At 42.6% G+C, this 138,993-nt stretch overlaps 10 protein-coding genes across 21 annotated transcripts; 6 read left to right on the top strand and 4 right to left on the bottom strand.

Annotated features, from left to right (window-relative positions):
• Positions 1-27,701: 27,701 nt before the first annotated feature.
• On the top strand, positions 27,702-29,100 carry IER3 (immediate early response 3). Its single transcript, XM_044673787.1, has 2 exons — positions 27,702-27,944; positions 28,094-29,100. The coding sequence occupies exons 1-2, from the start codon at positions 27,732-27,734 to the stop codon at positions 28,343-28,345; spliced, it is 465 nt and encodes a 154-aa protein (XP_044529722.1). The 5' UTR covers positions 27,702-27,731; the 3' UTR covers positions 28,346-29,100.
• Positions 29,101-31,011: 1,911 nt separating this feature from the next.
• On the top strand, positions 31,012-38,172 carry FLOT1 (flotillin 1). 2 transcript variants are annotated; one of them, XM_044673780.1, is made up of 13 exons: positions 31,012-31,132; positions 31,490-31,546; positions 32,192-32,267; positions 32,350-32,440; positions 32,776-32,919; positions 33,097-33,216; positions 33,335-33,430; positions 34,234-34,386; positions 35,965-36,146; positions 36,382-36,427; positions 36,541-36,678; positions 37,481-37,645; positions 37,853-38,172. In XM_044673780.1, the coding sequence occupies exons 2-13, from the start codon at positions 31,504-31,506 to the stop codon at positions 37,859-37,861; spliced, it is 1,263 nt and encodes a 420-aa protein (XP_044529715.1). In that variant the 5' UTR covers positions 31,012-31,132; positions 31,490-31,503; the 3' UTR covers positions 37,862-38,172. The 2 variants fall into 2 exon arrangements, with proteins under 2 accessions (XP_044529715.1, XP_044529714.1); XM_044673779.1 differs by having other exon boundaries at positions 31,012-31,250.
• Positions 38,173-39,068: 896 nt separating this feature from the next.
• Positions 39,069-44,108, bottom strand: TUBB (tubulin beta class I). Of its 6 annotated transcripts, none has more exons than XM_044673776.1 (5): positions 43,891-44,108; positions 42,201-42,309; positions 41,815-41,925; positions 40,784-41,132; positions 39,069-40,309 (listed from the first exon to the last, which is right to left on the bottom strand). In XM_044673776.1, the coding sequence occupies exons 1-5, from the start codon at positions 43,945-43,947 to the stop codon at positions 40,075-40,077; spliced, it is 861 nt and encodes a 286-aa protein (XP_044529711.1). In that variant the 5' UTR covers positions 43,948-44,108; the 3' UTR covers positions 39,069-40,074. The 6 variants fall into 6 exon arrangements, with proteins under 6 accessions (XP_044529711.1, XP_044529712.1, XP_044529713.1 ...); XM_044673777.1 differs by having other exon boundaries at positions 39,069-40,314; positions 40,816-41,132; XM_044673778.1 differs by having other exon boundaries at positions 39,069-40,433; positions 41,031-41,132.
• Positions 44,109-53,702: 9,594 nt separating this feature from the next.
• On the top strand, positions 53,703-61,606 carry MDC1 (mediator of DNA damage checkpoint 1). Its single transcript, XM_044673755.1, has 14 exons — positions 53,703-53,740; positions 54,005-54,143; positions 54,634-55,020; positions 55,104-55,173; positions 55,392-56,254; positions 56,364-56,429; positions 56,838-57,572; positions 57,655-57,698; positions 58,756-59,559; positions 59,642-59,764; positions 60,426-60,608; positions 60,800-60,925; positions 61,059-61,169; positions 61,375-61,606. The coding sequence occupies exons 2-14, from the start codon at positions 54,008-54,010 to the stop codon at positions 61,540-61,542; spliced, it is 3,816 nt and encodes a 1,271-aa protein (XP_044529690.1). The 5' UTR covers positions 53,703-53,740; positions 54,005-54,007; the 3' UTR covers positions 61,543-61,606.
• Positions 61,607-61,992: 386 nt separating this feature from the next.
• Positions 61,993-66,015, top strand: NRM (nurim). Of its 3 annotated transcripts, XM_044673785.1 has the most exons (5): positions 61,993-62,122; positions 62,941-63,137; positions 63,488-63,505; positions 64,262-64,438; positions 64,880-66,015. In XM_044673785.1, exons 1-5 carry the CDS (start codon positions 61,993-61,995, stop codon positions 65,159-65,161), a joined length of 804 nt encoding a protein of 267 aa, XP_044529720.1. In that variant the 3' UTR covers positions 65,162-66,015. The 3 variants fall into 3 exon arrangements, with proteins under 3 accessions (XP_044529720.1, XP_044529719.1, XP_044529721.1); XM_044673784.1 differs by lacking the exon at positions 63,488-63,505 and having other exon boundaries at positions 64,880-66,014; XM_044673786.1 differs by lacking the exons at positions 63,488-63,505; positions 64,262-64,438 and having other exon boundaries at positions 64,880-66,014.
• A 1,660-nt stretch (positions 66,016-67,675) lies between these two features.
• On the top strand, positions 67,676-76,746 carry PPP1R18 (protein phosphatase 1 regulatory subunit 18). Its single transcript, XM_044673766.1, has 3 exons — positions 67,676-69,955; positions 74,910-75,120; positions 75,870-76,746. The coding sequence occupies exons 1-3, from the start codon at positions 68,309-68,311 to the stop codon at positions 75,887-75,889; spliced, it is 1,878 nt and encodes a 625-aa protein (XP_044529701.1). The 5' UTR covers positions 67,676-68,308; the 3' UTR covers positions 75,890-76,746.
• A 4,062-nt stretch (positions 76,747-80,808) lies between these two features.
• Positions 80,809-96,833, top strand: DHX16 (DEAH-box helicase 16). Its single transcript, XM_044673760.1, has 20 exons — positions 80,809-81,178; positions 81,911-82,152; positions 82,274-82,439; positions 82,761-82,817; positions 84,167-84,421; positions 84,972-85,175; positions 85,260-85,451; positions 85,924-86,034; positions 86,214-86,329; positions 91,145-91,355; positions 91,481-91,579; positions 91,739-91,891; positions 94,161-94,301; positions 94,444-94,606; positions 94,712-94,830; positions 94,982-95,049; positions 95,390-95,552; positions 95,661-95,822; positions 96,083-96,256; positions 96,627-96,833. Exons 1-20 carry the CDS (start codon positions 80,972-80,974, stop codon positions 96,753-96,755), a joined length of 3,132 nt encoding a protein of 1,043 aa, XP_044529695.1. The 5' UTR covers positions 80,809-80,971; the 3' UTR covers positions 96,756-96,833.
• Positions 96,834-96,924: 91 nt separating this feature from the next.
• C4H6orf136 (chromosome 4 C6orf136 homolog) lies at positions 96,925-109,948 on the bottom strand. Of its 2 annotated transcripts, XM_044673782.1 has the most exons (6): positions 109,816-109,948; positions 98,839-99,243; positions 98,423-98,511; positions 97,589-97,789; positions 97,387-97,456; positions 96,925-97,285 (listed from the first exon to the last, which is right to left on the bottom strand). In XM_044673782.1, exons 1-6 carry the CDS (start codon positions 109,885-109,887, stop codon positions 97,166-97,168), a joined length of 957 nt encoding a protein of 318 aa, XP_044529717.1. In that variant the 5' UTR covers positions 109,888-109,948; the 3' UTR covers positions 96,925-97,165. The 2 variants fall into 2 exon arrangements, with proteins under 2 accessions (XP_044529717.1, XP_044529718.1); XM_044673783.1 differs by lacking the exon at positions 98,839-99,243.
• Positions 109,949-110,511: 563 nt separating this feature from the next.
• ATAT1 (alpha tubulin acetyltransferase 1) lies at positions 110,512-119,353 on the bottom strand. Of its 2 annotated transcripts, XM_044673770.1 has the most exons (13): positions 119,247-119,353; positions 118,683-118,743; positions 118,236-118,327; positions 118,003-118,063; positions 117,757-117,870; positions 117,463-117,564; positions 116,658-116,703; positions 116,492-116,560; positions 115,053-115,124; positions 114,619-114,862; positions 111,701-111,777; positions 111,169-111,211; positions 110,653-110,910 (listed from the first exon to the last, which is right to left on the bottom strand). In XM_044673770.1, the coding sequence occupies exons 1-13, from the start codon at positions 119,351-119,353 to the stop codon at positions 110,733-110,735; spliced, it is 1,266 nt and encodes a 421-aa protein (XP_044529705.1). In that variant the 3' UTR covers positions 110,653-110,732. The 2 variants fall into 2 exon arrangements, with proteins under 2 accessions (XP_044529706.1, XP_044529705.1); XM_044673771.1 differs by lacking the exons at positions 111,169-111,211; positions 118,236-118,327; positions 118,683-118,743; positions 119,247-119,353 and having other exon boundaries at positions 110,512-110,910; positions 117,757-118,043.
• A 636-nt stretch (positions 119,354-119,989) lies between these two features.
• On the bottom strand, positions 119,990-130,949 carry MRPS18B (mitochondrial ribosomal protein S18B). 2 transcript variants are annotated; one of them, XM_044673750.1, is made up of 8 exons: positions 130,834-130,949; positions 129,159-129,261; positions 127,718-127,815; positions 127,516-127,584; positions 124,136-124,159; positions 121,693-121,759; positions 120,859-120,918; positions 119,990-120,529 (listed from the first exon to the last, which is right to left on the bottom strand). In XM_044673750.1, exons 1-8 carry the CDS (start codon positions 130,909-130,911, stop codon positions 120,264-120,266), a joined length of 765 nt encoding a protein of 254 aa, XP_044529685.1. In that variant the 5' UTR covers positions 130,912-130,949; the 3' UTR covers positions 119,990-120,263. The 2 variants fall into 2 exon arrangements, with proteins under 2 accessions (XP_044529685.1, XP_044529686.1); XM_044673751.1 differs by lacking the exon at positions 124,136-124,159.
• Positions 130,950-138,993: the final 8,044 nt, after the last annotated feature.

The following is a 138,993-nucleotide window of genomic DNA, read 5'->3' as shown; positions in this document are numbered from 1 at the left end:
AACCTGAGCAGGGGCAATTTAAGCCTGAGAAAAATATTCCCCAACTTGGCTTTCTGATAAGAACCCAGTCAAAATTCAGCGTTGGCCTTGGTCTGTTTTAAAGCCAATGAGACCTTTTGTGTTTTGACATGACATAATTTATAACTTCTGCACATCTGCAAAGTTTCTGTGGGGGAGGGTGTTCTTCTGTGTGAAATTAATCTTGAAATATATAAAATAAACTCCATGCTCCTGGAGACAGAGCTGAAAGCATGAACTAAAAGATGCTCAGTGTCCCGTTATTTCCTTATCAACTAAACTGTCCTTATAAGATTATAGGAGAATGCAGATTGAACACAAATAATATAATATGAGATAGGAATAGACAAAGAATAGATCCATACAAAGTATTCTTGGAAAATTTGATGAATTCTATTGAAGGAGAGAGTTCTTTGCCACCCTTAGATTAGAAAGCAAGAGCTAGAAAGGATCTTTAATCCACCCCTCTCCTTTTATAGATGAAGAAATTGAGGCCCAGAGAAGTTAGGTGATTTATCCAAGGTCACACAGACACCCTTTAATTAAAAATATATATATATGCATATATATATATTTTTTTTCCTATTCCCTTTCCAAAAAGAAATCAGCAACTTATACCTACAATATGCAATCACAGGATCATAGAACTAAAACTGGAAAGGGCCTCAGAAACCATCTAGTTTAACTCTACTCTTTTACATATGGGGAAATCAAGACCCAAGGAAGTTAAGAGACTTGCCCAGAGTCACACAAGTAGTAAATATAAAAATATGAGTAGTAAATTTAAAAATGCAGAATTTAGGGGCAGCTAGATGGCACAGTGAATAGAACAGTGGGCTTGGAATGCAGAAGAATCATCTTCATAAGTTCAAATCCAGCCTTAGTACCAGACCTGAAGTCAGAGGTCCTGGGTTCAAATCTGGTCTTCTTAGTTGTGTGTCCCTGGGCAAGTCACTTAACCGCCTTTGACTTAGAAGGAAAGGAAAGGAAAGGAAAGGAAAGGAAAGGAAAGGAAAGGAAAGGAAAGGAAAGGATTGGATTTAAACCCAGAGTTCTCTTTCCCTGGTATCATACTGCTTTTCTCTCATTCTAAGAAAGGATCACTGAGGAATATACCAAGATTAAATAAAACAATGATACTTCTTTCATGGAGTTTAACAGTCTGGGAACAATCTAGAACCTTCATGGATGGGGTGGTACCTGAGATGGGCCTTGAAAAATTAGAGGAGGCTTTCAATAGAAACTCTACAAAATTCAAGAATTTTTGAAAAATGTCCTTTCCCTACAGGTAGAGTGGCAGGTATTAGGCAATTTGCCTTTTTTCTTAGATTTCCTGTGTCTTTGCCTATATACTTCTTTCTCAGTCTCCCACAATCCCTGTGGTATGGGAGAGAAGCCAGTGTTATTCAGAGAATGTCAAACACCTTTAGGTTAAGTCATCAAGAAGCAACAAGTTACACCTCATCACAGCAGGCCTACAGAGCTCTCCCATCCCCACCCCTCCACTCATTCATGTAAGAATATGCTGGTGTATGTTTTTTAATTCCACACACAGCAAATAGAAAAGCTTTCCTCCCACAAATACTACCAATGGCTCACAATAAAGCAAGAAGTTAGAAAGAGCAGCAACTTCCTGTCCTTAAGTAGTGTGGGCTAAAATCCAAAAGGTTCTGACATCATCCTGCCCAGATGGCGGAAGTCATTACCCAATCATCCCAAAGTTGGTGTCTTGGAAATATTGCTCTATGTTCCTTATTTTTAAATTTTATTTTCCTAACTCCTCCCCTAGAAGGAAGTCTCCAGATATCATTTGTTTGTTTTTGGTTTTTTTGTTCCAGCCTGATCCCCAAAATCATCATTGAGGGAGCAACCCCATTGGAAAATGGACCTGATAGCTTCCATAAAATTAATACTGACCACTGACCAACTGCTATTAACAGTAGGCAGGAGTCCATTAGGCTAATAAAGGAAGAAAGTAGTAGGGCTAACTAGGATCAGAGGTCCCAAATAAGACCAAGAGTCCTAAGCATAGCAATGTTTCCCAAATGATTGACCCTGTTTCCAACTCAACCTAAGCCATCATGCAGGGAATCAGCCTTTCTGGAGTTAATATTTGGCCACTTTCTCTTCAGGCCCTAAGCCTCTATTCCTGAAGACCAGGAAAAGACAGTTCTGATAATCACCAAACTCCTTGGCATTATTAAGTGCTTTGGTGTCAGAACTTTTAAAGAAGATATACTATCAGCTGGTTTGCCCCTGCATCCTAAGGTCCCTTGGGCCTTTCTGTCCGACTTGCAGTTGAAACTGCCTCTGTGTCTCATCTCTACTCTGAGAGAGCAGACCTTGTCTTGCACTTCTATTTACATAACCAGTGCTTAGTTCAATGTTCTGCACATAGCAAATGTTTAATAAACAGCTTTCATGCATTTTCTTTTTCCATCTTTCTCCATTATTACTCTTGGTCTGTTTCTGTTTTCTGTTTCTGTCTCTAATTACATCCCTTTGTCTTTCTGTGTCCTTATCTCTCTGCATCTCAAACTCCATTTCTCTTCTGTGAATGTTTATTCATCCCTTTTCATATCTTCATTTCATCTCTTTTCATATCTTATTCATATCTTTTGCCTTCCATAGTAAAATGCATTTGAAGTCTAGGACTATTAGTATCCCTGAATCCAAATGTCTCTTGCAGAAAAGCTATGAAATCTTCCTGGTATAAGGAGAGGAATGAGAAAGAACCCTATGTAAAATAACAAGGAAATCAGGAAGGACACCTCTTCTTCTGAGATCTTCCCCATTTCTGACATACACAATCTATTTACATGCTAAACTGAAAATAACCATCAGAAGGAAGGTAATATAATTAAGAGGGATAAGGAAAGGCCACCTGTAGAAGGTAGGATTTTAATTGGAACTTTTAAGAAAGACAGGGAAGCCAGGTGGCAGAGATAAGGAAAGAGAGAGTAGCAGGCATAGAGAACAGTCAGATAAAGACTGGAATCAGGACAGTGGCACCAGGGCACATTTCCAGGCATACCATGAGGTAGAGAGTAGACACAAAACTTAGAAAGGTTATGTGGGCACATTTATTTATGAGAAGCAAAGAATGTGGATTGGTAGGAGATAGATAAAAATGACCCTTCCCTTTAACTCTTATGGTGTGTAGTTTTAATAAGCTGTTGAAGGCAGCTGATGACTATGAATTGACCTTGAATTGGTCTTACAGGATGAAAGTGGGTATAGTTTGATTGCCCTATGATAGAGGTCCTTAAACTGGGAAGGGAAGGGAAGGGAAGGGAAGGGAAGGGAAGGGAAGGGAAGCTTCCTAAAATCAAAGTCATCCAAAGCTGGAATGAAATACATTTAGATGTAGTGAGTTCTCTATTAATGGAGGTCTTCCTCCATAAATGAATAGACATTTGTTTAACATGTTATACAAGGACTTTCAATTCAACTGTGGCTTAGACTAAATGACTTTTAAAGTTCCTATCAACTGAGATTTTATGATTCCACCTTTGATAGACCATCTAGATTTTGTTGTTGTTGGAGGAGAGGATTAGAAGGTATGCTATACCATACATGAAAAGTAGTTATCTGGCCTCTGCTTAAAGATCTCTAACAAGGATGATTCCATTGCTTTCAATGAAGACTATTCTATTTTCCCACAGCTCTAATTGTTATGGTTTTTCCTGATAATGATTTGAAATATCTGTTTTTGTAACTGCCACCATTTGTACTAGAGCCAGACAGAAACGGTCCAATCTTATGATAGTCTTTCATTTATTTAAAGACAACTATCATGTACCCCCTGCATCATCTTATTTCTTAACTTCTTCAAGGAATCTTTATATGAAATGAACTCAAGTCTCCTTCCCATCCTGCTTGCCCTCCTTTATATAATCTCTAGGGCATCTAGGTGGTGCAATGGATATAAAGCGAGGCCTGAGTAAGGAAGACTTGGATTCATGAGTTCAAACTCAGCCTTAGACAGCTACTAGCTGTGTGGGAAAGTTACTTAACTCTGTTGGCCTCAGTTTCCTCATCTATAAAATGAGCTGAAAAAGGAAATGGAAAGATGCTCCAGTATTTTTGCCAAGAAAATCCCAAATGAGGTCACAAGAGTTGGACACAACTAAACAACAACATATATCATCAGCTTATCCATATCCTCTTGAAATTGTGCTACCCCTAACTGAACATTATAATCCAAAAGTACCTGATCAGAGAAGGGTACAGAAGGCTAATTATTTCCTAATTCCCAGAATCTACGCCTCTCTCACTGCAACTCAAAATCCCATCATCTCTTTTAGCCATCTTATCACACTGCTGACTCATATTACATTGCTTTAACTTATCAAGATTATTTTAGGTCTTGATTCTATCCTCCCCCCACCTAATGTGTCATCCACAAATGTGAGAAGCATACTATCTATAGCTTTATCCTAATAACTCATTAAAAAAAAAAAAAAGGCAGCAATGATTCCCAGGGCAATCCCCTGTAGACTTCCTGCCAAGTTTACGTAGAACTATTAACAACATCTTGATGAGTTCAACCACACAATCATTTCTCAATCCATCTAATGGTATTATTGTCTGATCCACATCTCTCCCCTCTTTTTGCAAAGGAATAGTGAGAAAAGTTTTATAAAATGCTTTATTCAAATGGAGAGAAGTTCTATCTATAGCATTCCCTAATGTACTAGTTTAGTAAATTTGTCAAAAAGGGGGGGAAATTAGGCTTGTGTTTTATTACATGTTCTTCTGCCATGCTGATCTCTTTCTAGATTGTTCATCAACCATCTTCTTGAGAAGCCATTCTAGAACTTTCCCAGGAATCAAAATAAAACTCATGGAGCTACAGTTTGAAGATTCTGTTCTCTTTCTCTTTTCTGGAAATCACATTTGCTTTTATCCAGTCCTAAGAGTCTTACCTAGTTTTCTACAATTTGATCTATCACTGATAGTTGCTCAGTAATCCCATCTTCTAGTTGTATCCATTGTTATGCCTAACATTTATCTAGTGCTTCAAAATTTTCAAAGAACATTACATATATTACCTAATTTGATTTGATCCTCAAAATAATCTTGTGATGTGTCTATAATTATCCTCATTTTATGGATCAAGAAACTGAGGCTAAACTCAAGTATCCAAAACCTGAAATCATTCTTTCCCCCTCCCAAACCTTCCCTTCTTTTTAAGTTTCCTATGGTTAAGGATGCCACCATTCCCTCATTTCCTCAGGCTCAAAATGTAGGTGTCGTCTTTGACTCCTCACTCACTCACCCCTCATATCCAATCTGCTGCCATGGCCTGTCCATTTTACCTTCATTAAATCTCTAGTATATACATACCTCTTTCTCTCTTCTGACATTGCTACTACCCTGGTCCAGGCCCCCAATACCTCATGATGAAACTATTGCACTAGTGTGTTAATTAGTTTCCCTGCAACGGGATTGAAAGAACTACACTGACTCCATCTCCTGACTCAATTCTGGAACTAGTTCAGTTCCCTTTTTATTCAATTATGTATCTAGTCCAATTTCTTGTGAGAAATTTTCATTCAATTATGGGAACTGAGAAAATCTTATTCAATTATGGGAATTAAGAAAATTTTATTGTATTCCCTGAACCTAGCCCTGCATGGCTGGGAAGCTGGACCATCCCTACCTGTTGCTTGGAGACCCTTAACTAAGGAACTAGGTTATGCTGAGCAGAAACCAAGTCAGATCCAAAGACGGATGCAAGGAGTTTTCTCACAGTTATATATCTCAAGCAAACTATTTTTTTTTCCCTGAAAACTGGCCCATTAGCTATTTTTCCATGTTTCTTTGATTGAATATAGACACTTGGGGGGAGGTGGGACAATTTTTTTTTCTGATTTCAAAGAAATGTACTTGTTCCCTTTCTTCCTCCCTAAGTGGAAAGTCCTTAATTTTTCCTCCAATTAGAAATCAGATTTTCTAATTTTATATACTGGCTAATTGTTTTCTTTTAATTAATTAGTCTTATTTTATTGTTTTTAATACATAAAAATCTGTCTCAGTCTGTATTCAGGATCTTTGGACTGGCTGGGGAATTCATTGACCCATTTATTCTGCCTCTTTTGCTAATAAATTGCATAGCTCAGAGTGCTTCCTCGGTTATTATTATTATTATCATCCATTCCCCTGCCACAAATCTTTCCTCACTCCAGTCCGTCCTGTACTCAGCTGTCAAACTAATCTTCCTACAGCACAGGTCACAGATTTGGCCATGTCAACCCTTTACTCAACAAATTCCAGTGGTTCCTTATTATCTTTAGAATTAAATAGAAAATCCTCTGTTTTCCTTTCAAAGCTCTTATAAAGGGCACCCCCACAGGCCTTTCTAGTCTTATTATACATTACACTCTTGCTCCATCTCCAAACCCTGGGTATTTTCATTAGCTGTCATCCATACCTGGGATGCTCTCCCTCCTCCTCACTGTCTCCTTCCCTCAAGTCTCAACTCAAAAATCATATTCTAGCTGGAAGCCTTTCTTGATCCCCCTTAATTCTAGTGCCTTCCCTTTGGAGATTATTTCCAATTTGTCCTGATACATCTTGTTTATACATAATTGTTTGTATGTTTCCTCCCCAATTCGACTGTGAGCTCCTCAAGAATAGAACTATCTTGTCCCTTTATTGAAACCCCAGAGCTTAGTACTGTGTCTAACACATAGTAGGCACTTAATAAATGTTTCTTGACTGACATGCCCCATCTCAGGAAGTATTCAAACTCCAGTCTTTCTGACTACAAGTCTAGCATTCAGACTCCTACACCTCATTACCTAGAGATGTTTATTTTTGACAAATGAATTAAATTCATCAAAGGCAAATAGGTACTCTATTACTATCTTTTTACTTATCTTAGTTACCAGTTCCATTTTTGCCATTTTAATTCTGTCATTTCTTGGGTATAGTACATGCTACATATACAAGCTAATCTCAGTAGCTAATCTCACTTTCTGTGATGGCCCTCAGAGCAGTGGTCCTATATCTCCACAGGGATCAATAATTAGGCCTGAAGGATAGCAGGTGGGGTATATTTATCTATATGCTCTATGGTTCACAAGCCCCAACCAGTGAGTTTCATTATTATCAACTGATATCAATTAGTCAGCCAAGCTTAGCTAACTTTTAGAAGAATTTTCTGAGATGGTATAATAAAACAGTTATAAAATATTCCTCAAAAAAATCTGTGACGCATTCTTCCACCATTGCATATTGTATAGGAAAAAATAGTCTCAAGATCAGAGAGCACATATGGCAAAGGGCTAGCTTCCAACTCCTGAATAACCTTTTGCTGGAGTTTTCAACATGTTCCTCTTAATTATGGGGTAGCTTTTCTGCTAAGTCCTTCGTAGTCTTTAATCTGCTTTCCTCATCTAATTCACTCTGGCTTGGCTCCTGATGCAGATGCTGCCATCATCAGTTCCAGGAATAATGCTAGAATGCTGATGAGAAGATTAGAAGACCAAAATCTACTTTACCCTTTGAAGTTCACCATGCTCTTCTGGTCAAGGAATCAGGAAAAAAAACAAGATTAGGAACCATAGCCTGAGTTTTCTGAGGCTCTGCTCCTCCCCTTCAACTGATTTTCTTTCTCAGGAATTTAGCTGGAACACTCTCTCCTCTTTGATGACAGGCACTAAAACTCTCTGATTTCAACTAGCTCAACAGTTTTGTATAGGCCCCAGAGGACATGACCAAGTCCCTTAGCCCAACCAGACAGACTTCCTACTGTACCTAACTATGGAGGTGCCCAAGCCTTGTTTATACCTAGTGAACAATAAAGATGTGTTCTAGCCTATAGATGTATAAGATATTTACTTTATTTTGACATTCACTTTAAATGGGGTAAGGAGATTTAATTGATTTACTTAACCATTCTCATTCTCTTTGGCAGAAAAATAAGTTACCACAGGCAAAAAATTGGAAAATGAGGGGGTGTCCATCGATTGGGGAATGGGTGAATAAATTGTGGTATCTGATGGTGATGGAATAGTATTGTGCTGAAAGGAATAATGAACTGGAAGAATTCCATGTGAACTGGAAAGACCTCCAGGAATTGATGCAGAACAAAAGGAGCAGAACCAGGAGAACATTGTACACAGAGATTGATACATTATGGCACAATCGAATATAATAGACTTTTCTACTAGCAGTAGTGCAATGACCCAGGACAATCCAGAGGAACTTATCCACACCCAGAGAAAGAACTGTGGGAACAGAAAAACAGAAGAAAAACATATGATCAATCACGTGGTTTGATGGGTATATGATTGGAGGTTTGGCTTTAAAAGATCACTCTATTGTAAATATGAATAACATGGAAAGAGGTTTTGAACAATGATACATGTGGAACTGCTTATCAGATCTAGGAGGGGAGAGGGAAAAGGGGAATGAAAATCATGAATCATGGAACCATGGAAAATTTTCTAAATAAATTTTAAAAAATAAGTTACCATAACCTATTCTCTCTAAGCAGGAATTCTAACATTTCTTTGATCTTCTTCTTCCCCCTCCCACATATATCTTTTGAAAGATAAAACAAAACTTTTTGTTGTCCTTAGCATCTCTCAACTCTCTCAGTCCTTTCTCATCTTCAGGACCTAACAATATTCATATAATATCATGTTGTGCTCTTATATGCAGGAAACATATGCATCTGCTGTCAGTATAAAGATGACACAGATCCAGTGAAGCAAGGATTGATATCTGTCTAGTCTGGGATCTGACCCATCATTCTCTATAGGAGACTGATTTCTGCTTCTAAGAGAAACAGGAGCAGGACTATATCTGGGTACTTGCTCCTTCCCTCACCTTTTCCCCTGAGGTGTTATTGCACTAGAATTATATGCATTTATCACATGTCAAATACTAAAGTCACTAAGCAATGAAGTGGATATAGAGGTGGACTTGGAGTTAGTAAGACGAGTTTGTTCCTGCCTCAAATACTTACTAACTGTAATCCTAGGCAAGTCACTTAACCTCTGTTTGCCTCAGTTTCTCATATGTAAAAGGAGGATGGTAGTAACACCTACTTCTCAGGGTTGCTGTGAAGATTAAATGAGATAACATGTTGTAGGTGGCCAGGATTCTCTTAGTTCAGGTTTGATGTGGGATGAGTAATTGAATATTTAGCAAAAGGAGGTTCACAACAAGGATATGCAAGGATATAATGGCACTTGGCTTCACTAGACATAGCCTCCCTCATCTCCATATGGAAACACGTGATCATTTGGAAAGGATACAATGAAGAATATTGTGTCTCTTGAAGTCTTCAGAAATTTACCAAAAATGAGAGACCCAGATTCCATATTGCTAGGACTTTTTATGCTCTTAGGTGAGCACATGGCACCTAGAAGACAGTGGATAGAGTATTAGATCTGGAGGATCAAATAAGATAATATCTATAAAGTGCTAGACACAGCATCTAATATAAAGAAGATGTTAACAAATGTTTGTTCTCTTCCCCTTTCTCTAGGAAGAGAATCTCAAGGTAGGCAGTGAGAGAGAAACAGAGATAGACAGAAAGACGGAGAGTCTTCAGAATGGCAGACATTCATGGAAATTCAGTCCTATCATGCCTCTGGACTTGCTTGAAATTCTAGAAACCTCTGGAAATGGGCCTCCATTGAGTGAGATTTTTTCATTTCTCCTTCGCTAAGCTCTCTCCTAGTTGAAGAGTTCATTCACTCTTATGTAATTTTTGTTATGTTCTGATCTGTAAAAATCTCTGATTTCTGTTTGTTGTCATACTCAGATAAATGGGTTTACTTGCTATTAAGAATCTGTGATGGTCTTTTGTATAGCCAGGGTTTAGTAGGAAGAGGCCAAGCCTTCGGATATCTATCTGATCTGGGTTTAAAGTGACCCCACTCTACTTAAGGACAATGGGGTGGGAAAGAGGACTTTTTCTTTGAATCTGTCCTACCCTTAGATCAGAGATATTTGGGACAAGACAGACAGAGATAATTCTTGCTATCTTGAACACTAGAGGAGGGATTGCCTCACCTCAGATTTACCAGAACTTTTCTATCCCTCCTCTCAGTTAGTAGGGACTATATAGGCACAGCTCTTTTTCTTCCCCTCAGATCATGTCTCTTCGTGCTATACATCAGTGGTTCCCAAACTTTTTTGGCCTACTGCCCCCTTTCCAGAAAAAATATTACTTAGTGCCCTGGAAATTAATTTTTTTATTTTAATATCAATTAATAGGAAATATAAATGCACCTGTGGCTATCACCACGCCCCTGGATCTCTGCAGCACCCACCAGGGGGTGGTAGTGCCCACTTTGGGAATCACCACTATACATGAACCACATCTACATATATATTTAGACAATTTACACACGAATGATTGTGCATGTGGGTAATCTTGCATAAGAGTTCCTCAACTTACAGTGGTAAAGAGATAACCTGAAGCATAAAGAGCTTTAACTGATTTATCTAAGGTCACAGAACCAGAGTGTGTCAGAGGTAGGACTTGACCTTAACTAGAAGTCTTTCTGTCTCCCCATTCTGTCTATTAAGGCAGAGATACTCATCTTATATGAGAAATCACAAATAAATGAGTTTAGCCACAGTAGTGAGGTAGAAAGGAAGTTTCATAAGCCATTGTCACAGCGAAACAGGGACTGAGTCAGGACTAGAACAAAGGTTCCTGCTTCCAATTCCAAGGCTTTAGCCACTCGACTATATAACTGATTGTGGGGGGGAGGAGAAGGGGATGAGAAAAAGTCTCATTTCCTCATCCTACTTCCTGAAAACTTACACTTGCTTGGCTCAGAGGCACCATGTTATCATGACAGGGGCACTGAATTTGGTGTAAATCCTGACTGACACCTACTTGCGTGACTTTGGGTAGTTATTTCACCTCTAAATATTAATTTTCTCTTCTGTAAAATGGGCACAATATTTCTTATATTGTCTACTTCATAAGGCTACAAAATGTTTCATGAACTTAAAGTTGTACATTGCTATAACTGTAGATTAATTTATCTTGCTATCCAAAGTCTCCCCAGTCCAAACCTTTTATTTTTTTTAACTCTTACCTTCCATTGTAGAATCAATACTATGTATTAGTTCCAAAGCAGAAAAGTGGTAAGGGCTTGGCAACAGGGATCAAGTGACTTGTCCAGGGTTCATACAGCTAGGAAATGTCTAAGGTCAAATTTGAACCCAAGACCTCCTATTTCCAGGCCTGGCTCTCTACCAATTGAGTCACCTAGCTGCCCCCTGGCTCTAATCCTTTTGAATAATTAGTTCAATCTCAAAATACTGCTTCTATCTTCCCCTACTATGCCAGTTTATACCAGCAATTTGGGAAATAATGAAGATTTTCAAAAAAGAATTTGACAAGCCAGCAATGGATAGACTTTTATTGTTCATCTAAAGTTATAAAAGGGGGGCAGGCAGCTGGGTAGCTCAGTGGATTGAGAGTCAGGCCTAGAGACAGGAGGTCCTAGGTTCAAATCTGGCCTCAGATACTTCCCAGCTGTATGACCCTGGGCAAGTCACTTGACCCCCATTGCCCACCCTTACTACTCTTCCACCTATGAGCCAATACATAGAAGTTAAGGGTTAAAAAAAATAATAAAATAAAATAAAGTCATACAAGCAGGGCAGCTATGTGGCTCAGTGGATAGAGAACCAGGCCTAGAGATAGGATGTCCTGAATTCAAATCTGGGTTCAGAGACTTCCTAGCTGTGTGACCCTGAACTAGTCACTTAACCCCCATTGCCTAGCCCTTACCTCTTTTCTGCCTTGGAACCAATATTTAGTATTGATTCTAAGACAGAAGGTAAGGGTTTTTTAAAAAGTCACACAAGGGAAGGTCCAAGGCCTAAAATGAAATATCTAGGCCAAGGACAGAGTCAGGTCATCAAAGAAATGATACAACCAGATAGGCTGATGAGCCTTTACATGCAATGGTCTTCGAGTTCACCAGAGAGGTCTTGGCTGACCCAGCTGAAGTTATCTGACACTTCTCCTAGTAGATGTGCAAGGGAGGAGAAGTCCATTACCACCACAAGGTTTGATAAGTCAAACTAGGTCAGGGGCTTATAGGGGTGAGATGAACCTAATTCAGGCATGGGTTGGTTTTCCACCTCTGATAGAACAAGCAAGGAAAGAGTAAATTGAAAATGGAAAGCAGGAATACTGTCACACCCACACAGGACAACTTGTCCTCAGAGTTCTGGGTTGGCTCCCCAGAGAGTGATCACTACTCTGGTTCTAGGGGTAATCCTGTGGGCATTCCACTTATAACACAATTGTTCAGGAATGGCCCAGCCCCTCTCTCCATGTACTTTCCATGGCCAATCATCCAGGAGACATTATTAGCTCATAGCAAATGCATTTACCAAGATGGCCTAGGAGAAAGAACAACTACAAAACATTCCTCCCATAAATCTGGGACACAAATATAGAGTCCATGGAAAAAATCAACTCAGACTTATAGTACAATAGTAATGAGGCAAATGTGTGTGTAGAATGCAGGTGTAACAAAGGTAACTCACAGCTTAACACTGCAGGGCCTCTAAAATTTTTCTCTTTGTAGAGCCCTTGTGCAGCCCCCCTTGAGCATGTAACCTCTGCTTGGTGATTGCTCAGCTGGGTTCTCAAGATCTGCTTCTCTCCATACTGTTTCTCTTCTCCACTGTCAAGACCATTTCTCAAACACCTTCTTCCTTTGAGTGACTGTGTGAGCATCTATCTGGAATGTGTGTCTCTGCTCCCTCAAAATCAAATCCTTCCCAAATGATAAACTCTCAAAGTGATGGATAGTGTATCTCCCACTCCTCTCCTTCTTCCCTAGACTCCATAGACAACTGGGAACAAGATAGGAGAAAGAAATCATCCCCAAAGTTGTCCTCTACAAAACACTCCCAAACGTATACTCTTCCCAACAGAGCTGCTATCCTGGAGGCTTTTGCTCATCCAGTGAAGTCACTCTAATTATGCAAGAAAAAGTTATTCACATACCATATAAGTGCATCTTTGTAGTTAGTTTAACACTTCATTAATACCTTGTAATTATATTTGAGGCTTTTGGGTGGTCGAGTTGGTAAAAGATCAACTTCCCTACATTAGGCTATGGAATTTCCAGAAAAGTACAGAAAGAGGGGTGGTATCCAGAGCAGAGAAAGCTTGCTGCAAATATGAGTCTCAGAGAGTCCTCCAAAACCAGGGAATCACTATGGACTCTCATACTTGGTAACAATGTTTAAGTTACCAAATTACCAAAATAAAATGTCCAAATTTCTTAGCCAGACATTCATAGCCCTCTAAAACATGGTTGGGTTGGTTTCTAATTTTCTGCCTTATCCCCTCCTCCTTTTTCTTTGATTAACCAGCTTAATCTACTTATTTCCCTCTACAGCACAAACTCCAAATATGCCTCATATATTCCCATATCAGTAGATTTGTTCATGCTAAAAGCATGCTTGGTATGCCCTCATCCTTCTTTTCCAACTGCACATGCCCAAATCTGAAGTATTCAAGCTCCAGCATAAATGCCACCATATTCCTCAATCTCTCCCTGAATCCCCTTTCCATTTGAGCCCACAGTGCTCTCTGGATCTCCTCCAAACTTCTTCCATGGCACCTATTGTTTAAATCATTCAATTGGCACAGTATTGTTATGTGTTATTTCCCTTTGGGGGCACCCAAGTCTTGTTGCCACGATACTCTATAAGTTCCTTGGGGACAAGAACCATAGGATCATAAAGTCAAAGGTCTAAAGATGGATGTGATCTTGGAGGCCATCTTGTCCAACCTTCTCATTTTACAAAGGAGGACTATGTCTTTTTCTTTGGTCATCCACTTAATAAAATTTTCAAGTGCTCATTAAGCAGTGTAGAGTAGTAGAGTTTATAAAGCAGTGCTGAAGTCAATAGAATTTAAATTTAAATTCTGCCCCTGACATATGCTTTAGTACTTAGGCTACTGAGGGTAAGACTCTAAACTTCTATCTGGCCCAGGCAACTCATTAAGATTTAAGCCAGAGGAGTTACTGGATGAGTGGAGGGAGTTTCCAAACTAGGTATTTCCCACAATGATGAAATCAGTCTTGAACAATTTAAATATCTATAGGGCAAATAGAGGGAAAGGAAATGGAAGCAGTATCAGATTTTATATTTTGGGGTTCAAAAATGACTCTAGATGATTGCTACAGCCATGAAATTTAAAAACTCTTCCTGGGGGAATTCCATGTGAACTGGAATGACCTCTAGGAATTGATGCAGAGTGAAAAGAGCAGAACCAGGAGAACATTGTACACAGAGACTGATTCACTGTGGTAAAATTGAATGTAATGGACTTCTCTACTAGCAGCAATGCAAGGATCCAGAGCAAGACTGAGGGACTTATGAGAAAGAAAACTATCCACATTCAGAGGAAGAACTGTGGGAGGAGAAATACAGAAGAAAAACAACTGCTTGAACACATGGGCTGATGGGGATATTATTGGGGATGTAGACACTAACCGGTAACTCTAGTCCAACTGTCAATAATATGGAATTAGGTCTTGATCAATGATACATTTAAAACCCAGTGGAATTGTGCATCGGCTAAGGGGCTTGGGGGAGAGGGAAAGAACATGAAACATGTAACTATGGGAAAATATTCAAAATAAAAACTTTAAAAACAAACAAATAAATAAATAAATGAAGCTCTTCCTGGGGCTGCTGGGTAGTAGTTGATAGAGTGCCTAGCCTACGGTTGGAAGGACCTGGGTTCATGTCTGGTCTCAGACACTGCCTAACTGTATGACCATGGGCAGGTCACTTAACCCCAACAGCCTAGCCTACGATGTTCCTCTTCTTAGAATTGAAGCTAAAACAGAAGGTGAGGGTTTAAAAAAAAATAGATGTTTGCTCCTGGAAAAGAAAGTTGTGGCAAATCTGAACAGTATACTAAAGAGCAACAAAGGTCTGGATAGTCAAAGCTATGGCTTTTCCAGTAGTAAGTACAGTTGTAAGAGCTGAACTATAAAGAAAGCTGAGCACCACAGACATTTCCAGCACTTTCAAATTGAAGTGCTGGGGAGAACTTTTGAGATTCTCCCCTGGATAGCAAGGAGATCAAATCAGTATTTAAGCAGATACATATTATTCACTGGAAGGTAAAAAACTGAAACTGAAGCTAAACACTTTGGCTACATAATGAGAAGACAGAACTCATGGGAAAAAAAAAATTTTGATGTTGAGAAAAATTGAAGACAAAACGAGAAAGGGACAGCAGAGGTTGAGGTAGAAACAATGTACATGAACTTGGAGAGACTTTGAAATATAATAGAGGATAGAATGAGGATAGTCCATGGGGTCATGAGGAAGTTGGACAAAACTGAAGGACTCGACAACAATAACAAGCTCTATCTATATTAAGAAACAAAAACAGAGGCAATGATTTTTATTCCAGATTCCTTTGTACACAAAAGCTCATCTTTCTACACCATTGTTGTCCAGAAATTATCTCTAAATTGCCAAGTCCAATGGCATTTTCTCAGTTCTCACTTTTCTTAACCTTTCTGCATCATTTGACATTATTGATCATCTTCTGAATATTTTCTCCTCTCTCAATTTTTGTAACTACTCTTTCCTGATTCTCCTCCTATCTGTCTGCTTCCTCTCAATCTCTTCTAGTGGTTCTTCATCCATGTTGTACCTACTCACCATGGTATCCCCCAAGGGCATCTCATAGGCCCTCTTCTCTTTTTTCTCTATACATTTCTCTATATATATTTTTCTCCATACATTTACTTATCTCATTAACTCCATTGGATTCAATTATCATCCCCAGATGACTCCTACATTCCTATACTCATCCCTATTATCTCTCCCAAGCTCTAGGCTTGTATCACTGTACTTCATATGTCTTCAACTGGACATCTAATAGAAATCTCAAAGTCAACATGTCCAAAATAGAACTTGGTATCATTCCTTCAAAATCCTTCCCTCTTCTACAATTCCTATTACTATCAAGGACACTACTATCTTCCAGTTACCCAGACTTCTCACCTCATTGTCATCCTCAACTCCTCACTCTCAGTCATCACCCATATTCAAACTATTACCAATTCTTGTAGTTTCTATATTCATATATGTCTTATATATCCCATTTTTTGCTCACATAGCAAAGTTTAATAATAATAGCTAATGAATATATAGCACTTTCTATATAATATTTATTGTGCTATGTGCTTTACAATTTCTCATTTGATTCTCACAACAACCCTATGGGTAGGTGCTATTATTTCCCCCATTTTACAGGAGAAACTGAGTCAAACAGAGGTTAAGTGACTTGCCGAGGGTTGCACAGGTAGCAAGTGTCTGAGGTTGAATTGAATTCAGGTCTCCCTGACTTCAGGCCCAGTATTCCATTCATTGGGCCACCTGTCTTTTCCTTCCTTTGATGGCCCTATTAAAGCCAAGCCCACAACATTGTCTCGAGTTACTCCCCATTCTAGACCATCCCTGACAATTTTGCCAAAGTGATATTTTTTCTTTTCTTTTCTTAAATCCTTACCTTTGGTCTTAGAATCAATATTAAGTATTAGTTCCAAGTCAGAAGGGCAGTTAAGGGCTGGGCAATTGGGGTGAAGTGACTTGCCCACAGTAACACAGCTAAGAAGTATCTGAATCTGGATTTGAACCCAAGACCTCCCATCTTCAGGCCTAGCTCTCAAATCACTGAGTCACTTAGCTGCCCCTAAATTGATTTTTCTAATGCATAGGTATGACTGTCAGCCATTATACACCAAACATTAGATCCCTATTACATCCAGGATCCAAGATAAAATCCTCTGTTTGGCATTTAAAACAACTTCAAACCAAGTCCCATCCTACCTTTCCAGTTGCCTTACATGTTAATCCTCTCGATCTACTTCCATTTCCTGTCTTCTTGTCTTTATACTGACTGTCTGCCATGCTCTCTTTCTTTACCAACATCATTTACTTTCCTTGGCTTTCTTCAAGACTCAGCTCAAATCCTACCTTCTGCAGGAGGCCTTTACTGGTCCTCCCACCTGCAAATGCATTCCTCTCTGAGGTTAACCTTCCATTCATATCTTGGGTGTATCTTGCTATTTATATGATGTCTCACCTATTAGACTGTAAGCCTATCAAGGACAGGAACCAGGTTGTTGTTGTTTTGTCTCTCTTTGTACCCCCAGGTGTCTCACATATATAAGTGCTTAATACATATTTGTTGACTGATTATAAAGTTGCAACAACCCAAAGGATACTATCATAGAAAAATTAAAGTTGCAAATGACCCAAAGAGCAAAGGAGAGAAGAATGATGCAGGTAAGTAGGCTGAAGAATATTTCCACCAATGATCTAAGTACAAGAAGGAATATTTACCTGGAAATGTCTAAAAAGAGTTGGGCTGCTCAGGTATGGAGAACAAGGAATAAAACGGATGGACAGATTCAGTATTATACTTGGTAATAAACTTGGTAAAGTTACCAAAAGTAAGAAAACAATGTAAAATAGCATACTATTTTCCTTTCACTGCATTTTATAAAATGATAGAGAAATGCTTCCCACAACTTGGGTTGGTCATTTCTGGAGAACTGAACAAAAATGTTCAGTCTCAATAATGAGAGAACATGAACGATAATCATACCTGCTGAGAAGAATTCATGCATTCATTCATATATTCAGTGATCTGCTCTGTTGCAAAAATTATGGACAGGAATGAAGTCAGGGGTCCATTGAAATATTTAAGTATATGTGTAGTAAGATGTGCTAGTGACCCTAGAAGAAAAATATATGGTCCCTGGTGCCATGAAGGAGCTTATTTCACCATCCTGCCTCTCCAGCCCTAGCCTTGTATTTAAATGTTTGTTGATTAATTTTATTTGTTTGTTTGTTTGTTTGTTTTTTTAAACCCTTACCTTCCATCTTGGAGTCAATACTGTGTATTGGCTCCAAGGTAGAAGAGTGGTAAGGGTAGGCAATGGGGGTCAAGTGACTTGCCCAGGGTCACACAGCTGGGAAGTGTCTGAGGCCAGATTTGAACCTAGGACCTCCCATCTCTAGGCCTGGCTCTCAATCCACTGAGCTACCCAGCTGCCCCCTGTTTGTTTTTTTGTTTTAATAAGCCCTTACCAATACTATTTATTGGTTCCAAGGCAGAAGAGTGGTAAGGGCCAGACAATGAGGATTAAGCATCTTTCCCAGGGTCAGAAAGTGTCTGAGGCTACATTTGAACCCAGGACCTCCCATCTATCGGCCTGCCTCTCAATCCACTGAGCTACTCAGCTGCTCCCTGTTGATTGATTTTAGGGCCCCCTTTCTGTTCTCCTCTGGAAATAATTTTGCCAAGTCAACTTCCTAAAAAAAGTTTGTTTCTGTTCCTCTCTTGCCATACTGACAACCCTCTTAGGATGCATCAATCAAACCAGTGGACAAGGATTTATTATGCTCCTGCTTGATGTGCTAGGCAATGGGGGTATGAAATATAAAAATGAGACAGTCCCTACCCTCATGGAGTTTACATTCTATAGGGGAAACAACATGCTAGGTGAAATGTAAGAAAGGTATAAAAAATAAATACAAGGTAATTTCAGAGGGCCAAGACACTAGCAGCAGAGGGGTCCAAGCAAAGCTTCATGTAGGAGGTGACATTTGAGCTAAACTTTGAAGGTAAATCTGGATTCTAAGAGGTAGAGATGAGGAGGGAGCAAATTCCAGGCCCTACAGCGAAGGAATGAAAAGATCAGAGTTTAAATGTGAAGTGCTGTAGAACTATATGCAGCCAACAACCTATTGTGAGAGGATTTGTCTTACTCACTTAATAAGCATTAGAGATAGATTCACATCATCAAATCAGCCTGTAAAAACATATGGCTAAGCTGCATTTCCCCTTCTCTTCCCCCACCCACATATCTAATTCATCAGAATCCAGGCCTCTGCCCTATCTACCACAGTCATTACTTTAACTTAGAATAGCATCTGTCTTTCCTGGAGAGGAATGTCCTGAATTCCTGAAGTCCTAGGTAAGCTGGCAATCCCAATTATTGGTCCTGATTCATTAAAGGAAGCCCCAGAGGTATCTGAGCAGTCCAATTTAGCTCCCTATCTTACTGTTTCTTCTACATAAGAGTCTAAAAGGGTGGTCCCAGCTGCTAACTGTCTTAATTAACTCAGGCTTCTAGGCTAGAGTCACTTCTTTCAGTAAACTTTCTAGCACTCACAGTTAAAATCCTAAATATTGTAGGCTGAAATTCATGAAGAGTGGAAAGGACTGGTAGTAATGATTATAACCCAGATTGGAGCTTCTCATTCTGAGCAATGAGCAAATGCCAGGTTGAGAAAACAATGACGCCCTCCCTTCCTCATGTTCGTTGGAGAGGAAAAGGGGTCACAATTGCAATCTAAAAGACCAACAACTGCTGACGTCCTAAGGCCTCAGGGGCCCCATGAGTCTACGGACAAAAAACAATGAGAAATGAGGACTCAGGCCTGTCTTTCTCTGGCCAGACACAGCTTCCTGTTTCATGAGCTCATGGCCAAAGTCAGGCAGGGCAGAGAGGGAGCAAGTGAGCTTGATTTTTCCCTAACTTGGCTCTGAGTCATCACCTTTTCACTTCCAAGAAAACCACCCATACAGCCCCAGCCTGACTCCCTTTTACTCTCTTACTCTCAACTTCAAACATGCTATCTCTATACCACATACATCCACAGCTAAGCTGATGATAGAAGAGGGCAGGCTGAGCCTCTGAGCCCTGTTCTTAACCACTGAGAACTGGATATGAATGGGTAATTCAAAGCAGTTCTCAGCCTTTGAAGAAAGGGGGCCAGTCACAGGGAGCCTCTTTGGGAGCAGGTATGGTCCATTTCTTAGCTTCAGAATATTGGGGGCAGCATGGAGAATTAGAGGAGGAAGCCTGAAGGAGAAGTGTGGGGTGGATTTAGTTAGGATAGGAAGACAGTCAGTAAAGGGAACAAATTCCTGAGTTCTCATCAGTCAATCAGTATACTCCTCCCCAGATGAAGCTGCATTCTGGCAGAGACTGACTGTGCCTTGCTCCCAGAATGCAGCAACACTATCTCTATCAGCCATATTTCTGTCTAGCCACTGAGAGCCCCCAGAGACTGGTACCTCCCCTATGACTTTCATCCCAAATGAGCTGCCATTGGGGTCACTCAACCTTGTAACCCTTGAATTCAGTCTCTATTCTTTAACACCTAGACAGAACTATACCTAAGAAAGGAAGATTGGAAGAGGCCTGAAAGAAAAATCCTCTTTTGGCTCAATAGGGACTGAAAATAGAATGGCTTTATGTAAAATTTTAAAAGTAGAAAAAGCTATGAAGACCAACATAGGAATTTGTTTTCCTGGACTATGCATATTTATGATGGGAGTTTTGCTTTTCAAGGTTTTTTTTGTTTTGGTTCATTGGCTGGGATGGGGATCAGGGGGCCAACAATGGAAGATATAAATGCAAGTAAAAGTAATTAAATGTATTTTTTTTTCCAAACAAAAAGCTATGAAAGCTACCTGTGATAGACAAAAGTCAATGCATATACATACACACATTCCCTGTTAACCATCAGCAAAAGATATAAATAGTTCCTCATTCCTTTATCTTCTCACCTTCCTCACTCCTTTCACCATCTTTGTTGCATGTCTGCCTGGTCCTCTGATTTTTGATCCACATCTCTTTCATATATTCCCCCATGGTTCCTACAATGCCAGTTATCCATTCTCCTAGTTTCTCTTTCTGAAGACCTCTTTATTCCCATTTATTACTTTCTCAAGGAAAGTAATAGATATCAATTAGATATCAATTCTAGTCCTATATCTAAGTTCTTCTTTCTTATCACTCCAAGTGGAGGAATGCTTCAGTGAGCTTCCTAGGAAGTGGATTCCCCCAGCTTACCAATGTCTAATTCAAGAGTGTCCCCCTAATTCTAGTCTATCTCTAGTGCCACTGAGGAGGGTCATGGGAGATTGGGGGGTGGAATCCTAAGATTACACTGAAGTTCTAGAGAAGCCTTAAGAAGGGACATAGGACACATGTGAGAGTGGGGGTGTGAAGCACAAAGGCTTCTGAAGGTAGGATAAAGGTAATTCTGGGAGAAAGGAGTATAAAGGTCTAAGTGGAGACAGGACAAAGCATAGATGAAAGAGGGAACAAGATGGAGTGCTTCATAAAGATGAAGAAAAAATGGTAACCGGGAGCCATGGCAGAAATATGGAAACTAATGAGCCTGTATTACTAGGATCAGAGCAGTAGGAACCAGTCCAGCCTTAGTCTCAGGCCTCCCCAGTGCTTCCTGATGCAAACAATAGTTCACCCCTACTCACACACCCCCACATATATGCTTAATGATTCACTTTCAACCTTTCCTTCTCTTCCTGTATGGGAATGTGGTGCTGAGACCTTGGGTGGGGGCATAAGGTGGGGGGAATTGGATACCTACATCTCTGAGGAAAGCAGGAAGTGGGAAATGGAGAGAAGCCAAAGCTTTAGGTTAAGATCCCTGAGTGGTCCATTTCTTGCTCACCCCCCACAACAAAGGTTCTCTTTAAGCTAAAAAGTGGTGGGAAGAATTAACAAGGCTTGTTTAGCAAGGCGATCCTTTTGAGTGAGCTGAGCTGGGACAGTCAGTTGCAGATGTTGGAGGGAGGGCTAAAGCTATGCCCGGAAATTCCCCCTTAATTTTCCCTCCCCCTCTTAAAGCCCTGGAGAAATTTTCCATCATTAACAAGAGTCAAGGAATTCTTGTGTCTTTCTCCCTCCTACCAAGATACAAGTTGGTTTTTAGGATCATTGGATTTTAGAACTGAAGGGGCCTTAGAGGTCATCTAGTTTACCCAGCCCCCCTCATTTTACAGAAGAGGAAACTGACCCACAGAAATAGGGATTGACTTGGGAAGATGGCATTCAAAACGATATCTTCTAACTACAAATTCAATGCTCAGTATATATCTTTAAAAAAAAAAAGTCCTTACCACTAATTCTAAGACAAAAGAGTAATAAAGGCTAGGCAATCAGGGTTAAGTGACTTGCCCAGGGTCACATAGCTAGGAAGTGTCTGAGGCCAGATTTGATCCCAGATCCTCCCCCCTCAAGACCTGGCATTCTGTCTACTGAGCTATGCAGCTACCCCAGTGCTCAATATATCTCACCACTAGATATTTTTCTTCTATTATCAACCTGATTCTGTAGGCTTATTTGTCTGTGTCTGTCTCTATACTAATGTGTACTTAGCTATTCAAATGCACACACACATACACATAGAGGCTCCCAACCAGTGTTTATGTGTTCAGGAGCACTATGTCTTTGTGGTTTTTATGTGAGCTTGTGAAAAAGATTTGTGGGTGTTTATGTGTATTAACTATGTTTTTGTTGATCGTGTATGAGAGAAGAGAGGCATGTGTAGGCTGGCAGAGAGGGATGTATATTATATGTGTGTCTTTGTATATGGATGAAATGTGTTATGTGTTTGTGAAAGAGGGAGATTGTCTGCAGAAGGGGGAGAGAGAGAGGAGAGAGAATAGAATAGGGAAGAAGGTAAAAAGGAATGTGAATAAACAAAAGATAAAAGAATTTGTGGTGTGGTGGAAAGATTCCAGACCTAGAAGTCTTGGCTCTGGTGCTATTCTTTGCCACTAATGAACTGTGTGAGTTTAGGCAAGTCTTTTAAATGCTCCAGGCCTCAGTTTCCTTATTTCTAAAATAAAGGGGTTGAATCTGATGACTTCTAAGGAGCTTTCTAGCTCTGGCATTTTATGCCTTTATATGTACATGTGGGCACAAATAGTGTCTGCCTAAATCTAGAATGATTGTGAAGTTGTCCCTGCAGTATGTGCATGGCAGAGGGGTAAAAATATGTGCACCCCTTTGGAGTACAGTGTGTTTCTTTTTGCAAGTACATACTTTCTGTGGGGGAGAAGGTGGGGGAGGGTGGGGAGGTCACCTTAAAGAATCTTAGAGCTAGAAATAAGTGGAATAGTCTAGTCTGCAACACAATATATAAATCAACCTACATTTTTAGAAGTGATCACGTATAGGACAGCTAAGGAGTCTCAGTGGATTGAAAGCCAGGCCTAAAGACAGAAAGTCCCCGCTTCAAATCTGGCCTCAGATACTTCCTAGCTGTGTGACCCTGAGTAAGTCACTTAATCCCCATTCCCTAGCCCTTACCACTCTTATGCCTTGGAACCCATGCACAATATTGATTTTAAGATGGAAGGTAAGAGTTAAAAAAAAAAAGTGATTACCTAGCCTCAGCAGAAAATCAGCAGTCAGATTAAGGTTAAAGCTAGCTAGGAGCAGCCACCCAGGACACAACATTCAATAAAGGTCCTTTTTAAAATCATTTTTTGTAAATGTATATATTAATACCAAAGAAAACTATGCCTCCATGACACTTGGGTATGTAGATTATTAAAAGAAATCTATTTTCAGATATTTCAATAAAGACTGAAAGCTACCCATGACAGTAGGTAAAACACAGGAACATAGCTTTCAAATGGAGGGGAAACCTGGGATTTTTCAAATCTCGACTAAATGCCTTGTCCCAGCTCTGCCTCTACTGAAAAACAGCTTAATAAGAACTAAGGAGTTGGAGTTGGGTCTATTATTGGACACATGACAATTGGTTTGGTCATCTTCTGTCCCCTATAATTTATTCTAGAATTGTAAGAAACCTCAGAGGTCATCTTGCCCAACCTCTTATTTCACAGATAGGAAAGTTCAGGCCCAGAGAGGCAATGACTTTAAAAGTCAAACATGTCAGAGATCAGAATTGTACTTTTAAGTCCAGGGCTCTTTTAACTACACCATAGTGACTCATAGAGAACTTGCAGGACCCCCCTACACACAAACACACACATATTAACAACCTAGATCTTTTTCACATGAATTGCTGTCAAGCCACCTTCTCCTTCCCACCTCCCTCTCCATACTTGTAAAGTCGATTCTTTAATACCTACAATTTATACTCATGCCTATTAAATGTCATCTTGGGTTTAGTTTTTGCTTCAACCTTTTGAGATAACTTTGGATTCTGACTCTTCCCTCCATAGGATTAGTGGTTCTCCCAGTTTACAAATAAGTAAATGTTCCAGAGTACTAACTCTCCCAAATGATAAATAATTATTTAAAGTAAGAAAAAGTCAAAATCTTAGCTTTCCTTCATTCCAAATGCTTATAGATGCATTGTTCTCATTTCTGCCTCTCAAGAATTTTCTTTTTATCTACTGTACACACAACTTCCACATATGGATTCTAACTCTACTCTTTAGTAGATAACAAAATGAATCTAATCCCTCTACCTAATGACACTCCTCCCTGGCAGTTAATGACAGAAACTGTGTCTCCTCTCAGCCAGTTCTCTTCTCTAAGGTAGATTTCCCCATCTCTTTCAAACATTTCTTTTTTTTTTTTTATTTTAAACCCTTAACTTCTGTGTATTGACTTTATAGGTGGAAGATTGGTAAGGGTAGGCAATGGGGGTCAAGTGACTTGCCCAGGGTCACACAACTGGGAAGTGTCTGAGGCCGGATTTGAACCTAGGACCTCCTGTCTCTAGGCCTGGCTCTCAATCCACTGAGCTACCCAGCTGCCCCTCTTTCAAACATTTCTCATAGAATATGGTTTTGAATATTGATGCCATCCTGTACTCAGTTTATCAGTGTCCCCCCAAAAATATGATGCCCATTACTGAATACTCCAGGTATAGTCTAACAAGTTACTATTAGTGTGATTATTAGTTTTATTAGAGAATCACAAAATTAGAGCATTTGAAGGCACTTCATCATCAACCATTTAGCTCAAGACATAAATGAAAAGAATCCCCTACTAGAGCACATTGAAAACTGCCAAGTTGGAGTGTCCACCACCTCTATATTCAAACCACTGAACTTTTTGGACAACTCTAATTATAAAGAAGTTTTTCCTTTACCAGGTCTAAATTTATTCTACCCACAGTTCCTAGTCCTGCCCTCTAAGGCCAATCAAAACAAATCTAATCCCTTCTCCAAGTGATAACCCTTCAAATACTTGAAGACACTTAATTATAATGCCTCCATGTCTTCTCTTCTCCTGGCTAAATATGTCCAGTTCCTTTAAATGCTCATATATTGTAGCCTCAAGACCTTTCACTATCCTAATTGTTCTCCTCTGAATACTCTCCCAGGTTTTCAATGTTCTTCTTAAACTGTGACACTGAGAACTTAACACAATACTTCAGACAGCAGAATGAACATCACTTCCACTAATACTGATATAAGCAAAGCCAAGGAGATTCACAGGTAAAGGCAGACTTGTGGACCATGGCAAGCACTGGAAAGACATATAAGAGTATTGTTTGTATGAAGCCCAGAAAGTGAAAAAAATATATAGCAGGCACCCTGAAAAACACACAGGGATATAGGCCATACTCACAAATATGCAGAAAAATTCAGAAACACAGGCACAGAAGCAAAAATGGAGAAACAGTAAGGCAAAAAATGTGTTCAGGGACACAACAGCCATGGAGTAAGACTAAAGAAAGAATATGGCTCTAGAAAAGCATTTGTCTTTCCATTTCCATCACTCATCCTAGAGCCAGAAGTAAGCACACATGCTTATACTGCCAAAGACTAAACATGCACACATACAATCCATAGGCTCAGCTATATATATGTATACCTATCTTTTATAGTCTTGTTTTTATAATTACATGTATACATCTTATCTCCCTCAATTTTTTACTATTCAGTCATTTTTCAGTCATGTCCAACTCCTCATGACTCCATCATTTGGGATTTTCTTGGCAAAGATACTGGAATGATTTGCCATTTCCTTCTCCAGCTCATTATATAGATGAGGAAACTGAGGCAAACAGGGTTCAGTGACTTACCTAGGATCACACATCTGGTAAGTATCTGGGGTAGGATTTGAATTCAGGTCTTCCTGACTCCAAACCTGGTACTCTATCCACTGTGGTAGCTGCCCTTGAGAGCCTAGGAGATATCATAGAAAATCTATAAACAGCATGATATAGAGGGGAAAGTACTAGATTTAGTAAGATCTAGACTTGAATCCCTTTTATGCCATTTACTTGTCTATATGACCCTGAGTTGTCACTTTCCTCTGGGTCTCAGTTTCTGCCTTTGAAAATGAAGGAGCTAAACTACATGATTTTAAAGGGAGGGGAGGAACCATGGCATCTTGGAAAGATTTGGAATCAGATTTCAGTTTGAGTCCCAACTCTGCCATGACCTTTCTCCTGCCTGATTTTGGGCAAGTAATTTCACTTCCTGGGCCTCAGTTTTCTCACTTATAAAATGAGGTAATTGAATTAGGTGATTTTTAAAATTTCTTCTAGCTCTATAGCAATGATAAAACAAGTCTAAATTATATGATTCTACATAGTATATAAAATATATATTTTAGCCTATTGAAGGATCTGGTGACACAGTGCATACAGAGCCAGACCTGGGGTCAGAAAGACCTGAGTTCAAATCTTACCTCAGATACTTATAGCTGTGGGATCTTAAGCATGTCACTTAAACTTGCTTGCCTCAATTTTCTCATCTGTAAAATCAGCTGGAGAAGGAAATGGCAAACCACTCTGCTATCTTTACCAAAAAAAAACACCAAATGGGGTCACAAAGAGTCAGACATTTTTGAACAACAATAACACAAGATCAAACGTAAGACTCAATATGTTAATTGAATAAAGAATGCAAATACAGTCATAAAGAAAAAAACTATACATAGGGAACACATCCCCTTGCCTTTGATATAACAAACTTAAGACTTCCTTCACAGAAGAAATCTAACAAAGAAGTGTAGACAAGAGGTGATAGTCCTGCTATTCTCTGGAAGTCACAGTAATAAGAATATTGATAAACTGGAGAGTATACAAACGACAGATAACCAGGATGGTGAAAGAGCTTGAATCCAGATGACCAGAAGTTTGGTTGAAGGAACGGAGAATGTTTAGCCTGAAGAAAAGAAAATTCAGAGGGATAAGATGAGTCTTTTAAGTTTTCGAAGGACTTCCATATGGAAGAAAAATCAAACTTATTCTGTTGGAGCTTAAAGGGCAAAACCAGGACCAACGGGTGGAAAGCATAAAGAGGTAAAGTTAAGCTCCAAGTAATGAAAAAAATTTCTTAATAATTAGAGCTGTCCAAACTTGCAATGAGTAGCCTTGAGAAGTTATAGTCCCTCCCTCTTCGGAAATCTTCGAGTAGATATCAGGTATATTATGGTGAAGAGACTTTTGGTATGTGTTGGATTAAATGGCCACGAAGGTCCCTTCTAACTTTCAAAGTCTCTAATTTTGTAATTCTCCATAATGACTGAACTGACTACGTGTGTATACATGACTGTGTATTTTTGTCTATAAATGCCTGTGGAAGCCACATGTTGGGGCATGTGCCCACACCCACCTTCCAAATCAGCTGACTGTCCCTGGCTTCCCCCTCATCTCTCTTCCCCCGAAGGTGTCCAGGATTACGTAATCGCACTCCTCTAACCCGCCACCCCACCCCCACCTCGCCACCTCCACCTCCACTGCGATGCCTGGCCAAACCCGTAGGAATTTCCCTGTCTCCTCCCGCTTTTGCCTCATCATCCAATAGCACTAAGATATTATAGGGGCGGTCCTGCCAGCCTGCCCCATAACTAGCTTGACTTAAAGCACATTCCCCATTCCTCGCTCCTGCTCCACTCACCATGTGTCATAATCGAGGTTCCCTCCCTGCTGCACCCGTCACCCTGGCCCCAACCCCAGGCCCTGTCCCCAGTCCAGGGTCCCGGAGAAGGTCCGGCCCGGAGATCTTTACTTTCGACCCCCTCCCGGAGCCTCCCACTTGCCGACCCGCCCGCTCCAGCATTTCCCACAGGGTCCCTCGCAAGCGCAGCCGCAAGGTTCTCTACCCTCGAATGGTGAGTTCGGATTCCAGAAATTCTAGAAAGTAGGGATCACTGGAAGGGCCAAGTTGGGCTACAGGACCTGGCTCCTCGCTCCCAGGGACCAGTTGTGGCAAAGAGTGGCTAAATCCCTTTTTTTACAACTTTATAACATTCTTTCTCAGGTTCGACGCCAGCTACCTGCAGAGGACCCCAATCCGGCTCGGCGCCTCCTCTTCCTCCTCCTTACGGTGGTCTTTTGTCAAATTCTGATGGCCGAGGAAGGTGGTCCAGTGCCCCCAGTGCTGGAAGAACCTGACAACGACCCTACTCAAGCGCCTCCAGTTGTGGTGGAGTCCCAGAACTTGACGTCTGAGCCTCCGGACTACCCCGTGGACATCAGCGCCTTCCTCCAACAGCACCCGGCAGCCTTCTAAACCACAGCCCTTCCCCTACAAAAACAAAAAGAAACACAAAAGCCTGGGGTACGAAAGGGCGTTTGCCGAGCTGAGACTGGGTCTGGGACACTCTCAAACTTAGAACACTAATACCCAAGAATGACATCGGTGCCACTGGGCCTAAATCCCAGAACTGCAGGAAATGGAAGGTGGAGAGAAACTTGTCCTGCTGCCTTTAGTGCCGGGGAAAAAACACATTAATTTATTGCTGTTCATTCCTAGGTGATAATATTTATATACAGTGTTTATTTATATACCATCCCACCAGGGTTGGGGGGTGATAGTGGTAGTGGAAGAAGGGTATATGTAGTATTTATTTTAATTTATATGTTGTAGAGGAGAGATGTGCCTCCAACCTTCTGCAATATTTTTGGTTTTTGTTTTATTTATTGATATGCTCTAGTGAGCTGCTGAAGTCAATTCCTTAGACTAAACTAAAGCTGAAGGTGGGGAGAAAGAATTAGGCAGTGATGGGTACTGGGACTGGGGAACTGAATCAAGGGAGGGGTTGGGAAAGAAAGAAGGCTAGTGATAGTGATAGGGGTAGTAATTTTAGGGATGACAATATCTATACACTTATTTCAACTTAGTGGGACCTACTATGTGAGGCCCCATAAGGGCCAAAGGGTTCATTGACTACCTCAGAAACTGCCCCTAAGGGGCTGAGTGGGGTGGGATGGGTCTGTTGCCTTGTATGTTCTATGAACAATAAATAAAATTGGATTTTACTGCTAGAAACCAACCTTGTGTCTGTGTCTTGATAAAGCTGGTTCTTTTGAGAACAGCTTGATTTAATGCAAAAAGACCTGGAGTTGGAATAAGACCAGTTCTTTTCCTAGTTATTTGACTTTGGAAAAGTCACTTCAATTTCTCCAAGCCTTAAGTTTCCTAATCTGTAAAATGGGGATGAGATACAGCCTAGAAAAATGGATTGAGGCAAAGCCTTGCTAGGTTCTGGAAGGTCCTGCTTTTGACACTAATTTAGAACACATGAGCTTGTGACTTTGAAAGTCATCTAGCTTAGTGCACTAAGGAAACTCTTTAAGACTAAGCTACTGATAAATTGTCAAGTTTTGTTGGTGGAAGGAAGTCCCATGACTCGAGTTCCCTGAACTGATGAAATCACTGGCTCAAACCTGAGAAATGGTAATTATACTACTTTCTCTATTTATCTTACAGTTATTGTGAGAATCAAATATACTTCAGAGTAATAAAAAGATTTGGAGTCCAATGAAGTACCCCTGACTTCAGCACTGCTTTTGTCAAATGCTAGCTGTGTGGCTATAGACTAGTCACTTAACCTCAATGGTCAGCTTAAACATCATTTATTAATTGCCTGGCAAAACAGGATACAATGAAAGGTAAAAATCAATGTCTGCTTTCAAGGAGCTTAGTGTAATAGGGGAGACAACATGCAAATAACTATGTGCCAACAGGACCTACATAGAATAAATTGGATATAATCTCTGGGCCTCAGGCTGGTAATCTGTAAAATGAGGGGAGTTAGGCTCAATATTCTCCAAGATCCCTTTCAGCTCTAAATGTATGATCTTATGATCCCTTTAGCTCCCCAATATCCTAAGGACCCTTTTGACTTCCAACTAATTTCCTTTCAGAAATTCAAACTATTTGCAATATCCAGATCATAGCTATTTTATCTTGGGAGGAACCTATCAGATCCATAACATCCAACTCGATTCATTTAATTTGAAACAGACCTTTGGAAGGGACAGGTCATTTGTATCAAAATCACTTAAGTTTTTTCATTAAACAAAGCTAGTGCCATGGGATTGAAAATTTGAGTTCAGGAACAGAAGGGACTTACAACCTAATGGGAAATATGACACAGAAAGCATGGAAAAAGAGGTAAAGAGAGTGGTTTTGGTCCCTCCTCTCATTGTCTTCCCTCAGAAATTACCTTCCGTTTACCCTAAATATGTTGTTTGGTACAATTTTTTTTTCCTTGAGGCTGAACTTTTTTGCCTTTCTTTATCAACAGCACTTGGCACAGTGCCTGGCACCTAATAAGTACATCTTGACTGATATCCACAAAGGAGAGATCTAAGTGATCTAAGAAGTCAAGTGTAGAAGACTATTTAGCTCCTACCATGCGCCAAGTACTGTGCTAAACGCTGGAAAATTTGAGCAGGATGATGGTTACACTATCATTTGCCCTCTTAACCTCTCCCCTACTGGGAAAAAAAAAAAAAAAAAAAAAAAAAGACTAGTGCCCGGACCCAGGCGTTCAGCGCCCCATTTCCAACTGCCGGATATGATCACACAAGGCTGCTGACACCGGGTAAACCCAGGATGAAGCAACATCCCGAGGGTGGTAGCGTGCCTGTGTGCCCAGGAGTGAAGGCAATCAGAAGGAAAGAGTCCAGAAAGGGGCTGGGAGACAACAAAGGGCCGGAAATGCAGAGAAGCCAGGGCGCCTCCCCCTTCCCCCCAGCCCCGGCTTCCCTCCAGGGCCTTCCCAGGAGGAGCGGCTGCAGCAGCCACAAACGCAGTAGAGAAGGTGCGCGGGGACTGCTGGGAAGGGGCGGAGTCATAGGGGCTAGGGGGTGGAGAGGAGGTTCGTCAAATGCCGGGGGCGGGATTCTGGTTCTGTCGCAGCAACAGGGCGCGGTTGGCCTAGGGGGAGCCGGAGGGGGAGGGGAGTGCGGCACCGCAGGAGACACTGCCAGTCTGCTTGCCCCTGGGCGAGAGCAAACCTGCTCCTCGAGCCCCACCCCTAGGGCCGCGTACTCTTCACCTCTAGAGGAGGTGAGGGCTGGGAAGTAGGACACCCAAGCGACGCCTGAGGCGTGGGGATACACCTAGGAGAGCGTCCGGTCCGTGTCTGTAGGTGTGCGTGCGCGTCTATATTTGTGTGCGTGTGTAGGTATGTGTATGTTCGTGCACGCGCACATGTTGGGGCGGGGGTGCAGTAATGGGGCTGGGGTCTAAAGGGGGGAAGGGGTCCACTTACTACTGGGAAAGGTGGGAGGGTGGGTCTAGCCAAAGTTTAGGGATCCTGAGAGATGTTCCAATGAAGAAGAGTTGGGGAGTGGGTGGGGCCGGGGTTTGTAAGCTCCATCATTTCCCTGCCTGACTCCTAAAAATCATGTCTTCGCATTCTAGCCCCTCCCTGAAGCATGTTTTTCACTTGTGGTCCAAATGAGGCCATGGTGGTATCCGGTAAGTGTTATTACCTTTCCTTTCCTTTCCAGATTCTCCAAAGCAACCTTATAAATTCTGCACTGCTGCTTTATTATCTTCCCCCTTACACATTCACACACAATACCTCCCTCAATTCCCCCTATTATTATTTTTTTTTTAATTTTAAACCCTTAACTTCTGTTCATTGACTCATAGGTGGAAGAGTGGTAAGGGTAGGCAATGGGGGTCAAGTGACTTGCCCAGGGTCACACAGCTGGGAAGTGTCTGAGGCCGGATTTGAACCTAGGACCTCCCATCTCTAGGCCTGGCTCTCAATCCACTGAGCTACCCAGCTGCCCCTCCCCCTATTATTACTAATAACTTATATAGTCCTTTAAGATTCATAAAGTAACTGTGATTCTTCACGCTTTCTCTACCTTTGCAATTTTTCTTCCTATTTACCTCCCCTCCCACAACTCTTGACTGCCCTATCCTTCATATCCATCTATTTTCCCTAATAGATGATCCCTTCCTTCCACCTGCTTCTCAGTCTCTTATACAGTTAGTCTTGCCTTTCATCATTATTAATACTCTTCTCTTCTAATTAATTCCCTTTGCCCTTCTCAACCCTGAGAATTCCATACTCTTTTCCCAACCAGACTCATTGTTCTCAACTCTTTGCAGGTTTCTGCCGAAGCCCCCCTGTCATGGTGGCAGGAGGCCGAGTCTTTGTGGTGCCCTGTATCCAGCAGATCAGAAGGTAGGTGAGAAGGGAGTTGCCAAAAGTGGGGCATTAAATTCTTTTTCTTCTATTCCACATAGCCCCTACCTTCTTTTTCCAGAATCTCTCTCAACACACTGACCCTCAATGTCAAGAGTGAGAAGGTTTATACTCGTCATGGGGTTCCCATATCAGTTACTGGCATTGCCCAGGTGAGGGTGTGAGCCTACCTCTTTGAAGCCCATTATCCTTGTTCTCTTTATCTCTCTCTTTCTCCCTTTCTTCCTTCTCTCCTCCACTCCTCAGAATCTGGGTTATCTTTATATTTCTCAGCCTTCTTCCTGATCTTTCCTGAAATCAAAAACTTTCTCCCAATAGCAACTGTTCCTCTGCTCTTTTTTCTCACCAGGATGAGAAATAGCCTGTCTTTTTTTCCCTAGATTATAAAAGACTTATAAGAAACTGTGCCTTCCTTTTCTGCACATCTCTCCCAGAAGGGAAAGTTCTACTTCCCCCCATATTCCCCAACAAACTCTTTTTTCCCCAGGTGAAGATCCAAGGCCAGAACAAGGAGATGTTGGCTGCTGCCTGTCAGATGTTCCTTGGGAAGACTGAGGGTGAAATTGCCCACATTGCACTGGAGACATTGGAGGGCCACCAGAGGGCAATCATGGCCCACATGACAGTAGAGGTGGATTAGGAAGAGGGGACCTAGAAATGGAAGAATCAGTGGGCCTGAGAAAGCTTTGGGAGTGGGTTCTGAAGACTTGAGGAGATGGAACCTGGTAGAAAAGTAGAGCCTGAGGCCAAAAGAGTTGTAGAACAGAGATTTAAAATCACTCTCTTCTTTGTCCTATGTCTCCTCTAGGAGATCTATAAGGATCGCCAGAAATTTTCAGAGCAGGTGTTCAAAGTAGCTTCATCTGACCTTGTCAACATGGGCATTAGTGTTGTTAGCTATACTCTCAAGGACATTCATGATGATCAGGTGAACACAGAAATCCAGCTGTTACCTCCTCCCTCTTTCCTAGTTCATGTTTCCCCTTCCCCATTTTTCCAAGAGGATTGAGGCATCCAATATCTATAACTCTGTTTCCTTTCCACAGGATTATCTGCACTCCTTGGGGAAGGCTCGAACAGCTCAGGTCCAGAAAGATGCTCGTATCGGGGAAGCTGAGGCCAAGAGAGATGCTGGGATCCAGGTGAGAGGGGCAAGAAAAGAGATTGGGTTCAGTCAGTTAGCACATATTTGCCATATGTTCAGTATGAACTAGCATGATGTCATTGCAAAAGCACTGGGCCTGAAACTAGATAAATCTAAACTAATCTCTGGCTTAGACATTTGCTAGCAAATATAAGGCTTTAAATAAAGTTACTTTACTTCTCTGGGCTTCAGTGTTTTCATCAGTAAAATAGAGAGGGGGGAGTGGTTAAGACTACATGACCTCTAATGGCCCTACCAGTTGGAAGATATAATGGTACATTTTATGTCTCAGTTAAAGGAAATGGAGGTGGATAGAATTTGTTTGAAAGGGAAGAAGCTGGTAGGAAATTGGAGGGAGGATCTAGGGCAGTGTTGGCAAACCTTTTAAAGATTACAAACCCAAACCTTTTTCCCAAGCCACCTGTGAAGCACACCCCCACCTCCCAACTCCTGTCCCATTACTTCAGGGAGGAAGTGCTCACGTTGGTCTGCTGGGCAGAGGGACAGAGCATGTGAAAAATGTCCCCAGGTGCTGTGGAGAGGGGAACAGGGCAGCCCCCTCTGGCACTCAGGGGCATGCGTGCCATGGGTTTGCCAACATGGATCTAGGGGATGGGGTGATATGAATATGTTTCTGAAGTACCCTTACTTTTCATTCAAAGGTTTTAGATGTGGAAATGACCTTAGAGATTTTCCAGATAAGGAAATTAAGACCCTGGGAGGTTGTAACTTTCTCTAGGTTACACAGGAAATATTATCCTACCACCACCCTTATTTTGACAGTGACCTCTACCCCAACAGGAGGCAAAAGCAAAACAACAGAAGGTTTCTGCTCAGTTCCTGAGTGAGATAGAGATGGCCAAGGCACAAAGGGACTATGAGCTGAAGAAGGCTATTTATGATGTTGAGGTCAACACTCGTCGTGCACAGGCTGACTTAGCCTACCAACTTCAGGTCAGGCTTCGGTGTTTGACTTTCCTCTCCTGTTTTCCTTTGCTAGTCCTCCCTGTTTGGGCATCTTTATTTTTAACAGTGTCGATGATCTCTCAAGTCTGACCTGCCTTTCTTAGTTTTCCCATAGTATTAAAAGTATCAGAAGAACAAAGGTTAAGAGGGGGTTTTAAACAAAGGCCAAAACCATGAAAGAATAGGGGAGGGGGAAAGAGGTATTTGGTTTTTTGTTTTGTTGGAGGCTTTTTAAACAAAAAATTTCTTTTTGACACTTTGTTATACAGCACTTTTCAAAAAAACACTTCCCTTATCACCCCCAAAAATATATTTCTGCAAAGCAATTAAACAAAACCCATATAGTAATTGTGGCTAATATAATGATTTTGTCTGATGATACAATATATCAAAGTATACCCAACCCTGACATTCTGCACATAGTTAACTTTTGAAGCTTGAAAAGTTTAGGACCCATGAAAAAAAAAAAAGAATTTGACATGGTGTGATGCCAACGGATGGCATATAAGCTGAAAACAAACCATTTCCTAAATGTTCAGATGTGTTCTCTCATTTAACAATTAACATTCATTAAATGTTTATTGTTTACTGACTGCTGTGCTGAGGGTAGTGGTACAAAGTTTAGAGAGATACACTTTCTGGCTTAGTGAATTTAGGTGGGATAAAATACAAACAAGTAATATTGTATATTATCATTAAAGTGCTGCAGAACAAAAGGCTTCTTGAGGTCTGAGGTTTGCCATTATAACAAGTTATCAGGGAAGACTTTGGAGGAAGTAGCATTTATTTGGGTTTTAAAGGACAGTTAGGAATTCAAAGGGTAAAAATGGAAAAGGAATGTATTCTAGGTGTATGGAACAGGCAAGGAGATGGGGCAGTGCAGTATGTTTACCACAATGGAGAGAGGAGGTAATGCAAAAAGCAGTCAACTTCAGATGGAGCATAATATACAAAATAAGGCTGATACCAAATGTGGGGAGCCTTGAATACCAAACAAAGAAGTTTTGACTTTACTTATTAGGGGCTGCTTAAAATCTTTGAGCTGAGTGATGTGACTGCATCTATAAAAGGAAAATTAATCTGGATAATTATGGAAAGAATGGAAACAGAAAAACCCAACAGAGTGGGGCAGCTAGGTGACTCAGTGGATTGAGAGCCAGGCTTAGAGATGGGAAATCCTGGGTTCAATATGGACCCAGACACCTCCCTGTGTGACCCTGGGCAAGTCACTTAACTCCAGTAGCCTTTCTGTCTTAGAAGAAAAGGGTAAGGGGGAGAAAGTTCTGTAGCATTGAACTACTGTAGTGATAATAATTCATAGATAATAGTATGAATTAGAGTATTAAGGAAATTAGGAATGTTTTGAAGAGTCTTAAACATTTGAGATTGACCCTAGTTCCCCATACACCATGTCTTTAAGGTCCCTATTAAAACCAGAAGAATAATAAGAGGTTGGATGGCATGAGTCTAACTTTATGTAGCAATTTTTACATTTAACTAACCATCATACTTTTTCTTGGTATCTGAGCATTAACTTTCTGATTCACTGTATCTATATTCACCCAGGTGGCAAAGACAAAGCAGCATATAGAGGAACAGCGAGTGCAGGTGCAGGTGGTGGAGCGGGCCCAGCAAGTAGCATTGCAAGAACAGGAGATAACTCGTCGAGAGAAGGAACTGGAAGCCAGAGTTAAGAAGCCTTCAGAGGCTGACCGCTATCGCCTAGAGAGACTAGCTGAAGCAGAGAAGTAAGAGAGCCACCCCACCCTCACTGTAAGACTAAGGACAAACTGGCAACTAAGGCATCCTGCAACTTTGTCTCCCTGAGGGAATAATTCTTCTTTGATGCCTTGCTTTGCCTTGTTAATAAAAGCTTGATCATTTCCATGTTAGAGAGCTTTCTCCATGAACTTTTCCTGTTTCTCTGGAATAGAAGTGAACACCTCCTCCCACACAGCTCTTTTTCCCCCTTTTCTCTCTCAGGTCCCAACTGATTATGCAAGCAGAGGCTGAAGCTGAGTCAATTCGGGTCAGTCAAGGGATAGGGATAGGGAAAGAATGGATCAGCAACTGGGAGTCTTATCTCCAGCACCAGTCCTCCCTTTTATCCCCAAACAAAATCTCATCTCTTCATCTTCACAGATACGAGGGGAAGCAGAAGCATATGCTATAGGGGTCCGGGCCCGGGCAGAGGCTGAGCAGATGGCAAAGAAAGCAGAGGCTTTTCAATTGTACCAGGAAGCTGCCCAACTCGACATGTTGCTGGAGAAACTGCCTCAGGTTTGAGTTTTGAGTCTGGGTTTGGACAGATTGATTCCTTGGAGAAGATTTTAGCATAAAATAGAGATGAGTGGATGTTGGGAACCCATGGCAAGGGATTAAGCTGATGGGATGGGCAAGATTGGCGAAAACCTGGTATAAAATCAGAAAATTGAGAAATTAGATCAAGAAGCAGTTTTAACAGAACCAGAATTTATGAAGTGTTTATTGTATACAGGTCCAGGATTTCATAGAGCATGTGAGTAGTAAGGATTGATTTGCAATAAGGGGTCTGGACTATATAGCCTAGAAAGGAATAGGAATTGGGAACTCAGAGTAGAGAATTAATTCTTGGGGGCAGCTAAGTAGCTCAGTGGATAGAGCCAGCCCTGGAGGAAGTCCTGGGTACAAATGTGACTTCAGACACTTCCTAGCCGTGTGACCCTGGGAAAGTCACTTAACTCTAATTGCCTAGCCCAGGGGTCAGCAACCTTTGGTTCTCAAGCCATATCTGGCTCTTTTGAGGGCCAGGTATGGCTCTTTCTGCAGGAGCCATAAAGTCAATTTTTTTTCAGGTACTGTTACAGGAGTGCGCACTGTGAGCACTGTACGGCTCTCACGAAATTACCTTTTAAAAAATGTGGCGTTTATGGCTTTCTCGGCCAAAAAAAAGGTTGCCGACCCCTAGCCTAGCCCTTACCACTCTCCTGCCTTGAAACTGACAGTAACAATTTTAAGACAGAAAGTATTTAAAAAAAAAAAAAAAAAAAGGATAAGGCATCAAGGAACAAGGACCACTGAACAGGTTTCTTCTTCTATCTAGGTGGCTGAGGAGATCAGTGGTCCTCTAAGTTCTGCCAAAAAGATCACACTGGTATCCAGTGGGGGAGGTACGCTGGGAGCTGCCAAGGTGACTGGGGAAGTATTGGACATCCTAAGTCACCTGCCAAATTGTGTGGAGAAGCTCACAGGTGTCAGTATTTCCCAGGTAAGGAGCCTGCAGTGGGATATCCATAGGCAGTTTGGTTTTCAGAATATCTGGGTTCTAGTTTGAGCCCTGTACTTCTTCCATAAAGAGTTGAGTCTCCAAGTTGTCTTTCAGCAATGTCTATTCCAAGTTGGGGCTGAATACCTGGGTTTCTTTTGAATCAACAAGCCTGGGTGTTGGCTAATACCTCCTTTTCTCTTCCTCCAGGTTAATTAGAACAAGCCAGTTTTTGGAGCAACCAAAAAATTTTTAAAGGGGAGGGCTTGGATTAAATTCCTATTGTGCACCAGTCAACCCTTCCATGAAGTTTCCTGATCTGAGCCCTGGCTTCTTTGTTCCTACCCAACTCATGGCACCACCCCTTTAGGGTCCTCCAGACTTTCCTACTCAGTTGCCTGTGCCTTGTTGTGGGGAGCTGCTCCCCATTCCCAACCCCACACTGCCAGGGGCTGTCATCTCCCCAGCTGATTGCCACCTCCCCCCCAATACACTTATTTAATCATCTAATTAAATGATTGTCTGCATGAGTTCTGGCCTTTTCCCCCACTTTTTCTCTAATGAGAAACCTAGCATGCATTTCGTTTTGTTGTTTAAGGGTGGCAAATGTGAACATGGGTTCCATCAAATCCCAGTACACTGTTTCATCTCAAGCTTAAAGAAGTTTTAGAATGAAAAATGCTATTCCAGAAACAAAAATGAAAACATAGCTAGGAGCAACTAAATTGGAGGACTTGGGTTCAAATCTGGACTTAAAGATACTTCCTAGGAGCAGCTGGGTAGCTCAGTGGATTGAGTCAGGCCTAAAGATGGGAGGTCCTAGGTTCAAATCCAGCCTCAGACACTTCCCAGTTGTGTGACCCTGGGCAAGTCACTTGACCCCCATTGCCTAGCCTTACCACTCTTCCACCTATGAGCCAATACACAGAAGTTATGGGTTAAAAAAAAAAAAAAAAGATACTGCCTAGCTGCATAACCTTGGGTAAATTACTTAACCCTAATTGCCTCACCCTTGCCACTTCTTAGAATTGGTACTAAGAAAGAAGGTAAGGCTTTTTCTTTTTTAAAGGAACGCTTGGACCTTTTAAATGGCATAGTGGAGAAGCATCCCTCAATGCCTCTTTCAAGAAACAGCCCTGATACTACTAATGTAATTTCTAATTTTTTACTAAGTTTAATACAGCCTTAAGTCTATTCTTATAAGAAAACTGTTCTCAATGTTCCATTAAGTGTCCCATTCGAACTCCAATTTGAAGTACAACCCGTTTTATAAAATAAGGGAAGGCAGTTGTACTGGGAGTCCGTGAAAAATCAAAGATGATACAACTACTGGTCTGAAGGGCACTGAAGAGACAGCAGAACACCAAGTCCCACCCCAACCCTTGTATCTCCCATTCCCCCTCCAAGAATCAACCAGACACTTAAGTTTTTGTTTTTCCTCATTTCCTGTTTATTTTTGGGTTCTGGGGCGTCGTCTTTTCAATATGAAAAAAAGCAGCAAGTTCAACACAAAACAGAAAGGGGGTGGGGGGAAGAGCCAAAGATAGAAACTGCAGAAGTAGAAAGGATGAAAGAAAACGAAGGAAAGATTTGGTGATGGGAGGGAAAAGGGGTTGTCCTGTTACCCCTGCTCCCTTTCTCTTCAAGGAAATTGATTTTAGGGGTGGGGGGGTTGAAATCCTCCCCAAATGAAGGACTTTTCTGGAATTTGGGGAGTTGAAGCAATTCTCTCCTCACTTCTCAGATAGGGGAAGAGTGCATAATTCCCAAAACAAGGGGAAGCAAAGATCTGAGGGGGGAGCCCACCTGGCAGAGTGAGGCACAGACCCCTCCAAAGGAAAATGAACACTTGGGACAGAAACCAAAACTGGGAAGGGGGGAAATAATACTGTCAACACTTCCCCCAGAACTGGGGAGCAGAGAGAAAGGGAAGGGGCACCTGGAGGTAAGAATAGGACAAGTTGGGAAGTACCTGAAGATGGTAATTAGAATAGAAAGCCTGGCTCCCCCAACAGATTTGTGGAATGGAACACCCCATTTCCTCCCTTCCTCCTAAACACCCACCAAGTGAACTCTCTCAACTAGGAATATGACATCTTGGTCCCTCCTCCAAACAAGGGAAGCCAAAGAGTTCTGGATCTTTCCTCTTGGTCACCATTTTAGTTCGGGGCACTTATTGGGCACAAAGGCCCCTAAATTGAGGCTCTGGGTTGGAGACATCCTGCTTCTGGGAGAGAAATCTTGGAGTGAAGAGGCAGAGAGTGTATTACTGAGGTGACAGGTCATAAGGAAAGAACAGAGGACAGAGAGCTCAGCACCCACAAAGGAGAGAAAAAAGAGGATGGAGGCAGAAAATGCAAATTTAGAGGGAAAGGGTGATGGGGAAAGAATGTTGGGAGAGTTGAGAAAACTGAGGTGGCAGGGTATCTCTTTTAGGCCTCTTCCTCTGCTTCCTCACCGAAATCCTCCTCCTCTTCAGCAGTGGCATCCTGGTACTGCTGGTACTCAGAAACGAGATCATTCATGTTGCTCTCAGCCTCGGTGAACTCCATCTCGTCCATCCCCTCCCCTGTGTACCAGTGGAGGAAGGCCTTCCGGCGGAACATAGCAGTGAACTGCTCTGAGATGCGCTTGAAGAGCTCCTGGATGGCAGTGCTGTTGCCAATGAAGGTGACAGCCATCTTGAGCCCACGGGGTGGGATATCACAGACGGCGGTCTTGACGTTGTTGGGGATCCACTCAACGAAGTAGCTACTATTTTTGTTTTGCACATTGAGCATTTGCTCATCCACTTCCTTCATGGACATCCGCCCACGGAAAACAGCAGCAACAGTGAGGTATCGCCCATGTCGAGGGTCACATGCTGCCATCATGTTCTTGGCATCAAAGACCTGCTGGGTGAGCTCAGGCACGGTTAGGGCACGGTACTGCTGGCTCCCACGGCTGGTGAGAGGAGCAAAGCCAGGCATGAAGAAGTGGAGTCGAGGGAAAGGGACCATGTTTACAGCCAATTTTCTGAGGTCAGCATTAAGCTGGCCAGGAAAGCGAAGGCAGGTGGTGACACCACTCATGGTAGCAGAAACTAGATGGTTGAGGTCACCATAGGTTGGCGTGGTCAGCTTGAGGGTTCGGAAGCAGATATCATAGAGTGCTTCATTATCAATGCAGTAGGTTTCATCTGTGTTTTCTACTAACTGGTGGACAGAGAGGGTGGCATTGTAGGGCTCAACCACGGTGTCTGAGACCTTTGGTGATGGAACCACACTAAAAGTATTCATGATGCGGTCAGGATACTCCTCTCGGATCTTGCTAATGAGCAGGGTGCCCATCCCTGAGCCTGTGCCTCCACCAAGTGAGTGGGTCAACTGGAAGCCTTGCAAGCAATCACAGCTCTCTGCCTCCTTGCGCACCACATCCAAGACTGAATCCACGAGCTCTGCCCCCTCGGTATAGTGGCCCTTGGCCCAATTGTTGCCTGCCCCGGACTGCCCTGGAATTAGGGGTGGGAGGCAGCATAGATCAGTAGAGATGCTATGATATCTCACACTTTCACCAGTCCTTCCCCTTTCATCTAAAGATCTTTTACCCACCTAAACCTTAGAACAAAGGTATCAAACATACCCAGATTAAAATGTAACGGTGAAATGTTTAAATAAAAATTCAATATAACATTAATATGTGACTTCCTAAATAATGTGAAGCCAGCTAGAATTTTTAGTTTAGTGGCCCCTCTTTCTGTTTGATATCAAGTCCTCTTACCTAATGTTCAACACCTCATTCATCCCCCTTTGTCTACCTCCCATCCAAGATACTCTTGCCTTTCTAGAACTCTTCAAGTCACAATCTAGATTGAACCAAATTTTGAAATTCCTAATTTCCTTCACCCATCACTGTATACTGGTAGTAACCCCCCCCAAAAGAATCCTTAATTATCTGAAAATACTTGTATGCTAATTTGCCTCTCATTTCACTTCAATGAGACCCTAACATATCTTAGGGATTCAACTCACACCAGTTCTTAATGAAGAATGTTTAAGATCCAAGGGAGTGATTAAGTTTGGGGGCTTACCTGGGGTAATAATTAGCAATGAAAGAATCTCTTCCCTACCCACTTTCCCAGTTGAAAGATTAACACCTAGATATCTTTTAACCTTTAATTCACTTCAACTCACCAAAGACAAAGTTATCTGGCCGGAATATCTGGCCAAAAGGTCCAGAGCGAACAGAGTCCATGGTTCCAGGCTCAAGGTCAACCAAGATAGCCCGGGGAACATATTTGCCACCTGTGGGAGAAAGTGAAGAATAGGTATCAGTTGAAGAAAGGGAGGGTCCCCAGGGTCCCTACACACATGGCCCTCCTACTACCATTCTAGTTTTTGCCACCAGGTGGCAGGAAAGAACAACTACGGTAGAATAAAGGTGTGGGGAAGTAAAGGGAAGGGGCTGAGAGAAGATAACCAGTCTCAGGGAAGTCAAAAGGGAAGGGTCTTCCTTGGGTAAATCGTTTCCCCATATTTCAGGAGGTAGAAGAGGGAAGGATTCCCTTCCTGCCCCTCACCAGTGGCTTCATTGTAGTAGACGGAGATCCGGTCCAACTGCAGGTCGCTGTCCCCGTGGTAGGTACCGGTAGGGTCGATTCCATGTTCATCACTGATCACCTCCCAGAACTAAGCAAAGATTTGAGAAGTGAAAAGGATCTATTGAAAATTCCTCCCCTCCACTCTCATGATGTATTTTCAATCCCCAAACTCCCCCTCTCAATCCAAGAATCATATCCCCCTCCCAAAAAAAACCAGGGGATTCTCTCTCCTCTGCCCCAATCCTGGAACAGATGGACCAGCAGAGAAAGCTTGTTACAGGATTATCTTGCTCTATAAATGCATGAGATAATAGGGCTGAAAGAGACAGATGCATTCCAGGTAATCCAGAAAAGAAGAGGCCTGATGCCCGAGTCCAGGGCTAGAAAAATGTCACCGTCGCCCTCCCTCTCTCCCTCACATCAGGCAACGCCCCTTCGATGCGCACAAAGAAAAAAGGCACTGCAGCTGCTACCCACCCATCCCGAAGATCTCACAACTGAGCTAGCCCGAGGGAGGGGCGAGACGGCTGATGGGGGGGTGGGATATGGACAATGGAGCCAAGGGTGGGGCTCTTTCCCTCGATCCTGCACTGCCCTAGAGCGCTAGGGAGTTTTTGCCCCGCCCCAACCGGGCTCCGCCCTTTTGCCACAACGTAGCAAACTCTCCTTCCCACTTCCTTTCCACCCCCATCCGTTATACAGTATCTTCACACTGGGGGCAGGGAGAAGAAACCCTTTTACCCTGAAATATTGTTTCTTTGCTACAATTTCCATTTTTCTTATTCTGTACTGGGATTCCTTCCCTCGTCTCCCATTTTTTAACTCTTCGTCCTGGCTCTAACAATCCACACGAAACACCAGACAACGCGCGGGAATTTGCACCCCACCCCCCCACCCCCGCTCCCGCCTTTAAAGGGAGGACTTTCTAAAGAGGGGGGAAAAGCCCCCGCCTTTCCCCATCTCTTTTCACGAAAGAGAACGGGTGGACAGAGTAAGATTCCACATTCCAGGTTTCTGGAGTGGGTGCTGAAGGGGAGATTACTAATGCACAACCACCTCCCACCTCGCCAGCCTATTTCAACCCCTTTTTCTACAGCCCAGTCCACAAAGCGGCTTCTCACCTCCCCATAAGGATTCGGGCAAGAATCAGTTTTAAGCCTGGGGGTGGTGGAAGTAGAGAAACGCTGAGATGCACATGGGACAGTACTGGCCTCGCTTTGTCTCGCGCGTTTCCGTTCTTCCATCTCTTTAGACACAAAAGTCGCGTTGAGATCCCTTTTACCTATCCCCTCAATCCCCCCATTCCCCATGGGTGAAGAATCACCATTTTCCAGTTAAAATATTCAACAATTAAATCACTTTATTGGCCCCTTCCTCTTTACTGATGGAAAGGACCAGGCTGCGACACGCTAACAAAACTGACTCGGAAAAGAGAATAAGAAAGGAAAAAAAGACAAAGAATTCCAGATTTTCCTAATGAAAATTCGCGCCGCAAAGAAATGTTTGATTGTGGGGGGGAGGGGAAGGAGGGGTCGTGCTGCTTTGATGGGCGGGGGAGCCAGCGACAGTCCCGCCACTACTACTTTTCAAGAAATCTTTTAAATTTTCTTTCCTTTAAAAGAGAAAAAGCAATGGAGGTGAGTAGAATATGTAAAATCAAAGTCCTTACCTTTGCACCGATCTGATTGCCACACTGGCCAGCCTGGATATGTACGATTTCCCTCATGGTTAAAATTTACTTTTGCTTGTCTCAAGTTATGTACAGGGAAAAGAGAATGCGATAGATAGATAGATGGATTTTTTTTTCCCTTCTCCGCTGAAAGCGCTCTTTATCAATAGAAGGTTTCCCGGAAGGTTGGAGCAGCTAGTTCAGAACACAGCTGCACAAACGTTCTGAGAGGGAGAAAGAAGGAAGGGGGGGAGGGGAAGCGAGGGAGGAGAAGCAGGGCGGGGCGCGCTTGCGCTGCGTGGCCTGGGAGGAGGGAAGGATGAAGAGGTAGGCGCCAGCTATATTGTAGACAAAGCCCCTCTATAGAACCACTGATTGGTCCCTATCAGGCAAGTGTCTGATACCCATTGGTCGCTCCTCCAGGGACCGGCGCGAAACTTCCTGGGAAATGTAGTTCTCTATTGTTGTCCACGCTGCAAAATGAAAAAGGGAGGCATGGGGTGGGTGTGGATTTTTTTTTTTTATAACGAATAAAAATATTAGGCATAGCCTTCCACTCTCTTGAGTTTGTTTTTTATTTTTTAATTAGATTTTAGAGGAGACTAGGAATTAGATCTGCAGTAAACGGAAAATCTAGGATTGGGCATTCCTGCTGCAGCATTTCTAGGACTGGCCAGCTAAAATCAAAGAAATGTTAGGAGAATCAAATGTGAATCTGGGATAGTTACAGGACCCATTCGTCTTCCCAGGACTAAAATATCTAGCCTTCTTTACCCCTTACCTAGTTTTTTTCTGTGCTCTTCACCCTCACCCTTATTTGCCTCAGTGATCTAGATCACCGACATACCTAAGAAATAGTGGATGGAATAGTGGGTTCGGTTAAGAATATTTTAAAATGACAAAGAGAAAAATGCACTAGGGACATTTCAGGACAAGGATGTGGGTGTTCTAAAAAAAAAAAGTTAATTGGAAGGAACATTCATAATGAATTTGTGAAAGAAAATCTATGTCTTGGAAAGTTAGATACCTGGGTGCCTGAGGTATGTTCTTTTGAAGAGAGTTGTGAGAAGTAGGAATTAATCCAGGGATAGTCTGAAGTTAAGAGAGCAATATACCTGATCTGAGATAAGGAGAGTGAGGTGCTGAAGGTTACAATACCTGTTATATTTTTTTGGCACCTCTATCCCATCTCCCCAGACATAGGACCCTTAAGTAGTACCTATAGATTTTTAAAAGGTAGATGCCAGGCCTCATACACTTCTTAGCTGTGTGACCCTGGACAAGTCACTCTACCCTGTTTGCCTAGCCCTTGCCCTTATGTTTTAAGGGTTAATATATATATAAAAGGAGGCAGATGCTTCTATACCCCATTCAAATCAATGTCCCTAATGTGTTGTGTATGTCATGGCAATTTGGTCAAGCAGATCACCACAGTGACCTCTCCAAGGCATCTGAATTGGAGATGAGAACCACTGAAGGAAGGAAGGTTGGACTTGGGGACAAAGGGAGAAGAAATGAGATTAGTTCAAATTGGGGATATTTTTCTTGGGCACTGCATTATCATTGTCACCAGAATCACTTTACTTTTTTTTTTTTAAACCTTTACCTTCTGTCTTAGAATCAATACTAAGTATTGGTTCCAAGGCAGAATAGTGGTAAAGGCTAGGCAATGGGGGTTAAGTGACTTGCCCAGGGTGCTACAATTAGGAAGTATCTGAGGACAGACTTACTGTCTCTAGGCTTGGCTCTCAATCCACTGAACTACCCAGCTGCCCCTTCACTTTACTTTTACATGAAACACATTGATATGGAGTGATTTAATTCTGTTTTAGAATGATGTCATAAGTTAATAACTAGCTTTTACATAATGATTTAAGGTTTTGATAGATAGATAGATAGATAGATAGATAGATAGATAGATAGATAGATACTCACACATATTATCATTTGATGCTCACAATCACCTTGTGTGGTAAGTAGTATATTTATCTTCATTTTACAGATTTTAGGAGTTAAAATGACTTGGGCAGATTCTAACTCAGATCTTCCTACCTCTAGGTCCAGCAAGTTCTAGCTCCAAGAAGCTATAGTATGTACAGCAGCTGTTGTCTGGTATAACTATTTCAGCATACTGGGTTAACCCAGGTAGAAGGTAACTCACAGGCCTCAAACCTATCAGTGAGTAATGGGAACATCTATTCCATGCATGTGAAGACTTCTAATGGAATGAGTAGATGAGAACAATTTGTTCCAATGGCCATGAAATGGGTTAAAGCAGGCACCACTGTGGTGTACTTAGATCTTGGTTGATATCAAAGATTCCAAAGTCATCCCCTGAATCCTGGGCCATGGATAGTTGTCTTGACTTTAATTTTGCCATTAGACTTCAATGACTAAAAAGAGGGAGACTGAGTATGTGTAACCCTGCATCACTTAAATCCAGTTCACTTAAAAGTCAACATAATGTCACTGGTCCTCTGAAAAACAAGGGACAAGCAACAATTTTATCTTTAAATAACAATAATGCAAAGAACAGCAAATCATATATATAAGGTTTTGAGGATAGCTTCTTCAAGTTTTATTCCCATTTAGGACTGGAAAAATAAGTCTACTGTAGTTTCATTTGCATAGCGAACTTCCTCTGCCAATAAAGATCTATAACTTCTCTGCAACTTATGCTTTTAAGAGGGTTGCCTGAAGCACTGAGAAGTTAAATGATTTGATAATAGTCAATAAAATCTTTATTCCCTATCCTATTTTAAAAGATTATTCAGGGGGCAGCTGGGTAGTTCAGTGGATTGAGAACCAGGCCTAGAGATGGGAGGTCCTAGGTTCAAATTCGACCTCAGACACTTCCCAGCTGTGTGACCCTGGGCAAGTCACTTGACCCCCATTGCCCACCTTTACCACTCTTCTACCTATGAACCAATACACAGAAGTTAAGGGTTTAGAAAAAAAAAAAGATTATTCAGACATGTTCTAGCTGTGTGACCCTGGGCAAGTCACTTAACCCCAATTGCCTAGCCTGTGCTTCCCTTCTTTCTAGAAATGATACTAAGACATAAGGTAAGAGGGTGTTTTTTTGACATATTTTATGATGTTTTGTTTTTATTTACACTTTATCTCTTCCCAATAATCCTTTAGAGTAATAATGTTTCATTACATTTGTATGACACAAATTGTTCAGCAATTTCTCAATGAATGGTCATTCAATTTTTAATTAAATACTTAAAAAATTACAAGCATTTATTTTTTGTCACTCCCATTCCTTACCACTACCATTGAAAAAAGAAAAACAAAATTCTTATAACAAATATGAATAAAATAAAATAAATTCCTAACTTTGGTAATATATATATATATATATACACACACACACACACACACACACATACATTTATATACATTGCCATATATATATATCTTATTCTGCATATATCTATCAGGAAGTGGGTAACATTCTTCATCAACAATCTTCTAGAATTATAACTAACTAGTCATTGCATTGATCAGAAATGTATTTCCATGCAAATCAAAACAACTCTGAGGTATCACCTCACACCTAGCAGATTGGCTAAAATGACAGCAGGGGAGAGTAATAAATGTTGGAGGGGATATGGCAAAATTGGGGCATTAATGCATTGCTGGTGGAGTTGTGAACTGATCCAACCATTCTGGATGACAATTTGGAACTATGCCTAAAGAGTGCTAAAAGACTGCCTGCCCTTTGATCTAGCCATACCATTTCTGGGTTTGTACCCCAAAGAGATCATAGATAAAAAGACTTGTACAAAAATATTTATAGCCACACTCTTTGTGGTGGCAAAAAACTGGAAAAGCAGGGTATGTCCTTCAATTGGGGAATGGCTGAACAAATTGTGGTAAATTGTGCTCAAAGGAATAAAGAACTAGAGGAATTCCATGTGAACTGGAAAGACCTCCAGGAATTGATGCAGAGTGAAAGGAGCAGAACCAGGAGAACATTGTACACAGAGACTGATACACTGTAGTAAAATAAAATGTAATGGATGTCTGTACTAGCAGCAATGCAAGGACCCGGGACAATTCTGAGGGATTTATGGAAAAGAACGCTACCCACATTCAGAGGAAGAACTGCAGGAGTGGAAACACAGAAGAAAAACAACTGCTTGAACACATGGGTTGATGCGGATGGACATGATTGGGGATGTAGATTCAAAACTACCACCCCAGGGCAACTATCAATAATATGGAAATAGGTCTTGATCAATGACACATGTTAAAACCAGTGGAAATGCAAGTTGGCTATGGGAGGGTAGGGTTTGGGGGCAAAGGGGAAAGTAAGAACATGAATCATGTAACTATGGAAAATTTTTATAAAAAATAAAATTAAAAAAATGTATTTCCAATGTGTTTATTTTTTACACTGTGGTTGTTATGATGCAAATTGTTCTTCTGGTAGTATTCATTTTGTTCATCATCAGTTTATACAAGTTTTTGTTGGAACAGTCCATTTCATCATTTCTTCTTTTTTTTTAAATACATTTTCCCCTTCCATCTTAGAATCAATACTGTGAATCAGTTTCAAGACAGAAGAGCAGTAAACGTTAGACAATGAGGGTTAAGTGATTTGTCCAGGGTCACATAACTAGGAAATGTGTGAGGCCAAATTTGAACCAAGGACCTCCTATATCTAGGCCTGGCTCTCAATCCACTGAGTTATCTAGCTGCCCTCCATTCATAATTTCTTACAGTATAATAGTATTACATTATATTTGCATACTGAAATTTGTTTGACCAAACCCCTGATTGATGAGTACTCCCTTACTTTCCAATTTTTTGCTACTAAGGGAGTTGTTTGGCTGGGTCAAAGAGTATGCACAATTTAGTAATTTTTTTTTAGACATACTTCTAAATTGTCTTCCAGAATGGCTGGACCAATTCAAATGTCCACTGTCAATACATTAATGTATATGTTTTCCTCAAACTCCAACATTTGTCATTTTCCTTTTTTGTCAATTTTGACAATCTGATGATTATAAGGTAGGTCCTCAGGGTTGCTTTAATTTATATTTCTCTAGTTACTGATGATTTGGAGCATTTTTTGTGGATATTTATATCTTGGATTTCTTTCTATGAGAATTCCCTATTTATGAATAGGGTATGCCCTTTGATCATTTATCATTTGGGGAAAGACCCTAATTCTTAGAAACGGTTCCTTTCATATCTTGAAAATGAGTCTATTATTAGAGAAGCTTACTGCAAAGATTTTATCCCAAATTAATTATCTCTCTGTTAAGTTTAGCTACATTTGTTTTGTTTTGCAAAATTTTTAATTTTATGTAATAAAAATTGTCCATTTTATTTTATGAGATCCTTTCTTTTTTGGTCACAGACTTTCCCCTATCCGGATAGGAAAGGTAATTTCTTCATTTTCACCTTAATTTTTTTTTTAATGTGAGCTTTTAGATCTAAGTCATCTATCCATTTGGATCTTGGTAAATGATGTGAGGTGTTGGTATAAAGTAGATTCTTTTCCAACTTTCCTAGCAGTTTTTGTCAAATAGTGATTCCTTACCTCAGTAGCTGGGGTCCTTTGACAGTACAACCACTCTGGTGAAGACCCTCTTCTATATTTCTATAGCCTGCTGGTTGGATTCCCTTTCCTCAAGTCTCTTTCCACTTCAATCTATCTTCCATTCAACAGTCAAATTGATATTCCTTAAGGACAAGACAGACCATTTCATCTCCTTATTCAATAAACTCTGTTTGGCTTTTAAAGCTTCTTCCAACCTCTCCAGGCTTCTTACACTTTATTCCCTTCCATATATTCCAAAACCCAGTGACAATACCCTCCTTGTTGTTCATTCAACAAAATATTTTATGTCCTGACTTTTGACATTTTCCATTTTTGTTTAAGTGGCTACCTTCTTTCTTTAAAGGTAGAACAGTAAGGACTAGGTAATTGGGATTAAGGGAGCTGCTGAGGATCACATAGCTAGGAAGTATCTGAGGTCATATTTGAACCCAGGACCTCTCATCTCCAGGCCTGACTTTCCATCCACTGAACCACCTGGCTGCTCCCAGAAACATTTTTATTAGTTGTTCTTCATGCCTAGAATGATTTCCCTCCTCCCCTCCACCTCCTAGCTTTCCTATATTCTTTAGATTCTTTCAAGTTTCACTTTAAAGTTCCTTCTTTTGCAATGTCTTTTTCACTTCTCCATTTTCTTAGTGTCCTTCCTTTGAGATTATCTCTAATTTGTCTTGTATATATCTTGTTTGTACTCATTTTTTTGCATGTTATTTCCCTACCCCCTAACCCCCATTAGATTGTGAGCTCCTTGAAAGCAGGGACTTTTTGCCCCTTCCAGACCCCAAGGACTTATCACAGTGTCTGGCACATATTAGACACATAATTAATATTTGATGATGGGGAAAATTGCTTCAAGTTTCTCTGATAAAGGCCTCATTTCTCAAATATCTAAAGAACTGAAACAAATTTAAAAAATAAGATTCCTCCTCCATTTGATAAATGGTCAAAGGATATAAAGAGGCAATTTTCAGAAGAAGTCAAAGCTGTTAAAAGTCACATTAAAAAATGTTCTAAATCACAACAGATGAAAGAAGGGTAAATCAAAACAACTCTGAGATGCCACCTCACATCTATCAGATTGGCTAATATTACAGAAAAGGAAAGTTACAAGTGCTGGAGGGAATGTGGAAAATATGGGACACTAATGTACTGCTGTCGAAGTTGTGAACTAGCCCAACCATTCTGGAGAACAATTTGGAACTATGTCCAAAGGGCTACAAAACTGTGCATAATTTTTGGCCCAGCAATACCACTAGAAGTACAAGAGGTCAAGAATATCAAAGGAAGTAATGGGGGAAAAATGTGAAGGAAGGTGGCCTAGCCATTCCAGCTCTCAAATTATACTATAAAGAGATAATCATTAAAACAATCTGGTACTGGCTAAGAAATAGAATGGTGGATCAGGTGGAAAAGATTAGGTATACTATACACTGTAGTAAATGACTAAAATAATCTAGTATTTAATAAATCCAAAGATTCAAGCTCTCAGTTTGGCTAATGATAGAAAAGGAAAATGACAAGTTGTTGGAAGGGATGTAGGAAAATGGGAACACTAAAGGCACTCTGGGTGGAGTTGTGAACTCTTCCAAATCATTCTGGAGAGCAATTTGGAACTATGCCCAAAGGGCTAGCAAAATGTTAATTCACTTTGATCCAGCAATACTATTAGGTCTGTTTCCCAACAAGATCAAAAACGGAAAAAAAAAAACCTATATACAAAAATCTTTTTGTTGTGATTGGAAATTGAAGAGATGCCCATATACTAAGTTGTGGATATGATTGTCATGGTACAAGAAATGATGTGCAGGATGCTTTCAGAAGAACCTAGGAAGACTTATATAAAGGAGTGTGAAGTGAGGTGATCAGAACTAGAACACTGTACACAGTAACAGCAATATTAAAAGGATGATCAACTGTGAAAGACTTGGCTACTCTGATCGAGACAATAACTAAAGATAATTTCAGTGGATTCATGATGGAAAATGCCATCTACATCCAGACAGAGAACTGATGAACTCTGAATGTAGATTGAAGCTTTCTTTTTACTATCTTTTTTTTGTTCATGTTTTCTTTTACAAGATGGCTAACAATGTTTTGCATGACTTCACATGTATAATCAATATTAAATTGCTTGCCTTCTCAAGGAGGCAGGCTAGGAGAATTTGGAAATAAAAAAATTTTAAATGATTGTTAAAAGAATTTTTAATATGTAATTGGGAAATATTTAAAGAAATGAAATAATCTTGAAAAATAAATACTAGTTGCCTAACTGACTTTGGATTTATGGAACATTAAAGCTACTGTTTTGTTTGCTTTTATGTGTGGGGCACCTAATCTATTCCACTTAACCACCTCTATTTTTTTAACCAGTACCAAGTCAGCTTGATAATTATTTTGTAATATAATTTGAAATCTGCTACTACTTAGCTCCTTTTCATTATTGATCCTTGAACCTTTGTTTTTCCAAATAAAGTTTCTTATTTTTATCTATTTTATAAGTAATTATTTGTTGGTTTGATTAATATAGCACTGCATAATTAAATTAATTTAGATCATTTTTTGTAATTTTTACATTAGCTTTGCCTATCCACAAATATTTCCTCTATTATTTGGATAGCTTTATTATCATTGTTTTATATTCAGATAGTTATTATATTTTGTACATCCTGTAGTTATTTTAAATTTGACTATCTCTTCCTGCTGGTTTTTGTTGGTAATATAGATACGCTGATTCTGAAACTTTGCTCAAAATATAGCAATTGTTAGCATCTATTTTGCTTCCACTTTTTTAGTCCTTCTCCAAGAAGAACTCGAAATATTTTGGCAAATATGAGTCCTTTCAACCCTTGAAGTTCTTAAAGCATGTATAACAGCAAAAGTGTATTGTATGGTGCCTACCCTTTCTCCATCCTTTTAAGATTGACTATTATATTTTCCAATTTGCTGTCATCTGAGACGAAACCTTTATAAAGCTTTAATTATTATTCATGGTAATGATGTTTTACATATTTGTGATAACTCCTAACCATTGTTGGGGACATAAATCTTTTTCCCACCCAAACCTATATAGCTTCTCACATCAGCTGAACCAATTCTGTTCGTACAAAAACTATTTAATCCTATGTATCGAAATTAATTTTTTTTTGTCTTTTGTCATCTCGTGGTCTCTAATCTAGATCTGATCACGCATTCTCTCCCTAACAATAGTCGTTTTATCTCTTATTTCTCCTGAGTCAGCAGGCGCCATGTCTGGGAGGACCAAGGCTGGGTGCTGGGGCCCCTTCTGACGAGATGATGGGCGGTCCCCTTCCTTTCTAAGCTGTCGCAATCAACCGGCGCCACACTCCATAGTTACAGTTTGGCTTCTGCGCGGGAGCCGCGGGGGTGGTCGGAGGTTAACCTTCGAAGATAGTGCCTATGACCAATCTGAGCGAGCCGTTAGAGGCGCGCGATCTAGCCCCACCTCTACCATCACTAGGAGCCAATGTGATAGCGAGGCAAAGCTGCGGCCTCTCTTCGAAATGAGGGAGAGAGATGCTTTGCTTGGACTTGTCCCAGATCCACTCGGTAGGCTCGGCCAATCAGCATACGAATAGTGCTTGAGGGAAAGCATAGCAAACCAATCAGAACGTCACGCTCGTGGTCGCCTCACTCTCTGCTTGGTGTGGCGCGGGCGCGCGGACCCGAATCTTGTGAGTTCGGGGTCTCTTCAACTACCGTCTTGCCTGTTCGCCATATTGGATACCCTATCTTGAGGGAGGCAAAGAGGCCGTTCGGGTGGGAAAGTCAGGGCGGGATCGATTCGGAGGTTTGCTTTCTGGGGTTCCTGGCGCCCTAATCTAATGCGTATTGGGCCGTGGGCCTCACTGTAGGATCCCGAGGAATCTCGTTGGTTTGGGATCAGGTCACTCCCTGATTCCCCGTGGATTGGGGGTCTGGGTGATGACGGCAGCCCAGTGGCCTTGAGGTCCGGGGTCCTTAATTAATTCGGATCGCCCGCCTTCGAGACTACTTTCTGGGAGAGGGTGTGGCCCTAGTGGGCGGGTGACGACCCCTAAGGTACCCTCCTCCTCCCCCATCCCGCGGTTCCCACTGAGTGAAGGGAAGGGGTCAAACTCCAGCATCTCTGGATTTGGGTTGCCTTTTTTTTTTTTTTTTTTTTTTAAAGTGGAAGAGATGTTAAAGATTCATCTTAGCCCAAGCCCCTCGTTTTTTACAGATGAGGAAACTTGAGACCCAGAGAACTTTAGTGACTCGATCAAGGTCACACAGGTTGTAAGTAGCAGAGCCAGAATTAGATTCCTTACCTCCCTCCCTCCCCACCCCCACCGCCCGCCCCCTACACGTCTTTATTCTGTTGCCTCGGCCTTGCTGTTCAACTGAGGGAATCCTTGTTTGATATACTTAACCATCTGCTCTGTTGCCACGCAGGCCCCTCCCCGACCCCACCCTTGCCCTTCTCTCTGTAGCTAGATTACTCGAGGTGTCTGACCTGCTGATGGTGGTGGTGTATTTTCCCCTCCCCTTCCCCCATACCAGATAATGGAGGACACTCAATTGGTGGACTGGGAGGCTCAGGAGGAGGAGCCTGAGGATTCTAATGGCTCTCCTCCACAATTCGGCTTGGAGCCTGTAGGGCGGCTGCACCTGTTCAGCAGTGTTCGAGGTCCTGAGAAAGGTCAGAGGGTATTGGGTTCTAAAGTATTGGGGAGAAGGGCAGGATGCATCCTTCATCTCATATGACTCATATAGGGAAAAGAGAAAGGGGTTTTGTTCATGTGGTAGGGGAGACCTAGAGGAAAAATTCCATCTGGTTTCATCTGGTACCTTATAGGATAACTCATATCTCATAATCCTAGATATATTTGTAGGATATTTCCTTTGGTGATGACTTAAGAGAATCAGGCTAAAATTAATGAGGAGCTAAATTAGAATAATGATCCCCAAAGGTCTGTGCTTTTCTGATACTTCTGACCCTATTTCCCCTCAACTGTGCATTGTGAGTCCTCAATCTTTCCTATAGAAAATTCTACTGATTTTTTCTATTTCCTTCTAGTGAAAATTATAAATGCATGGTGAGGGAAGCCAAAGGGAAAATTCATTAAAGAGCAGGAATGGGGCAGATCTCTGGCTTCAGAAGTAATGCCTCCTTGAATTCTTTTCCCTAGATTTCCTGTTGTACCCAGGGGAGAATGTGGTTGGCCGAATACCAGGCTGCTCAGTGGCTCTGCCTTTTCCATCCATTTCCAAACACCATGCAATAATTGAGATTTCAGCCCAAGGCAGGGCACCTATCCTTCGAGATTGTGGGAGCCTCAATCATACACGACTTCTAAGACCTCCCAAGCTCCTAAGTCCTGGGGTGGGCCATCAGTTGAGAGACCAAGACTTGGTACTCTTTGCTGACCTGCCTTGCCAATATCACCGACTGGGTGCCCCCCAAATCTCTGGCCGCCGGGGGGGCCTAAGCGTGGAAGAAACACCCAGGGTTCCAGGAATAGGGACAGCCCGGTTCCAGGGGACCTTATTGGCTGAAGATTCAGAGGAGGAAGGAGGTAAATTTGAAGTATCAGGAAAGTAGTGGGTAGGGAGAAGAGACTGGGGCATATGAAATTACAAAGTTCATTCTTCTTCCCAGATTCTCCTTTGGACAGGAGTGTGGAGGTACCTGTTACATACTCTCCCTCTGAAACTATTGTTCCAGAGAGGTAAGTATTCAAGACTGCTGAGTTTGTGAAGGGAAATCCACTTGAGGGAAGCTTCTGAGGGGAGAAGAACTTGGGCCTAATAGTTAGGCCCTTAATAATAATAATAGTTAATAGCCAGGGTGAGAGGGGAAAAGAACTGGGAGCTAGAGTTCTGAACCTCTGGGTCCTTTCTAGGGATCTGAATTCCAAGTTATCAACTTTTTACTTTTTCCCATCAGTGATGTGGAAGGAGCTTCACCAGGCACCAAAGACTCTTCACTGCCTCTTACCTTCATCTTGGATAGTGATACAGATGAAGAAGATTCTCCTCCAGTGGAGCCCTCCTCAGCTACCAGGAGAGGCTCTGCTGTGGATATGGAATGGAGTAGGACTGATGGAGAAAACCATTCCTCAGCTGTGGGGAGGGACAGTGATACAGATGTTGATGAAGAAGGCAGTCTCCAAAGGACCTTAGTTGTGACACCTTTGGCAGGGACTCAACCTTCTTCTCTGGAAGATAGTAGTACAGATGTGGAAGAGGAGGGGCTTTCAGTGAGACCAGTTGTAGCACAGACTGATATAGGGGACAGTGATACAGATATAGAAGAGGACTCTGTCCCAGCAGCGCCACCTGTAGTCCATCTAGGGAAAGTTCAGGGACCCATGGGTGGGACAAACAAGACAGATATAAAACAGGAGGGGGTCCCAACAGAACTCTCCATAGTGCATCTTGAGAAGGACCAGCATTCTGTTGGTGGGGATGGGGGGGACAGTGACACAGATGCAGATGACAATGGATCTCTGACATATATGAGAAAGAGCCAACTTCCAGCTGAAGAAGGCAGTAGGATAGAGTGGGCCCCAGCCACTGCTCAAGGGGAAAAGACTACTAAGAAATTTGGGGCCCAGGGTAGGATACCTATAACAGAATTCGAGCAGGGTCTATCTCCCTTCCCGAGGGTCAGCTCAGTAGGCACGTTGGTAGAACCAAGCATTCAAGGGAAATCAGCCCAGGTACTTTTGGAAGGAACCCAGAATTATGTTGAAGGGGGTAGTGATCCAGATGTGAAAGGTACTGAAGACTTTCAGAACAAGAGTGATGGTGAGTTTTAATGATTCCTTCCCTCGGTATCCAATTTTCCATAGTAAACAGTAAGGGTAAAGTGAGGGGCTAGTCCTGAACTTAGTATCTTTTTTCAATTCCTTTTCAGATAATTCAGACCTGGATTTACAAGATACTCAGTGCTTTGTAGAAGGAGGAAATCAGAACCATGGAGGTGAGACCCACCCTGGAATCAGATACCTAAGTCCCTAATAGGAAGAGGAGCTCTGCTACTATGTCCCAAAGGGGGGAATAAGAGTTGGTATGGGGAGTGTTGCTGATGGTTGTGATGTAGTGGTAGTAGTGGCAGTAGGTAGGGTTAAGTTGAGGCAGAAGAAGCCTAAATCCTGGGTAGATATTAAGGCTTTCCTTGTATGTTGAGTTGTCAGCACATTCAAAAGAGGAGTCTCCACTCATAACCATCAGTTCCCATGTATCTGGGCCTCCCAAAATCTGCAACTATTTCTTTCTCTACCCCTACCCCCAACTTTGTCTCTTGTATTACTTAACAGTCTATGAAACTTGTTTCTATCATGAGTCTGTAACACCTCTTAGTCTGTTTCTCTCCCTCCCCTTTCCCTAGATGGTCCAGATGAGCCATGGGAAATCTTGGCCACACAACCATTCTGCTCTGAGCGGTCAGAGGCTTCAGAAACTCAGCCCATCAAATCTTACCTTGCAGCTACTGGAGCATGTCTCTCCCCACCTAGTACAGCCTCAGGGGACCTACAGCCAGGAAGCTCAGATCAAACAGAGCCCTGGGGGAGTCAAGGCACAGATAATCCAAAAACAGAGATCCAGGGACAAACTATGGACAGTAGCATGGAGAACCAGGGGATAGAAACAGAGATACCTAGAGTAATACCAGAGAGAAAAATGGAAAAAGGGCCCTTTAAGAGAAAGACATTGGCAAATAAGACAAAGAGATCCAAAAGAAAAAGAGTGAGTCCAGTGGTACAAACAGAGATACAAGAGAAAGGACAGAGACGTACAGCGGGTAGGTCGAAGAATGTTATGAAAGAGACAGATAACAAAAGCTGTGTAGAAACAAAGGCACTAGAGAAGGAAATGGAGAGGCAAATCCCTGAGAGAGACACATTTGAGGGACAAACACCAGGAAAAGAAACCAAGAATCTGGTGGTAGAAGTGAAGGTGCCCAGAGAAATTCTGGAGAGAGAGGCAGAGGGACAAATGGCAGAAAGTTATGACCAGAAGGCCCAGAATCCAACTCCAGTACCAAAATCTAAAGCTGGGGAAGGGGACATGTTGGAATTAGTCTCAAACCCCCAAATCCTCAGTGACAGCAGACATCAGAGAGGTGAGTGACAAAGGAAATCCTTATTTCAACCTCTGAAAGGTTTCCAAGATTCCAGGCAAACTTTTTTTTTCTTCTCGCTCAGGTCTTGTTGACAACAAAACTCTTCCTCCTGAGGAAGTACCAATGGTAAGAGCTATGCATTTCTTTCCCTCTCTCTGCTTTCTTTCCTGCTCTTCATTTCTGCAAAATCTTTCTTTACCCCATCCTAGGTTCTTGATTCTGATTTTATAGTTCTTTTCCACCCTCTAAACTACTTTTCATTGATGTTTCTGACAACACATTCTTCTGCCCTCTTATTGTTCCACTCCATTATAGAATTTCCAGTTAGCTTTGTCTCATTTTCAGTGTCTTCATTTATAGCTGTCTCTCTATATCTATCTCAGTAAATCAGAAACTCTCTTCCTGCTTTTATTTTTCTCCTTGCATTTCTTCCTCGGTATTACACTGGCTAGAGCCTTTTGCTGAACATTAAGCATTTATTAAGTGCTTTACTAAACTAGGGCTACAAATAAAGAAAGGTCCTGCTCTCAAGGAACTCACATTCTGATATGGGGGTGGATAGCTTACATGGAAGATTTCAGCTGCAAGTCTGATACAAAGGTCTGATGGTCCTCAGGATACAGAGGCAAAGGCAGATGTCATTGTTACTGACAAAGTCATACCAGTTTCTGAAGTCATACCTTTTGACATTGGACTGGAAGCATTGCTGTTCCTAAGGCTTTGGGATTCAAGGGTTCTGGGCTGTCATCTCCAGGGTCTGAGGGGAGTTGATGGCCAAAGTAGTGGTGGTAATTTGATTTTACATGATGCCTTCTACTCTCCCTTTGGGGTACATTGTTGCCTCAGCTAGATTGGCTTGCCTGCCCTGTAGGTGTTAGTTGTTTGTAGTTGGTAGAGATATCTAATCTAGTCTACTAGAGAGGGCTTCCCCCAACACTGACTTCAAGGGCTGGACCAGTGATTAGGGAGGTGCTGCCACACACATCATCAGTGATTGTTGCTGTTAGTAATGAGTAAGGTGGGCCCCTTTTGCACAATACTTTGTGATTCTTTTTTTCTCCTTTGAAGAATTGCCAGTTTGATGGGGAAAGTTGTACACAAGAGCAAGTGCAAAATTAATATAGTATAAACTTTAATATATAAATTCTATCTTTCCCTTAATCACTGTCTAATTTGTTTGTAGGATGACCAGGACTCCTCAAATGTACCTCTCGCAGCATCTAAAGTTCCAGTTCCTGAAGCCCCAAAACCTACTTCAACTCCTAGAATCACTCGGAGTCAAAATAGGAGAGGATCAAAACTCCTCCATTCTTCTTCCTCTCCAGCATCTCGGGAGTCACCTATCTTGGGAACCACACGAAGCAGGAGGCAGGGAACCCAGGGGATTCTCCCAAAGATTGAGTCTCTCTCCTCTCAGGATTCTAGAGACAAATCAGAACTTTCTTTCCAGAGCCAGACACAGAAGCCTTTTAGTACCTCCTCTGGACCAACTGCACCCTTGGCACCTGAACTTCACACTCCCATCCCTAAAGAATTGCCTCTAACCCCTCAACCTCACCTTCAGACTCGTCAAAACCGGAAACGGGGGGCCACCAGAACTTGTGGGTCTACCACAGTTTCACCAGTCCTCCCTGAGCATCCCCCTCCCATTTCAACAGATAGATCTGAAATTCTTGTGCCCCAACCCAGAGCACTCCGAAGTCAGAGAGCAAGGGTGGGAGAATCTTCTGAGTCCCTCACAGCCACCCCAGAGGCCTATTCTCTGCCACCTGAGGCACCTGCTCCTCCAGCTACCAGGAGTCGAAGAACAGGGGCATCAGGAATGCCTGGTTCTACTCCAGAGATCCAGCCTAAGCTGCTCCCAGGCCGAAAGCGGCCTCTAGCCACCAAAGAATCATCTCCATGCCCCAAGCAACCCCGGAGAGGTCGGTCCCAGAGACAAGAATGCAGCAAGGAAGAAGATGAAGAGAAGCCAATGGAAGTTGAGGTAAGGAAGAAGAATAGGGATTAGTTCAGGAGAGTAAAGCCACATGAAGAACTTATTCACTGGGATCTTTCTTACCCCCCAGACTGCAGCAAAGACCCCAGTGGGGGTTGCAGAACCAGCAGTTCAAGCAAAGGAGGAGGTCAAGGGGGCACCTAGCCGAAGCTTGCGTCGAGCTAGACTCAGTAGAGAACCTCGAGCTCCTAAGGTATGAATAAGAATTGGGAGGGAAGCATTTTGGAAAGTGGTAGTAAAAGATTCCTTAGAAAGGTAGAAGAGGAGGCAGCTGGGTGGCTCAGTGGATTGAGAGCCAGGTCTGGAGTCAGGAAGTCCTAGGTTCAAATCTGGCATCAGAGACTTCCTAGCTGGGTGAACCTGGGCAAGTCACTTAGCCCCAGTTGCCAAGCCCTTACTGCTCTTCTGCCTTAGAACCAATACACAGTATTGATTCTAAGAAGGAAGGTAAGGGTTAAAAGAAAAAGAAAAGGTAGAGAATTTGGAACTGAAAATTTTGTTTTGTTTATTTTTACTAAACCCTTGCCTTCTGTCTTAGAATCAATTCTGTATATTGGTTCCAAGGCAGAAGAGGTAAGGGCTTGGCAATGTGGGTTAAGTGACTTGTCCAGACTAACCCAGCTAGAAAGGCTCTGAGGCCAGATTTGAACCTAGGGTCTCCTGTCTCTAGGCCTGCGCCTCAGTCTATTGAGCCACTCTCGGCTGCCCCCAGAACTCAACATTTTAGAAAATGAATGTTAGAAGTTGTTTTTACATGTGATTTGGAAAAAATAAAATATTAATTTTTTTTAAGTTGGAAGAGAAGTCAGTGGGGAGGTATGAGTCTCAGTGAATAATGACTTCTTTTCCTATAGGTTCTCTTCACAGGTGTGGTGGATGATCGAGGAGAGCAGGCTGTGCTGGCACTGGGTGGAAGTCTGGCCAATTCAGTGGCAGAAGCCTCACACTTGGTGACAGATCGAGTTAGAAGGACAGTCAAATTCCTATGTGCCTTGGGGCGGGGGATACCCATTTTGTCTCTGGAATGGTTGCACCAGGTGAGAGTGTTGGAAAGTAACAAATGCAGACAAATGGCTAAAGAGAAAATTACTGCCATAAATTTCTGTTCAAGGAGATAGAAATTAAGAGAAAAAAGTTGGAAGGAGGAGGAATGGTTCTAGAAAATAAGGGAAGGACTTGGAGGAAGAGCTAATGGGGAAATGATCTGACCCCTTCTCCCTGCCTTTAGTCTCGAAAGGTTGGTCGATTCCTTCCACCTGAGGAATTTGTGGTGAATGATCCTGAGCAGGAGAAGAACTTTGGCTTTAGCCTTCGAGAGGCACTGAGCCGAGCCCAGGAACGGGGCCTACTGGAGGTGAGTGGGGTGCCACTCCACCTTCCCCTAGTCATGCTCTTTTCCCATAGTTTTCCTTAAGGTCTTTCCTCAGGCTCCCTCGAGGTCTCTTTCTTCCCCTCCCTTCTCCTCAGCTGGCCTCTCTTTCCCTCAGGGCTATGAGATCTTTGTGACTCCTGGAGTGCAGCCCCCACCCCCCCAAATGGGAGAGATCATTACCTGCTGTGGAGGCTCTGCGCTTTCTAGCATGCCCAGGGCCTATAAGGTACCTTTTGAAACTAGGAAGGGAGCTGCCTGCAATTGGAAAACCCTGATGGGGGGTTGGTAAGGGGAGGCTGAGAAGAGAGCTGGAAAAGGGGGAAGGGGTCAGAGGGTTGAGGCTGGGAAGGTGTGGGAGGGAGGGAAGAAGTTTTCTACTGAACCTACTATGTACTTCCTGTTTTCTGAGTCAGGGTCTTTTCCCTCTTTAGCCCCAGAGACTGGTGATTTCATGTCCCCAGGACCTCTCCAGATGCTCTGCTGCTGCTAGAGCTAAGCTGCCCCTCCTTTCCCCAGAGTTCCTGCTCACTGGGGTGCTGAGGCAGGAAGTCCAGCTGGAAGCCTTCCTCCTTTCCACCCCAGACACTGTACCTTCTTAATGCCCTTCCTCCTCTTCCCCCACCCCTCACTGTTTGATACACTGACCATAAAATAAACTATTTAGAAAAGAAATGTGTTTCACTTAAGCCTGGAAATGATGCATTTGAGGGAGGCAGGGGTTGGAGGGTGGCCCGGGGCCTAGAGGAATCTTGGGGAGAACTTCTCAGAAGACCTGAAGATCTTGGCCACGCCAGAGAAGATGGAGGGCATTTGGGGTACCTAACTGAAGCACCGTTGGGTGGGAGTTAAAAAAATGCTACTGCGGGGGAAGCTCCCTCACCTCCTTAACCCTTCTTATCCTGGGTCTTCTGCCTACTGGCTTTTTTCCCAGAGCACTTGGAAACAACTTGAATGAACATTGTCTGCAGGCGGGGGTGTGGCTGGAGGCGGGGACAGTGTAGCGGGAATCCCAGGGCTCCTCCCCTGTCCCCAGTCCGGTACCCCTTGCCATGGCCCCTGCGCTGCTCCTGGTCCCTGCCGCCTTAGCCTCCTTCATTCTGGCATTCGGCACTGGAGTCGAATTTGTTTGCTTCACATCTTTGCAACCACTGCTCGGGGGTGCCCAGAAGTTGGGTCCAGGTAAGTGGCTGTGGAAAGAGAACCTCAGAGGAGGGTGTGGTGGAAGAAGAGGGGGTGGAGCTGACAGATGAGGCCCAAGTAACTGAAGGGAAAAGAAGGAAGTGTACGAGGAGGGAGGGAAGGTGAGTAGAAAATTCATAAGAGGAATCGGAAAGGTCAGTTTTGGCCCGTTTTCCTGGAAGGGGGAGACAAATGGGTGGAAACTGCCATGAGGAAGAATACTTGGGAGTGAGGAGAAGTAGAGAAAAGTCATTAAGGGAATGCTGTGTGTGTGTGTGTGTGTGTGTGTGTGTGTATTAATTGACATTTGTCTAGAACTTTCTAACTTGTTAGAAACTAATTTGATCTGTGAGATAGAAGGCTCAATGGCTTGCCCCCTGCATGGTCACAAAGCTAGTGAAGCAGGTAGGATTTGAACTCTTCTCCTAAGTCAGACTTTTCCCCATAGGTAGAGCATAAGTGAATAGATTTGAGTTGGGGACTTTCTAATCTCAGAGCCCTAACAAACTCTTCTTAATCTAAAAGACTTGTCAGAAACCCCAAATCCTCTTCTCCCAAAACTTCTTTCCAGAAGGTCCACCCAGCATCACTTGAAGTTCCTTTTCTATCCCTGGTTCCACAGGAATGGAGATGAGAAATAAAGCCCTGGATGGTGAATAGAGAATGAGAGGGGCAAGGCCAAGGCAGATTTCCTGAGAGGCATCAGGAATTGGGGGAATCTGGTCAGCTTCCAAAGGGATGTGACCTGTGATTCATAGGAGATGTTTAGGGTAACTGATCTTTCCCTGTCCTTCACCTTCTGTCTTCCCCATCCTAAGATACTCGACAGGAATGGTTGACTGCCCTGCAGGACCCTGGCATCTTGGCAGCTCTAGCTCGGGACCTGGGGCTGCTGCTGCTATTCGTGGGGCAGCACAGTCTTATGGCAGCTGAGCCTGTGAAGACATGGATGACCCAGCACTTTGGGGTCCTGCAGAGGTCACTCTACGTGGCCTGCACTGCCCTGGCCCTGCAGGTATGGGGGCTAGACATCTAGGTCCCCAGGAGAAGTAGGGGCCAGGGAAAGGAAAGCCTGGGGATGAGGATATAGTGCCTGGGTTCCTTAGTAAACTGAGAATTGGGGGAGAATGTGCTGGGAGCATTCGAAACTGTACATTCTACTCAAGGAACTCTTTAGCCTTATCTCCCACTATTTCTCTGTTGCATGAATCCTCTCCTGTAGACAGACTAGACTCATTGTTTCCCACACATTCTCTCTTCTCTTCACTCCCCATCCACCCCTCCTTGGAATTCCTACCTCCCTCTTTTCCAACACCAGCACATACTCTTAAGACTCACTCTTCATCCTGCAAGTCCACCAAGAAGCCTTTACTCATGGCCATAGTTTTAGTTTTTATCCATTCCCTCTTTTGAACTTTTGTGTCATATTGTATGCCTGACAATTATATGTTACTTTATTAGCAATCTCTGTAGAAACATATTTGTTCTTCTATTAAGACTAAGTTCCTTTGGGGTCTTGATCACACTTCTCATAAATTCATCATATATTTATTGAGTATCTGCTATGTGCTTCTAGACTGTGCTATTCCTGAAGCACGGGACTGGCCATGTCACTGTCCCACTCAATAAATAACAGTGTTTCCCTACTACCTCTAGAATCCAATATAAACTTCCCTGTTTGGCATTTAGAGCTCCTTTCATTCTGGCTCCAACTTACCTTTCCAACATTTATTTTACATTGCTTTCTTTTATTCACTCAAACCTGACCTTTATATATACTCTCTCTCTTTCTCTTTTCCAACTCTGGACTTTTGCACAAATTCCTCCTCCCCCACCCCCCCACCCCCACCCCCCATATTACTTCCAATACAATAAAATGTAGTCTCCTACTTCTTTGTAGTATTACCTACTAGTGCAATACTACCAGTGGACATTCAAAATACATTTTGATTGTTGATAGGGGTTTCTAAACCCCAGAGTCTGAGAGTACCTGCATGAATTACTAGGAGTGAATAAAGGTTTTCAGGGCTGGAGGTGTTTGTATTTGTGTGGGTGTGCATGGGGTTGAGAGTTAGTTGGATATTGGATGAATGGATCTTTAAGGGAGAGTCTAACCATCTCCCCATCTGTCCCTCCCAGGTAGTGATGCGTTATTGGGAGCCAGTGCCAGAGGGTCCAGTCCTATGGGAAGCACAGTCAGAACCTTGGGTGACATGGATACCCCTTCTCTGTTTTGTGGTGCACATCATTGCTTGGCTTCTCATCTTTAGTATTCTCTTGGTTTTTGACTATCCTGAGCTCATGGGCCTCAAACAGGTAATATTTCCAATCCTTGGGCCTCTAGCCTTTGGATTCTATTTCTTACCTCTTCCAAGACTTGAGTCAACATCTATCTCTCCATGTCCCAACTAGTCCCCAGGAGGCTTTTGTTTCACCATAACCCCAGTCTACTAGCTACCCATCTTTTCCTTCTCCCAATGAGACAATGTTCCAACAGCCCTCTTCTGAAGTCCATTAATGGTGGTGGCTTTCAGGACCTGTGGGAGAGGCAAGAGCCAAGAGTGAGGCTCAGAGGGGAGACTTTAGTCCCAGGGATTGGGGGAGGATTAAATTTATATCCTTGGAGATGTGGAAGAGGTAACCCTGAAAGACAAGAGCTTTTCTTTTGTGGAGAATTGGGGGAGGGAATAGAATTAAAGGTAAAAGGATATGATGACTCAATTTCAGATCTAAGGTTCTTCCATCCCTCTTCCACAGGTATATTACCATGTGCTGGGGCTAGGGGAGCCATTGGCTCTGAAGTCCCCTCGGGCACTGAGACTCTTTGAGCACTTGAGACATCCAGTGTGTGTGGAACTCCTGACAGTGCTATGGGCTGTGCCTAGCCTGGGCCTCGACAGAATTCTTCTGGCTGTCCTGCTCACGCTCTACCTGGGCCTGGCACATGGGCTAGACCAGCAAGACTTGCGCTATCTCCGTGCCCAGCTTCAAAGAAAGCTTCAGTTACTTGCTGGGCCCAATGATGGAGATGCTGAGTGAAATCTAACCCCCTAGGGTAAAACTATCGTCCCTAGGCTCCAAAGCCCAGTATGCACTCCTTCTGTCCCTAGATTCCAAGTTTTGTTCCCTGAAATCCAGGAGCTATCCTAGAGAACCTATCTTCTGGATTCCAAGTTCCATTCCTGAACTTGAGATTTCCATACCTATTCCAACTAGAGACACCATCCCATGAAGCTTGAGGTGACATCCTTCTGGATCCTAGATGCTTCTTCCCAACTCCCCAACTCTGTCTCTTCTGAATTCCAAGCTTCCTTCCCTTTGGACTTTAGGAATGGTTCTCAGGTTATTGGAATGTAAATTCCTGGCTTGGAACCCACACTCAGTTTTAAGATTTGGTATCTCTTAATCTAGGATCCCACTCCTCTAACTTAAGGACTGCTCAGTTCAATCCAGAGAGAGGAATGAGACCCTTGGGGAACACATTGGTTGTGTCTCAAACAAGAGGTCTCTATTTTCCCCTCCAAATTCTAGGGTAAGAAGTTGTCCCTGGCTAGCCCTCTACCACTGATTCCCAACCCTATACTCAGGGACCTCTCCTTTTCCTTGATATCTTTAACTACCCGTGTTAGAATAGACCTGAAGTGTTTTCTAGCCTCTAGTTTGAAGTTCCTTTCCTTAGCTCCCTGTTTCTCATCTTCCAGCCTTTTCCTCAGGATCTTTGAGGTTCTTTCAAGAGTCCCTCATCAGTTAGACTCTCCATGCCTTCACATCAAATGTTGGGAGGATGGGGCAGGGACTTCTCTGCTCCCCACCCCCAGTGATTTCATGTTTCCCAGATAAAATGTAAGAAGCTGGTAAATAAATCCAACCACAATGTCTTTTATTCACATGCCCCTTTATGGCCACACGTGTTTCTCCCATACTGAGAGTTAGTTATAGCCTGGATTCTTAGAGAATGGAAGGGAGAACAGAAATAGGGAGTGGGAAGAAGGGAGTGGTAGACAGAAGGCCAACTGTCTCAGGAGCCACAAAGTAAGGGGTGGGGATGAAGGGTGGAAAGAAAGCTAATGCAGTAACTTCAGCTACTGTTCCCTCCAGTGGCCGCTGGGCTGCGGTCATTCTCCAAGGTCCTGTCCTCTACTTTTTGAGGATGCCCCAGACTCCCTCTTTTTTTTAGGAAGGAGACATAGTTATTTCCTCCACGAGCAGCCCGGCCTGCAGACACCTAAATGACCTCAGGGTCAGGTGGGCTGCTGAGTTGAAAGGTCCCTAACCAAATCAAAGCCAAGCATCCAGGAGCTAGTCTCCGCCTCCACGGCCGACTGGCGAACCTCGGACGCCCACAACCACATTCAATTCTTATCCTCCCTGCCTCGCCTTAAAGACCAGCGACCCTACAATAATAAAGCCCTGGGAGTTGTGAAGGGAGGAGGGGCAGGAGATGGGAAGGGCGGGACGGCTCTCAGCAGCTGCAGCTTCCTCCCTGGGTCCCCCCCAGGGGCCTGAGTCACGGGCCACCGCCCAGGACCCGGGCTTTGGGAGGGGGGAAGAGGAGGGCGGAAAGATTGGGTGGGGGGGGGGGATAACAGTCACTGGAGAAGTTGGGTGGAGAGGACACCTGGGTTCCGAAAGGCAGAACGGCCGAAGCACGGTGAGGAAGCTGGAGGTTGAAGACCAGGATTTTTGGATTTCAGGAATGGGAGCGGGGAGCTAGGAACTAGGGGTCTGAGAGTGCTTCGCAGAAGAACCAACTAGGGGTCCGAGGGCGGGAGGCCCCGCCCCCCGCAGGGGGCTCCGCCTCTCGCCCCCTTCTCTCTCCCCATTGTCCTCAGACAAAGCGGTCGCCGCCCCCAAGCCGGCCCCCCTCGGTTTGGGTCTATCTCTCCTCCTCTCTCCTCCTTCCCTCCCATCTCCTACTCTCCCTCAATTCCTCTCTTCCTCTTCCTTCTTTCCCTCTCCAGACGCCTTCTCGATCTCGCACCCCCTCCCTCCCCCCGGGGACCCTGCCGTACGTGAGTTGGGGGCGGGGGGCGTTCAGACTTGGAAAGAGCCGAGGTGTCCGCTATCGCACCACCTCCTACCGCCACTCTTTCTCCACTCTTTCTCCGAACCGGGCGATTTTCTTTGTCTAGGGATTGGCCGTAGGGATAGGGTGCGAGAATGGTTAGGGACTGCAACGCCTCTGGTCTTGGGTCAGAGTGATGATCGGTCTGAGGGTGAGGAGTAAAGGGGATACCTAGGTTCCTAATCAAGGTGAAGAGGCCTGGTGAGCAGAGCTGGACATCTGGGTCCCAGGGCTGGGATGAGGGTGACAGGAGAACGGGGAGGAGTTGGACGTTTGGGTTCTGAGAAAAGCTTAGGTGCCGCTGGTTTCCGAAAGTCCCCGGGTGCTGTCTTTCCCCAGACCCGCCCCGAGAGGCGGAGTGCGTGGGCCCGGTGGTGGGGGTGGCCCGGGACAGGAGGGGCGTGGCTGGTGAGAGGTTGGAGGGGAAACGAGAGTCCGCTAGGGGCCACGCTGTGACTGGCAGGTCTGCTGCACAGTTCCCTCCTCCCCTCTCTCCTTATCCCCTTCTCACCCTTTCCCCTACCCCCTTGATACACCCTTACTTCTCCCCTCTTCCCGGTTCACCCCTTCCCCCCAACACTATGGTCCTGCTTTTTCATCCCACACTCCAGGAACTCCCCTAATCTCTATATCTCCCCCTTTAGCCACGACACTTGGTTTCTTCCCCTGGTTCTTCTCCAAACTGTTTTTTCTCATCTTTTTTCTCTTCTCTCATCTAAAGTATTCTGTCATCCCCCCACCCTACCCCAATACTCTATCTTGACATTTTCTTTCTTTCTCCCAGCATTCTTCCCTTCCCCTAGATATCTGTCTCTTCTCTCCCCCATATTTCTTATGTTCAGTTCCTTAATCGTTCCTCCAGTTTCTCCCTTTCTCTTCGTTCTTTTCTATCAGTTCTGTCCCCTTTCCTAGTCTCCCCATCTTTCCCTCCTCCTAGGGGATTCCCCTTTATTCTTCCTTGTATTCTCACACCAGTTTCTATACAATACTTCCTCTCCCCCTCTCTTCCCCACCAAGACTCTCATTCTCCAACTCTTTCCCACTTTCTTCTTTCATCTCTTTGACAACACTCCCTTACTGCTCCATCTCCTCCCCTCTAGTTCTCTTGCCCTACTGGGACCATGGCTACTGTCCCAGACTGGAAGCTACAACTACTAGCCAGGCGAAGACAGGAGGAGGCTGCTGTTCGAGGCCGGGAGCAGGCTGAGAGGGACCGACTGGCCCAGATGCCAGCCTGGAAACGGGGGCTGTTGGAGAGACGCCGTGCCAAGCTAGGTGTACCAGTGGGGGAACCAGGTCCTGGGAATGAGGCTACAGATGCAGCACCTCCTGAACCTGATGAGCCTGTTGTCCTTCTGGAGGCCATCGGACCTGTCCACCAAAATCGCTTCATCCGACAAGAGCGGAAACAGCAACAGCAGCAGCAACAGCAGCAGCAGGGTACCGAGGAGCAGCTCCCTGATCGGAGGCCACCTGAGGGTCGAGGATCTATTTCAGGGATAGTGGAAACCCCAGGGCAGAGACCCAGCCCAGCAGAAGCTCAGGAACAGAATCCAGTGGGAAGAGCATCAAGAGAGCAGAAGCTGAGCCTGGGAGAGGCTAGAGACAGGAGACTGGGTGTAGCAGACAATCTAGAACAGAGCTATAGGCCTGCAGAGGCTTTGGAATGGAGGTTAAGCCCAAGGGAAACTGAGGAGAGGAGCTCAGGACTCTCAGAATCATGGAAATGGAAGAAAAGCTCTGGGGAAACTCCAGAACGAAATTTGAGTCCTGCAGAACCTCAAGAACAAACTTCTCAGGGATCTGAAATGGGAGAATGTAGTCTGAGCCCAGGAGATAACGGAGAACAGAGGCTAGGGATGACAGAAACACATAAATGGAGGATGAATTCCAGAGAAACCCATGAACAGAATCGAGAGCTATTAGAAGCTCGAGAATGGAGGTTGACTGCAGGAGAAGAAAGTAAAAGGAGCTCAGGGGAATCAGGGACAGAACAGAGACTAATGCAGAGGAAATCCAGGGACTCAGGACTTTTGGAGACACAAAGATGTAGGCTAAGTCCTGGGGAATTTCGAGAACAGAGCCCAGGGGTAATGGAGGCAGTAGAAATGAGATTGAACCTAGGAGAAGATGTAGGGAAGAGTTCTAGACAGATGGAAGTACGGAAATGGAGACTGAATTCTGGGAAAGCTCGAGAATGGAGCCCTGCAAGATCAGAGGCTAGAGAACACAAGTCAGTGCATTCAGACTTTGGAGATCAGAAGTTGGGATTGCCTGGGGTAGAGGCTGGAGAAGGGAGAACAGGGGCTGCTGAAGAGGAAGCTGGGGATGAAGGCAGGATGGTGAGCTCCCTTAGAAGCCACTACTTGGGGACCTCCCCCCTCCCACCCGAGGAAGTTGGGACCAAAGGCTCAGGGCCTCAGGAAGAGGAAGCAACAGAACCTCAGCCCTTACTAAAAGCCTCGGTATCTCCCCAACCCCCTGCCCCACCAACTCCTCAACCCCCAGGGGACCCGCTGATGAGTCGCCTGTTCTATGGGGTGAAACCTGGGCCTGGGGTAGGGGGGCCCCGACGCAGTGGACACACCTTCACAGTTAACCCCAGGCGGTCTGGGGCCTCTGCAGCCTCTGCTCCACCTGAACCCCAGGTCCCTGGACCTGGGAAGAAGCGGTACCCCACTGCTGAGGAGATACTGGTGCTTGGGGGCTACCTCCGTCTTAGCCGAAGCTGCCTTGCCAAGGGGTCCCCTGAGAGACACCACAAACAGGTAGGGAAGTCTAGCCTGGCCCCTTTGAGCTCTCATTCACCAATTCTCTTTGGGTCTCTAACTTTGTGTCTTTCCCTCTATATCCTCTCTCCTCACATTTCACTGTCTCACCCCACTTCCTTTTTAATTCTCCTCTTTCTAGTCATCTTTCCTAGGGAGACAGCTCACCTTTCCTGGTGTCTCTATTTGTCAGTCTCTGTCTCTGGGTGTGTCTCATTCTCTCTCCCTTCCCTTAGGCACTGAATTCTTCCTGGCTTCTTTTCCCTTGTTTCGGTAGAGTGTATATGGGCATTATTTCTCCCCACCCTAGGGGAAGAGAGGAACTGCTGACCCAACTAGACAGGAAAAGGTGGGCTGAATTCAACCTTTAATCCAGAAGGGAAATAGTGAGAGAAGCTTGCATGTTAGGGAAAGAATGTGATAAAGAAAAGTTTGGGGCTAGTTTTCCCAGGAATGGGAAATCTGTACTCTAAGAGGAGAAGGGAGAGTAATGAGAGTTTGGAATGAGATTTTCTTATTGCTGGAGAGAAGAGGAAAATGGATTGTTTAGGGTGGGAGTGAAAGCCAGTGCTGCAGAGGAGAATGAGAACAGTGAAAGCAGAAAAAACAGAATGTTTCAGAGAAGGCCCTTGAACCCTAAATCTGCCCCGAGGTGAGATGGAGACACAGTGGCTGCTTGAAGCTGATGACCCTGGGGCTGTACATGCCAGCTGTGTCCAACCACAGACAGTAGTTCTCTTTTCTCTTGAGCACAAGAAGAGCCTTCTCCAAAATACTCCTCTTACTCTCCCCTCCCTCCTTCCCTGGGGTTTCCCTTTCTCCCCAGATCTGGCTCAGTAATGGTTTTCCCCTCTGTGGCTTTCCACTCTGGCCTCTCTCTCCCTCTAGGGTGGAAAATGTCAGAAGTAAGCCAAAGAGTGCAGCTGAGAAGGCTGAGGCTGGGGCCAGGAAGTGGAGGCTGGTCAGAGGATGCTATAGTCCTCACCAGAAAGTTTTGAGAGCCCTGCCCTCCCTTTCCCACCCTCTTTCACTGAGGGGCATGCCCTAGTGTGGAAGGTAAAAATAGCCTGACTCCAGCAGAAGGGAGGTTAAAACTTCAGTAAGAAGTTTCAGAGGGTGAAAAAACTGGGTCGAGGTGGGTGTGGGGGAAGTGTAGGCAGCTAAGGCATCTTTTCCCTTCTTGGTAAGGGTCATCCTGCCATTTTAACCTTTCTCTGATCTCCACCCCCATCCCATGGAAGGTGCCTCCCTCAGCCAAGACCAACCAACATCTGTCCTGAAAGACAATCAGAATCATAGGATGTTAGAGGCTGAAAGGCATTTTAGAAAACTACTCTCATAGATGATACAACTGAATATCTCCAGGATAAGAATTGTTCTAGTATCAGCAATTTCCACCAGTGTTCTGATTCCTGAAACAGTTTATAGAAGTTCTTCCTTAGAATCTTAATCTCTCTTGCTCTAAGCTTGCCTTTTCTTATTATAATAATCTCACATTTTTATGTTGCTTTAAGATTTATAAATTCCTTTCTATATAACATTGAGGCAGTAAAGAATTGGTCCCATTTAACAGATTTAAAGATTTAAATTTGAAATTTAAAGAGGTTAAGTGACTTTTTTAAGGTTACATAATTACTTAAATAGGAAAACAATCTCAGTGGCAATGGGAAATGTCCCTTTGGAAACAGGAAGATCATTTCATTGGGTTCCATTTCAGGACCACTTCACCCCCATGGATCATCTTTTTCTGTAGCTGAACCCACCTCTGAAAGCATTGACCCTTTAGGAAGTCCAATTTCAGCTCCTGATTATGGGGGTCCTGTTTCTGGAGGTTGAGGGAGATAAACTCTTTGGATCCGGGGAGGGGAGGAAATGCTTTGCTTAGTGGAAGAAATAACTCCATATAAAGTTTTCAGGGAAAAGTTGAGGGTGGAGGAAAAAGTAGGGAATTGGAGTCTAGACGAGGAATGGTAACAGTGGAGAAGAAGAAGGGACAGTTCTAGGAACTGTCCTAAGTGACTAAGGACTAAGGAGAATGGACTGAGAGGTTCCACTATAACGAGTGTCTCGCTTTCTGATTGGGATGGTTCTTTACTGAAGTCCTTTATCCTATTGCAGTTAACAGTGTTCCAGCTTAGAGGAAGGGTGTTTGGGAAAACTAACATTTTATATAGAGCTTTACAATCCACAGAGCTTTTCCCCTCCCAGCAATCACAGGAGGTAGATGGACCAGTTGTAAATTAATTACATGAATTAACTTAATTAATTGCAAAATAAGTAAACTGAGGTTCATTTGCCCAAGGTCAGAGAATTAACGGCAGACCCAGGACTAGAACTCAGGTTTTATATGTCCAAATCTAATTTTCTTTCTAGATTTCCACAACTGGTTGGAACAGTAGAGCCTGGGTCCCTGAGGGGAACTAGCAAATGGATGGGGGTGGGGAGGACCCGCTGATGGAAATAGCAGGGGACATATGTCTAGGTCCTGGTGCAGAGAAGCAGTGAACATATCAGCCAAACAGGAAGGCCAGGGCGGGAACCGGAAGTCTAGTGGGGCCCAATGTGGTGGGGGTGTATGGAGGTGGGGGGCTGGGCTACATGCCCAGGCCCAGCTCTGCTCTACTCAGGATGTGGTGAGAGAAGAAGGAAGCAGGGTATAGGAGAAGTGGGGGGAAGGGAGGAAGCAGCTTTCTTGGACATCTGGCTCCTTAGCCCTCTTGCGCCCCGTGTCCCTTCCTTTCTTCATCTCCCACTCCCACCCAGCATAGTGACTCAAAGAGAGACTCCAGCCCCATGTCTTTCCTACCCTATTGCTTTCCCTAACACTGACCTCCAATTAATTCTAACGAATTCATCTTCCCCATTACCCAGATATAAATCTCAGCCCAGTTAATCCAGGCCACTCCAAGGGATTGGAAACCCCATCCCCTCTTCCCAGAGCACCCTTGCTTGGTCTAGTGAAGAGGCCCCGCCTCTACCCCTACCAGGCCCCCTTATGACTTTATATAGCTGGTGGGAGAGGAGAGAGTGAGTCACCCCCAGAGTCACTGTGCATTCCTGAGCAGCCCAGTCAGAGAGGATGGGGGCTGGGGGAAGAACTCATTCAAGGAGGGAAAAGACATACATTTAGAATAAATAAAAGGATGATTTATTTCACAAAGAAGATAACGCATTTACAGAATGCCTATCCCCAAGGTAATGTAGGCAGAAAATATAAATGGATTTAAATAGAATTTGGACAACTTTATGATTGACAGGTCCATAGATATCTTCCAAAGGAAGCTAGAATATACTTATGGTTGGCACTAGGGGGTGAGGTGGGGGAATGATTGTGCCTTCTCACAGTATGGCCCTCAAGGCCTCAGCTAACAACTCACCATGCATGGATTTAGACAGGATCTGATCCCCCCGTTTGCCTCTCAGACCATGTTCATAGATTTAGAGTTAAAAGGGAACCTTAGCAATCATCTAGTCTGATTCCCCTCTTTTACAGATGAGGAAACTGAAGCCCAGGGAAAGGAAGTGACTTACCCAAGGTCACAAAAGTAGTAAGTAGCAGAGTCAGGATTTGAATCCAGGTCCTCTAACTCCTAACTCTAACTTCCCCTTTCCCCCATCCTCAGCTGTAGTTCTCAGCAATATTTCTTTTTCTAGGTCCCATTCTTCTCTAGAATACCCAAGGCATCCAAATTTCCATGCCTCACTATTTTCCTAAATTGATTTCCTGGGGAAACTAAGGATAGTTCTTGGAGTTTCTCCCTGTTTTGCCCCCTTAATCTCTATGGCCTTCAGTATTAATCTCACCCTCTCCCTTGCTCTGAGCTTCTTAGGAGGTGGGGCAATAGGAGCTCAGCTTTTAATAACTGGGATTTAGTTTGCACATGTGCTGGTTTGTTTAGTGAGGTTGTCTATCTTTGAGTCTGCTCTTCTGCCCATTCTGCTTGCCCCAACCTCCTCCCCCACCACATGCTTCTCGAAGGCTCTTCTGTCTGGTGTTCTCTGACCCCTGTGTCAGTCACGGGTGCTCTTCCAGTGACCCGAGGTCACTGACTTGTTTTTTACTCTTTGCCCTTTATGTTTAGGGAACATGTTTATGTTTCTCTCCCTCCTATCCTCTTCTCAAGACCAAAGATCTCTTACCTACCCTCTCCCTATCTTTGATCTTCCCCTCTTCACCTAGGAAAGTAGAGCTAAGTGCTTGGCCCCCTTAGGTCCTTTAGCTTGTGGGGAGACAAATTACATGCTAGTTCAATGAGTGACTTGGTCATAGGTTTATACATTTAGTACTAGAAGGGACCTCAAGAATCATCTAGTCCAGGGGTCAGCAATGTATGGCTCTCGAGCCATATCTGGCTCTTTTGAGGGCCAGATGTGGCTCTTTCTGCAGAAGCCATAAAGTCAATTTTTTTTCAGGCGCTGTTACTGGAGTGCGCACTGTGAGCACTGTACGGCTCTCACGAAATTACATTTTAAAAAATGTGGCGTTTATGGCTCTCACGGCCAAAAAGGTTGCTGACCCCTAGTCTAGTCCAACCCCTTCATTTTGTTGCTAAAGAAACAAAGTCCTGGAGGACTCAAGCAACTTGCCCAAGTTTATGCAGGTTGTAAATAGAAGAACCAGTATCTCCAGACTCTAAACCTAAAACCTTTAACACCATACCACACTGGCTCCCAATTTATCTAGAAGGGGCCTAGGCATGGAAAGAAAGGAAAATCTGGGATTGAAAGGCCAAAGACCAAGTTCCACCTGGGAAGGGGAAGGGGACATATTGTATTAGGAGTTGGTAGTAGGTAGAGAGAAATGCCTTTTTGGGGGAGAGGGGACGGGAATGGAGAAGTTCAGGTTCACACCATTAAATCCATCACCAGTCCAATGTCTTCCTCTCCCATCTCCCCATTTATGTCAAGTCTCCTGGCTTTACTTTCTTCTCTCCCTTTCCTTCTGCCTTCTTAGCTCAAAATTTCTTTTAATGAGTCAGCCTTGGAGACCACCTATCAGTATCCTTCAGAGAGTTCTGTGCTGGAAGAGTTGGGCCCAGACCCTGAGGCCCTCAGTACTCCAGGCCCCCCTCCATCACTGCCAGATGAAGAGGACGATGAGGAGGAGTTGCTGCTGCTGCAAAGGGAACTTCGGGGAGGACTACAAACCAAGGCCCTGCTAGTGGGTAAGTTGCCTCCACCTGGTGACAACTCTCAAGCTCATCTAGGCTGCCATCTTGTGTCTGTTGTGAGAAAGAGTGTTCAGGATCTAAGAGGATTTTGCTAGGGGAGGTTGGAAGAGTATCACAGGCATCCCTGGGGGAAATCATGGCATTTTAGAGCTAGGTGGGGCCCTAGGGATAGTAATAGAGTGGTGAGAGCCCCCTAAGGCCAGGGCCTGTTTTTAGCAATATTTCAGAGAGTACTTGAACCTGGATGGGAGAAAAAAATGCACCTTTATTTTTTTCACCAACCTCTTAATGGTATTTAGCACTTCCTTTAATTATAGATGTTTTGAAGGGAGCCAATTGGCAAAGAGGTCCATTAATCCCTAATAGATCAATCAAGATACATTAACTGCCTATGATATGTCAGGCTTTGTATCCAGTTCAGGGTACAGAAACATGTTAAGAACTCGTCTAGCACAGTGACTGACACATAGTAGATACCTTGATAAATGCTTGTTCACTGACAGAGACATAGAATGTCAGAGCTGAAAGAGAACCCAGAGGCCATTTAATGTAAGTCCTTTGTTTTGTGACTGACCCATGGTAGTACATAGCTAGTAAGTGTTCAAGGCAAGATTCCATCTTAGCTATTACTTTCTACTTCAGGGCCCTTTTTCCCTGAGAAAGTGGCTAATAGAGGCTGGTGGGAGAGGAGGTGGTGCAGGACATAAAAATCATTCTGTCTCACTTCTTCTCGAATCACACAGATGAATCCTGCCGCCGGTGACCTTTCCAACTGGGAGGGTAGAACTCCTTCCCACTCCTGAGTGCTGAAGATTGATCCTCCATCCTTCCTAGAAATTGCTGTACTGACAGACCCTGTGAGCTATCGGGAAGGAGAAATCCCATGCACTTCCTTTTCCACCTCACCTTCCTGTGCTGTGTCAGGTGGAAGAGCCCATCCCTGCTCTCCAACTCATGATCTTAGGTCCAGATGGTTGTTCAATGCATCCTTGACATTTTCTGTGAAAGGAGAGGGCCTCTGGCTTGCTGTCTCCTGGGAGCCAAAGAACCCAAGCCTCCTAAGGGAAGGGGGCAGAGCCTACTGAGTCATGAGAGAGTAAAGCTTTCCTTCCATCTGTCCACTGCTAACCCCACCGTGCCAGTACCCCACCCCACCCCAAGGCTGGTAAGTGCAGGCCACCCTGCCTTGACAAGTCCTGCCCTTATTCCTTCCCTCTGTTTGTTTACAAGTTGTATCTATCCTCTTTGGGGGTTAAAGATGCACTTTTTCCTCTGCCTGGGTCTCCACCCACTTGTGTTTACAGCTTCCACTTTCCCAAGCCTCACTCAGCCAAAGTCCCAGGTTTACAAACCACACCATGGTTATATTACCATAATGCAGCCAATGGGCGGTCCTCTCTCTTGCCTTCTACTGTGTGGAGCCTGGCTTTCTTTTTGAATGTCTAGCCTCCCTAACCCTGCCTTGTTCAGTATTATTTTGGTCTTCCAAAAGGAGGAGGGGTGACCTCAATCTTTTCCTCCCTTGTAGTTAACTAATTCTTGTGTTTCTTCCAGTGACCCAGAATTAAACTGTTGAGAATATGGGAGGGTCCTGATGAGGTCCTACCTTGCAACTCCTTATCTGTGGTGTTTGGTTTTGTTTTTTTTTTCCTTAAAAAAATTTTCCACAAAAATGGAGGCCTTTCTGGCTACCTGTTCCATTCTCCTTGTGAGAAGTCTATTAGGGTGGACAGCATGGGGCTGACCAGATTCTTAGGCTCTAGGGAAGGGAAGGGCATTCCCTGTTCTAGAGAATAAACTGAACTTTCTTCTCCATCTTTCTTGGTTGTAAGAAGAGGAAGAGATTTTGGTGCAGGAAAAACAGCTTTGGGGGAAAAAAATCAGATGAGAGGCAGTTAAGTAGTATAGTGGATAGAGGATATAGTGGATATATAGGCCTAGAATTGGGAAGAGCTGGGTTCAAATGTGGTCTTAAATACTTTCTAGCTATGTGACCCCAGACAAGTCACTTAACCCCATTTGCCTTGCCCCCCTCCCTTTTTTGTTTTTTTAACCTTTACTTTCTGTCTTAGAATCAATACTAAGTATTGGTCCCAAGGCAGAAGAGCAGTAAGAACTAGACAACTGGGGTTAAGTGAGTTAGAGTTGTTACTAGGATAGAAAGTAAGGGTTTAAGAAAAAAAAAAGATCACCTGAAAGGAATGAAAAGATGAGAAAGTGGACCAGGTATCCTACATAGACAGCTAAGAAAAACTTCCTCTCTAGGATGAGTAGCCAGCAGAAGAAAGAGGTAAGGAACTGTTGTAGTTGCCTCTCTGGTAGCTGTACAAACCTGGAAGGACTCTAGGGGTTCATCAATTCCAACATTCCTTAATTTATGAACAAGGAAACTCAGTCAACAAGCATTTATTAAGCATCTACTGTGTGCCAGGTACTGTACACTGGTGATACAAAGAAAGTCAAATATCAGTTCCTATTCTCAGAAGCTCACAATCTAAGAGGGTCCCAAGACAACATGCAAACAATTTTGTACAAATAAAACAAATGTAGGCTAAATTAGAGACAAGGCTGTTGAACTGGAGATTGGGAAAGACTTCTCATAGAAGATGCAGTTTTATCTGGAATTTGAAGCCAGTATAACCAAGAGACAGAGATGAGAGAGAAAATTCCAGGACTGGGGCAGCTAATGAAAAGTAAGACAGGGGACTTATTACAAAAGGAGAAACAACAGGATTTGGCAACAGATTAGATGAGGATGGGGTGAGAGATAAGAGGGAAGAGTTTAGGGTGCACACTTAAGTAATTAAGATGATGGAGGTGCCCTGGTCAATAATAGGAAAATTAGGAGGGAAGAAATCCTTATAAGGAAAGATCATGAATTCAGTTTTGAACATGTTGAATTTAAGATGTCTATGGAAGATCTATCTAGAGATGGGAAACTAGAGATTAGGAGAGAGGTGAGGGGCTAGGTGAGTAGATCTAATAGTTATCAGGATGGAGATGATAATTCATTTTATGGAAGTTGATGTTATCACCAAATGAAATAGTTTAGAGAGAGAAAGCTAGAATAGAGCCTTTTTGGGGATACCCAATGTTAGTAGGTATCACCCCAATGAATGAAAAAAACATTTATTAAGCACCTATTATATATGAAGTCCTCTATTAAGCACAGAAGATGCACATAGAAAGGTAAGATAGACCTTTATCTCAGTCAAGGAACTCATGTTATAATTGGGGACATAACTTATAGGGTCAGATGGAAAGGTCTCATGGACCTTAGGGTACAGAGGCAAAGTAGATTATAATATCATTTCCACTGATGAAATCAAATTGGTTTCTGATGTTGAAAAATGATTGAACAGTGTCAAGGACTCTGGTGGCAAGAATCCTGGGTCTTCCTGGATTGGACTGGGTCTAGTAGCTGTGGCCATAGCACCTGTAGGAGCACTTGTCAGGCTGCATCTCCATAGGACTTGCTTCCCAGGATCCATGACTGAAGGAAGGCACTATTCTGGAAGCATTGTTATTACCAAGGCTTTTGGGTTCAAGGTCTTGGCCTGTGCTTGTCAGTTCTGAGAGGAGACTGGTCAAGGTGGTGATGATGGTAGTCTGACTTGCCAGACACATGCTGCCTCCTGTCTCTACCTCAGGGTGCCCTACTAAAACTAGGCTGCCTTACCTGCTCTTTGTGGGCAGTTGGTTGGCAGATTCAAGGGATGACTGGCTCCTTCACCATAAGAAATGCTTCCTCGAATGATAGCTATCAGAACTGGGCTTCAAACAGGAGCAGTGATCTGAAAGTCATTGCCTTTCTCAGAGGTTATCTGACTGTAGCAGTTGTTCAGTAACTGTTGCCATGATGATGAGAAAGGTGGCCCCCTTCTCCACAATGATTCCTCCCTTCAATGGATCCAAAAAAGGAGACTGAGAAGGAACAGTCATGCAGTTGAAAAACTGGAAAGAAGATTGTCACAAAACATAGAGATTATTTAAGGGATGAATAAGGGATACTCAATGGATGGAGTGTCAGGCCTGGCTTTAGAATGACTTGGGTTCAAATCTGACTTCAAGATACTTCCTAGCTCTGTGACTCTGGGCAAGTCACTTAATTTCAGTTGCCTAGCCCTTAACTACTTTTCTGCCTTGAATATGATGCGTGTATTGATTCTAAGAAAGGAAGAGTTTAAAAAATAAAAATTATTATGTTTTAAAAATTGACCAACTGCATCAAAGGCTACAAGACTGATCAAGAAGTATGAGTACTAAGAAAAGGCCACTATATTTAGTAACTAGATCATTGGTAACTTTGGGAGAGTAGTTTTTGTTGAATGATGAAGACAGGAGCTAGACTGTAGAGAATGAGAAGAAAAGAGGTCGACAGCTCTAAAGAAGGGTAGGCACAAAATAAGAAGAGAGAAAAGGGAAAGCTATCTTGATAAATGGATCAAATGAGGATGGGGAAAAACATGGATAAGTCTTTAGAAAGAAGGGAAGCACAGGCCTAGAGACAGGAGGTCCTAGGTTCAAACCCGGCCTCAGCCACTTCCCAGCTGTGTGACCCTGGGCAAGTCACTTGACCCCCATTGCCCACCCTTACCACTCTTCCTATGAGACAATACACCGAAATTAAGGGTTTAAAAAAAAGTAGGGAAGCAGTAAGTAATCAATGAGTGATTTAAGATTAATGAGAGAGTATTGTGACAGAGAAAATCTGCTGGAGAATGTAATGGGGAGGAATTGTATGTGTACTGGAGTTTGCTGTGGCAACAAAAACTACCTCTTCAAAGTGAGATATATGTAAAAGAGATAGTGGTAGCAGGTGTGTGAATGATCTTGATTGAAGAAAACAGAAGGAAGAAGTCTCTATAAACAGCCTCAATTTTCCCAGTGAAACATGAGCGGATATTCTTAGGTTCATGGATGAGGGAGGAAGCCATGGGAAGTTTGAGGAGGGATGAAAAGGTTTGGAAAAGCTGTTGGAATAAGATCCAGAGAGGCTGTAACATGCCCAAGATTATGTGCAGAAAGTAAGCAACAGTACTAGTTTCTTGAACTGGAAGACAAAAACTTCTGATTAATTAACTAAATTCAGGCATACACTCCTACCTAAGCAACCAGTCCTTCAAGATAATGTTTACAACTCTAATCTCTTTAAAAATCTTACAGTCTTGTCCATAATTGAGAGATTTTCCCACTACCAATGGACAAGTCAGTCTCCATAATAATTAGCATGTTTAGTGAATTTTCCAAAGTTGAAAATTCCATTGTAACTATCCCCAAAGCCCTATTTATTGAGAAAATCCTCTCCTTCCAACTCCATCCAGGAGGCACATCCCCCATAAAGGACAGAAGAAGCACTCGTTTAACACACTTCCAACTCTCCCCAGATCCTGGTTCTCAATTGCCTCTCCTTGCTGGAAAGTCCTCTTGGACATCTAACTTGCATCCTCTCTACTTCTCCTCTATGATGTCCTGCGCAGTCTGTAATGCCATCACACATGCTATAACACCTCCAAGCCATTAGGGGGCAGCCGAAAAAAAGAAGCGAGGCGTGAATCAAAACCGGAAGTTTTGCTTGTCAACCCCAGGAAAGGTCCCTTTCCGTATTGCCATTTTCCTGTCCACTTCGGTAGAGGTACGGCCCGGAAATGGTGGATGCTAGGGGTTGCGGGCTTTGTGCCTTGGGGTCCTGAGGGAGCCCCACCCTCTGCCTTTCGGGAGGGAGGGGAAAACCCGAGTCTTGAAGCCTCCCTCCCGCGCGCACGCGCCGTGGCCGTGGCCGTTGTCGTGGCCTACCCGGGCTGAAGCGCCGGAAGTGGGGGCAAGCTGACGTTTCGAAGTCGCCATGGCGACCCCGGCCGGGTTGGAGCGCTGGGTGCAGGACGAGCTTCACTCGGTACTGGGCCTGAGCGAGCGGCACGTCGCACAGTTCCTCATCGGCACCGCGCAACGCTGCGGCACAGCCGATGAGTTTGTGGAGAGACTGCGAGACACTGGCACCTTGGATCTCAGCGGACCGGCTCGAGACTTCGCGCTGAGGCTCTGGGGCAAGGTGCTTTCGGGAGCCCAGAGGGAGAAAGCCAGGGCCAGGGACTGGCGGAGGTGGGGGTGAGGGAGGGGGAGAATCTGGGTCTGGATAGGATATCCTTGTTTGACAAACGAGGGAGTTAAATGGCACTTGCCTCTCTTTGCTGTGGGGAGGATAAGAGGAGGCTCTGTTCTCAAGGAAGTTGGCCTAGTTGTGGCATAAGACTCCAATAGATTTTGCTAATAATAAATGGCATTGTTATGAGAGAAGAGCAAAACAAAATGCTATGTGAAATTAAAGGGTAAAGACTATTAAGGATCCCAGAATCAAAAAAGAAGAGCCTCAACCTCTCATTCTCACTCTCACACACGCACAACTACCTCCACCCCCAAACCCAAGAAGCTGTCATCTTTATTGGCCATAGCATAAAGGTAGCTCTGATCATAGCTAAGAATAGATGTAGGAAGCAGAGTCCATGAACATTTTTATTAAGTGGCTACTGTGTGCCATACTAAAGGGTGAAGATTCATAGAAAGGCAAAAAATAGCCTTTACTCTCAAGAGCTCACAGTTTAATAGAGAGAAAGCTAACAAACCAATTGGTTTGTGGAGATTAGATAGGGAAATACAATGGATAAATTGAGGAGTTAGAGAAAAAGGGGTGTATGATAAAAGATGTGAGGCAAGACCTGTAGGATATTGAGACAGGCAAATGGAGCTGCAGGTGATAATGCTTTGTCATCCTTTTCATTCCTAGGTTCCAAGAAAGGCAGTTGTGGAAAGACCAGCCAGGGCAGCAGAACGTGAGGCTTTAGCTCTGCTAGAGAAGAACCGTTCATACCAGCTTTTGGAGGAAAGTGAAGAGAGTGATGGGGAAGCCCAGGGCCGAGGGCGGAGTGGGTTCCAAAAGAAGAACAAGAAACGGAAACATCTTAGGAAGAAGACCCAGGAAGAGGAGGAGGAAGAACGAGATTCAGAAGGGGACAAGAAGAAGGCAAGGTGAGTATCTTGGAAACAAAAAGTTCCCTGAGGGGAGTTTGAGTAGGAGAACCAAGAGTTATGATTCAGAGTATGATTAGACTCTCTCACTTGTTTCACCTACCATGGGGCTGATTTGAAGGATGAATGAGACTAACAAGGAACAGAAGCCAGAGTCAGAAGATGAATGGGAACGAAGTGAGAGGGAGCGGCTTCAGGACCTGGAGGAACGTGATGCCTTTGCTGAACGAGTTCGAAAGCGGGACAAGGAGCGGACCCGAAACATTTTGGAGCGGTCAGACAAGAAGGTACATAGCTATTGGTATATCTAATAGAAATTTATGTAGACATTCAAAAGAGAACTGAAATCCAAGGGTAGCTTCATACACTCAATAGATTATGATCTCATAGATGGTAGTCCTTAGGAAGGGAACTGGTTCTCCATAGCCCAATGTTTGCTTTTATTTTGGCAACTAAAATTATAGAGTACACAGTCTCTTGAGCCTCATTTTAGCATCTATATTCATAAGAGATCCCCTCCATCAGATGCTGATCTATCTCCTCGATTCCTGTTATTTTATAGAGGTAGGAACCTGTTGCCTTAATTGTCTCCTTATTTGTCCTCTCAGGCCTATGAGGAGGCCCAGAAGCGCCTGAAGATGGCTGAAGAAGACCAGAAAGCAATGGTGAGTCAGTCATATCCCCAAGGCACAGTGGACCAAGATTAGGCACTAGGAAAAACTCTTTTGTGTGGCATAATGGAAAGAAGATTGAATTTGAAATCAGAGGATCTGATTTTGGTTAAACTCCATTTTCTGTTGTTTCTATCATTGTGACCTTGGACACATAGAATGAAAGTTTGAAGCACTTCTTTTTTTGATCCCTGGATCCTTAATGATTTCTCCCCCTGAATTTCACATAGCATTTTGTTTTGCTCTGTTCTCATAACTTAACAATATAACTTACTATAGTCAAAACTTTGGGTGTGTTATTTCATAACTTAGCCACTTTGGCTTCATCTTGCTCATTCGTAAAATGAGTTGATTGAACTAAATGATCTTCTACTCTGTATCTCATATTCCTCTGAGTTGTCAAATCTTGAAACAGATTGCAGCTGAAGTTAGGATTAAATGTTGACACTGGATAGCAAGAGGTACAAAGAGTAGTCATGGAAAAGACTTTGCTTGCAAAAGGAAGAACTGTGTTCAATTTTACTGCAAACCCCTCATGATTGGTTTCTTTGAGGACAAAGTTATTACATAGTATTAACAAGGGAAATAAACTCCTGTTAGAGATTGTTTCCTTATGCCATTGATGAATCTGCTATTGGAAATTAGTTCAGCATTTGAAAAGGGCTGAATAGATATCAAGGTATACTGGATATGGGGTCTTCTGCCTAGTCATCCAGCTTGGGCAAGCTAATATTTGTTGTTCTTATGAGATATAGTAGAAAAAGCACTAGATTCTGGGTTGGAAAACCTGGACTAGAATAATGGCTTCACCAGCTGTGTAATACTGGGCAAATCTCAAACTCTACCCTTATATTCCGTATAAGGGTTATACTATTGCACTTCTCATATCATATGTTTTTTTCTAGATTCAAGTAAGATAATTGATGGGAAAGGGAATTATGACCATAAAATGCCACTAAAATGTCTGCTGCTATTATTGTTATTCTATTATATTCATTAAGCAATGTTTTGATTTTTTTTCAGGCCTAAATAGGCCCTTCTTTTAGAAAGAGACTTGTTCTATTATGTGAATCTGTGTATTATAATAAGCTTTGTCAAGCTTAGATCATCTCAGGTTAAACTAACTAGCATCTATAGACAAAAATGAGAGACCCACCATCTTTCTCCTTGAGAAAACCTTTGCTACAAAGATGCCAGTGCTTATATATAAGAGTAGGCATTTGATACATTTGTGTTGAAGTTAATTGAACCTGGAGTTTTGAGAGGAGGCTTCACTGGTCTTGAGATACTTAAAGGGGATCTGCCCTAAAAAGAAAGATCAAGACCACTTTTTCCTCTTACAGGTACCTGAGCTTCGAAAGAAATCAAGGAGGGAGTACCTTGCAAAGCGGGAGCGGGAGAAACTGGAGGATCTAGAAGCAGAGCTGGCAGATGAGGAATTTCTTTTTGGAGATGTGGAGCTGAGCCACACTGAGCGGCAGGAACTTAAGTATAAGAAGAGAGTACGGGATCTGGCCCGGGAGTACCGGGCAGCTGGGGAGCAGGAGAAGCTGGAGGCCACAACTCGATACCATATGCCAGAAGAGACTCGTGGACAGGTAAGGGAGAAGGGAAGGGGTTGATTGTGCTGGGCCCCAAGAAAAGAAGGAAAGCTTGCATGAGGACTATTTAAAGTTCAGGACCCAAATATCTGTATCACTTATTCTCTTTTTCTTGCTGACCCTTATTGAAGTACAGGGGTAGATGGGATGGATGAGGAGAGCAGGGCAGTAGCATTTGTGATTTTTGAGGTGAGGTTGTGGTAAACATGGATGCCTGGATCTTTTTTTTTTTTTTACATTTTATTCATACCTTTTGTTATTTTACAATCTCCACCCCCATAGAAACCTCCTTTTAACAAAGAAAAATGGTTAAGCAAAACTGATACAATGACCTGGTCTAATAATCCATGTGGCATGCATTTACATGCTAGTAAATGTTCTGCCTCTTCTGGAGAAAGTGGTATTTTCCTCATTTGTCCTTAGGACTATAGTTACTTGTTATGCTAAACCTAAACTGTATCTGAATGTGTTTTGTTTTGTTTTTTTAATGTTGCCTGTATTTTGCCTTGCATATATGCCCATTGTCTCTGTCTCTTTCATCTCTTAGCCAGCTCGTGGGGTAGAGCTGGTGGAAGAAGAGTCAGGAGCCCCTGGAGAGGAGCAAAGGCGCTGGGAGGAGGCCCGTTTAGGGGCAGCTGCCCTCCGGTTTGGAGCCAAGGATGCTGCCCCCTCTGAGCCCAAGTATCAACTGGTGTTGGAAGAGGAGGAGACTATTGAATTTGTCCGAGCCACACGGCTTCAGGGTGATGAGGTTAGAAGAGGTTATGATGCTGGAATCTAGAAGGAGAGGTGAAATGGGACCTAGAACTCTTATCTTGTCTCCCATTCTCCTTAGGAACCATCAGCTCCATCCCCTTCCTCTGGGGACCAACAGAAGGAATCAATTAGGGCTGTGCGACATAGCCTCCCTGTATTTCCATTCCGAAATGACCTCCTTGATGCCATTGCTAACCATCAGGTCCTCATCATTGAGGGTGAAACAGGGTCAGGGAAGACAACACAGATCCCCCAGTACCTCTTTGAGGAGGTAGGACATTACCTGTTCCCACCACTTGCTTGTTTATTATACTGAGCCCTCTATGAAAAACACTTCCCTGGTGTCCCACCCCAGGGCACCCTCTTGTCTCTAAATATAACTAACTGATTGAAGAATTAGGAGCCCAGTTTTTTATTCCCTATCTTTTTTATCTTCTTTTCCTTATTCCTTATGTTTTGTCCTCTTTTCTGTTCCCCTTTTTTCTCTTTCTTCTTTGCTTCTGTCAGTATTTCTCATAGTTGCTCTCTCCTTCCTCAGAACCCATTTGAGTGTTAGGGACTGGGGCTGACCATGGCCATGTGAGGACTTCTTCAGAGGACCCTAGGCCCAGCTTGCCTAGGTATCTATGTCCTGAACCTTTCAAGGCCTTCTTGAATTCCTTTGGGGGAGCACAGCAGTGGGAGGAAGTATGGATATTTTCTGCTTCCCCCAAACCTCTTTTTCCTCCAAATCTTTATCCCAGGGTTACACACAGAAGGGAATGAAGATTGCCTGTACCCAGCCTCGGAGAGTGGCAGCCATGAGTGTGGCAGCGAGAGTAGCCCGGGAGATGGGGGTCAAGCTGGGAAATGAGGTGAGTTTCATTGTAAAAGGAGAAGAATAAGGACTCAGTAGGGAATTAAGAGAAAGGTCTGCTTTTCCAGCCTTCTCTTCACTCAGGAGCCCATGTTTTATAGTTTCTCGTCCTCTGTTTTCCTGTTCTCAAATATCCAGAAACTTTATCAATTTCACATTCTCAACTCCTTTCCCCAGGTTGGCTATAGTATCCGTTTTGAGGACTGTACTTCAGAACGGACTGTTCTCAGATATATGACTGATGGGATGCTACTTCGAGAGTTCCTTTCTGAGCCTGACCTTGGAAGTTACAGGTACCCGATTTCTATCCCCTAGTTAACAAAAGCTTTTCAGAGCCACTCCCAGTGTTTTTCCCTCTTTGCCAACCCAATCTTTAGTATTTTGCTATCTTCTCAATCTATTTCAAGATGTCCTAGAACTGGCCTCCTTTCTCTCCACAGTGTCTCTAATTTCCATGTCTCAAGATACTATGGAGATAAAATGGGGGTGTAAGTAATACTACAGAGGTTTTCTATCTCCCTTCCTCAAAATTTCATCCTTTCTAAAGACAGGGAGGTTATTGAGTTAGACATTTTGAAAGTGTCCCACATCCTTTAGATTTTCTGAGAAAGCAAGACCTAGAGAGAACTTTTGGGCTCCTGCTAGTTGCTTTCAGCACCAGCTGGACAAATGTGCCAATTCACTGTGTGACCCTGGGCAAGTCACTTGACCCCCATTGCCCACCCTTACCACTCTTCCACCTAGGAGCCAATACACAGAAGTTAAGGGTTAAAAAAAAATGTGCCAATTCAGATCCAGGAGGGATTACAAATGGAGAGATGAGGCCGAGATGTGGGAAGGTGGTCTGGATTGTTTACTTTAGAAACCAAGGAAGTAGAATTGGAGATAAAAAGTTTATGCCAGTGGTCAAGAGTAGAGTCTTAATAAGTCTTCAAATTTGGTGTCAAAGGCATCCCATTGTAGAGTGCTCTTGGATTTCTGGGGTATCAGCAACCACGAAGATATTAGCAGTTTGTTAGTTTGATATTAGCCTTTGTTGTCATTTAACCTAGGATAGGGCCAGCCTGATTTTGCTAGTCCAACCTGATTAAGCTCTCTGTCTCCTGAGGGAATAGTGTGGCCAGAAAGGGAATTCAGAAGAACCTGGTACTCAGCTCATGGAAATCATAGCATTATACGTCCCACATTTGTTACCACTCCCACTCCAGCCTGTTGGTAGGTGTACATCTCCATTGCTAACATTGGAAACTAGCTGGCATGTGTTTACTTAATTGGCAGAGACCTATGATTGGGCCCTTCTAATCAGCATATAGAGGGGTTGTAAGCAACAGAGAGAAAGAACTTTTAACTTTATCATCCATAATAATCCATAATAATCAAGGTTGTTGGCTTGGATTTGGAGACATAAACCAGTGAGTTGGAGGAGTAGATGATGAAAGGCAGGGTATACAATACATGCAAGAGTTCCACAGGGCAGACAAAATGCATCTTAATCAGAAACTTGAGTGACAAGTTGATAATAATAGCTAGCATTTATGTAAAACTTACCATGTAACCGGCACTGTGCTAATAGGCACAGATCTTAACTCATTTAATTCTTAAAACATCCCTGAGTTAATTCCCCCCGTTTTATGTGAGGAAACTAAGGCAGAATTAATGACAAGGTCACATAGCTATAAGTGTCTAAGGTTGAATTTGAACTCAAGTCTTCCTGACTACAGGCTCATAGCTGAGCTAGATAAACTTATTACTTATCAAGTCAAAGGATCAAGGTAAACTTGATCAGATCACTGGTTTAAAGGGTCTTCTCCTGGTCACCACTTCCAGACTTCACTAATTTTGTAGGCCTGTTTTGCACAAGAAAGCATGTGAGGAACTGGGACTAGGACCAGTTAATGGAGAAAGCTTCAAAAGACTATCAGCTGGGTTTGTAGTTCACAAAGAACCACACCTGCCAGATGGATGCTTTGTAAGTGAATGTCAAGTATACCTTCTTAGAGGATGAAAGGTTGCTTGCTGTCTTGCCTATAGCTGATAAAGCTGGAGAGGAATTACTTTTTTTAAGCATTTATTAATATTCATTTTTAACATGGCTACATGATTCATGCTCCTACTTTCCCCTTCACCCCCCGCACTCCCCCATGTAAGAGGGAGATTTTAGATATTTATAGATATATATTTAAAGTGTGGCCGCCAGGAATCAACAATTCAGATTGATTCCATAATTAAAATGGACCCAAGTCAGGATCAGGTTTAAGGTAGTTTATTTACAATTAGGAAGGTAAAAGGTAAGGAAATAAAGAGAGGGAGAGGGTAGTCCAGGCCTGCAGAAGCCTGGACAGAGAGAGAAGGTTAAAAGGCTAAATAAATGAGGCTACAAGCTATAAGGCCTAGCAATCAGATAGGCTAGAGCCTCCTTAAGGTAGAGTCTTGGAAAAATGCCAAGGTAGGCCAAGGAAGTCAGCCTAACTTACCCACGTGACAATTCAGAGTAGAAGCTGCCTGAGGTCTCCCTCGAGATCCTTCAGCACCAAGTTCAAAGCAGGAACTCCCTTAGCAGGAAGTAACCAACATACTTGAAGAGATAGTGTCTTTCATCACTTCCTGTGGGTCCACCTCTAATTCAAGTGGACAAATGGCAGCCTCTACACTGATTGTGTGGGTAACTCATCTCCCTTCCCTACTGAGGGAGGTGGGGATGATATAATCTAGATGCCTAGGGTAAGTAGAGTTTTGACTATGAATGGGCTAGAGCTAATTCTATTTACACACCCCACCCATGGCCAATGCACATTTCCACTGGTTTTAACATATGTCATTGATCAAGACCTATTTCCAAATTGTTGATAGTTGCATTGGTGTGGTAGTTTCAAGTCTACATCCCCAATCATGTCCACCTCAACCCATGTGTTCAAGCAGTTGTTTTTCTTCTATGTTTCCTGGAGAGGAATTATTTAAGGCAATGATGTTAAAAAGTGGGGAGAGATTTGGAACAGTAGAAAGGGACCTGATTTGGAATCTGAGAACTAATCCTGGTTCTTTTCTATCTTTGTGGCTCTGGTTAAATCACTTAACTTAGCCTCAGGCTTCTTTTCTATAAAATGAGAGGGTTGGACTTGGAGGAGATGAAGGGCCCTTCCAAGTCTTAATTAAGTACTATAATACTATATTGCCTGCCTTTTTAAGCAGCAGATAGTGAGCTCCATAGTAATACTTATTGAAGCCAGTGCTTCTGATAGAACATATTAAAAAAGTTTTCTTGAGCCTTTTTCCAAACATCCCTGCACTTTCCAGTAATATCCCCACTCTACCTTGCCCCACAAAAGAACCTTTCTTTTTGTAACAAAGGAAAATAACTTATCAAAACAAACTAAAATGTGGACTATAATCTGTCAGTATATAACAGCCTACCACCTCTCTATCAAAAAGTATGCTCTGTCATTAAGATTGGTTATGTTAATTTAGTGTAGTATTATTTTTCTTTGTTATTTTAGTCACTATGTATATTCTTTGGGTTCTGTTTTCTTCATTTTTATCAGTTCATACAAATCTCAAAGAGTTTTCTGGATTCTTCATAGTCCCCATTTCTTTCTGTAAAATGTGCTGTTACATTAGTCTATCGAAGTTTTGTTGAGTCATTTCCCAGTCAATGAGCAGACTTGTTTTTGGATACCACATAAAGTATTTTTAACAATCTCTAAGATGGAGATAGTAATACTTATACCAATTACTGTCTCAGAGTAATAAGGAAAGAAACCTTAAAGTGGCATGAAAGTTTATTATTATTCAGAGCCATACTAAGGGTTATGTGTTGTTTAAAATTATTCTAAGTCCTGGGAGACTACATCTCCCAGGACTCCCTGCTACAACTTCCCCCGACACCTCCCACAAAGAGAATAATTTTAAACAATATAGTTAGAAGGCCTCAGACTAGTTGCCTAGATCATAAGAAATTAAGCATAGCAGAAAAACCAGGGAACAAAAACTGACCATGCAAATCTGGGAGGTGAAGTAGAAAACCAAGAAATCTTTGAAGGTAGCCACAAGGTCAGAGGGTTCATGGCAGAGGTTTCTTGGAGCCTGAATAATGGCAGCCAAGCTACACTGCTGCTGCTGCTGGCTTGATGAATTAGAGTTGGAAGAGACCAGAGAAGCTGATGTCTTCCTTCCCCTTATTTTAGAAAACCAAGGCCCATGAGGTGACATTTATCTGAAGTCATGTAGAAAATGAGCAAGAAAGCCAGGCTTTGAATGTTTCCAATTCCAGTGTTCTTTCTGCTGGCCCTGCTATCTTTCATAACAAAATGGACTTAAATAAGATTTCCACAGACACATTGTCTTTAGGCAGGAAGACTGATTCACCCAGCCTTTTTTGAAATAGTGAAGTTGGCAGGTGTTGCTGCCATCTCGAGGCCTCCTAGTAGATGGTCCTTCCCAGCTTGTCTTCATTGCATTTGTTTCCAAAGAACCTCTGCTACCTTTTAAGCTTGTTCAGCCCTGCCCATTTGCCAACCATTATAAGGGAGTTGGGAGAAGCATGATATGGTGGAAAGCATTTCAGCATTTAGAAGTCAGAGGCATCAGGTCCATATCTAGGCTTGGTTTTTCACTATCTTCATGTTCTTAGTCAAGTCAGATAACTTCTCCAGACCTTAGTTTATTCATCTGTAAAATGACAAATTGTACTAAGTGACTTCTGAGGTGACCAGGCAACTCTTGATACAAGAAAAACCCTAAAGGATAAAAGATACATTATATAGTGTTGTGAGATTTATAGAGTCCTTTCTTAGGATGTACTTCCAAGGGCCTTCTGCCCCCAGTCCTTTTCTTTTCCTGCTGAGGCCTTGGCTGGGTATCCTGGCTGCAGACATGTTGACATTGCCTGACCGCATGAGGTTATGCTTAATTTATTGATTGGTTCTTTTCAGCATACATTTATCAAGTAGCTACTTCATGCAAGATCTTTTTCCCTGGTTTTGACCGTTCTCCCAACAGTTCCTTTTGGGGACCCAGACTCTCAGCCCTTAGCTTGGCTTCTTTCTCCCCCCATGTGTCCCAGCTGTCTAGCATCTAGCTCTCTATTCTCTTATCTCCCTTCCCTCCTACAGTGTGGTGATGGTGGATGAAGCTCATGAACGGACTCTACACACAGACATACTGTTTGGGTTGATAAAGGATGTTGCTCGATTCCGCCCAGAACTCAAGGTTCTGGTGGCTTCTGCCACCCTGGATACTGCCCGTTTCTCAGCCTTCTTCGATGATGCCCCTGTTTTCCGGATCCCTGGCCGCAGGTTTCCTGTTGACATCTTCTATACCAAGGTGTCTCCTTGGGGAGGGAAAGTCTGGAGGGGAGTGGGTTAGAAAGGTTGAAGGGGCAGGTTTGGGGACAGAATCTGTAAAGATCTCGATTTATTTTTACTCCTTGACCTTCTTGTGATCTCCAGGCTCCGGAGGCAGATTACTTAGAAGCCTGTGTGGTGTCTGTGCTGCAGATCCATGTCACTCAGCCCCCTGGGGATATCCTGGTATTTCTGACTGGACAGGTAGAGTCATGGCAGGAGAGGGGATAAGGCCCTTGTGCCCTGGGGGAAAGAAGGGTGAGGTGGCCTTTTATGGCCTTCAGTAGTATTGCTTCCCCTACTCACTCCTCCCCTTCCCCACTATCCCCATTCCCACATTGCCCCTTTATTCCTATACTATAGGAAGAGATTGAAGCAGCTTGTGAGATGCTACAGGATCGCTGCCGTCGTTTGGGCTCCAAGATCCGGGAGCTACTGGTGCTGCCCATTTATGCAAATCTGCCTTCTGACATGCAAGCTCGAATCTTCCAGCCAACACCCCCTGGGGCACGAAAGGTTAGCCTTGAAAACATCTCCCCTCCCTCCTTTTCTCTCTCCCTAGAAGTTTATAAATCATCAGAATCATAGGATTTAAAGTTGGAAGGTATCTCTTATGTTATTGCAGATAAGGCCTAGAGCTGTGATTTGAACCCAGATTCTCTGGTTGAAAATTCAATGTTGTTTTCATATACTATCACACTTTTCATTCAGTAGTTTTAGGGAGTGCCTGCCCTGAGAATTTGTTCTGAAAGTGCATGTGTCAAATATATTTTCTCATAGAACTCATGCCATAAAACAATGATGTCAAATTCAAATAGAAATGGGGCTTATTCATCTATATATAAGGATCTCTGTGGACCATCTATTGACTTGGTTTTAATACTAAATTCTATGTTTTACTGTATTTTAATTTATTTTGTTAAATATTTCCCAATTACTTTTTAATCTGGCTCTGCTTGGTTGCCACTGGTCACAGGTTTGGCAACTCTGCTGTAAGTCTGTGAGACTACCTGAGCAACAGTGTTCTACTTATCACATAGCTAGAGAATAGTCTCATGTGCTAACAGTAGAACTTAACCATTCCATATTTCTATGGGAAGATAACACTGCATTTCAACTTGAGAATCCTGGAAGACATCTCTTCCTACTGCAGTGGGTTATGAAGACTTTTCTCTCAGTCTCAAAACTGACCACCCTCTAGGCACTGAGCACAGGGACCTATAGCTTCAAATCACAAGTAGTGGTCCCATGGTCTGGGACTGGGACACTAACAAGGAAGGAGATGGGTTAGGACAAAATGAGTAATGGAAAGGAAAGGACAAGAATGGAGAGAGGCTTTGAGGTAAGAAGCAGAACAAGGAAAGTTTATATTTCAAAAGGCAAGCAGAACAATAGTCCTGAGCATTTCATAGGAGGAGGAGAGGGGTTTTAGGGTGAAGAATATGACTTGGTATTGGGACTTTGTGGTGAGAGCATGGTTTAGGGACTAGGAGAGAGGGGACAAAGTAAAGAGAGAGAGAGCATGTCTCCTTCTAGGGCTTGATTCAGATTAGACTTTAGAATCCAGGGGGCAGCTGGGTAGCTCAGTGGATTGAGAGTCAGGAGGTTCAAATCTGGCCTCAGACACTTCCCAGCTGTGTGACCCTGGGCAAGTCACTTGACACCCTCCCCCACCCCCCCCACCCCCGTTGCCTACCCTTACTACTACTCTTTCACCTAGGAGCCAATACACAGAAGTTAAGGGTTTAAAAAAAAAGGCTTTAGAATCCAGTGAAGGAATAATTTATGTTATGTGTGTGTGTATACACACATACACGGATGGATGTATTTAACTAGGCCAGAGATAGGGCATAATGCACACATGAAAGATTATTAGTATTAGATTTTAAAATAAGTACTAAGTCTATGACCTAGACAAGTGCTGGAAAAAGTCAGAGGAGAGAGCATTGGGTTGACCGTGAGATAACATTTCATGGTGAAGTGGGATTGGGAAGAATGAGTAGAATTTGGATAGGGCAAGAGAAGAAGGAAGGTGTTCAGGGTGGGATGGAAGGTATGAGCAAAAGCATGAAAATGGGAAAAGGCAAAATGAGCAACAGGGCATAGGTCAGATTGGAAAAATTAGGTTGGGGTCAGCTCTTTGGGTTTTACTGCTGTACACAGAGGAGTCATGAAAGTTCTTGAGCAAAAGGAAAATGAATGAAAATGGTGTTTTACACAGATTATTCTGTCCACAGAACAGGATAGTCTGCAATGTCTGAATTCCCCTTTTCTTCACAAGTCAGAATGCTTTCCCCCATATCCTTAGGTTATATTCACTCTCATTCCCATTTGTGATTTCTCACCTTTCTACCAACAGCCCCTGTGACCCTAACCTGATATATTACACTAATACCCATACCTCCTCCATCTCTTTTCTCCCCATGAACCCTAAACTACGGTCTGCCTGAACACTTCTTAATCCATCCCTACTCTACATTCCATTTCCCTAAATACCACAGACTACCTCTTACTGCATATTTCTTCCTTCAACCTACTTTACTATGGATATTTCAGGTAGGAAGCTAAGATTTAAAATTTCATAAAACTTTATTAAAGTCCTCGAACAGCGTGACGGTAGGCGTAAAGAGAGAGATACAAAGGTAGGTTAAACAATCACTGCCCTTAAGGAGCTTACAATCTAGTAGAATGAATCAAGTGACTGAGAGAAATGGTGTTGTGACTTTTTGGGTGGGGTGTAGTTGAATGAGGGGATACCAACTGACTCCTCTTTTTTTTTCCCCAGGTGGTGGTGGCAACAAACATTGCAGAGACATCATTGACCATTGAAGGCATCATTTATGTCCTGGACCCTGGTTTCTGCAAACAAAAGAGCTACAACCCCAGAACTGGCATGGAATCCCTTACTGTCACACCCTGTAGCAAGGTCAGGGCCTTGAGACAAGAGCACATAGGAAAATGGACACTTGGTCCCAGGAAGATTCAGCTCTGGGGAGAGAGGCCTCTAGAGAAGAGGTTAGGGAATTGCCATCACCTCTTAAGAGTTCTTTAAATTGTCTGTTCTCTAGGCCTCAGCTAATCAGAGAGCTGGCCGTGCAGGTCGGGTAGCTGCAGGGAAGTGCTTCCGCCTCTATACAGCCTGGGCCTATCAGCATGAGCTAGAGGAGACCACGGTGCCAGAAATCCAGAGGACCAGCTTGGGCAACGTTGTCCTGTTACTAAAGAGTCTGGGTGAGCTAGGTGGCAGAGTCTCTAAAGGAATGAGTAAGAAGGGAAGGGCTGGAATTATGGCTAGAATTCTGGGCTTTTGTAAGTTAATTCTTCCCTTGCTCTTAGGAATCCATGATTTAATGCACTTTGACTTTCTGGATCCTCCACCCTATGAGACCCTGCTGCTGGCTCTAGAACAGTTGTATGCTCTGGGAGCACTAAACCACCTAGGGGAGCTCACCACGGTCAGCAAGGATGGGAATGTAGAAAATGGGGAGAGATCTGGGGAGGGAGGGTAAAATACAGGATGAAATCAAGGAGGATGGGAGATATGGGTCAGTCTGAGGTTTCTGTTGGGAAAGATGGACTCAAATCGTGTATTTCCTTTTCTCTTAGCCGGGCCGAAAAATGGCAGAATTGCCTGTGGACCCTATGTTATCTAAGATGATTTTGGCATCTGAGAAGTGAGTGACCCCTCTCTCCTATGTAGCATGTTTATGTTTGTTTCTCTCTTGGTATTTATTCTTACTAAAACAGAGGGGCAAACTTTCCCCAATCCTGCATACACATCCTAAATAGGAACCCTTTAAAATGTTCACATTGCCTCTTCATGCAATTTATGTTGAACCTGTATTCTTTGTCCTCTACACTTGGGTTTATTAGCATTACCCCTCTCCGGGGGCACCAAAGGTCTGGAGTGTCCAGCACATGATCATTTTTTTTGGGGGGGGGGAGGGTAGGGGACAGGTTATGTACGTGTCTTGCTCTTTTTTTCATTACTCTCTTTTCCTCTATACATCTCAGGTATGGCTGCTCAGAGGAGATTCTCACAGTGGCTGCCATGCTATCAGTCAATAATTCCATCTTTTACCGTCCCAAGGACAAAGTTGTCCATGCTGATAATGCCCGTGTTAACTTCTTCTTGCCTGGTGGGGACCACTTGGTGCTGCTAAATGTTTATACACAGGTTGGTAGAATTTGGGTAACTTAAAATTGAAGATAAAGAGGGAAGTGACAGCTGTGAAGATATCTGGCCATGTATGTCCCCAAACTCTCATTTCTTGGTCTCCTCTAGTGGGTTGAGAGCGGCTATTCTTCCCAGTGGTGCTATGAAAACTTTGTGCAACTGCGCTCCTTGCGCCGAGCACGAGACGTGCGAGAACAGCTAGAGGGGCTCCTGGAACGGGTAGAAGTTGGGCTCAGCTCCTGTCAGGGGGACTATACTCGAGTTCGTAAGGTCAGCATTTTTCATTCATCACATACTATCTAATATTCTAATAATAATGCTTTCTTCTACATCTCTCTTCCTATAGTCTCAAGGAGAATAGGTTTTCTAAGGTATTCTGAGATTGCTTGGAGTTTCTCCTACCCTGCAAAGCTTTTGTGGGCCAGCTTTGTCTCTATCTGTACACGGACTTAACTTTTCTCTTTATTGGGGTGGCTGGGAGAGATGACAGGACCAACTGGTTTAGGTTTTTCTTGTTCATTTTCTCCCAGGCCATCACTGCTGGCTATTTCTACCACACAGCACGGCTGACCCGAAGTGGATACCGAACTGTGAAACAACAACAGACTGTCTTCATTCACCCTAATTCCTCTCTTTTTGAGGAGCAGCCACGTTGGCTACTCTACCATGAACTTGTCTTGACAACCAAGGAGTTTATGAGACAGGTAAAGCCACAGGCTCCCTATGATTGGTCTCTCTTCAGTAGGCACTTGGCAAGAGTCTATCCTTACAGTTATTATCCTTCTAGCTGAAGAGAAGGATAGATACTTGTGGGACCTGTCCTTTGAGCATGCTAGAAAAGGTCGCATTGCTTTAGCTCAGATCTCTTGCCTTTCAAGAGCAATGACTCTGTAAAGTCACAGAAAAAACTGGAACCTTAGGTTTTGGCCCTTGAGGACTGACAGCAATTGCCCCAGCCTCCTCCCTCTTTCTGATTAGATGAGAATACTTCCTAGATAAACACAACAGGGGAAACAGCAAAGTTAAACAAATGTTTCTTCTCCAAGAAAAAACTCATCTTCCTTCTCTTTCCAGGTACTAGAAATTGAGAGTGGTTGGCTCCTTGAGGTAGCTCCCCACTACTACAAAGCCCGAGAGCTAGAAGATCCTAATGCCAAGAAAATGCCCAAGAAAGTTGGCAAGACTCGGGAAGAACTGGGTTAAGGGAATTATTTCTCCTTTCTTTAGCTTTTCTCATTTCCTTTGTACAGGTTTTTTTTTTTTTTAATGATTCCTATTTATTAAAGCTATTTTGGGAAGAAGTTGAGAGTTTTGATATGAAGACCAGTATATAACATAGGTCACACATGCAGAGGAATTATATTAAAGGTTCTTACGTCCTCATTTAGTTTTAATATGTACAAGTTAAATTATACAGCATGAGATGGGAATAGGTAGGAAGGAAAAGATGGGGAGGTATGATAAATGAGGAGATCAGGCCTGCTATAATATAGCCTCCCCAATCCCCTCAATCCCATCCCCCTGTGCATAATGTGCTCAGTGCAGCCTGTAATACCCCCCCTCCCTCCCCCTCCGAGCAAACAGACCTATGCCCAAGTTCCCCTCATCCTTATTCAGGGCTTAGGACAGAGATGTAAGCTAGCTTCCTCCTCTGGCTCTACCAAGCCTAGAGCTCCCAGGGCTCCCACCAGCAGCTTCTTGACAGGCATTGGAGGTGAATGTGAGGGCATCAGCTGGAAAGAGGGGAAGATGAGGAAAGATTAATGTTGTTTTGGGGGGAGGGCTTCAAGATGTGTGTAAGATAACACTACCCCCACCATAAGTTCCAACTTACTTTATCCAGGCGATGACGATAAATGAGGCCTTCGGAATTTAGGTAGAAAGTAGAATAGGCATCATATGTCCTGGGGAATAGAAGAAGTTCAATGAAGGGCTGAGATAGAAAGCTAAATTTGTAGATTCCCAAAGGAGCAAGAGCCTGGGTAAATATAACTATAACTCAATGCTTAGCTACTTAGGTTTCCCTTCTCCCTCACCGATAAAGCTCATCCTTATCCCGGCGGTAGAAGCGTAGGAAGAGGAGATGGGTAGGTAAACCCACAAGCCGCCATCGTGCCTGCAGCGTCCAGTCTTCAGGATGTTGGCTTAACCTCAGGACTTCTAGCTGCAGCTGAGCAAAATAATTCCAGGCCAAGAATCGGCAGAGGGTCAATGATAGAATGTACCATGTGCGGCCTCTAGGGAAAGAAATATTTAGTAAGTCAGGGACTCGGCCAATCACTGAAAAAGTATAAATCTCCCTTTGTAGGAAGAGAATGAATAGGGAATACATATCTACAAGGTAGGGCTGGAGGGAGGGGAGGGCAGGGCAAGGACAAGAATCAAGGTGAGCAATATTTGGCAGGGATGGGTTAAAAACATCCCCCTTACAAAGAATGGTGTAGTTTTATAAAGTGCATGCATATTTGGTTTTCAGCATAAACCCAAGGGGTAGGCCTGAGAAAATCATTTAACAAAGGAGAAAATGGGTTCTGAGGAGTTAAGGGATTCACCCCAAAGTTACCAAGCTACTAAATAATAACCAGAATCTAGTCTTTTGACTTCTATATTCAGCACTCTACAACATCTGGCTAGATTTTATATCTGATCTCTAGTTGGGAGAGGACAAAAAGAGACAAGCCAGGTACCATCAATCTCTGCCTGGGGTTAAAGAGGAAATTATCTCTTGGGGGAAGAGATCAGAAAAAGGAGAAACTGAACCACACCCCAGGACTGGAAGAAACATAAAGGCTCAGACAGTAAAGAACAGTTATAAAGGAGCCCATAAACAAAGACCCTCCAGCCCTCCCCACCAGTATCCAGGCTCTCACTTGGTTCGAATGTTCAGGATCTCATTGATGAATTCCACATCAGATGAGTAGAGGTTGTAATCGTGGGAGCGAAGAAACAGGTTGGGGAGCTACAAGAAGGAACCAGGTCAATTTAGATCTGAAGATCAAATTTCTTGTCCTAGCCACCCTATGTTCCTCCCAAAATCTACTGGGTTGTTTATTTCTATTTGAACTTGCTCTCTGGATGCTTCTTGAGATTATCCTTCCTATTATACTAAACTATTCAATCTACTTTCCCACTCTGATAAGTTTATCTATTTTAAAAAGTATACCAGAGAAGGAAATTTTTTGTAACAGTCTCCATTTCATGTCTCAAAAAAGGTCAGGAGATCTTAAAAGTCTGCCTAAATTCCACACACCCCTATAGATATAGTAGCCCCTTTCCCCTGACTCACCTCCTGCCTCAGTTTTTCATGCATGACAGCTAGATGTTCCTCCATGTTGGGGTTCCCTGATGGAGTAGCAGGAGAGGGGCGAGGACTTCCAGGGGCCCGGAATGGGATCACAGCCCCAGGGTGAGGGCAAGGCAATTCCTCAAAGAGGCTTCTAAGCCCATCCAGGCAGCCTCCGTGTAATCCTGGCCCTGGTCCATTCTCTCCCTTCTCAGAAGGAAGACCCACACAGGGTGATATGAAGGCCTGGGCCTGAGGAAGGGGCTGTCGGGGAACTTGGGGTAAGGGCTGGCTGGAAGGCAGTGAAAGAGGAGGGAGCCGGAGATGTGGAGACACCAAGGGAGAAGTGACTGCTGGTGAGCTGAGCCACAAGGGTAGGAATGGTGGAGCCTGAGGAGGGCATTGGTCCTATGAGGAAAGAAAAGAAACAGTAATTAGAAGGAGAGGAGGGGGTTGGATGGATAAAGAACCTAGCTGTTGGGTTGTTTTTTTGTTTTTCAGTTTACCTATTATATGAAGTTCCACTCAGTTCCCTCGACTGACCCTGGAAAGTAGGTCCAAAGGTGCCAGCAGTACAGGGTCAGAACTGTTGAGAAAGAGCTGGAAGCTATAACAGATTGAAAGGCTCTTGTGTTGATTCTACCCCTGCAGTATTTTTCATTCATCTTTTTTAAAACTTTACCTTCTATCTTAGTATCAATTGTAAGATGGAAGAATGGTGGCAATGGGGGTTAAAGTGACTTTCCCAGGGTCACAAAGCTAGGAAGTGTCTGAGGCCACATTTGAACTCAGATCTTGCTTTCTTCTCACTGTGCTACTTAGTTGTCCACCTATCTTCTTAATCCCCATTGCCATTCTAATAGATATTCTTAACACCTTGTCTGGCCTACTGCAAAGGCCTCTTCTGGCCTTACTTCCCTCTACTTTCCTCCAAACTGTCACACTTGCTAAATACATTTTCCTTATGTACAAGTTTGGTCAAATCATTCTCTACTCCAAAACCTTCAATGCCCCTCAGTCTCCCAAATAAAGTTTCAAACCCTTTGTCTGCATTTAAGAACCTCCTAATTCTACTCTCAGTTTTCTGGCTCTCTCATGTAACAGTCATCCACATGAATCTATATCAACTCCAGTCACACAGAGTATATATACCCTATGCTTTGATCTATCAACTCAAACATTAAGCTCTGTGTGTGTAGGTAAAGTACTGTGCTAGGTGCTGGGGAGACAGAACATTTAATAAAGACCAAAGTCTCAACCCTCAGACCTTATATTCTGTAAGACACAAACATAACTAATATACATGACATGGTATTAGAGAGATGCAAAACCTAAACTGGGAGGGGGTGGGGACGGTCATTACTGACTGAGGGGATCAGGAAAAATACCTTGATGAAGGTAATATTTAAAGGATGATATAAATTCAGCAGGTGATGATGGTAAGGAAGGGTATTTTACTTATATAGTATAATCAAGAAGTGGATTAAAGCATAATTAGGAAATGATTAACAAAATAAATAAAAATATAACACATAATGCTAATTTGTGGTTTTCTAAGTCAATATGCAGCCCTTAAGCCCACAGAGATCCATTTCTATTTGAATTTGATCCCACAGGTTTAAGGCAAAGGACCAGAGAATGAATCCACTTAGCTTGAACAGTATGGTATAGTGGAGATAGTGCTAAAGTCAAAGGCCTGGATTCAAAGCCTGGTTCTGCTACCTCTGGAACCTTGGCAACTTATGTAGCTCCTCTGGGCCTAGGGTTCTTTGTTTTAAAATGAGAAGATCAGATTAGATAATACTAAGGTGAGTTTCCTACCAGCTATAAATCTTTGAACCCTCTGAGCACAAATGATATGAAATGGCTGGAAAATCAGTAGTGCCAGATTATGGAAGGTTTTGAAAGTTTAAGAAAACAATTCTAACTTTAGGCAGGAGGCAAAGGAGAGTGGCAACAGATTTTTTAACCTAATTACATCTGTAAGAAAAAATACTCTAGCAGCAGTATGACTGCAATAGGGAGTGAGAGTCAAGGAAGAAAGACCTATCAAGACTATTGCAATATTTCAGATTGGGTGGGTGGAAATGAAGGCCTCATATAAGAAGCTTTGTTCTGCATGGAGGAAAGAAAAAAGAGGGCATATCAAGGTGATGTGGGGTATAGGACTTGATAAATAACAGTGTATGGGATATGAGATTGTCAAAGATAATTCCAAAGTTACAAATATGACACTGGGTAACTAAATGTGTCACTGACAGAATTTATAAAGCGAGGAGGAAGAGCAGATTTAAGGAGAAAAATGTTTAGCTTGATTTAGGATCATCTGAGTCTGAGGTGCTCATGAGACATTCCAGTAGACATGTCCTAAAGGCAGCTAGAGATACAGGTCTGGCCCCCATCCAGGAAGGGTAGGAATAGAGAGAAAAGGAAAAATGACCTGGAGAGTCAACTACATAATAATAGCAAACATTTATGTAATCCTTTACAGTTTGCAAATTGTTTTATATATATTATTTCATTTGACTATGTTAGCTGCATAGAGATAGTAACAGAAACTGTGGCCAAGGAAAACCATGTATAGAGACAAGCAAACAACCCAAAGTCAGAACCAGGAAAAACACTGGCAAGTAGAAAGAGAACAATAAAATCAGGAAAGAAATAAGAGGGAGGAAGTGTGTAGGGTCTCTGAAGTCAAAGTTAGGGAGGCTAGGCAGTAAGAAGGAGTCATTGACTGTCCTAAAAAGTGGAGAAATGTGAAGGAAGAATTTATTTTTAAAAGGGATAAAGAATAGGGACAGTGAATTTGGTGATTAGGTCCTGGTGGGTGGGTGTTTGGGTTGGGAGGGCGGGGTAGCTGCAAGTCAGAAAGACAGGCACACTATAATGTTTTTGTAAACTGTTTCAATCATTCTATAAATTTGGAATTATGCTTTTAAAAAAGTAAATAGAAAACACAAGAACTTATTTGGAATGAAGTTATCAGGAAAACAACATACACACTGACTTCAAAAACATAAGTAGAAAGAAAATAAAAGGTAACAATGCTGTGAAATTATAACAAAACTTGGCCCAGAAAAAAAGAAGCAACTATGCCTTCCTCACTTCTTTGCAAAGATAGGACTGAGGGGGTGGTATAGATGTGAAATACTACATAGATTATCAGATCTGGTTGCTGAACTGGTTAGTTTTACTGAAGAGATTTTTTATTCTTTGTTAGTAGAACAAAGTAGTTCAATGGGTTAGGGTAGAGGGAAGGCTATAACTGGAAATGAAGGTATGATAACAAAACAAAAGGTTAACAATATTTTTAAAAATAAAAAGTTCCTTGGGGGCAGCTGGGTAGCTCAGTGGATTGAGAGCCAGGCCTAGAGATGGGAGGTCCTAGGTTCAAGTCTGGCCTCAGATATTTCCTAGCTGTGTGACCCTGGGCAAGTCACTTGACCCCCATTGCCTACCCTCACCACTCTTCTGCCTTGGAGCCAATACACAGTATTGACTCCAAGTTGGAAGGTAAGGGTTTAAAATAAATAAATAAACAAACAAACAAAAAGTTCCTTGTTTCAGTAAAGTGGCTAGGGCCAAAACCAGAGTGTAAGGAACAGTGAACAAAGTGCTGGCACCAAGCATGATTTTTTTGAATTTAGTAATAAAGAGAATGAGAGCGATTTCTCAATGAATTCTACAAAGTAACTACTTGTCAGAACATGGCACCTATTAGGAACTAGGGAAACAGACAAAATGAAACAATCTTTGACTTCAGGGGGCTTCTATTCTATTGGGGGAGACAACATTTCCACATTAAAGTATATGCAAAATAAATACAAGGTAATTTTTTTTGGGAAAGACAAGAGCAGTTAGAAGAGGGAATGAAAAAGGTTTAATGTAGAAAGTAGCTCTTGAGATGAACTTTGGGCCAGAGGTTATGAAGAGGAGTAATAAATATATAACAAAATGAAAAAGTTAGACTGGAGTCAGGTTATGATGGAAATTAATTACCAAAAAGAGGGGTCTATATATTTTATCCTAAAGGTAAAGAAAAACCACTGGAATTTATTAAATAGAGGAGTGACATGGTCAAATCTATGCTTTAGGAAAATCACTTTGGCAAGTTCCTATTGAGAAGACACTTGAAGAAGGAATCAGGAGACTAACTGCTATGGTCCAGGTGAGATGATAGAAAGGTTTTGAACTAGAGTAGTGGCCATGTAAGTAGAGACAGTATATAAGAGATACTGTGAAGATATTCTCAAAAAGACCTGGCAACTGATTAAATATGGTGAGTCAAGGAAGACACTGAGGTGGCAAAGGACTATGGTACCACTGACAGTGAAGTTCAAAAGATGGTTGATTTGGGGCAGAGGGGGAAAGAAGAGAATGAGTCCTGTTATGGCCATGTTGAGTTTGAAATATATCCAATATATATAGCTGGAAATGCCCAAAAGGTAAATGATGATGTAGAGAAGTGGCTCTCAAAAGAGAAAATAACCTTGAATAAACAGCTATAAAGATGATAATTAGAGCCATAAAAGTTGATGAGATCTATGAGAGAGAATGTGAGAGATGGAAGCCCAGGATACAGCTATGCTATATGTGCACAGTTAGAGGATGTGATATGGATGATGATCCAGCACAGAAACCTGAGAAAGAATAATCAGAGAGGCAGGAGTGAAACTGAGGGTCACAAAACTCCAGAGGTTAGCATATCCAAGAGAAAGACTATCAGTAGTGCCATATGTTGCAGAGAAGTCAAGAAGGATGTGGAACTAAATAAAGGTCATCAGATTAGGCAATGAAGAAGTCATTGGTAACTCTGGATGGAGTAATTTGAACTGAGTGATAATGTAGAAAGCCAGACTGCAAAGAATAGAGGTGACAGAAGAGGAAGTAGAGGCAATAAAAATAGAAATAGCTTTTTCCTAGAAATCTGGATGTGAAAGGGAGAAGAGATAGAATGGATAAGGTATAGAATAGAAACTTTTTTTTTAAGACTCAGGGCAAAACAGATGAGACTAAGCCAAGAGCTATTTTGGTGTCAAGAGTTTCAAGACACAAATCTAGAAGAGGATGATCCCCAAACACCTACTAGCAAAGTTCCAAAAGAAAATACAACTTGAACAAAATTCAACTAGAATTTCTATAGAAGAGATGAAGTAAGAGAGAGCTACACACACACACACACACACACACACACACAAAAACCCATAACTAAAATGATTTTTATAAATGAAAGCACTAGAGAAAACAATTAGAAAAGAAATGGAGAGTTCTAGGGCAAAAAAAACAAACAACAACAACAACAGAGAAGTGAGTATTATGGAAGAGAGAATTGGAAAGAGAATTAACTTTATGGAAGAGGCATAAAATCTTAACCAAATAAAGAACTCTAAAATTTAGAATGGACCAATTAGAAGATAATGATTCCACGAAACAACAAGAAATACTGAACAAAATTAAAAGAATACAAAAATAGAAAAGTGTAACGTATCTTGGAGAGATCATTTAAGAATCTGATTACTGAAAAGTCACAACCAACAAAAAAACCTAGACATCACGACTCAAGAAACTATAAAAGAAAACTGACTAGATCTCTTAAAACCACAGGACAAAATGAAAATTTAAAGAATCTATCAGTTATCTCCTGAAACTCCAAAACAAAAACTCTCAGTAACATTATAGCCAAGTCCTGTGTTTCCAGATCAAAGGTAAAAGACTGTGAACAGCAAGAAAGAAAGAATTCAAGTTCTAAGAATCACACAAGAGAAACACCACCATAAAGGAGAGGTAACCTTGGGAATACAATATTCCAGAAGGTAAAAGATACAGGCTTACAACCAAGAATAACTTACCTAGCAAAGCCAAGTATAATCCTACAGGGGAAAAATGGATCTTTAATGAAATAGAGGACTTCCAATCAATCCTGTTGAAAAGACCAGAACTTCGTAGATACTCTGAAGTGCAAAACACAGGAGTCAAGAAAAAAATAAAAAGGTAAACATGAGAAAACATAATCATAAAGAATTAAACAAGATAAACTGTTCATATTCTAATATAGATTATGATACACGTGTCCCCTTAGAATCCTATCATTATAAGGGGTCATAGAGGGAATCTATTTAGACAGAGGGCCTAGGAGTGATTCCTTTGTGCCTTGATAATATTAAAACTGGAATATGGAGAATGGAAAGATTAAGGAAAATTATTTGACATAATTAAGATGCCTAAGTAGTCCATATAAAAAAGGAAAAAAAAGATATGGGGTGGGGATGACTTAAACCTGCTTTCATCTGACTTCGTTAAAGGAAAGAATACATGCATCTAACTGAGCATAGAAATACATCTTACTAAATAGGAATGAAAAATAAAGGGTAGGGTAGATTAATAGAGGGATTTGTCCTCAGCAAAACAAATTCTTAAGGAGGTACAAAAATATTCAAGGTGGATCTTTTTGTGGTGACAAACAACTAGACTTTGGGGGCGGGGGTGTCCATCAACTGGAGAAATCCCTAACAAGTTAAAGAATATAGATGTGACAGAATACTAATGTTCAGTAAGAAATGATGAAGGAGGATGTTTCGTCTGGGAAAATATGAATAAACTGAGCTAGAATAAAGTGAACAGAACCAGAACAATTTATATAATGACAACAATACTAGAAACACAAACAACTCTAAAAAGGGTTAGGAACTCTAAATCAGCATAGTCACAAACCACAATTCCAGAGGTCTTATGATGAAACATGTTATCTACCTCTTGATACAGAGGTGAAGGGACTCAGTGCACAATAACTGTTTTGGACAATGCCAGGTGAGAAATGTATTTTACTTTACAAGTCTGTAATAAGGGTTTTGTTTATGATGCAAGACTAAATATACCTGGAACTCAGATCTCATCATGACCCTCTATACCTCTGACTGGAGGGCAGGATTATGATCTCCAGGGCCTTTGTTTATTAAAGAGAGAGTTCAGCAGTTTTTCTCTGTTTCTGTCAGTCACACTGCTTTTGAACTACTTTGGAACTCTATCATGCTCTAGAACCAAGTAATTTTTCCACACATCTCCCCACTTTGTTTCCTTTTGTGTGTTGTCTTCTCCAATTGGAATGTAAGCATAATGAGGACAGGGACTATTTGTTTTTATTTATATTTGTATCTCTGTTGTGCCTCACACATAGCAGCTCAATATGTTTAGTGAATTATTTTCTTTCTTTTTCAATTGCAGGATTGGGGAGAGAGAGTAGATTTTTGCTGATTGAAAAAAAAAATGAGTGCTATATATAAAAGTGCTATAAAGATATACAACTTTAAGACTTGAGAACCATAACTCCAGAAGACTGCTGTTGAAGAAAATTACCCACTTTTTGACAGAGAGGTGATGAACTCAAGATGGAGAATGAGACATAAATTTTTACATGGCCTGGGTGGCAATTTGGCACAGGGAGATAAGTATGTTTGCAGAGGAAAGAACAACTCAAGTGGGAGGGCTGAGGATGCATGAGAAAAGAATGTAGTTTACTGTTAGTGCAAGGTCCTGGCAAAGGTAGAAGAAATGGAATCAAAGCTACATGTAAGATATATATGGCATTAAAAGTCTTATCTCTTTTGATCCCTACAATAACCATCTGGGGTGGGTACTACAGGCATTATTATTACCAAATTACAGAGAAAAAATTGAGGCTAAGAAAATTTAAATGATAACGATTAGAACCCATCTGTAAGATTAACCTAAATGAGAAGGGAGATTTCTTTTCCTGTGAAGACAAATTAGAAGAGAAGATAATGATAATGGAGTTTTAAGTATTGAAAGAAAAGGTGAAAGAGAGCTTACATCACATGGTCTCAATCTTCTCAGTTAAGTAAAAAGTCAAGTCACCAGCTCCCAGAGAAAAAAAGGTGGGTTGGTGAGAAAAAGATTTGAAAGACAATTTTCCAGTGAATAAAAGGGGAAGCCAATAATGCCAAACCTCTCTGCCTCACTTTACTTTCCCTCAGTTTAAACATTCTTTAAAGCTCAAATGCTCTGGAAGCCTCCTTGATAAGTCCCAATAATTTCCCCTTCCACTTTCTTTTTTATGCATTTGTGTAATTTTGTATTTGTGTAATCATCTATGTATCCTATTCCCCTGCTATATCTATAGGCTTTGTGGTGATAAGAGTCCATGAATTATATTTAAACTTTGTATCAACTCCTATCTTACCCAAAACCATACACTGAACAAAAGTAGGTGCTGATTTTGCTGTTGAAATAATTCATTTTCACATATTTACAGTAAAATTCAATTATAACATCTTGATGAACACATAGATGAAATTAAGCGATGTAGTATTCTTTTCTTTCTCCCCTCCCCACCCTATACACAAAGGATTTTTTCCCAAGTCAGCACTATAAGGGTTTCAAGGGTACTTTAATTTTGCTCTAATATTAAAAGGTTTCTGGGAAATAGATTATTCTTTCTAAATAAAGAACCAATCAACTTTTTCAAGGTCACAGGTAGTGAGGAGATAGACACAGAATAAAGCTAGCTGCCAAGCCTGACTTAAAACTAAAACTCTTTCCAGTAGATCACAAAAGAAAACAAAAGGTGTCCCTGAGGATAAGAATCTTACATTTTACAAAAAAAAAAAACAAAATATAAATATAATAAAAGAAATATGGCCTCCTTCATAGAGTGAGGGACACACAAAGGCCTAAGTTCTGCCTCTGTGGCTATTCTAGGCAATCCTTTAAAAGAACTAATATTGCAGAGAAATGCTGACCTGCATTGATAGAGGGAGTTTCCTTCAAGGACCTCCTTGTGCTAATAAAATCACAGATTAAGCTCCTCCCCCATAAATACAAAATGTGTATAAAATAAGTACAAAGTAATTTGGGGGTAGACATCACTAACACCTGGGGGGATCAGCAAAAGCTTTTTTTTTTCTTTGTTTTTCTTTTTTTTTTTTTTAAACCCTTAACTTCTGTGTATTGGCTCCTAGGTGGAAGAGTGGTAAGGGTGGGCAACGGGGGTCAAGTGACTTGCCCAGGGTCACACAGTTGGGAAGTGTCTGAGGCCAGATTTGAACCTAGGACCTTCTGTCTCTAGGCCTGACTCTCTATCCACTGAGCTACCCAGCTGCCCCTCAGCAAAAGCTTTTGTAAGAAGTGGTCCTCGAACTGAACCATCAACTACAGATTCCAGGTGAAAGTGAGGGAAAAAACGTTGTGGCTCAAGGGGACAGCTTGGGAAGTCATGGAGATGGGAGCTGGACTACTGTTGTATATGGGGAACACTGAGTTAGGCCAGTTTGACTGAAATACACAGTGTGTAAAGGGAAGTAAGGTGAGTTAAGTCTGGAAAGATAGGTAGAAGCCAAGTTTGGGAAGGGATTTAAATGCCAAAGAGGAGTCTGAATTTTATATTATAAGCCTCTAAGGTTTCTTGAGCAGATGAGTATGTGGTGCTTTAGGAATATCGATTTGGCTAAAGTCCATGTAAGAATTGTTAAAGGCCTAAACCAAGAGTAGAAAGAAGAGGGTGCACTTAAGATTTATTGTGTAGGTAGAATCAACAAGACTTAGTAAATGACTGGATATGGGGGATAAGGAAGGAACTACTGGTGGTGATGAAAAAGAGTTGAGGGGTCAAGGATGACTTGGAGGTTTTGAACCAAGGTGACTAGAAGAATAGTGAGCCCTTCTTTTTCTTTTTTAAATAAACCTTTACCTTCTATCTCAGAACCCATTGGTTCTATGGCAGAAAATCGGTAAGGGCAGGGCAACTGGGGTTAAGAGGCTTGCTCAGGATCATATATCTAGGAAATATCAAAAGTCATATTTGAACCCAGGACCTCCTGTCCACACCCACACCCACATCCCCCAAGCCACTTAGCTGCCCCAAAATAGATGTATTTCAAGGAAACGATTAAAAAAAGAAAAAATTTGGATACTCTGAATCTAGAAATGTCCAGAAAGCATTTAATAGCAGGACCGGCAATTATGGAGAAATGAACTGTGCAGAAATACCTTTCTCTGAAAATATCTCCATTAAATTGAACTCTCTTGTTTCGGGAGCATCTTGGCAGTTATGGTGACAGCTTGGTGGAGAAGTGCTTGCCAAGAATCTTAACCATCAATTTTGGAACATAAGCCACAAAATCCACAAAGAGGCTTTTAAAATCTAATTCAGTTGGTGGTCATGGAAACGCAAAGGGTTAATTAAGTAAGAATTCGTGCATAGGGTTGGGGAGTAAAGAGAAAGAAGCTATAGAAGAGCAAACAGGGTCTGGGAATTGCTCATCTAGCAGAAGTAATCCGACAATTTCCCATTCTAGCAATTCTTGTTAACTAGCTGCTAGACTATTATTTCTGGAGCAGGAATGAGCTACCGACACCTCTAAATTTCAGCGCCCTCTGGCAGTCTAGGGTGCTCCGCTGGTCTAACAGGCCCAGTTCTAAAAAAGACTACTGGGGAGAGGGGATGGGTCCCCTTAAGGAGCTGAATAATACAGTGTCAAGATGCAATATTTGCATAGAATGTCACACTCTTGCCTTGAGTTGATTTGCAAAATTAGGGCTTTACAGCTAGACCCTCCACCCCTTTCCTGAAGCTCTATTATCCCTCTGCCCTTCAAATCACCTCCAAATTACAGGTAACCTCCCGGATACGGAGGAAGAAAGCGGGCCGGGGACACCACCACAGACATTCTTAAACTACCCGAAGGGAAGCCACTCCCCCACGAATTTCACGAGACCAGCCTAGATCCTCAGGTGGGTGGTCTGGGGAGTCCAATACCATGCCACTAGGCGCCCTGGGCCAGAAGCCTTAGGGGTCCTCAGCGCAGGGAAGTCGGCGTGGGCGGGAGGCCGGAAGGGAGAGGTGAGTTGGAGGCCACTGCGCCTGCTCCCTCTTCTCAAGGGCGCGCACCGCCCAACTCGGCACCAGAGCAGCAGCAGGGGGGCTCGCGCTGCCCCTCTCTTCCCCCTCCCCTTCTTGCCCCTCACCTGAAGTCTGGCCTGGTAGGCGCGGAGGCAGCAGCCGAACCTCCGGGCCGCTCCTCGACTTGGCTGGTACATGATTTTCGGGGAGTGGGGAGAATGTCTCCCGAATCCGGCGTTCAGTAGCCTCCGCACCGGAGTGAGCTCACCCCAAGGCCGGCTTCGTGAAGGGGAAGGGGGGAGGGGGAGAAAGTGAGAGGAAAGGAAACAGAGACGAGGCGCCTGCGCACTACAAACTCCAGAGGTAGCGGGCTAAGACTACGGGAAGAGCGCCTGCGCTTTGCAGGGGGGAAAAAAAGTGGGGCTTGCAAGGTTGCACCCCACAGCGCTTGCGCAAAAGGCAAACGGGGGCAGGTGGGGCTCGTATGGGGAAAAAGCGCATGTAGGAACACCCACTGCGAACCACAGCACTGGAACCGCAGTGAAAAGCGAGCAAAAATGTCAATATGAAGAGGAAATAAAGAGTAGACAATGTCAAAGGTGGGCCTAGGAACAGAGATGCTGGACCACATAAACGTAGAAGGGGCCTCAGGCTCATTTTGCTTCCCATTTGCTTTACAGGTGAGAACACTAAGGTTAAGGAAGTGAAAATGACCTGCCTAAAGTCACTCGGGGTATATAAGGCCAGAGCCTGAACCACCTCCAGACCCCAGAACGAATCTTCCCAACACATCACACTGAAATCCAGGCTCCTGACCACCAGCCTTTAATATGAAAAATAAAGTGCTCTGTTTAAAAATAAAAGGCAATTTAGGCAGATAAGACAAGTGAATGGGAAAAGAAAGTGTCCAGCTCCAACCAACCAACCAACCAACCAACCAACCAACCAACCAACGTTCCCGAGGCTGGGGCTCTGTATTTCTCCATGGGGGTATTTCCAGTCTTGGAGCTTAGCCCTGGAAGGATGAGCCGGGGGTTCCTGGTCACCATGGCCTGGTGTTTCGGTTCTCGTACAGGTATCGAATGAACTTTGCGTTGACCATGGGCTCCCCCAGTCTCCAGAATGGAACGGGGGGTTGCTGGGCCTGTGGAGAAGTGGAGGACCCAGGCCCCTCCCCATCTGGCTTCCCTGACACAACCTGCTGCCCCCTGTTGGTACACCTGTTAAGGTGGGATGGAGAGGAGATGAAAGTATTATGGGGATAGTCATGTGAGGAATTGGAGGGGTGAATCCTTGGATACATTAAGAATTAAGGGATTATTTAGAAGACAAGAAATGTTAGGTGGGGCAGTGAGAAGAGAGCTGCCTATATTATGTTATGTGAGATTCAGGACAAAGCTCAGAAAGTCAGAAGGTGGGAGAAGGAGACAAGGAGGTACATATTCAGGGATGGTGTGAGGATGCAAGTCAGACCTCACCTACTCTCTGTTTCCTGTCCCCTCTTCCTCTGTTCTTGGTTGCCTGTAGAAACAGGGTGTGTGCGTATGTGTGTGTGTGTTCATGTGATGAAAGGGCAAGAGAAAGGGAATGGGTATGATGTATACGGCTTAGGACTGTGGGGTGAGGATAAAAAAGAATGTTAAGAGCTTATAAAGGGGCTTTATAAATCCTGTAAGGTAATACCCGTGGATTCTAGGGATTCACCAGTGGAAGATCTCCAGATTCTGGACTGCAACAATAGTAAGAGCAGTGATTCAGAACTAGAAGGGCCTTAAAAGCCAAGTAATCTAAGTCCCTCATTTTATAGGTGAGGAAACTTGGGCCTAGGGAAATGACTCATCTAAAGGAAACTTATTAGAGAACATATAATGACAGCAGTAGGGATCCTTTGATTTTAAATCTAGTGCTCATTCCACGGTTACCACGAGACTTGCAGAAAATCATATGACAGTCTGAAAAACAGGTCTCTTGATTCCTAGACCAAGCTTTTCCATAATGCCTCGTACATACCTGTTTTGGGAGCTGAGGATGGCTCCCCATATCGACTGTAGCTGCAATTCTGGGCCACCAATCCTGGGGTTCCTTCCCTGTAGAAGAAATGGGCTATGGGGGAGGTAACAGAAAAGGGGCTGGAAGATGGAAAAATGGAAACAGAGAGCAGGCATAGAAAGGAAGAAAAGGGAAAACAAAAGAAGGGAAAAGCTAGCAGTGATCACATCTGAGCTTGTGGAAGAGTTTTAGGTTGTTACTCCTTAGAGTATACTTATGGGAATGTTGAAATGAAAAGGGCACTTGAAAAGGGTTAAACATAGGACAGCTTGGAATGGAGAAAGGCAAGGGGGAAAAGAGTGCTAAATGAGGGGGAGGTCTGTGGCATACAGAAACCATCATAGGATTGTGGATAGAAGACTAGGAGATTCCCAAATCACAGATATATGAAAGATATCCAAGGAGTCAGTGTGTGGTGACAAGCCTGGACATGGAAATGACTAATGGTATATGTGGGGTGAGGTTATCAGAAGAGTCATCAAGTGATTACATGAGGGAAAAGATGTCATCCAAGAATATCAAAGATGGAGGGAAGGGAAAAGAATCCTAGATACTTAAAGGGTAACTCAGGAGTCACCCTATGGAAGATCTACAGATCCTAAAGGTGGGAGAAGCAGAGACAGTGACAATAGGATTCCAGGTGAAGAGATCCTAAAATCCCAAGGGCAAGAGGCGGTAAAATAAATGAGGCTGAGACATCTTTGTTTTCTTTTTCCCATTGAAAAATGTCTATTAGAAAACACACAAAAGGACCCACACTTTATTGAGACAACACCAGAGCTGGGGAGGATCCTGCTCCCCAGTGATTGGGGACACATTGTAATCTACCACACAGAGGATATAAGAAAGGGGGGGCGTTATATTACCCTTCTAGGGTACATATTATACCCTGAAGGCCTGGGAACAGAGGGAGCAGGCTCCTAGCTCAGTAGAAGGGAAGAAAGGAAAGCTAGAGGATAACCAGGTTAGGTGAGGAGAGGACACAGGTTGGGAAATGAGTGGTATATACACTCATCTCAAGACAATCTGACAGAACAGACATACACCATCAGCTAACTAGTTAGGTGGGAGAAATGGAAGAGGAAATATTAGGATCTGGTAGATCTTTGCATATGAGTAGAAGTGACCCCAAGAAAGATCCTCTCAGAGGATGCTGTTAAAGTGGTAGTGGTGGTGATTTCTCTGTGGGAGTCCCAACAGGGGTATAATCCAGGTTTCAGAACAGGTCCTATACAGAGATACGTACTGAGAAGCCCTGATATCCTAGAACCCCAACTCCCTCTCTCCACACTACCTTATGGGATTCAAGAGCTCTACAATGCTGAGTGGCTCCCTTTGAAGGACCTAAAAAATGGACCACAACAAAGGAGCATGATTCCTTGGGGTGGGGATAGAGAAAGGTAGGGAGTTTGGAGGCTTAAGGAATGGAATAATACTAATCCAAGGGGAGATCCAAATCTGGTGAACAATGCACAGGAAATAGGGGAACTAGGCCAACTATATCTGTTTCTGGGACAAGGAACCTTCAAGGATGTGGTAGAGGAAGGCTAGTTCTGCTGGGTTATTCTAGAGTACAGGCCTGGTATCTGTGAAGTGGGTTTTAAAAAATATCTTGATTATTTTATTATAATTGATTTCCATTGTAATCCTATGTATTTTATTTTGGGTAATTAAAAAAAATTCTGAGAAGGGGTTCACAGATGTCACCAGACTGCCAGAGAGGGTTCCATGACACAGAAACAGTTGGTTAGGAACCCCTGTTCTAGAGGCTGGCAGAACCCTCGGTAAGTTGCAGTGAATTAATTAATCTAGTAGAGCCTCCATCTATTGGTTAGGAAAAGTGTTCAGAATTCAACTAGAAAAGAAGAAAAAGGGGTTACTCTTGGGATAATAAAATAGGGATGGGAATAGGATATTTGTTATTCTGCTGCTGGATTAAACTAGCAAGAGTTAAGAGACTTGATTCTAGGTTTTAGGGCTCCATTGTAGGTGGAATCAGATGATCTTAAATGGGGAAGGATAAATGTCAATATCTGTTATTTTCAGGGCGGGTAAGGGAACTGTGGAAGATATGGAAGACAGGATGAAGGGAGAGGAAATGAGAGAAGAGAGAAACGGAGAGTCAGAGATAAGAAACAGCCAAAGATAGAAATTAAAGAGCTACCCCCTCCCCTACCTATAGGCAATTACCATTATTGTGTTAGGGGGAAAAGAGTAGAATGGGTGCCATTTTCTACCCAATGTCATAAGTCAAGACTCAGATTCATAAATCAGGATTCCAAAATATGTACTGTTTAGTGCTTTTCTACAGAAATAAATCTCAAGTAAACTATTTACTTCTCTTTACTCTTGTGATACACACACACATACACACATACACACATACACACACACACACACACACACACACACACACATATTTAAACCCTTACCTTCCATCTTAGATTCAATACTATGCATTGGTTCTAAGGCAGAAGAGTGGTAAGGGCTAGGCAATGGGGGTAAGTGACTTGCCCAGGATCACTAGGAAGTGTGTGAGGCCAGATTTGAACCCAGGACCTCCCAACTCTGGGATAGGCTCTCAAACCACTCTGCCACCCAGCTGCCCCCTACTCTTATGATTTTAAAACTGTTTGCTTTTGAGAATGCATATTTTACTTTCTCTTCTCTTTTCCCACCAAGGCCAAACTGACCCTGGCAGAATCCATGATGTCTTTTCTACTTCTTTCTCTCCTCCAAGTCATAGCCAACACATAACCAACACTCTCCACCCTCTTCTGTAGGTTTCCAGGTTGCCCCCTTTTGATTCTAATATATTAACATCTCCTTTGACAGTCTGAAATCTTTCCAATTCTACTCCCATGCTAATTTCCCATTACCTGGTACGCCTTCGTTGGGCTGGGCTGCCTCCAGGGTCAGTTGCAAGTAGGAGGCGGGCAGTAGGGTGTGGGGGGCAAAGTCGAAGAGACCGTAGCAGCTCTTGCTCTGGCACAAAGGGACGGAGGGGGCCCCGATCTGGAGAATTGCCCAGGCTGCTGGACCGTGGGGGTGGTCGGGCTGGGGCCGTAGCACGACGGGGGGCCCTGTTCAAGGGCCATGGAGGCTCTACAGCCACCTTCAAAACTAAGGAATAAGCAGAGAAAGAAAACAAGATGGAGATAGCAAGAAAGATAACCAAATGGAGAAAAGAGAGAGAGACAGTATGTAATGCTGAAGAGACAGGGAACTATCAGAACCTTGATGGGAACTGATATTCCTCTTTTGTCTTTAACTCCTCATCCCAGCCCTTGCCCTCACCCTGGCCCCTTCTTACATTCTCGATCACTAGAAGAATATGGTTTAATCTCTCCTTCTGCTTTCTTAGGGAGCAGTTTTCTGGCTGGAGCTGGAGGGAGAGGGGATATAGGCAGAGTGAACACTAAAGGACAGACTTTTTTCAACAGTTCCCCACTTCCCTTCACTGGAAAAAAAAAATTAAACTACTCCCTGATTCCTATTTGGACATCAGGGTGTTGAGTCAACCTATACCCCTAGAATCAGCTTCATGAAGTAGCTACAAACTTACAGGGATAACCAATACTGGAACAGTTTGGGGACAATAGAAGGGAGTATTCCAAGCAAGGAGTAAGGGAGATAAATTGGAGAGGAGAATTTGGGAAGATGCAGGAAGGTCATAGCCACTGGAGCAGAGGGTTGAAGCTTCTTACTGGTCAGAGGGTGGTGTCAGGCACCCTTGAGGATCTGGGGCAGTAGTAAGGTCGTGGCTGGGCAGTGAGGACCCTGGGTCCCTCTAGATGAGATGGACAAAGTCCATAGTTAATCAGGAGTTATTCTGAAGGGGTTTGGGGAGGTAAGAGAACAGTCTCTCTATTTGGCAACAGATGAGGAAGAGATTTAAGTTCCATTTAAGGAGAAAGATTAATGTGAAGCAAAGACTACAAATTAAAGGACCAGGAGCACACACAAAAGGGAGCAGGAGAGAAAAGGAAAGTCACAATCCAATGACCACAGATTGGCCTCACCTCTCTGCATGTTCTCTCTGTCCCTCTCACCTGAAGGAAGTCAACTCACATTATTTGCCGCAAATCACTTTGAATCTCTTATTGACTTTACTACCTCTTCAGCTGACAATTTATGCCTCTGTGAATATTATTGGCTTCTGATGTTGACATGATCATCAGCTCTGTTGACTTTCACTGTCTTATACAGTCTGAAGCCTACAGACCCGAAAGAGCTAGAGGGGAAAGCCTTAGAAACTAAAGTTGTCACTACCGCATATCCACTGAGGTAAGTGTGAGCCAGTCAAAAAGAAAACTGAAAAACTGAGCAATCTGGCTGGAAAAGGTTTCCAGCTAGTCTCTGCCAAGTTGCTTCATTGTAAGAGTTGTTTTAATTTTCACAAATTCTGAGGGCACCTTAAATCAACCTATAATAAAAAAATGTATTCCAAATGAAGATGGAAAAGAAAATAACATCGTTGACTCCTCATACCTGAAAGAAATCTAAAAGGCTTCTAAGAAATCTGCTCAAAGAATATTGCCCTCAAGTACCACATAACATCAATAATCAAAACAGAATGTTTAATGAAAAATCATGCCTGAAACAGAATTTGTCACATTCCCAGATATCAAGAGTGATTATCTAAATGGTTTCTGGAATCTTAAATAGCTTTTTTCCTCCCATTCCTAATAGCTATCCCATATAGCTGCCTCTTAAATGATGCTTAACTTCTAAACTACAGTTCAAATTTACCATTGGGTGTGTTATCGACCAAGGCAGCACGAGAGCATCGAGTCGCCCTCAGGGAGGAAGCAGGGGGCCCTGTGGGGAAGGAAGTGGGGGTTCCCTTAGTCAAGGGGGACCTACCACTTACCCCCTACCCCCAACTCTGAGAGTAGGAAGGGAAAGAGAGACTCACGGTGTTGGTGGGCGAAAAAGCCTTCAAAGATCACAAAGTTGTTCACCTGCATATTGGAAAAATTAAGTCATTTATTCAGTCACTCCAAAACATAAATGGAGAACTCCCTATTATAGAACCTGTATTAGAAACTATGGAGAAGAAAAAATAATGATAGCTAGCACTTACACAGTGCTTACTAGGTGCCTGGTATGATGCTAAGCACTTTATAAATATTATTTCAGATCTTTGCAACAATCTTGGGTGGTAGGTGCTATGATCTCCATTTACAGTAGAGGAAACAGGCAACCTGGTTAAGTGACTTGCACAAGATCACAAAGCTAGTAAGGGCCCAAGGCCAGTTTGAATTCAGATCTAGGAGACAAGATCTTTGTACTCTGTATATAATGGAGGACTCAGATTCTTATTCTCAAGTAATCATTATAATGATGAGAAAGGATATCACGCATGATAAATTTAAGACAAGTTAAACAGCACAAGATCAATCACAGTTTACATAATGGATAAACATGACGAAAAGACAATTAAGGCATTATAGATATAATTAAGACATAATGGAGTAGATTGAGCTTTCAAATGTCATTGGGAGGAGAGGGCTGTGTGGGAGGACATTCTGATGGTGGGGAAAGCTTAGCATAGTGCCTAGCACATAGGAGGAGCTTAATAAACATTTATTGACTGACTAAGAGCCTTGGAGATGACTATGGATTATATCTAATATAGATGAGGAAATTTCCCCAACAAATAATAAACGTGGTTCTTTATTCTTATCTGTTTTAGAGTCACATTTCCCAGGGTTTCTAACCTGTGGTACTGTGGTCTCCAGGTTGTAGTGTTTATTCAAGAATTGCAACAGCTTCTCTGAGGGCCGATCAATAGCCAGTTGGTGTGGTTCAACCCTTTCCTTCTACAAGATAAAAGGAAGTTCAGAAGATGGTACAGAACTGGAGAGAAGAAATTTCTAGGGAGCTAGGGGTCACAGGAGCATTTGGGAGTTCAGGAGAAGACAGGTGGTCTTGGAGACAGAGACAATGGCACAGGGGACTTTAATATATGATTTGGAAGCACTTTAAAATTAAAAACTCGTTGCTACTCATACCTCTAACATATACTGAAAAAGTTTCAGCCCATGGCCGTGGCGTTGCAGTGATTCATGGATATAAAAGTCCAGTATGCAAAGTGGCTCTACCTCATTATGAGCCCCACGATCATCCTGATGGTAGAGGTTGATATGAGGTGAGAAAAGTGAGAAGGAATAGGGGCCTAGGCATCTCTGCTTCATATCCCCACCCATCTCTATTCCCTACCATACTTGGAAACCCAAGCATCCTGCCCTGTAACTCACCAGTACAAATAGTTTCTTATATCCAACTTTCAGAAAGCCAATAATAGCTCCTTTTCCAGCCCTGTGGGAAGGGGAGAGAGTGGGAGAACTCATAGCTTATCATGGAAAGGGAAAAAAAGAGAAAGAAGAGGGAAAAGGGAAAGAAGGAAAAGGAAGATTATGTAGCTACGAGGTATCAGTATAGAGAAAGAAAAGAGACATAATAGGACAGCATACTGGAGTCCAGCACTCACGGGCGGGCTGAGGTGTCCTTGAGCACATACATAACATGTCGGTTACTCTGCATTCTTGAAGCACTGGTGATGGGACCAGTAAGATGCTGCGCCTGGTAAAGTGGAAGAATTTATAACTTTTTTTTTTAACCCTTTTTTTAAAAAACTATCTTCTGTCTTGGAATTAAGGCTGTGTATTGGTTCCAAGGCAAAAGAGTGGTAAAGGGCTAGGCAATGGGGGTTAAGTGACTTGCCCAGGGTCACACAGCTAGAAAGTATCTGAGGCCAAATTTGAACCTAGGACCTCCCTTCTCTAGGCCTGCCTCTCAATCCACTAAGGCACCCAGCTATCACCTAAGTATGTCCTTAAGATCTCCCTTCCCTCCCTTGGGTCCCTTCAAAGCCTCAGGCTATCCTGTGATAGGGTCCACTGGTCCTCTTCCAGTCACCCTGATTTCTTCCCAGTACCTTGGCTGATGCCTTTCCCAGTTCATCCACAATAGTCATAATTTGCTGCTGGAGATTAACACTGCAGAGAGAGGAGAAACATAAGTCACTGAATCAGCCTACATGTCCAAGGAATGGTCCTGGGGGAGGGGGAGCTAACCTTAATTCCAGATCCAGGTTTTCGCCCTCAGGTACCTCTGCCTTAAGTCTCCTTCACTCCTGATTTGGCACCCTTCTCGTAGACCTAAGTGAGTGACGGCCCTCCCCACCCTCCCAGCCCTCCCCTATCCCATACCCTGATGGAACTTGTGAGGAGGATTAATGCCAAAGGGTTGAAAACCCCTGTACCAGTCCAGGGTAATAGAAGAGGTGTGGTCAGAGGGCATTCCCATCAGTTAGGAGAAAAAGCTCACTCCACTTTGGAACTGGGACCAAATAATGGGCTAGGCGTTGAAAGGTCGCCGAACCACGCCTCGCCCTAATTCTACACCTTTGACCTGAGGTGGGGGTTCACAGGGAAAGGTAGGGGCAAATACGGGTGAGGCACGGAGGAGCGTGATCGGCAGATGAGGGGTGAGAGGTCACCGAGCCGAGGTTGTGGTTCCGGTTCGACGGGCCGGAGTACGCAGGTGTTGGTCCAGTACGGTAATCGGCTCCGGGAACAAGGTGTCCACATCGAACGGGAACTCCATGGCCCATTGTGCGGTTGGGCACGCCCCCGATCGGTACTTCCGACTTAAAACCCCGCCTCTTCCGGATTTTTGCCTTCTCGCCAAAGTTGGGCTGGAGTGGGTACCCGCCCTAGCCCCACCTACACCCACTTCTTTTTCTCTCCTAGCCCAGCGGCAGGCCGGAATGGTCCTGGTCCGGTCTTAATTCTCCAGGAGGTTCTGTTATATCCACAAAGCCAATTGCTGTGACCTAGTGATCCTTCTCCCCTCTCGCCCAAGAAACCTCGTGGTTAACACTCCCTTCCATAATAAAAATCTTCCTTCTAGCCCCATATCTGGGTAACCAATTTAAGCAGCCTCAGGGTGCCCCAAAAAAGGTAACTAGCCAAACAATTTTTCTTAGAGATCCAAATCCGGTCCCTAACTAAAGAAATCAGTTTCAGGATAAGATTTGATCTGGACCAATGATTTTATTAGCGTGAAGAACCAGGGATGCACAACTCACTCAGAAATCATGATACATAAATAACTCCATTTATATCTACAGCATTCCCTACTCCTCCTTCCCTAACTCATTTTTGGGAGGAATAGCAAAAGCATAAGAATGTGCTGCCAACAATCTAAAAACAAGTCAGAGACACATCAATAACAAAAGAATTTTTATTATGAAGGGTCAGGAACATCCCTATCCCTGTAACTTAAAAAATGTGGGTAGGGGCAATAGAAAGAAAAGTAAATCAAAACACTTATTCAGACAAGCTTCATTTACCTTCTCCCCTAGGCTAGCACATACCAATATCCTAGCCATTTCTAAAGAGACTAGGGACAAGGATCAGTTTAGTCCAGGCTTCAGGACATTCTCACATCCATCTCTTATGCACTGGAGCATCCCAAAGTAAATCAGTTCTTTCTACTGGATATTAGTGGTTTCCTATCCTTCAGTGAGAACATTGGTTTGAGATGGAACTATGGGCATCATCTCAGGTGGGGGTCCACTCTCTTCCTTAAGGTGGCCTTGATACAAACGTCGAAGACGGGCCAGCTCTCTCTCAGGTGGCTGCTGCCATGTGTACCATGGATACCAGGCAGTACCTGCAGCTAGGGCAGGAGCCATTGGCGTACAGCCCACAGCTCCATGGGAGTTGCTGAAATCAGTATCCCGTGGCTGTACCAGTGGGATATGGTAGTTGAGTAAGCCTGGAGAGATGAAAAATATGGGGAAAAGAATGAAATAGAAGGCACTGTATAATTACAGAAGGCATTAAATAGGGGTATCATGAGGCAAGGAAGGTTGAGATGAAAGTGATGAGAGAGAAGGGAGGTCAACTGATGGAGTTTAGGGATAAGGAGATGAGGCCTTAATGAGACCCTGAAATGGTAAATATAACTTGTATAGAAAAGACAATGGGAAGAGAAAGATCTACACTTCTTCTCAGACTCTCAGAATACACACACATACACTCATCCATTTAGGCCCAGGTCCTCTGCCTGCTTCTAAAACACCTTGTCCCCTTCTGAATACTCACCATGGTCTCTGGCCTTCATGATAGCCTCTGTCAGCTTTTTATGCTGCTTCATACAGACACCTTGTAAAAGGAAAAAATGAAGGAATAAAAAAGAGATGTAATCATTTTATGTTGGCATAATCTTACCTCTGGGAATAGAATAGGGTGGTGGTGGACTAGGACTTTAAAAAGATTCTTCTCAATGTACAGATTAAGTACATTAGCTTATTTGAACAATTCAAGTATTAAATGCCATGTCTTCTGTAACAGATATGTAGGATCCAATTTTAGGAACTGAGACTCATTTAAGTGCTCAAGAAACCTTACAATTTAAAGAAATCCTATCATTCAAAGTGAAATGCCTAACCCTTTTGAAATCAATTGTCCCTTCATTTACTTTTTAGATATAGTTCTACTTTCCAAAGTTGGGTTTGCTCAAAATTTTGCCCTTGTTCATATGCATCTCAATCCACATTTATGTGTAACCTTTGTATCTTTGCTACTGGACTGGTCATTTTCTTTTCTTTTCTTTTAACCCTTAACTTCTGTGTATTGGTTCATAGGTGGAAGAGTGGCAAGGGTGGGCAATGGGGGTCAAGTGACTTGCCCAGGGTCACATAGCTGGGAAGTGTCTGAGGCCGGATTTGAACCTAGGACCTCCATTCTCTAGGCCTGACTCTCAATCCACTGAGCTACCCAGCTGCCCCTGGACTGGACATTTTCTAAAGACTGGTGCCTATATGTTCTATGCTTTTTATAAGTCTCTGAGAATCTAAATAAGGAAGGGAATTGTTTTCTGTAGATTCAGGAGAAACTATAAGGAAAGAACCGCCCTCTAACGGGTTGGGATCTAACCTGTATATGGGGCATGGAAGATGACACCTGTGTGAGCACAGACAAACTGTTCCAAGAGCTTCACATTCTGAAAAGAAATAAAGAAATGGAGGGAAATGGAGGTTATAGTAATATCAAAATAGGCAAGAATATCAAAATAGGTATGTCCTTCCACATTCTATTCCAAAATCCCCAACCTCTCCCCATATTCAGCTCATCCATAAAGTTTTCCTTAACTTTAAGACAACAGTGCTCTACCCTTCTTTTGATAAACCTAGTACCCAAAACCCATACCAAACACGGTTATGCCAAATTTAACTTTTTTCTATATATAGTAGGATCTATATACTAGTAGAGGATACATTTCTACTTCAGACCTACCTCAGAGGATGGCTGAAACCTCAGATATAAGTGAACACTTGCTGATCCTATATATAACATGGTTTTCTTGTACATACATATAATCGAGTTTGATAAATTAAACACACAGTAAGATTACAACAATAAAGACAGTAATAACATTGCACATTACACAGTACTGTATTCTCTCAAGAGTATATGGGAATATTCAGGGAGGACTAGCACTTCCGGTATGAGGGCCTTTTCAGGGCTGCTCACTCACCTTTATATATATATATATATATATTTTTTTTTAATTATTAAGAAAATTCTTCCATGGTTACGTGATTTATGTTCTTTCCCTTTCCTCCTTCCACCCCACTCCCTTAGCCAACACACAATTCCACTGGGTGTTACCTGTGTCACTGATCAAGACCTATTTCCATATTATTGATATTTGTACTAGGTGATCCTTTAGAGCAGTGATTCTCAAAGTGGGCGCCACCGCCCCCTGGTGGGTGCTACAGCGATCCAGGGGAAGTGGTGATGGCCACAGGTGCATTTATCTTTCCTATTAATTGCTATTAAAATTTTTTAAAAATTAATTTCCAGGGGGCTAAGTAATATTTTTTTCTGGAAAGGGGGCGGTAGGCCAAAAAAGTTTGGGAACCACTGGTTTAGAGTCTATATTCCCAATCATATCCCCATCAACCCATTGCTCACTCACCTTTAGTGTCCACCTGGTACTCAACTTTCACCTGTGGTTTCAAGAAGCTATAGAATGCACAGCAGCCACACCTTGGTAAATCCATCTCAGCAGATGGGCTAAACCAGGTTGAAGGTAACCAACAGGCCCACAAATCCATTGGTGCATCAGTGGGGTTTCTACCTTGGGGGCATGTGAAGACTTTCCCTAGCAGAATGGGTGAATGAGGTCAATTTGCTCCAATGACCATGAAAGTGGTAACCAAATCTCAAGCCATCACCAGGTCTCCTGAATTCTGTCTTGCCCCTGGACTTCAATGACTCTAGAAGAGGGTGAGGCTGACAACTTCATGCAAACCTGCTTCACTTAAATCTATTTTTACCCCATGGTTACCCAAGGGTAACTGAACAGTGGATATGGAATCATTAGGTACAGGGCCCAACTGTATTACTATTGCCAGATTTTTTTATCCCTTCCTATGGGCTAGAAAGATGAGACTTATGATCAATTAATCAAGAAATATTAAGGTCCTAATTTAAGCAAAGCACTAGGAATACAAAGGGGGGAAAATAGTTTTTGCCCTCAAGTAAGGAAGGACTGAAAATTCTAAAAGGCCTGAATTCTGCCAGTTCAGATTTTGCCACTTCCTAGCCATGTGACCTTAAGTAGGTCACTTATACCCACTTTACTGAAAATTAAGTTGATAGTTTATCTGCTTTCTGTAGGAGTATTGTATGATTTATCTCTCCAATAGCTGTGATGTTCATTTAGGGGAAGTCTCCAGGCCTAGGCCTCTAGGGCTGGGAGTGTTCCTAGCAAGAAGGGTAACCATACTTAGACCTTAAAACTTTCAAGTTCAAGCTCCCACACTTGTCTCATGTAATCCCTCCTGGCAACCTCTTTAGCTCATTCAAATAGGTCCCTCATTTTTCCCTGACATAATGGTTTAGCTCAGTGATTCCCAAAGTGGGTGCCACCGCCTCCTGGTGGGTGCTGCAGCAATCCAGGGAGGCGGTGATGGCCACAGCAGCATTTATCTTTCCTATTAATTGCTATTAAAATTTTTTAAAAATTAATTTCCAGGGGGCTAAGTAATATTTTTCCTGGAAAGGAGGCGGTAGGCCAAAAAAGTTTGGGAACCACTGGTTTAGCTAATACTCCAGAACATACAAGGAATAAACAATGTTCAGTATTAGTAATGAAAGCCAGTCACTTTGCATGTTGTAGAATCCTAAAAATAAGAAAGGAGAAAATGTCCCAATAACCATCTTTCTACCTTAATATCACTGGACAGTTGAGGGGAAGAGAAGAATGCTTTAATCAAGGTTTTTTTTGGTTTTGTTTTTTTTTTGTTTCCATTTCTCTTTTTATGCTGACAAAACACCCCATCTGGAAATCCTACAATTTTGAAATTCTTACCTCATCCATTTTAGAGTCCCCTGACTGAAGGAATAAGAAGAGAGAAGATTAAACCTTTTAAGTGGTATGGTTGGAAGAGTGAACTCATGTTTCAGGAAGGGGTTGGATTAAATGACCTCCAAAATCACTAAAATTATGAGATTCTGTGATAGTATTAACCTAACAAGTTTTCCTCATTCCTAAAAGACAATACTCCCAATATGGCTGCTCTTTCATCCTTCCTTTTATACTTCTACCCCTGCCTTTCTATTGCCCCAGTTTCAGATTACCCACATTATTCAATTTTTCACTCTTATATGCATCTAAACAAAGCTAGAGAAAAACCATAAAACTGCTAACAACTTAGGTCCACTACAAAATTATTACATAATATTAACTTGGCCCTCTTCAAAACCTATTATGGCTTCCTCTCTCTATCCTCCATTCTCTCTTCTCTGTTGAGAACCTATGCTCATATTTGATTAAAAAACTGAGGCCATTAGCCAGGAGTTTCTTCTCCCCTCATCCTCCAATTGCTCAAAATGCCTTCCCCACAATCTCTTCCTTCTTCATCTCCATTTCTTCACTAGAAGAGGAAGCCTTTCTTTTTGCAAAGACAAACCCATCACCCTGCACAAATGATCCCAGTCTACCCCATCTTCATCAGCAGAATGCTTCTTTATTAATACCTACTCTTTCATTACCCTTTAATCTTTCCTTATCTATTGGTTGTTTTCCTGCTGCCTAAAAATATGCCCATATCTTCCCCATCTTCAAAATTCTTCCCTTGATTCATCCATCTCTGAGAGCTATCATTCTATATCTCCCCTCCCTTTTATGGCTAAACTCTTAGAGAAGGCTATTTCAATTGGTGCTTCTACTTCCTTTCCTCTCATTCTCTTAACTCTCTACATTCTGGTTCCCTACCTCATCTTTCAACTGAAATTGTTCTCTCTAAAGTTATTAATAATATCTTAATGAATTTAATCTAATAGCCCTTTCTCAATCCACATCGTTCTTGATTTTTTTTTTAAAATAAAACTCTTACCTTCTGTCTTGATTGGCTCCAAGGCAGAAGAGTGGTAAGGGCTAGGCAATGGGGCTTAAGTGACTTGCCCAGGGTCACACAACTGGAAAGTGTCTGAGGTCAAATTTGAATCTAGGACCTCCCATCTCTAGGCTTGGTTCTCAATCCACTGAGCTACCCAGCTGCCCCCTTCTTGACTTCTGCAAACTGATACTAGGAATTAAGTTCAATAAGTACTAATCACCTGTTAAGTGCCAAGTACCAAGAATACAAATGTGGAAAAATTAAGTACTTGGGCCCTTAGAAAGTCAGGAGAGAGATGAAGTCAGGGAAATCTCAAAGTAGTGCAGCCAGTAAAAAATTATTAAAGCTGAGGTCTCTCCTTAAATAGAGGCTCAGCATTCATGACCCCAACCTCTAATGAGAAAGGCAGACAGTAGTGATGAGATAAAAGCAGGGGTCAGCAACCTTTTTGGCTGTGAGAGCCATAAACGCCACATTTTTTAAAATGTAATTTCGTGAGAGCCGTACAGTGCTCACAGTGCACGCTCCTGTAACAGTGCCTGAAAAAAAAAATGACTTTATGGCTCCTGCAGAAAGAGCCATATCTGGTCTCAAAAGAGCCAGATATGGCTCGAGAGCCATACGTGGCCGACCCCTGAGATAAAGAATACCATGGCTGATGAGAACTTACAGGATATTGAGGTTATCCCAGTAATGAGCTTCCTGGGGCAGAGTAGAAACAAGTAGGAGAAGTATTAAAGTGGTGCAACTACGTGAGAAATGATCTTAATAGTCTCTTCTCTTTAGGTATTCATGACACTATTTCCTGGTTCTCCTCCTATTTGTAGTAGTTATAACTACTACTTCTTAAGACTTCTTTGCTGGATATTCATCCAGGTTGTGCCACTAACCCTTGAGTAGCCCCCTAAGGTTGTGTCCTGGGTCCTCTTCTCTTCTTCCTCTATCCTATTTTCTTGATCAGTTCCTAACAGGTTCAATAATCATCTCTATGCAGATGATTCTCAGATCTATTTATCCAGTCTTAACCTCTATCCTGATATTCAACTTCCTACTGGACAAATGGAATTGGATATCTTAAACTTACTATGTCTAAAACTGAACTCAGGATCTCTGCAGTGCACTCCCCCTGCCAACCCTACCCCACACCCACAAACTTTCCTCTTCTTAACTTCTCTATTACTGTTAAGAGAACCATCATTCTTTGAATCCATAACTTAAGTGCCATCCATAACTCCTCATTCTCTCCCAGTCCTATATCTAATCTGGTGTCAAGGCCTGTGGATTCTATCCTTCTAAAACTCTGATATGTAATATCTCTCATATAGACCCTTTTCTCTCCTCTGATACTCACTACCCTGGCTACCCTCATTACTTCATGCTTGAACTATTGCAATAGACTTCTAAACAGTCTTTTTGCCTCAAATCTCTCTCCATTTCAGCACCTAGCTCCCCAATAAACTTCAGTGGATCCATATTATTAACACAATCAAATATAAAATCCTCATTTTGGTGTTCAAAGTCTGTCATTATCTGGTTCCTTCCTACTTTTTCTAGTTTCCTGGAAGGAATGCTTACCTCCACAAAGTCTTTTATTCAGGGACATTGACCACCCCAATTCCACATTTATCCTAATCCTCCACAGAACTGCTAGATTCATCTTCCTTATGCAGTCCAATATATACAGTATATGTGTGAGAGGGCAATATGAACATTCTAACATTTGGATATTCATCTGTTTTGAATGCCACTTTTTATTATAAATTCTTGGGGTCAGAGGTTGAAGGTTTTTAGTAATATTATACTAAAGATTAAAAATATCAGCACCTCTTCCAGACTCTTACCTTCCTCTGCCACCATCAAGTTTGACCCCCTAAGACACCACATGAGAAGGCATCCCTGGGACTATGGGTGTAGAATACCACCAATATTGTCAGACTTTTTCAACATTGGTTAATTTTGCTAATCTCTATTCTGTTCCTCTTTTTAAATTCTTTGTTATACAAGGTGGCACTAAGGGAACACATTGGTGATAATGTAGGTGATTGGGATAGAGACTGAAACTGTGATTTCACTGATATAGAAAATTCCCAGATGAAAAAACCTTCCCTGCCAATACAGGGTTGTATCTTCTCTGAGATTTATAGCCTCAATCATTTTGAGGTGCAAAGGTAGAGGAGAGGAGTAACAAAAGTCACCTCCTTTTCAAAAACTGGAAGAATAGGGGATAACACTCAGTCATTTTAAGGTATTAAAGGTAGAGTGGATGGATAGCAAAAATATAACCATTTAACATAGTATAAATAACTCTAGTCCCTGAGAGGAGTAAAGAGTCGATTTGAAGGTTCCTTACTCTAAAATCCACATGGAGCTTCTGATCCCGGCAGATGGGGCAAGGGTTTCCAGAAACTTTATTCCCTCTCTGTAGGAGATATAAGAGATGGGTAGAAATTTCAGGAATTAACACACATGCCTTTTCAAGGTCCTTTCAATCCCACCTTGTCACCCCTGAATCTTTGTGCCAGAGACTCAACTCCCTTCCCCCTTCTACTCACAATGCATGTCCTTCGGGTTCGCTGTGGTGGGATGCCACCTTTGTGGTTGCGTCGATAGTCAGCCCAGACTGGATGGGAGCCATAACGAGAGATGTATTCTAGAAAGGAAAAGAAGGGGAGAGAGGAATAAGAATTTATTAAGTGCTTACTATGCTAAACACTTTATAAATGTCTCATCTTATCTATAATCATTACTAGAACTTTTTTTTTAGGGCTCCACTTTACCTTTATAACCTAAGTTCATACCCCATAGATACAAACTATATCATCTTACAAAATTGTCCTAGATATCTATGCCTTTGCATGCTTTCTCTCCTTTCTAATCTTCACCTGTTGAAATCCCTATCCTTTAAGACCTTAATTGCCACATCCTTGAGTTGTCTCTGTCTCTGTCTCTGTCTCTCTCTCTCTCCCTCCCCCCCCCCCCCTTAAATAACCCTTTCCTTCCATCTTGGAATCAATACTATGTATTAGCTCGAAGGCAGAAGAGTGGTAAGGGTTAGGCAATGGGGGTCAAGTGACTTGCCCAGGAACACACAGGAAGTGTCTGAGGTCACATTTGAACCCAGGACCTTCTGTCTCTGGGCCTAGCTCTCAATCTACTAAACCAGTGATGGGCAAACTTTTTAAAGAGGGGGGCCAAAGGAAAGGAAATGCTCATCTGTCAGTCTGTTTCTAAGGCAATTCTTTGGAAGTTTCATTGTATTGTATCCTACTCATTGTATTCGTCAGATTAGAAATAATGTCCCTTCTCTGGATAGAGCATTTCAGGGGGCTGCATCTGGCTGTAGTATGACCATAACTGTACTAAACCATCCAGATGCCCCCTTGAGTAGTATTTTTTACATCTAACTTGGTGGTAATCTTTCCCTCTATTTTTTCCAGAGAGCTTTTTTTTAAGTCTACTTTTTTTGCTCTTCTCTTTTATACTGACCATTTTCAACTTTTGCTCTATTTTAATAATTTTTCCCTGGCGATGGCGCCTTTGTATTCTTACTAAAATATTTATTAAGCATTTGGTATAGAGTTAAATTCTGGGGGAGACATAAAATTTAGCAAAAACACTCATTTTCTTGCATTCATAGAACTTAAATTCTATAGGAAACAAATACTGTTAACTATAATATACAATATAAATGATAAGTATGTCAAAATCCCAAAACATTATATATGAAAGAGGCACTACTTGAGAAGAATAGAGATAGAAGAGGATATATAGAAATTCAACATGTAAAAAGGTACAAGGAATAATGTGTGAAAAAGTTGAGGTAAGAAGTATAGAATATAGTGCACATAAAAGTTGAGAAGAGGAATAACTGGATAGAGAGAGCATTTCCCTTTAGGTTCTACCCATCACAATCTTCTGAATTGGTTACTCTGCCTTCCCTTAGTCTTTACATTTTCCTTTCCTTCTTCCCATTTTCCTTATGATGATATGTACCTTCTGTCTCCAGATATTCCCAGGGAGCATCCTGATAAGGAGAGACTGGGGTGGAAGATTCTTCCTCAGGGGGAGCTTTGGTACACAGTGCCCGAGGAGTAGCCTATGAAAAGAGAGTAAGGGGGAAGGTTTAGGAGGGAAATTAAATATCTAGTTCGTCATTCCCTATCTGTCCCTCAAGAATTCTTGAGGTACAGTAAAGGTGTCAAAGTTTATATAGTGATGTATAGGAAGAATGTACAGAAAGTACACTTTGATCTTAGCAAAAGGCCCAAAGGTGATGAAGTAATGTGAGATGACAAATAGGTAAATTAGATTCTGAGAGAGGTGTCCCAAAAGTCTTAGTGCAGTTTTAAGTTATTAAAAGATCATTCCTATCTCATCTATTTGAACAGAAAGAAGAGAACATTAAGGATACAAGAAATCTATATTCCTAGAAAAGAAAATGATGTCAGGGGGGGAATAAACTGGGTAGCTGTTTCAGGTAATTAAAGGAAAGGGATACCTAAGTTGCTAAGAGTTGCATAAAGTATCCAGGAAAAGGTTGCTACATTAAGATCACAGAATACTTGTGATATACATATGTTCATCATCTCTACTCTTGTCTCTGAATCATTGGTCCTATCCTGCTTTATAAAAATCAGTTTCCCATTCCAGAAGAGTGAACAATTTGAGTCCCAACGCTGAGATCAAAGGCCTCAGCCCTGTAATTAACCCCATAATGACCATAACTAATTCACCATTGATGCTAACTTGCCCCATTTCAGGGAATAGCAACTGTGGGAAGCAGCCCTCCCCCTTAACCCCAACTAAGGACCTTCAAAGTGGTGAGTAGTAATGCCATGGGGTTCAAGATACCTGGGCAGCAGGGAGCTGGGGAAGTAATATTTGGATCCCAAAGTTCTCTAGAAGGGTTGTGGATAGTAGTCTGACTGGAAAGAGACCTTCAGGACAAGATGGAACTGCTTGTTAAGCCTCTCATATCCTCTCTACATCCATAGTAGAGATAAATACATCAGTGTTAACTTGATCATAAGCACCATTTAAAATGTCAGAAGCATCAAGGGCCGCTCCTGGTATCCAAGAATTAAAACGTTGTTTATTCAAGGAGCTAGTTAGGCCTGTATACAATGTGTGTATCAATGGATAGAAGGAGCTAGTTAATATTCGAGGAGTTCTTAAGAGCTTACATTAAGTATAAGAATGGAATTTCTTGGTCAAACCTTTTTTTTCTCCTTCACTACCCGACATTATGAAAACAGTGCTTGCAAAGATAAAGAGTGTGTGTATGTGGGGGGGTGCTTCGGCCACGTGGAAAGAGAAGGGCTCCTGCTAGGCCACCATGGCAACGCAGCACACCCATATTCCCCTTGTTGCCTGTTGCCATGGGAACATGTAAAAAGTACTCAGGAAAGAGACAACTCTCAGGAACTATGTAGCACCCCTCAGCATGCGCACCAAGTCCAGGGGGCAAGACGCAAGAGAGTAGGTAGTGGTATAGCCAAAACTATCTAGACAGGAAAGCGGTAAGCTTTCTCCTTCCTTTCCCGACCCTAGAAGGAAGCTCCTTCCGGGCCGGGCGGGAAGGAGAAGACAGGCAGCCGAAGCCAACTTTAACCAGGGCCGCATCCTGCGAAGGGGAAAAAGAGCGGTAGAGAGGAAACTGCATAGATACCTGCACCCAGCGGACACCTTCGATAGGTGTGAGGCCCGGGAGCCGCCTAAGTAGCAGGGTTAGGAGAGAGGATGCCATCTTGGCGTACGGCTAAGGGAGGAATGGGGACCAGAAGAAACTGCGCATGTCCGTAAGAAAGCTGGGTGGGACTAATGCGACGAACGCGCAATGCTGGGATGTGACTAGATGCGCATGCGCCAGTAGGGGCGTAGGAGCGAAGACGACCAATTTCAACTGCGTCACAATAGAATTCGCTATCAAAATTACAATTGCTTTAGCCAGTTCGCTATGGATCCTAGAACCACTACTGAATCTTGTGCTTCTGAATAATTTTGCGGTTGATTTTGGACCCTGGTGCGACTAGTGCGCATGCGCGAGGCCAGTTGGGCCAACCTAGCGTAAGGCTTGACGCCTAAAGGGTGGGGAGGAAGAAGATCAGGGAAAGAAGAGAGGGCGGGTCCCAACCAATCGTCGCAATCCTAGTCGCGAGCCGAGGGTTGGGTGTGGAAAGCGGAAGAGTGAGTTGAGGGATAGGCGGAGCGTAGGTTATGGTAGGACAGCCAATCAGCTTGTGGATCCTTGATGTGGTTGACCAATTAGCTTGCGCCTCGCGCACAATGGCGCGAGGTGTCAGTATCTCGTGAGCGCGCTAGTGTGCGCGGGGCGGTGCCCTTGTATAAAAGGCGTCTTCCGAGCGAGCCGCCGCCATTCTGGGGTTCGTTTAGAGGTGAGTACGGGTTATATGTCGGTTGGTATGTTGCGGGGCTCTGTAGTGGTAGAGTAGCGAAATGGCGGCGGGCGACAATGGAGCTTATTTTAATCTTTCTTAGATTTTGGAGGCTGGAGGGTGCTTCTGGGGAAGCCTGTTAGGTTGAAAACGAGGCGTAGAAAATATTGTAGCCAGTAATAATGACGTTTTCGTTTCCTCCCTTATTTCCTCTTCCCAGGTTCGAATTTAATCGGAGGAAACGGCCCGGCCACGAGGAAAAAAGAAGCAGCCGTAACAGCATCTAAATCTAAAGGATCCTTCGAGGGGGGGGGAAGCAGCAGCTACCAACCCAACCACTTGTGTCTTCTCTGCCCCATCACCCTATCTTGTTTCCCGTCCCCTCTCCCAGCCCAAGCTTCTTGGGACTCAAATCTGTGGCTGAAGGACCATCACCACAAAATCTATCAAAAATAATCAACCACCTTTACTCCAACTCCCAACTCCCGCCAAATCTGCCCATCCATCGTCTCCTTTTTGAATCCACTCAGTTTTTTGTTTTTGTTTTTGTTTTTGTTTCTAAGACCCTCTCCTTAAGTGGAGTGGGTAATGAATCCTGAGTTGGCTTTATTTTTTAAAAGACTTTTTGATCCAATGAGGTCCCCCAAGTAATTAAGCTTTGGGTCCTGGTTGGTTTTATTTTTTCTCCAAATTTTAACCCCCCCTGAGCCCGAGGTGCTGACGTCGCAAAAAAATTGGATAGTAAGTGTCGAATTTTCAAAACCAGCATTACAACAAGAAATCAACGTTTCCCGTTGTGAAACAAAAAAATGAGAGGAAGAAATGAGATCGTAGACAAAAAATAATTGAGCTGGAGAACGACCAATCCGGTCGCTTGAGTCTCCATTAAAAAAAAACAAAAAACATTAGGTCTTAAAAGTCTTGTTCTCTCTCCCCTACCACCTCCCTCTTCCCTGCCCTGGTGCAGGCACGGAGAGGGTGGGGGGGCCGACAAGTGAGGATTTTCTTGATGGTTAACCCTTGGTAATCCAGCCAATTTTCCAGACTGCCAAAGCCATAAGAGTTCGATTTCTTTTTATAAGGAGGAATGGGATCCCTTCCTCTCGATGCCAGCAGTCTTTCGGAAGGGTTAATGAGCTCACATACAAAAGACGTGGATCTTGTGGCCTAAAAGTACCACTTCTTTGTGTGTGAGACAAGCAGGGGCGCCTTTCAATTTGCCAGATTAATAAGCAATCTGTACATAAAGATTGCAGGGTAAGGAGATGCGCAGATATAATATTAGAAAGTAGCTGGCTACGACTTAATGGTTAAAATCCTCTCTTTATATTTTAATGTAATTTGCTTGAGGTATATATATTTGTGTGCTTTACATAGGTGGCAATCTACGAATAAAGATTGCAAGACACTTAAAACCAGGGTAGTGCCAATACATCCAAAAGTGTTAGTTGGGAAGGTAAAGAATGTCTTGTAATTGTTGCAGTTTGCAGATTTTTTTTTAAAGAAGAAAAAAATGGTTATAACCTTTAACTTGATTTTTTAAATGGGTGCAGTTACAGGGGGTGGAAATTTGGGGGGGGGCAATGTGGGGAATTAAGGCGTGTAATTTTTAAAGGCCATTTAGTGCAATTGAATGCTAGATTTCTAAAAGATTTGTGTCGTTAAAAGGAATTTTTTTTTCTTCCCTGCTTCAATATGGCGACTTTTCCTTGTCCTTTTGTCTCTTCTGAGCGGCGTTGCAGGTTGTGTCTTTACCCATTTTTCTCCTGTCCTTTTCCCACCTTGGCCTCCTTTGTTGGGAGGGGCCCATATACCCTCCCCCTTTATCTGTAGTATAGAACGGGGGTGGGCTGTATTAGCAGTTTTGACCCTCAACTGCAAATTCTTACCCTACTCCATGCAGGAGAAACTTTTAAGTAACATTTTAATTGCCTTTGTTTTTACAAAGTTCTTGCCAAATCAAATGAGGTTTAAAAAGTTAAACACAGTTTGGGGGGGGGTGTTTTTTGTTTTGTTTTGTTTCTTTTTTAAAACTGGGAACGGGTGTTAATGGGCTGTTTGTACTGTAACCTTTACGGCAAACCGTAGATGTTTTTTCCTCCTTGGGTCTCTTCTCCATTGCAAGATGGCGTCCCTGCTTTGTTGTTTTTCTCCCTCCTCTTCCCTCTTGCCAGCCGGAGCATAGGGCTGGTTTAGGAGGTTGGTTAAAGGGGGAGGAGCAGTCTGGAAAGGTGATGTAATCCGCTTTCCTTCACTCCTCTCCACCCTCCTGAAACTCCACCCCCTGAGTTTTTGCCTTTTGAGGCATGCTCAAACTTGGGAGGAATGGAGCCTGGGACTTGATTATCTTCTTTTTCTATCTCTACAGATTTGATCTTAATTGTTTCTGTTCTTTTAACTTTCACAAAACACCCCTTTTTATCCAACAAGCCAGTAGAAATCTGTTAGGTCTGTAGGAGTTGCTTCTCTTCTACAGGGGGTGCCTGTGGGTAGGTTTGAGGCTTAGCAACAGGACCAGTTTTTCTTCTGTATACAATATCCTAGGAATTCCTTTACATGTACACATTTGGGAAACAGAATGGAGTTTACCCATTTCTTTTCCTTATCCTAAAGTAGCTCTGAGCCCAAAGGATAAAAGTAATCTGGGTGAGTTTACAAGTCTGGAAAGGAAAGATTAAATCTCTGGTCTAAATATGAATTTCCATTGTTAGGCTTTTATTAGAGCCAAACCTTAGTCTGGGGACATTTTCACCTTTTTGAGGGGTAAGGGTGGGTGCTAGAAGGTTTTCCTCTAAACTTCCCATCTTCCTCCTTCCCATCTTTTCTGGTTTTTGGGGTAAACTTTTGTGTTCCGTGCTGTACCACCTCCAGTTGCTTAGCCTCCTGTACATTGGTACTAGGATGAGGAGTGAATCTTTAGGAAAAAGGCCGCAGTTGTAAACTCAAGGCAGGGGGAGTCAAGCTTCGTTTTCTGGTAAGCAAAACCTTTCTGGTATTAATTACATTTCACAACCTTCATTTCTGTTTTCCAAAGAATCATTTTTTTTTTTGGATTTTTTTTCCTTTTTTTCTCCCGCCCAAACTTCTAGCTAATAATGGAAACAATGTTCTGTTCTCCATTTTCAACTCATGCAGTGCTGTAGCAACCAGTGCATGTCCAAGCCATGGCAGGTACTCAAGGCTGGTGTTTGTGTCCTGTCCTTTCCTCTATTTTCCCCCCCAAATTATAAAATCTTTTCCAAAAATCTTTTTAAGTTTTAAGATCCTCAGGTTCATGGCAAAGTTCAGAAGCCATTATGAACTTGATCATTCTCTTCCCCAGCAAATTTTCTGCTGGATGTATATAATACCCTTAAGGATTTCCTAAGTTCATATTTGAGAAGGTCCAAGATACTTTGCACCCTATGTTGGACCTATCAACACTCCCATTGTTTTTGAGGTTTTAGTTAGCCCCCAGCACTCTAGATGGTGGAGAAATTATTGTCTCTGCTATATGCCTGGGGATGTGAAAATAATACCCCATTTAGTTCCTTTAAACTAGACTGGGGAGATAATTATGGGAGTTTCTCTGCAGTGTGAAAGTTGAGGAATAAAAAGCTTTAGAAACCAACTTGGGAGTGCCAACCTACTTACTAATCATAAGCTTGAGTTAAATATTATTGGCTCCTTTGCTGCCTTATAAAACAATTGATCCTGGCATTTCTCTCTATTAAAGATAAGCAGGCTGGAATCCTCCTGCAATCCAAGTGCATAAAAGCCTGGTAGGGATATAAATGAGAGAACAGGTACTGAAAGACACTGAATCCAGAACTTTGCTGCATGAATATAGGCCACGATTCGTATTTCTCCTAAGAGCTAGCTATGTAATCTTACTAAGTTGTTCTGTCAGGGCAAGGCACAACTCAGAATAATTTGACCACCAAATAACAGGTGCCTTTTAAGTCTCTAGGGGGGGAAAGCAATGTGAATTTTAGGCCAATAACAAAATTTGTCCAGAAATACAATAGAATATGACCCATGCTAAACATGGCATCCTTTCCCCTCTTGTTAAAAGGAAATAATTGTATCTTTGGGATAGGCAATATTTAAGAGATCTCACTTTGAAGTTAAATGTGGGTTAACCCTGGACCCACTCATCCTCTTAGTAATAATGAAATTTAGAGTTTACTTTTACTCCAACCAGTTGATTAACACAGTCTTTTATTCCATCATTAGTGAAATCAACAGAATAGAATAAGATTTCAAGGCTGGATCCTTTGCATACCCTTAAGGACTCATTTCTGTGTGCTGCCCCAAGCTTTCCTAGCTTTTTAAAAGGAAAGCCAAAAGATAAAGCACTCCAATCTGTATAATGAGAATCTGGCAACAGGTATTAGAATCCTGTATTAGGGTGGCTATGAGAGTAAAGTCTCTGAGAGAGTAGGGATTTGTTTTATTTTTATTTTGTTTACTTCTTTGGTCAGGGACTCTCTTCCTGCTCCCCCAGGAAAGTTGGCCTGCTTATTGGGATGCATGAATCTGGCTGGCTTCTCTCCCAGAGGAGTGAAGAGTTTTTCTCCATTTTCTTCCCACTTCTACTCCATATTTTTTGTAAGTTTTCCCATTCTTTAAGGGAATGAGCTCATTTGACTTCATTTTTGGACCCTTTTTTTCCAGAAATTACCTCAAGCTCATTTACTCTCCTGATTTTTACATACCAATCTCTAAAACAAGAGTATTTTTAATAACCAGTTATCATTATGAATTTGGAAGTCCATAACTTCATATCAATTAAGAGATGTCATTCCATTGTGTCTTGAGTTTCCTGCTATAGTCCTAGAGTAGGAACATTTAACTCTTACTTTGTTCTTTTCTGGTTCAGTGGCACACTGGTTCTGCTTCTCCCTCCCCCACCACAAGATGTCCTTTATGGTACCTGAAAGTAAATTTGTAGGTTTAACTGAATGCTGAACTTTATTTGGTCTAAAGCTACAGTTTTCCTGGGAGGTTATCTCCTATCTCCAGTGGTAGTGACAGGTTCTCATGAAAACTTTTTTATGGTAATTGTTTAAAACTACTCACTTCTTTGAGATTAGACTTGGGATGGAGGTGAACATGACACTTTTCTCTGATGGCTACATCTAATTTCTGCTGTTCTCTCTTCTCTCCATTGCTTAGCTTTTTGTATAGGTTAGAAGTTATTTTCCGTTCCTATTTGAATTTATTTTGATGGGCATTAATCTTGTAGCTTGAAGCTAATGGGTTATTTTGCTTTCTATTCAATAAAAAGAAGGTAATATTTGGGGTTTCCTTCAGGTCCTTGAAGATAATCTAGTTGGGGTAGCAGGCCTAGCTTTTTGTAGGAAAGGGTCAGTGATTTGGGAATGGAAAGAATCTTAAGTGTTCCTTGTACCTGGTTCTTCAATAGATAAGTAGAGGTCAAGTATGTATTGGAATAGAATGGAAAACAGTATTCTTTCATAAAGTTAGGACTTGTCACCCTAAGGTACTTCATCCTCAACAGATTATCTGGTATGGACCATAATTATTTTGCTTTTTTAACTTGTCTCTTGGTGGTCGTTAGTATGATATTCAGATTTAATGCTATTACAATTTCACATATCAGAAAGCCTCTGCATATCTTATGATCCTGGCCCATGCTACTTGAGAGAAAACCCTTTATCTCTTTGACCATTCAAATTTGTATAAGGATTAATAGGAGTGTGCCAAACCAAAAAATTGATAACATCAGAATTTCATTCTATTAGGGAAATTTTATTTAAAGCTCCCTCCTTTCCTTTGATCTCTGGCCCAGCTTATTTCCTTCCCCCATGGAAGGAACAAAAAAGCAACATTGGTAATTCAACAGGAACTTTTTTAAATCCCTTACAATTTCCAAAGCTCTATTAACTTTTCAGAATTTCCCCCTCATTTCTATATCTTAAATTCAGTGCATCAAGTTGCAGAGTCCAAGAAATGGTTCTCTACAAATGTCTTTCCCCATATCTCTTATTTTTTGGTTCTCATGGCCCTTCTGCTCCTCTTTTATTCACTCATAAGTTACTCACTTGGGAGAGCTGGAAGATAAGAGATAAAGTTTGAGTGTTAATACTTGGCTTTTGTCTTCCGAATCATCTTAAGGATTCTGACCTTAAAAGCACATTTCTTTGTTTTCAAAAAGTAGCCTTTTTGCCTCTAAGTTTACTTTCTTAAAATTGGATAAACTATAGGTTTCCTCAAGGGACAAGAAGGAAAACCACCTTTTCTCTTGAGACATATCTGCACTTTCTTACAGATGTTGGGGGTAGGCCGTGGGCAGTCATAGAAAATAAGCAATAAAGCTTATATCACCCTTGGACCCAGTACAAAGATATTCCTCTGATTCAAAAGAGCCTTTGTTTGGAGAAATATTGTTTGAAAACCCTATCCTAAGCTTATCTCCTATCTAACCTTACATAATTTGTAGAATCTTTCATAGAAATTATTCGTACCCTAATCTTTGTCTCTTATAGCAATTCTTCCTTTCATAACTGTCTTTTGATGAAGAAATAGAAGAGAACTACTTTTTTTTAAATGTCATTTTTTCACTCCTGGCTCCCTTATTTTATATTCAGTTCATAAATTCCTATACATAGGCCTTGGAAATTGAGGAAGCTGATGAAATTCTTTGATTACCATCATTACTTCTGAAATTTTCAAGTTGACCAAAATATTTTTATTATTGATTTGTTATTAATAAATAACTGTACATGTAGCCCAAACTTTTATTCTATATGAGATAAGAGAGCAAACTTCTCTAATTTATAGCTTCTTAAATGTCTCTGCTTCTACCTCTTTCCCATACTGTTTTCCCAATTTTAAATTTGTTCCTTGTTCCCAGTATTATCAATGTAATCTATCACATTCTACCTATGTACTGGGTGATGCCTGAATCCTTAGGAGGATAACTTTTTAAGGACTTCACTGTATTTCCCATCCCCTAAGCTAAATTTATAAGAATAATTTAGAACAGAAATATTGAAACCTGATGTTGATAGCTCCCAGTTCTTAAGACTTGTTTATCTAGGTGGGAATCTAAGAATAAATGAACCATATTCAGATCTAGGAATATTTAACCAAATATCTAATACGATGTTTGTGTTTTGGGAACAGTCAGATTCATCTGACATAAAATTAGCCTTTTAAAGGCATATTATTTTAGGACCTTGGGTCTTGGGCCCTTTATCTACAGCCTGGGGATGAATATGGAAAGGAAAGAAATATTTCCAGCAATGGTGTTCACATCTTATAAACATATATAACCATATGTTGTGCCCTCACTTCTCTTTTTAGTGATTACAGTCTCAAGTTTCTTCATTTCTGGATCACTAAGAGTGGCTAAATAGCCACTTGGCCTCTTGCTTGGTAGAAATTAAAAGAATTATTAAGCACTCTAGTTTGTCATGTTAATATCA

The sequence above is a fragment of the Gracilinanus agilis genome, chromosome 4 (assembly GCF_016433145.1).
Source record: "Gracilinanus agilis isolate LMUSP501 chromosome 4, AgileGrace, whole genome shotgun sequence".
NCBI lineage: Eukaryota > Metazoa > Chordata > Mammalia > Didelphimorphia > Didelphidae > Gracilinanus > Gracilinanus agilis.
This window is presented reverse-complemented; position numbering and strand designations above follow the sequence as displayed.

Excerpts from the sequence above, each read along its gene's own strand:
- IER3 (XM_044673787.1), top strand. The coding sequence starts at position 27,732 with ATGTGTCATAATCGAGGTTCCCTCCCTGCTGCACCCGTCACCCTGGCC. Across the intron at positions 27,945-28,093 it reads AGGTTCTCTACCCTCGAATG|GTTCGACGCCAGCTACCTGC; the intron begins GTGAGTTCGGAT and ends ATTCTTTCTCAG.
- FLOT1 (XM_044673780.1), top strand. The coding sequence starts at position 31,504 with ATGTTTTTCACTTGTGGTCCAAATGAGGCCATGGTGGTATCCG. Across the intron at positions 33,431-34,233 it reads AGAGAGATGCTGGGATCCAG|GAGGCAAAAGCAAAACAACA; the intron begins GTGAGAGGGGCA and ends CTACCCCAACAG. Across the intron at positions 36,679-37,480 it reads TGCTGGAGAAACTGCCTCAG|GTGGCTGAGGAGATCAGTGG; the intron begins GTTTGAGTTTTG and ends TCTTCTATCTAG.
- TUBB (XM_044673773.1), bottom strand. The coding sequence starts at position 43,947 with ATGAGGGAAATCGTACATATCCAGGCTGGCCAGTGTGGCAATCAGATC. Across the intron at positions 42,310-43,890 it reads GCAATCAGATCGGTGCAAAG|TTCTGGGAGGTGATCAGTGA; the intron begins GTAAGGACTTTG and ends ATCTTTGCTTAG. Across the intron at positions 41,133-41,814 it reads GCCAGATAACTTTGTCTTTG|GGCAGTCCGGGGCAGGCAAC; the intron begins GTGAGTTGAAGT and ends CCCTAATTCCAG.
- MDC1 (XM_044673755.1), top strand. The coding sequence starts at position 54,008 with ATGGAGGACACTCAATTGGTGGACTGGGAGGCTCAGGAGGAGGAGCCT. Across the intron at positions 54,144-54,633 it reads TGTTCGAGGTCCTGAGAAAG|ATTTCCTGTTGTACCCAGGG; the intron begins GTCAGAGGGTAT and ends TCTTTTCCCTAG. Across the intron at positions 55,021-55,103 it reads AGATTCAGAGGAGGAAGGAG|ATTCTCCTTTGGACAGGAGT; the intron begins GTAAATTTGAAG and ends TCTTCTTCCCAG.
- NRM (XM_044673785.1), top strand. The coding sequence starts at position 61,993 with ATGGCCCCTGCGCTGCTCCTGGTCCCTGCCGCCTTAGCCTCCTTCATT. Across the intron at positions 62,123-62,940 it reads TGCCCAGAAGTTGGGTCCAG|ATACTCGACAGGAATGGTTG; the intron begins GTAAGTGGCTGT and ends CCCCATCCTAAG. Across the intron at positions 64,439-64,879 it reads AGCTCATGGGCCTCAAACAG|GTATATTACCATGTGCTGGG; the intron begins GTAATATTTCCA and ends CCTCTTCCACAG.
- PPP1R18 (XM_044673766.1), top strand. The coding sequence starts at position 68,309 with ATGGCTACTGTCCCAGACTGGAAGCTACAACTACTAGCCAGGCGAAGA. Across the intron at positions 69,956-74,909 it reads CTGAGAGACACCACAAACAG|CTCAAAATTTCTTTTAATGA; the intron begins GTAGGGAAGTCT and ends CTGCCTTCTTAG. Across the intron at positions 75,121-75,869 it reads AACCAAGGCCCTGCTAGTGG|ATGAATCCTGCCGCCGGTGA; the intron begins GTAAGTTGCCTC and ends CGAATCACACAG.
- DHX16 (XM_044673760.1), top strand. The coding sequence starts at position 80,972 with ATGGCGACCCCGGCCGGGTTGGAGCGCTGGGTGCAGGACGAGCTTCAC. Across the intron at positions 85,452-85,923 it reads CCCAGTACCTCTTTGAGGAG|GGTTACACACAGAAGGGAAT; the intron begins GTAGGACATTAC and ends TCTTTATCCCAG. Across the intron at positions 86,330-91,144 it reads CCTGACCTTGGAAGTTACAG|TGTGGTGATGGTGGATGAAG; the intron begins GTACCCGATTTC and ends TCCCTCCTACAG.
- C4H6orf136 (XM_044673782.1), bottom strand. The coding sequence starts at position 109,887 with ATGTACCAGCCAAGTCGAGGAGCGGCCCGGAGGTTCGGCTGCTGCCTC. Across the intron at positions 98,512-98,838 it reads ATGAAAAACTGAGGCAGGAG|CTCCCCAACCTGTTTCTTCG; the intron begins GTGAGTCAGGGG and ends TCCTTCTTGTAG. Across the intron at positions 97,286-97,386 it reads ATCGTCATCGCCTGGATAAA|CTGATGCCCTCACATTCACC; the intron begins GTAAGTTGGAAC and ends CCCTCTTTCCAG.
- ATAT1 (XM_044673770.1), bottom strand. The coding sequence starts at position 119,353 with ATGGAGTTCCCGTTCGATGTGGACACCTTGTTCCCGGAGCCGATTACC. Across the intron at positions 118,744-119,246 it reads GGAACCACAACCTCGGCTCG|TGTTAATCTCCAGCAGCAAA; the intron begins GTGACCTCTCAC and ends CTCTCTCTGCAG. Across the intron at positions 110,911-111,168 it reads GGACAGGAAACAGAGAGTAG|GTGTACCAACAGGGGGCAGC; the intron begins GTGAGGTCTGAC and ends CCACCTTAACAG.
- MRPS18B (XM_044673750.1), bottom strand. The coding sequence starts at position 130,911 with ATGGCATCCTCTCTCCTAACCCTGCTACTTAGGCGGCTCCCGGGCCTC. Across the intron at positions 124,160-127,515 it reads AGCTCCATGTGGATTTTAGA|TCAGGGGACTCTAAAATGGA; the intron begins GTAAGGAACCTT and ends TTATTCCTTCAG. Across the intron at positions 121,760-124,135 it reads GGGACTCTAAAATGGATGAG|AATGTGAAGCTCTTGGAACA; the intron begins GTAAGAATTTCA and ends ATTTCTTTTCAG.